Raw genomic sequence first — 144,179 nt, 5'->3', positions numbered from 1 at the left:
TTTAATGTAGTCACTTGGATTTCTATATAATTTAATTATGATATTCTTTTGATTTTTCTTCTCTATTCTAATCTATATAATGTGTGCTTAATGCTAGTAAATACTTGATCAATATTTGCTTGATTTTATGATTTTGATTCAAAATTCGAAAGATGAGAATTGAATATGCTATCATTATATAGACATAGGTTGCATATTGGGCGAAACTACCTATATAACTTGTATAGTAATTAGGTTTCCATGCTTAATTCCTTCTATATGTTTAAGTTTATCACAGAGATGTAGAAAACCTGCATATAGGTTGAGATCTTATTTCTTGAAAAAGAATAGGAATCGATTTAGCTTAACCTACTATTAGAATAGGAAGAAAGAAATCTAGAATTGATTAGTAAAATTAGTAGAATGAAAAGTTGATGAAATTAACACCCTAGCTCTTTTTAATAGTGATTTTAAATCTTTTAATTGGTTGTTTTTGTTCAAAGTTATTTTCAATTTTAAAATTAAATTCAAAAATCAAAATCAAAATCTTAGTTGCCAAATAGAAATTAAAAAAACAATTGTTGGTAATTGGAAAACAGTCTTCGTGGGAACGATACTCTACTTATTATATATTACTTCAATCGATTGCATGCACTTGCGTATATATATATTTGCGATCATCTATAAGTGGTATATGATGTCTGGAAATGGTTGTAAAGTATAGTTCTGATTCTAGGTTGAAGCTGTGGTGATTTTTCTGAGAATTAGCTCAGAGAAATGTTGGAAAAAAACTTGGGTTCGCAGGGTCGCGTCGCGGGCCTGTTCTTCAGCGTGACAGCCCTTATGAACCCAGGAGCCTAGGCAGTTCCCTGATCCGCCATTGCGCTGCGACCCGTGTCCAGAAAAAGAGAGGCTTGGCTCTCTGACTTGAAGAGAGTTGTGGCGCCTGTGAGGGGCGCCGCGGCTCAAAATAGAAATTAAGGCTAAATTAGGTTTTGAGTGACTGGAACTTAAACCTAAGTGCTCGGGAAGGATTCTACTACTCGATTTAGTAGAATTCGAGGTCTCGGAAACTAGGACTCGGTTCGGAAGCCTTTATTTACTCGATATTGATGAATATCATTTATTATGATTATGACTAGGATACCGCTATGGCTCGGGAAAGGATCATGCTCGAGTGTCGTTCATATTTAACTTGTGCTTGGACCAAAGGTAAGAAAACTGCACTCGATCTGCGTTTAGGGCTTGGCCCAATTATAGGTCTCGATTAGTGTTATGTTGAGAATGTTTTATTAAACATATAAATGCGTTGTGTTTACCTATGTTATGGAATAACTGTTGGTCTGTATATCTGATTAGAAAGCTTAGCTTATAGCCAGTTTTAAAAGACAACTTACCAGTCGAAGGTTAAAGACCCGACTTATCAGTCGAAGGTTAAAAGACTTGACTTATCAATCGAAGGTTAAAAGACTCGACTTATCAGTCAAAGGTTGAAAGACTCGACTTATCAGTCAAAGGTTAAAGACTCGACTTATCAGTCGAAGATTAAAGACTCGACTTATCAGTCAAAGGTTCAAAGAATCGACTTATCAGTCGAGAGTTTAAAGGCTTGACTTAGGAGTCGAGGGCGACGATAGCGTGTTGAACGCTGGCCGATAGGTTTAAGCTAACCCGGAAGCGAGATATACGCTTGAACACCCCTAGGGTTGTCTGGAATGTTAAGCATCAAACCTGCTTGGCCAGCTCTAAGGCTGATCATATGAAAGATTGGCAATAGGCCCTAGTGTGACTCTATAGTCACTTATCTAGTTTGGTCGCATGCATGAGTAGGATTATTACTGCTAGGCATTCTAATTATGAATATGTGATTTGATAATGTACCGCTTATAAGCATGATTATGTTTTCTTGTTGAGCCTTGGCTCACGGGTGCTATATGGTGCAGGTAAAGGAAAGGAAAAGTTGGACTAGCCATGAGTTAGAGAGCTTCAGAGGCGGGGTGTACATATGCGGCCTGCTCTTCCGCCATGATCGAGGTTATCAATTGGAACTAGGGTTGGATCCTGATTTTTCTGCCTAGGTCGGTTTTTGTATACATTTTTGGGTTTGTAACCGTTTTAAACTATGTTGGGATCCCATGTATGGAAGTCAAACTCTTTTAATGAAATGGTTGACTTTTGACCAAAATTTTTAGTACCTACACCTGTGGTTAGTTTTAATTACACGATTTAAGTCTAAATGACTCGTTTAGCGAGTTAAGAAATATTTAAATTACACAATGTAACAATCCTGGATTAGGAGGATGTTACAAAAATCAATAGATGTCAAAGTGGTGTTTTCAAAAGATTCTCAAAGAGACTCTTAGAAAATGCACAAAATTTCTTTAAGTAATTTTGAGATTATTTAGAAAACTAAAAGTGAAAAATTAGTGATGATTTGCTTGAGAAATTTTCACATGGCATTTGTTCACATATTTCATTTTTTGTGAAATATATATAAGAAGGCAACCAAGTGAAGGTTACTTTCAAAGAAGTGTGTCTTGCTTTAGCAAGTAAATAAATCAAATAAACTAACATTGAGGTTTTGTTTATCTTGATCTATTGAGAGTTTATCATGTGTCTTAAAGGACTCATGATGAACTTTGGGAATTATAAGTTTAGATTTATCTTGGAGGATAAATGACTTAATAAAAATAGAGAGATTTCTATTTAAAAGTGATATTTCATTATCACTCTATGTAAGAAATGTGGGGGTGATGATCCAAAGTTAAATCAATTTATTTTGTTGATAGTCATTGATTAATTTGGTCATCCTATCAAATAGGTGATTTGGAATTCCACATTCTAAATTACTTTGGCTTCATGTGTATAGAATGAATAAATATAGATGTGCTTGATGTCTAAAGTTATTGTTTGTAAAATATTTGATTCAAGAAGAAATCAATTTAAAACATAAAGAGAATTTTAGAAACAAAGAGGTTTCTAGAATTAATATTCAAGAAAAATGTTTATCTTGGATATTGACGTATAAAATAGTGGAGGTGTTGACTATGATCAAACTCAATATTTTAATGGTGTAACTATTGTATTCAAACTATAGTTAGCAACAAGGTTTGAATAAAATAATGAGAGAATGATTAAATATGCATACATGAGAAAAGAAATGACTCAAATGGAATCATTTCTACATCTCAAGGGAAGGGACTTAGATTCCCTAAACAGATTCGCGGTTGATGGTAACCTATGTGAATACTAGTAACAAATCTAGTTTTAGGTTTAATAGGTAATAACAAGTCAATCAAGTGAATAGTAATAGTTATGACACCCTGGTTAGCCAAGACCATCACACTGTGTACTTTAAATAGTGCTTAACTCACTAAATGATTTATTAGGCCATAAACGTGCATTTAAGTGTTATTAATGGCCAAGGTTAAAATCTCGGTTAAAAGGAATGGATATATTTTATTTAAAACATTAAATTGTGAATGAGATCCCATAAAAGTGTTTACAAAGTTGTTTAAAATCCAAAATGGTCATTACAGTTCAAAAGTTACAATCCGCCGACCTAAGCGACAAAAATAGGGTTAATCCCTAGTTCCCCTGAGAAACACCTTGGCCGTGGTGGTAAAGCGGCCGCATAAGTACACGTCGCCACCTAAGCCTTCCACTTAAGGCCGGGCAAGCTTTCTTTCCTTTTACCTGAACCACATAGCACCCGTGAGCCAAGGCTTAGCAAGAAAACTTATTAATGCATGTACACAAATATAAATAAATTAGATGACTGTTAAGTCACCCTGGGGTCTTATTCCCTGGATAGATGACTATTAAGTCATTCTGGGGTCTTGTGCCCTGAATAGATGACTATTAAGTCATTCTAGGGTCCTGCGCCCTAAGCCATGTGACCATTAAGTCACTTAAGCCTTTTAGCCCTGGCTCTGAGTAACTAGCCGTAGACTAGCCAAGTTGTAAAGAACCGACTAACTTACAGACCTAGAACCATTAAAACTACTAAGCTTAACTATTATTTTAGAATACATGCGTAAAATAATAGACTTTATTATAGAAATCCAAAATACGGAATCCATTGTTATTACATAAAATCATAAGGAAAACAAAAAATTTAATTAATTGTTCAAATACTAAATGCGAAAAATAAATACATAAATTAAAAAGACTCAAAATATAAACTTCATCCTCGATCTTTTCCAGCAGTCCATTCATTCAGTCCTCTCCCAATACACATACCAAAGTTGTCATGAATCTATCCCGCCTTCCAAGCTCATTTTCCTGCACCATCTAAAATAAAAAGGAATAAGCCTAATACCCAGCAAGGAAAATCTAATAAAATATATCATAAAACATAAGACTAAAACATAAATCATAAAACGTATGACGTAAAAATGTAAATCATAAACCATAGGACTACAATATTAACGGTCATTAACTCATTACCGTAGTATGTGATAGAAACTATCTAGGTCCTCTTGCTACCATTCGAGGTAGGTTTAAACACAATATAGTATATGATAAACCATCTAGGTCCTCTTGCTACTATTTGAGGCAGTTTAAATCATAACTACAATCTACGATAATGATAAAAATCTTGGAATTTGCTTATTTGCAATCTAAGAAGCTATATTTCCCAAGAGACTACAACATAAACATATACATATATACATAAATACATAAATACACATATCATATAAACATAATCATAACACATAAAGTCTAACCTATTTTCCTTACAAAAAACTGGGATATTGGAGACAATAGCGGGATTGAAAACTCCTCAAACTAAATAGTAAGATCCATAAGTTTTCTAAAGAAATAGAGATGAAAAGAATATCTAAACCATCAAGATAGAAACTTACCAAAATCCTTAAGTTTAAAGAAACTCAAACACCTAACCAAAAGCCATTATAACAAGTTAGGATTTGAAAGAAAATGAAGAGAATAAGAGGAACTAATAATGAACTAAACCCAAGGATAAATAATACCTTGGATAGATTAGAACATTGATCTACACCTCAATACCAAAACATCACTCTATCTTACTTCCCAAGTGTTTAGAAAAGCTTAGATTGGAAAGATTTTAATCCCAAAACCCTAATGTTTCTCTCTAGAATGAACTTAGCAGCTTGAAGGCTCTGAACAATGCTTGAATGATGATGAAAAAGGCTGAGTGAAAGATCCTATTTATAGAGTTCAAGGAGTGAAACTAATCCCTTTTAAAATGAATAATAATTAAATAAATTTGAATTTTGTGTTCAACAGATGCCCATAACTCGGTCAAAAATGTTCAAGAGCAAGCCCAAGTTGTTGAGGGCTGTTTCTAGCTCGGATTCCACGGAATTTCAAATATGCCAAAGGGAGCCGATATATCGCCCCTTATAGGTGATATATCGCCTGCCCCTATACCACGAGCCTCCGTGGTTTCATTTGTGCGAAGTCGATGGGTTTTCCGTATCACCCATAGGCGATATATCGACCCCTATAGCTACGATATATCGGCATACGCTGATATTTTAAACACGTTTTTGCACACTTTCAGCACACTTGAAGTTTGCTCAAACAACTTTGATTAAATAAAATGTGATCCTAACAACGGCTGGAAGGTTCTAGACCTTCTAGATTTATCCTTTATTAATTTATTCATCTAAAATCTTTTAATCCTTAATAAACATGCATGTGACAAGTGTCCCGTTCTTACATATTCTATCTAAGCCTTAGGTTATAATAAATATCATTTCTAGGACCAGCTATATTAATCTAACCTTATGTTAAAATTAATATTTCTAAACTATAGGCTAAACTTATAAAATCCATAACTATTTCTATGAGTTTCCAACTAAATCCCGGCTTGAACCAATAATCACGAAAACTAAAATACTAAGCTACTACTACTACTATCTAGCTAAGTAAAATCCCGAGACGCTACACAAGCGCTTTAGTTTTCTTCGACCAATAGGTTGGACGAGCATATAATGCTCTTGTTGATTAGATCTAATCATATCGACCAGCGTTCAATGTGCTATTGCCGCTCTTGACTCATAAGTCAATTCCATACAACCAGTGCTCAACACTATTTCCCTTTCTGACTGATAAGTCAGTGCCACTCACAAGTAAGCAATGCAACCAGGCATTCACAATGCAAAAATTGTCTATATATAGAGCACTCAACATGCCTCATCAATAATCATGTATATCACATACTGGGTGCAGTTTTCTTACCTCAGACTTGAGCGTAAAATAATAAAGAACGACCCTTGAGAACGATCATGACCTTAGGCCCCTTAGCAGTCACCTAATCATAACCAAATATGAAATCCCATCAATAAAATGAGCAATAAAAGATTCTTGGACCAAGTTCTTGCCCTCAGGACCTTGAATCCTAGTAAAACGGATAGTAGATTCGATCCTGAGCCTTAAGGCTTTGAGGGATTAGGTTTGCCTAAGGGGCATTTTAGTCATTTAAGGCTATTAGATAAAGTTGACCAAGGAGAGAAGGCTGTGGATTAAACCAGGAGACAAGGCTCTCTCTCTCTCTCTCCTCTCACAATCATTCTTCCTCTCTCTATCTTGGTTTGATTTTTGAAGCTAAGCTAGAGGATTCAAACTTGGAGTTCTAGAGCTTGAGGCTTAGGATTGAATTGCAGCAACTAGGAGGTGTTGATCACAACTAAGGTGAGGCTTTCAATTATGTTTTTGACTGGTTTTCCCTATGATTTTAGTTTAGTTGTTTTTGAGTTTGGAAGTTACCTAAGGGCGATTTTGTCATTACCACCTACCCCGTTAATCATAATTAACGTCTCTCAATTCCCGTTACTCCTAATATCCTCCAATATTTAACAAATCATTTGCCATTACCCGTTCATTCCCGGTAATGTACTAAGCACCAAATTACCCCTAGGCTCACCCCGAGCCCGGTAATTAACCATGTTATGACTAACCCGCTAACTTGCTTCCTAGGATCGTCTTATGCCGAATAGTTCAAATATATCAACATAATATGTTTTCACCCATATATCACATACATGCACATAAATATACAAATATAGCCATATAATAATACAACCCACATAATCATGCATATAATCACATAATAACACATTAAATCAATTATGGCCCCCTAGCCCCCTAATCCAGGCACTAAGCCTTATTAAGGAATTTGGGACATTACAATAGTACTTAAAATTTTTGTCCCATATGAGATATGAGTTCTAGTGTGTTACCAAAATGAAGGTTAAAATTGAAAGTATATTTTAAAAGAACTTGGTCTTGAAAAGACAAGTATTTTAGGGTAACAAAATAATGTAAGAGTTCTACCTATATAGACCTAGGAGTGGTGCAACCCCTCATGAGAATTGGGAGTCATTCTCAAGAAAAGTCTATGAATGGAATGTGCACATGGCCATTAATGGTGCAAAAGCGAGACATTGAGGTCTCAAGTGAACATAGCAAAGGTGTGTGTTTTATCATCAGTTTGTTATCAAGGAATAGTGGTTCAATGAAGGGCAACCAAAATTTCAACAAACTTTGTGATAATTACGCTAAGGTAAAATTCAAGTCAAAAGATATTTTATTTTATGCGTAATTGAAAATGTTTCTATAGAGAATAATTATTTAATCAAGCGGGGGAATATTATATTTTATTATAATGTTTGATTGATTAAATAAGTGTTACAAAAAGTGATTATTTAATCTAAGTGGGGGAATGTTAGATTAAATAATGTGACAAAATATGATTTGTCACACCTTGTAACATATTATTGAGAGTGACGAAATTGGACACATGTGTGTGCTCAAATGTAACATATTTTAGAGTTACAAAATTAGTTACAAATTTGTAAGTCTAAAATATTACCCAATAATGTGTAGATTGAGAGTTACACATTTTTGTTTGAATTTCATAGAGCCATTATGTAATATGGTTGTTGAAGACATGTTTTTAACTCCCATGAGGTTTATGGAGGTTACAAAATCATGTGGGAAGAGATTGTGACGTTTTTTGGAAAACTGAAAACGTTGGAACCTGAAATTGCACTGTGGCCGCGGCCACTGATTATCCTGGTCGTGGCCTGGGGGACAGAGGCCAGTGGTCGTGGTCACTGATACTCCTGTCACGGCCTGAGGTGCTGATAGCCTATTCCAATTTTGTTTTTTTCTCCAATTTGAACAGTTTTAACATCCCAAGTAACTCGTAAATCTTCATTTTGATTCCATAAACATCCAATTAAACATTGGTAATAGCCATGAAGGTTGGTGGAATTTGAAATCCAAAGGGTATCTCAAACTCTATAAATAGAAGCCTAATTCTCACTTGTAAGACAAACCATGTTCTATCCACAAAGCACTTGGCTAGAAAATACACCATAGAGGCTTGATAATTTCAGATAGCTATTTCCTTGAAAGATCTCTTAGTGCTTAGAGAATAGGGGAAAATAAGTTTTTGGACAAAGGTTTTGAACCTTGTTCAAGTTGGCGATCCCCGCTACTCTACACTTTATTTGTGTGAGAGTTTGCGTTCATTCATTTGTTCTTCTTGATCTTATTTTATTTGTATTATTATTGTTTTGAGTTTGTGATCTTCCTCTTCTACATATTTCTTTTACTTGTATTTTGTGCAATTGAGTTGTAATATTACATTTATCAAACACCTTGTCCATGTATTTTGCATAGAGTTGTATTTGGTTTTTTTTTCTGTATTTCCATTGAATATAATATATTCTATAACAAATATTGATGCATCTTGTTGTGCTAGTCGCCATAGAATTGAGTTTGGAGCTATGGTTCGAAATGATCAAGGAAATGTTGCGTCTGGTCTTGCTATTCCTATGCATGGGAATTTCTACTCAAATATAATAAAAGGTTAAGCTCTTTTATGTACTCTTAAATGATGTGTTGTGGTCTCATTGCCTATTTCATGTATTGAAATAGATTATGTGTTAGTTATTGATAGAATTTTGCAACCGTAACAGAAACCGTCTTCATTTTCATATCTTATTTTGGGACATTAGATCCCCATTATCTTCTTTCTCTAATTTAAACCTTTTTTATGTATCTAGAGAATCTAATACTTTTGCTCACAAAATTGCTAGAAATATTTTTAGGTTATAGTGAGGTAGTTTGGAATGATTATATTCCAAACTTCTTTTCAATTAGACCATCTCCATTGAGAGATGTAAATATTGTGTTATATTTGGCACAAAAAAACAATGTGTGATTGTAAATGTCGAGTAATATCCTAAGAAATATTTGAAATGTTGTCCATTATTGAAGGCTTTGCAAGGTCCGATGTGCCCACGCTAGGGTGACAAGCTCAAGTGTCGAGATGCATAAACACATGCATCCGAGCATAAGTCTTCAAGGGCTGTCATGTGAGGGACTCGCCATTCAAGGCTACCCTATGTCTCGCTATGCAAGGCTGCCTTGTGCCGCGTCGTGCGAGGCTCCAGCGCGCACCCTAGTACCCGAACATGGGTACCCCGAGGCACCACCCTCGCTATGCGAGGGTCAAGGCCAGCCTCCCACGCGCACCCTGGTACCCGAATATGGGTACCCCGAGGCACCACCCTCGCTATGCGAGGTTCAAGGCCAGCCTCCCGCGTGACGCGTCTACGCAAAGCATCGCACCCAGCCACCGTGTGATCCGCCTAGGCTAGCCTCGCTATGCGAGGGTTCAACCTCGCTGCTTCTCATGGGTCCCGCGCCAATAGGCGCACGCGTCCTCACCATTGGCCAGCCTCGCTATGCGAGGGTGCAACCTCGCCACTTCTCATGTGTGAACCTTGTTCCGCCACAAACACTCCCCGCACCTAGGTTTCTCATGACATGTATAGTTTGGAGCCTCCTCGATATATGCACGAGGAACACTTGGAAACACCAAACGGGCATGTCAAATAATCATTAGGCGCCAAACATGATATAGGATGTACGATCATGAAGGGGTCAGAGGCGTGGCCCTGTCATCTGCGTCTGACGAGTAGGGGCGGTACGAACTTGTACGGAGAGTGGAGGCACTACCTGAGCACCCCCGACAATATTCCAGAGTCCACAGTACGATGTCCTGCACCACTACTTGGGCATTGTCAAGGTAGACACCACTATGTCCTGAGCCACTACCCTGACCCTGTACTTGCATACGTCCATGTCCACTAGGACCTACTTGTATCAGGGGGCCAATAGAGCCCACCTATAAATAGGTTTCGACCCCTCAGGTTAGGGGGTTGGAAAACTGATTGTATGAGGAGACATTTAAGAAATATATGATCTTTGTTCCATTATAGTTCTGATTTTTCTGTTGATTCAAGTTCTTTCCATCTGATTCTTAGCTATCCTTAGTATAATAATCTGAGTTTTCTAACCTTAAATTGTTGGCGATTTCTTACCGTCAACAGTGATATATTTGACACAATTTTTAACATTAAACTCCAATGCACAATTGTAAAAATTGATGCAAAAACCAATCTTTCATTAATATTCATTTGATATTTATTGAAAATATACAAAAATTAATAATTTTTCTTTATATTTTATTGATGATAGTTAAAGATAATAATAAAATAATAAGGTAACAAATCAAGCATTTAATTATGATAGATAGAGATAATAATAAAACAATAAAAATATCATAAAGGTAAATAAAAAAAATGCAGCATTTATGGTGATGCAAAATATGCATCATGTTATATTGTGTGTCAAATTTGATACAACTTTTAGCATGTGACAAATTTGGCACAGCTTTTGGCACATTATTAGAGCAACTCTTTTGTAAAATGTGCTACATTTTGGCAATGCCTTACTAATTTGGCACTCCATTGAGTTACTCTTATGTAACATTGCTTCTTGTACTTTATACTTTTTTCTAATGAAAGCATTAATTAAAAAAAAAACTAAAATCTCATTTAATTACAAAAGTTAAAACTTTTAAAAAATAGCCAGTTGTTTTATATATTTGTGATGAGCATTGAATTCCAGCCATATTAAAATAAATGGATTTTTTCTGAAATAACCAAAAAGTAATAAAAAAAATATCATTTTTACTGTAGCACGAAATTTTTTTACATTTTGTACGGAACAAAACTTCTAAATTACAGAAATACTACTGGCTCTTTCTCTTGCAGGCTGCAACATGTCCTCTCTCAGGTGGCACCCACTGTGATTTTTGCCTGAAACAACATCCAAATTCAACCTCAAACAACAGTAAAACCACAGACCAAACCTCTCTTAGGTGACCCACGACGATTTTGATTTCAAACAATAGCCAAACTCGACCTGAAACAACAACAAAAGTATAGAGCATTTCGTTCTGAAACAACACCCCAACTATAGACGATCTAGATCTGAAAAGCAACACCACAACGACAACAAATCTTGATCTAGAAAAAAAATCACAACTACAACCCAATCTCAATCTGAGAAAGCAGCAACATCGAAACACCATAGCTGTCGGTGACCTGGATCTAACAGCAACAATAGCAAAATCTAAAACATTGTTACTTTTAGGTTGTTGGCATGTTGTGTTGACGTTGTTGTCAATGATCCTAGCATACAGCATGCACAGACAAGTAGACAACGCAAGATCAACACAAAATCAACATAAAGTCAAAAACGGTCTCTGATGGTGATGGTGATGGTGTTGTTGCTGTGAAAATTTGAAGAAGAATAAGAAGAAAAAAGAATGAAAGAATGAGATGGAGAGAGAGAGAGAGAGTTTATGTTGCTTTGTGTTGATGATAGTTTTTTTTTTATATTTTTAATAATATATATTGCGCTTTTTTAGTGTTGAGACAGTGTTGCCGAAATTGAAATATGAGACAACACTATCAAAACTTTAGAGAAATGATCAAACAACTCAACATAAATCCTAAAATAAGACTTAATTAAAAAAACAAAAACATGAAAGGAATCATCAGCATGAGATCAATACGAAAACAATAGGAAAATTGAAAAATAACAAAATAAATCAAATCAAATGCAACAAAAATAAATAAAAAGATGAAAGCATCAACAAAACAACTTATAAACTACTAAAGATCAACATAACCATTAAAGATCTAGAGAAAAACTCATTGAGTCATAAAACCCAGATCAACATAAGTAGCACTAGAACAACAACAGTCCAACAACAGAAAAGAAAATAAGACATCACACAACAATCATACATAAACAACACAATAGCAGTCCAACAACAAATCAAAAAATAAGAAATTAGTTTTGCTCGCATTAGCTCCTGTGCTTCCTTGAAGCCTATTCGTGTTTATGAATTCTTTTTTAAATTAAATAGTTTTCCATTTGAGATGATATATACATGGACATTTATGAACTTTTAGAGGTTCAATAAAAGAGAGAAAGAGATAAAAAAAAAAGGTGAACTTTTGGCATTTTCAATGCAAGAATGACCAAAAATATCCACATCCGACTTTTATGAATAAGTATTATAGAAAATATATATAAAAAAAATAAAAAAATCATTCCACTGACACTTTTTTTTTTCTTTTAATGAAAAGCAACCCAAACAAATTAAAAAACAATAAAAGAAGATAATGATCAAATATGTAGTACAACCAATAAAGCACCACAAGTTTTAGGGAAAAAAATGAATAGTAGAGAGGGTAAAGAAGAAACAGAACTCGTTTGGGAAACAACAAATTGGAAGTGTGTGATAGTAGAGAAAGTATAAAGTTACTGAAAAGAGATAATGATGTGACTAAAGAGAGATATTGAAAAAAAAAGTGTTTTGACAAACCTATGTGGGTTTCAGTTTTAATATAAGTCGTATTATTGTAATATAAAAACTTACTAAAGCATATATAAGTAAACACCAAACAGTAAAAAAGATAAAAAAAATCCACCTCACAGTATTTTTGTAATAAATGTGCCAGTTTTGTCAGCTTGTGTAAATTTTCCTAAAATAAATAAATAACAACTGAAAACTCTTCCCATTTATAGTAGTTTCACACCCACTAGACTTTATAAAGATGTAGTCGACTAGGTATTCCGTTACCTAATTTATGTCGTTCTTAGTTTTTATTTGTGTCAAATAATGATATAAAAGTTAAAAGTGATCATAAATTTGATATTAAGATATTTTATGGTATATTATCTCTGATGGATACTTTTTGTTTATTTTTTTAAGATACTATATACTTTTATTTAGGTTTGGTTTCTGAAGATGGTGTGAGATAATAGACATTATATGGTATGTGTGTTCATATGGATACTTCTCTTCTAGTTATTTTTTAAATTATGAGTTGTCATAATTTTTGTTATACTTGTTTGAGAATATGGTACGGTGGAAGATACATAAATTGTGCATGAGAAGTAACTATATGTTATGTTAAATGGTTCGATGCATGTTTTCATTTGATACTTTTTTGTTTGTTTGTGTATATATATGTTAGTGTAAGAAAAACTTATTTATTGATTATATGTAAAAACTATATTACAAAGCGAAGAACCAGTCGAGTATATATACTCAACTTGGAAAACAAATAACATATATTAGTTGTTAAATAACAACTTGTAGCTAAGTCTAAAGTAATCAAAACAACCCATCAAAGGATGATGAATCAGCTAATCCTAATTACTCCCCCTCAAGATGAGATGTATATAGGTTCTTAACACTCATCTTAGATATAAGTTCTTTGAAATGTTTTGGAAACAGAGGTTTTGTGAGAATGTCAGCAAGACTGAGCTGAGAAGCAACTAGTATGAGTTTGATGCAGCCATCTTGAACCTTGTCCTGAACAATGTAATAATCAATATCAACATGCTTTGTATGTTCGTGGAAGACAGAGTTTTCATATATGTGGATTGTTGCACTGTTGTCGCAGAAAAGAAAAGCAGGCTTTGTATGTTGAATGCTGAAATCTTTGAGGAGAGCAAGCAACCACATGATTTTACATGTAGCAATGGCCATGGCTCGATATTCCGCTTCAGCTGAAGAGCGAGAAATGATAGTTTGCATTTTGGACTTCCACGAAATAAGAGAAGCACCTAAGAAAACACAATAACCAGTAACATAACTTCTTGTATTTACACAAGTAGACCAATAAGCATCATAAATTTTTGTTAGTTGTAAGTTAGATGGAAAATGTGATTCAGTATAAGCTTGTAAATGTGGTTGAGTTTGAGTTGGGAAAAAACAAGTCTTGTCTTGGTGTGCCTTTTAAATATAGTAGGATGCGTTAAGTAGCCATTAGATGAGGCAACCTTGGTGAGGATAAAAATAGACGTACCTATTAACAACAAATGATATGTTAGGTCTAATGATTGTTAGGTAAATTAGTTTACCAATGAGGCTTCTATAAGATGTAGGGTCACTGACAGGGTCTCCCTCATCTTTACTGAGCTTCAAGTTGGGTTCCATTGGAGTGGAAGCAACCTTAGCACCTATATAACATGTATCATTTAGGAGCTGCAAAATAAAAGGTCGTTGAGACAGTAAAATCCCATAATTAGATCTTCCAATTTCTAGTCCAAGAAAAAAATGAAGAGGATTGAGATCTTTTAATTTAAATTTAGAATCTAGTTGAGTTTTGAAGTCATTTATAACTAGAGGATTGTTATTACCAATGATGATATGATCAATATAGACTAGAAGTGCTATAAATGTCCCTTCGGTATTCTTTATAAAAGGAGATTGATCCGGCAGAGATTGGTGAAAGCCATCTTTTATGAGAGTTGAGCTAAGTTTAGCATACCACTGATGTGATGGTTGTTTTAAGCCATATAAACTTTTGTTGAGTTTACACACCGAATTTGGTGGAAGCTTCCTTTTAGGTTGATATCCTTTGGGGAATTGCATATAAATTTTCTCATCTAAGTCACCATGGAGAAAGCTATTATTAATGTCCATTTGATGAAGGGACCAATTATAAGTGGCAGCAAGAGTAAGTAAAACTACAAGGGTATTAAATTTAGCTACGGGAGCAAAAGTTTCAAGATATTCTATGCCTTGTTCTTGAGTATATCATTTTGCAACTAAGCGAGATTTGTATCATTTTATTGCACCATTAGACTTGTGCTTTACTTTGTAGACCCATTTGCTTCCAATTATGTCTTGTCCATGAGGCAAGGAAACGATATTCCAAGTGTTGTTGGCTTCAAGAGCTGCAATTTTAGATTGCATAGCATCTTCCCACTCTTTTATTTTGGAAGCAACATTGTAGGAAGTGGGCTCAATTAAGATGTTGGCAGCAAGGATGGCAGCCCAAAATTTAGAGGAAAACCTGTCGTAAGATAAAAAAAATTAGCTAATGGATGAGCAGTAGATGAGATGGCAGCAGTATAAGAGCAAATATAGTCATTAAGATGTTGAGGTTTATGTACTACACGAACAATTTTGGTCATAGTAGTGGTACTTTTTTCCTCGGATGATGAATTTAGAGGAATTGTTGAAGAAGATCTCAGATCTTGTTGTCTCAATGAGGGAGAGACCTCAATGTTAGTTAGAGCTTGTCATAGGAGTTGAACAAGGCAGAATATTGTTAGAAAAGAAACTATCAATAACTACTCTTGCATTAGATTGAAGTGGAAAAATGTCCCCATAAAAAATGACATCTCAAGAAGGAGAGATTTGGTTAGTTTCTAGGTCCAAAATAGTGTAAGCTTTCATACCTTGAGGGTAATTGTACGCCCTAAAATATTTAATAGAATTAAGTGTATGGATTTGTGTGACGGAAGGACACGTGGGATGATTATGTGCTAATTAAATGAATTGTGTGATTTATATGCTTAAATGATTGGGTATGCATGATTATGTGTATCAAATGTGTTTAAAGACCCGCTTTTGTTAAACATGGCATTTTCATAATTTTGACCATTTTAGGGTATATTTGTAATTTTGTATGCTATGTGCTTGAGACCACATTATTATGTGGATGTATTTGTGAAATTTGGCATGGGTCAATCCTATTAAGAAATTTAGCATAAAAGTCACTACTGAGATTTATACCTGGCTCGGGGTGAGCCAAGTGGTATTTTGGTAATTTCACGTATTTTGGGAATTAATGGAAATTGATATATTATTGGGGAAAATATTTGAGTTTGGGATATTAGAGGATTTCAATTGGTAAATTGAGGTTTAGTGGGGATTTCGGGCAAATGACTAAGATGCCCTTTGGGATGTAACTTTGAGGTTAAGTAAGGTTAGGGGTAAAATGATTATTTGACCATTTTGTGTGGGAAAATTGACTAAGTGTTGGCAGCCACCTCTTTCACGTTTTTCTCTCTAAGCTAGTTTTGGAGTGACTCTCTTCTTGCTCATTAAGAATTCGAGTTATCAAGCTAGAGCAAGCTTTGATTTTGGGGATTTGAATGAAATTAGAGACTTCTTGGAGGATTAAAAGTTGTTGAGGACTTCAAAACCAGACTGGGATTTTGAAATCCAGTAATTTAATTCTCACTGTATGAAGTTGAATGTTCTTGAGGGTGTTATAGTTTCTTTGAAGTTTTAGCTTGAATTTTTTAATTTCACATGTTTTGGGTGGTTTAAGTGGGACAAATAGGTATAGAATTAAGTTTATACTTGTTTTTTATGCTGGGTTACTGCTGGGATTCAAGTTTTGAGGTGTGATTTTTGGATTTAAGTGGGAGCTTGGGTTCAAGAGCTCTAGGTTGTGAATTCTGGCATCCTTCTGTTTTTATGATGCTTTAATGATGTTATCTTGGTGTTTGAGGTTGTAGTACTGAATTGTGGATTGTTTTGTAGTCCAAATATGTTGAAAAGTCTGTTTTGGTCGATTTTCTAGGTCTGGTTATGATGGAGAAGTCATAGCTTTTAATTTGGGGATGAACATCAAGGTTTTGGGCTCGAGTTTTGTTTCTAGCGACCAAGCGCGACCGCACTAGATTGTTGCGTGACAGCGCTAGTGTCCCAGAAACCAAGTGATTTGAATTCGATTTGGGGTTTTGGAGCTTGTAGTGCGACTGCGCCAGTGCCCCAGAAACCCCAAAGTTTCTATGGGCGCGACCACGCCAGGTGCCCCGAAATGTTTGTTTTCTTAATATTGGGAATAAGGCTCAGGGGTTCGAGAATCTATTTTGGGGCCGCACTTGGGGGCTCGAGGGACGTTTCTAGCATCCCGTTAATTGGGGATAGTGGTTCCAAGAGTTAGGGTTTGGATTGGAACTCTGGATCTAGATTTGACTCCTGATAAGTGTATACTTGTTGGTATTAAATATGATAAAACATGATACACATTCGAATAGATCTTTTAAAAAATATTAATATTAGCTAGGATCATACATATATAGATATATTAAATCAAACACAAATAGATTAGAGATTACCTCTTGTAGCCTATCAAGAGTCCACAAATATTTTTGTATAAATCAACGATCCTCCTATCCTTATTTTGAAAGCTCACACCTTAATCTTCCAGACCAATCCTCAAACACACAAGGACGGGTCTGGGCACGTAGGATCCAAAAGGTTGATTTAGGACTCTCTAGATGTACTCAACACATGAGATCTAGAGAGCTTTGATAAGAGAGAGGATGTTGTGAATAGATTTTCAGGTTTAGAAAAATCTATTGCTTTCTTTTTCTGAGAGAGTGTGATAGTCAAACAACTTTAATCGCTTAAAAAAAATCTCCTTCTTGAAAGTATCACTATTTCAGTTTTATAAAGATAATTAACTTAATTAATTAATATTTAATTTATTTAAAATAAAACTGATCAGTTATAAACTATTTATTATTTAATTTAAATCATATTTAAATATAATAATTAAATATATACTTAAATAAAAAAATAAATTTGAAATTCAAAATTCAAAATCCTAGGGATATTTCTATCCCTGAGTGGCGCCACACACTCACTGCATAGTGAGTGTGTCTTGTGCCACTATTAGGGTTATCCCTAATTTTTTAATTTGTTTTATTTAATTAATATTTAAGATAATATATTTATCCCAAAATAACTATCAATCAATTCAAAATAAAATATATCTTAAAATATCAATTTTAAATAAATAAATAAATATCTTATTATAAATAAGATAATTATTAATCTCTCTCTATATTAATCCAAACATGATTAATATTAATTTTAACATATAGTTTTTCAAAAATAAAAAGTATATAGTTAAATAATTAATTAATTTTTAATTAATCAATTTCCCATAACTATCACATAATTATTTCCTTACTCTGGAAAATTAATTCCTTTGCAATTTAGCCATTCTCTCTACAAATCTTTCTTTTGACATCCTTACCCTCGACAGTGTAGGATATAGGTGATCTGAGGACCATGGACCTATAATACGAAGCTCTAATAAACCAGATTATTAATTAAAATATTTAATCTAATAATATTATTTATTAATTCCATGATTACTCTACTTTAAATATGGAATTGCACTCTAAGTATTTATAGAATTATATTTACATAGTTTTCTCTTGTAGTCCATTGATATAATTAATAAAATGTAGTTTTATCCTCCATTTATTAGTTTGTTAATTAGAGCTGGTCAAGATTATTGTTTTACCCTTCTAATTACCTCTCGATCCTTAATTACCATTAATTCACGAGCAAATAATTAATCTATAATCAAATTATAGATTTGAGTTCAATAACTATTCAATTATATAATTAACCCTTAAGGGAACCAATATTCGATCTGTTAGAAAACTATGGATTCCATTATTGTAAATCATGTTCCCAGCAATTCATGATATTGAATCTCATAAACAAAAGTCATTAACCTAATTATACTAAGAAACCTTAACAAGTGAATCAAAAGATCCAATAAACATAAACATGAGTTCATGAATACTCCAGATTTAGACTGATTTACAAATGATCACTATTATGATAAGAATTAAATCTTTATGTCAAACGGTAAGTTTATAAAGATGATTAATTCTCATCGGTCATGTCATATATAATTTCTATTATATAAACACATTTACTAAGATGTCTATCCACATCGGCAAAGAAAAGTTGGACCAGCCATGAGTTGGAGAGTTGTATGGGCGGTGTATACATATGCAGTCTGCTCGACCGTCACGTCCGAGATTTCTTTTGAGGGACTAAGGTTATGTTGGGAATATATGGCTTTACTTTTGAAGATCAACAATGAATAAGGATAATAATGCAATATTTCAAACCCTAGATGTTGACCAAGATTCAAATTCAAAGTATGAAAGAAATTCTTGATAATCAAATAAACATGTTCATGATATGAATGTTAATCTTGAATATAAAGAACTAAATGATTAAATGATGATAAGATGAATTTAGATACATTTAATCATCAATACTAACAATGAATAACATAATAGAATTACAAAATACAAGATAAGGTTAGAGAGATACAACCTTTGTTTTGAGCAACTTGAATCTTCAAACTTGGGGAACTTCTAAGGCTTATACACAATAATGATATTGCTGTCCAAAATCTCTATTCCAAGTCTTCTCAATTGCTTGAAGCTTCAACAAAGTAGAATGAGATTTGGGATTGAACAAACCTTAACACTCATGCAAGTCAATCAATGCTTGATGAGTTTCTTGGAGAAAAACCTTGGTCTTAGAAAGCTAGAGAGATAATGAGGTTAGAGAGAGAGTTGGAAAGTGTGATCAAGACTTTTCAACTCTAATTACCCATATATATAGTGTAGGTATCATCATTAGTCTAATCAATAGGATTAGAGCATTTAAAATACATCATTTGGAGCATTTTACGTAAATTGTATTCCCCTAAAAGACTGCCCAGGCGATGCATCGCCTACTAGAAGGCGATGCATCGCCTGCTAGGGTTTTTGAAGCCCTTCGCATATTGGCAATGATACGCCACTTAGGGGGCAACACATCACCACCTTCTCTGACTTTGGACCCTTCTCATAGTCCTAAAATTGCTCCAAATGCTACCAAATTTTTTGGGAATGTTTGGATACCTCATTGTATCACTTTAGACCCACAAAACTCACTTTTAGATGTCTTCTACACAATCTCATGTTTTTTACTTCTCTTTAAGTGAAAAGCATTAAGTGTTTTTCATCTCAACGTGTAAACATCTTAACCACTATATTTAACCAATCTCAGCATCCCCCCACTTGGTTAAATATAATCCTCTCTTCTTGGCTTAATAGTTTTGGTGCATAAAATAAAGTATCTTTCGATTTAAACTTTACCTTAGTTAAAATATTACAAAGCCTTATCGAAGTCATTGGTGTCTTAAAGATTGAACCAAGTACTCCTTAATGATAAAATCAAGAACACCTCACACACCTCCACTTGATCATTCATTTTCCCACTTTTCTCGCTTAGCACTCATATGGACATATACTCATCCATTTCATGAACTTTCTGGGGAGAAACTCTAACTCCCATGAGAGGCGGCGCCACCTCTAAGTTCACATAGGTGAAGTTCTTACAGTATCTTTTCTACCTTTAGAGATGCTTGTTGCACACAACTGAACTTCATTAAAAGCCTTAGGTTTAACCCTCACTTGGTAGCAACTAACACTAACCATCCTTGGATGGAACTCATGATTTTGTTAGTGTTGTAAATATTCACCCAATAACATGTTCTTACCCATTGAACTCTTTCCCTTGATGTTCACAAGTTTGGAGTTGGGTTGCCATCATTAGTGAATATATTATTATAGGAGTTTTAGTCCCATCCCTTTTTAAGTAGAACTTACTAACCTCTTCGTAAGAGGTTTTGTAAATGGATCTGATAAGTTCTCACTTGTCATTATACATGAAATCGATATGATTCCTCCTCAAATCAATTGTCTCATATACTCATGTCTTAGACTTATAAGTCTAGATTTTTCATGCCATTATAAGCTCTAGCTAATGTGGCTTGTTTATCACCATTGGAATATTCCTCATGAAATCCCTAAGCCACTTGGCCTCTTTGCAATTTGTCGCTAGAGTTATAAACTCATTCTCCATGGTTGAGTGAAATATATGTTTGTTTCTTTGAACCCCAAGAAATCGCTCCTCCTCCGAGCATTAACACCCAACCACTTGTGGAGAGATTATCTCCTACACTTGATATCCAACTCGCATTGGAATATCCTTCAAGTATCTTTGGGAACTTTGAATATTGGAGGCCTAGCTACTTGGTCCTTTTAAGCTACCCTAGAACTCTCTCAATCACTTTTCAATGTTCCATACTTGGATTGCTAGTAAGCCCACTTAGTTTACTAACCGCTCTACCATTGTTCTTTTCAAGCTTTATGCTTGAATCAATGGCGTATTCGCCTATTTTATTTTGAGATTACTAAACTTGTCAAGCACTTTCTCAACAAAGTGAGCTTGACTTAAGGCATAACCCCCACTATTTCTTCTCACTTTTATACCAAAGAAGGTATCGACCTCTCAAAGGTCCTTCATTTAGAAAGTGGAAGATAGAAACCTCTTCGTTTCTGTTATGCCTCTCATATCATTACTCAAAATCAACAATCATCAATATATAGACACATCAATATGACATATCCATCACAAGTCTTAGAGTATAAGAACTTGTAAATTATTGTGTATACACCCATCCGAAGCAATAGCTTTATCAAACTTCTCATGCCATTGTGTCGGGGCTTGTTTTAAACCATATAATGATTTAACTAGCCTACACACTTTATGTTCATTTCTCCTTAGAACAAAACCCTGTGTTTGTTCCGTATAAATCTCCTCGTCGAGATCTCTATTTAGGAATGTCGTTTAGACATCCATTTGATGAACATAAATGTTATTTATTGATGATAAGACAAATAAAACTCGTTTTGTGGTTGTCCTAGAAATCGGTGCATACATGTCAAAGTAATCAATTCCTTCCTTTTATTTAAACCTTTAGATACTTATCTAGCTTTGAAGGATTGTATGTGCCACCAGTGTGATATTTCCTCCGAAATACCCACTTCCACCCAATTGGTTTTGAACCTTGTGAAAGGTCTACCAATTCCCATGTGTGGTTTTACATAATTGAATCTATCTCATCATTTATTGCCTCCTTCCAAAAACATGGTCTCACGAAGACATTGCTTCTTGGTAGGTTTTGGGATCATCGTCAACACAAAGAATCATTGGAAATTTCTATGTGACTTCTTCAAGTCTACCATAGAGTATCTCTACTAGAGAACATTTCTTAATTGATCCCAACTCTTTAAGCCTTTGGCTTCTCCAAGGCAATAAAGGTTGCTCATCAACCTTTGGATCTTTCTCTTAAAGAAATTCTCCAACACATGTGGGTTCTTGAGAGTTGCTATCACAATATAACATATTCTCAAAGTACTCCACTTCTCTTAATTCAATTATCACATTAGACACCAAGTCTAATAACCTATAAGCTTTGCTGTTTGAGGCATAGCCAACAAATGCACACTTTACGGCCCTTGAACCCAACTTGGTCTTTTAGGCTCCGTGCTCTAGCAATAACCAAGGCACCCCCACACTTTAATATAGCATATGTTTGGCTTGTTTCCTCTCCATAACTCATATGGAAACACATTGTTCTTTTTCATAGGAATTCGATTCAATATATGACACGCAGCAAGCAAGGCTTCACATCACAAATTATAACACAATTTAGCATGTAAAAGCATAAAGTTATTCATCTCAAGATAAGTCCTATTCTTTCTTTCAGCTATTCCATTTGGTTGTGGAGTGTATGGTGCAGTGCATTCATGTATAATGCCATGAATATCAATCCAAGCCCTCCCAATTGCTTGAAGCTTAAACTAAGTAGAATGAGAACTTCCCAATAGCAACTTGAATCTTCAAACTTGGGGAACTTCTCAGGCTTATGCACAATAATGATATTGTTGTCCAAAATCTCTATTCCAAGCCTTCCCAATTGCTTGAAGCTTCAACTAAGTAGAATGAGTTTTGAGATTGAACAAGCCTTAAAACTCATGCAAGTCAAGCAATGCTTGATGAGTTTCTTGGAGAAAACATTGGTCGTAGAAAGCTTGAGAGAGTTGAAAAGTGTGATCAAGGCTTTTCAACTCTAATAACCCATATATATAGTGTAAGTATCATCATTACTCTAATCAATAGGATTAGATCATTTAAAACACATCATTTGGAGCATTTTACGTAAACTGTACGACCCTAAAAGACTGCTTAGAAGATATATCGCCTGCATGCAGGCGATACGTCGCCTACTAGCAAGCGATGCATCGCCTACTAGGGTTTTTGAAGACCTTTGCATTTTGGCGATGCTACGCCACTTAGGGGTCGACGGATCACCACCCTTTCTGATTGTGGACCCTTCCAATAGTCCTAAAATTGCTCCAAATGCTATCAAATCTTTTGGGAATGTTTTGGTACCTCATTGTATCACTTTAGACCCACAAAAGTCACTTTTAGATGCCTTCTACACAATCTCATGTTTTCACTTATCTTTAAGTGAAAACCATTAAGTGTTTTCCACCTCAACATTTAAGCATCTTAACCATTATATTTAACCAATCTCAACACGTTATACCCTATTTTGTCATTTAGGCCGGCCTGCTTTGTATATTTTTTTTGTATATGTTATTAGCTTATAAACTCTTTTTGGGTTCCCATGTATAAACTCGAACTTTTTAATGAAAAGTATTACTTCTTTGACCAAAATTTTTAATACCTAAACCATTAGTTCATTTTAATTACACATTTAAGTCCAAGTGGCTCACTTATCGAGTTAAGCACTATTTTAAACACACGGTGTAACAGTCATGGATTAGTAGGATGTTACAGTAACCAATAAAAATGCAAACACTTGACCGAGAACTAAATGTATGTCCTTTTCTGTCTAGAATATAAAAATAAGCAAGATAGCCAAAACTTTTACGGTGCTCATAATGTGGTAACTTCTTATTGAGCATTTCAAATGGTGTCTTATGTTTTAAAAATAAAGAAGGAGTTCTATTGATCAAGTGGACATGTAACGCCCTGGATAGCCAAGACCGCTACACTATGTGTTTATAAAGATGCAAGACTTGCTAATCAAGTCATTTAGTTAAAACGTGATATTGATCCCACTAATGTGCTAGGGTTAAAATATTTTAGTCTCAAAAGTGCACATTCTATATAATGAAACATTTTATACATGGGATCCCAAAAAGGAACAGCGTTTGAAAGTAAATTTAAAAAATTTCCAAAGTTTAAACAACCATTAGCCATTCCAAGGCGAAACAGACATTTCTGGTTCCCCTGTTCCTGTCTTCCCCTCAACCATAGCGCCTGAGCAGGTAGTCATGTACATTTAGCTCACAGAGCTCTCCAAGTCAGGGCTGATCAAGTTTGCCCTTGCCTTTACCTGCACCACGTAGCACATCGTGAGCCAAGGCCCACCAAGAAAACATAATATGCATCACAAACAACAATAACAGATGAATAATCCTTTAAGCATGATCAAACACTTAACATTCATATTAATCATATAGCATGTATTCAGAATCAAAGATGCAATTAAACATTAATAACGATCAAGTTACAAGATAATCAGGGCCGACAACTTAGGCCGCACCCTCTGTTTACCCCACTGACTCCGGCCCGCTTAAACTGAGCTCAGTGCATAATAAGCTGTCCTCGGCTACCAATGGCCGAGCGACGCCCTGTGCGCTAGTGTAACCTTGGGCACTCTTAGGACATGGTTTACTGTTTACATGGCATAATACCATCCTTTCAGAGCATACATATTAGGGAACCCTTAGTTCCATTACAAATACACTACCGGGTGCAGTTTTCTTACCTTTAATTTCCACGTTCACTGACTACGAGCGACGACTCTCGAGCACGATCCGCTTCCCGAGCCCTAGCTTAACACCTAGTCATAACCAAGGTAATGGATTCCATTAATATTCAAGTAAATGTTTCCGGGTATAATTCTAACTTCTGGGACATCAAGTTCCACCAACACACGGTGGTGGAATCGATCCCGAGCACCCTAGGTTAGTTTCCCGCACTTAAAATCCCCAAAAGATAAAAAATGCTCCTAAGGGCTGCGGCCCGTGAAACCTAGCCACGACCCGCCCCTGAAACAAAAACCAAGCCCCTCTGAAGGTAGACACGCGCCGCGACCCTGCACTGTGGCGCCGCGACGCTCCCCTTCGGCAGAGCCTCCCTGGCTCCTTTGCTTCGTAGGGTCGCAACACTCTAGAACAGAGCTGTGGCCCAACCCTTCATGCCCAGAAAACCCACTATTTCCAACATCATAACCTTATTCAAAACCACCCCAAAGCATCCTAATTCCAAAACCCATTAATCACAAGACTTTTAGCATGATCCTAACAACATAATCCAACAGAAAACCTAGTTTAAAACTCATTAAAATCCCATTTTGATTTCTGAAACCCAGGTACTTAAGAACACAAAAACCAGCAATGGAAAATCAGAGTTCAGCCATTAGTTCATGGATTCAAGCTTACCTCCACAGCAGAATCATCTCTCTAAGCAAAATCCAAGCCAAATCCCAAGCCTTCCCACCTTAATTCAACCTTGAAATTAAGAACCTAGGAACCCTTAGATTTCAACCCATAAACCTTATAATCCACTAACCAAAAACAAAATTCAATGCTTACCTTGGTTTATAGTTGAATTCCTTGGCTGAAATTGAGCTATTTCCCCAAAACTCCAGCCCAAATCATAAAGTTCTCAGCTGAGTTTCTTAGATTCTAATGATTTTCTTTGAGAAGAATAAGAGAGAAGAAGAAAGAGATAACATGGGTCGGTTTGTCTCTTTTGTTCTACTGGTTTCTATTCTACTAAATCAACCTTGATTAATTAAGTTAATCCTGAGGCTCGAGGCACCGGAAACGTCCCCGAGGGAAAAATGGTAAAATTTCCCAATGTTCCCACCTAGACTTCCTAATCTCAAATATATCTCCAATTATTTATTTCTATAACCCGATAGTCTAAATACCCACCTGATACCTCAAATACCCCTGACTTGTCCAAAGTCAAATATTAAGCCCCGTTGTGACTTTCCCGCTATCTAGCTCCCTGGGATCGCCTCAAGTCGCACGCTGCAGATCTACCCACATAATAATGTGGTTCTCATAGATATAACATTTAACCACATTTATATTCATATAATCATACAAGCATGCTTATCATATAATCATGCATTAAATCAATAAATTCGCACATAAACCAATTATGCCCTCCCGGCACACTAATTAAGGCCCTTAAGCCATAATAGTAATGTTGGGTCGTTACAAGACAGTAGTAGTAATCGCATAATTCCAATAAGATAAAAAAATATTATATTGAAATACAAGGGCTCTGGCAACATTTAAGATGCGTTGATGCTTACGTTCAACAACAAAGTTTTGTTGAGGGCGTTCAACACATGAATGGAAAATTTGAATGCCTTTTGATGCATAAAATGAAGTTAAGTTTAATTCCTTTGCATTATCACATCTTATGCATTTTATGTTAACTTGTTATTGATTTGCAATAAGAGTAAAAAAATTAGGAATATTAGTTTGAACATCAGATTTTAGTTTTAACACGAATGCCCAAGTATATCTAGTATGATCATCAACAATGGTAAGGAAGTATTTGAAACCCTCAATGCGCATGAGATGAAAAGGACCCAAACTATCAATATGGAGAAAATAAAAAACAATTGAAGTTGTTTTATTCCGAGAAACAAAAGGCAAACATTTTTGTTTTGCAAAATGACAAATAGAACATAGTTTATCATGAGCATTAGTAACAACAAAATGAAAGATTTTATTAAGAGAATTAGTAACCAACAAAGATGAATGCCATAGGCGATTATGCCAATGGTGAGCATCATTACAAACAATCGAATGAGAAAAAAACATTAGAACAAGAAGAAATAACAACTTTGTCTTGCTCAAGGATGTACAAATTGTCAATTATATGACACAACAAGGAAAATAGGCTTTTACTTCGGTTTTTAAGCTTGATTTACTTCGGTTTCGCTAAAATTCGAAACTGCAGTAGTTCGGAGCGAAGTAAAAACTAGTTAAAAACCGAAGTAGAATCCCCACTTTCTACTTCGATTTTTGGGTAAAAACCGAAGTAAAAGAGCCACTTTCCATTTCGGTTTTTACCTAAGAACCGAAGTAGAAAGGGAACATTCTACTTCGGTTCTTAGGTAAAACCGAAGTGGAAAGTGACTCTTTTACTTCGGTTTTTACCTAAAAACCGAAGTAGAAAATGCCCCGCCTTTTTCTTTAATATATATTTCTGATTATTTTTAAATGGCCGATTTCTATTTATATATATATATTTTGGCCTAATTTTATTTAAATGGTCTAATTAATATATATATATTTTGGCCTAATTCTTTTTCAACGGTTTAATTATATGAATTTACAGTTATATATATTTTTACAATTGAAATTGGTTAAGAATTTTTTTTGAATGAAAATATGACAACTTTCATTAATTAAAAATGTCATACATAAGCATATAAAACACAAGTACTTAAGTAAGATAACTAGCCTTAACATTAATACATTTACAAAAAACTAAACTTACAACTAAACGAACTTATAAACAAAATCGGCTTACTGATAAATGTATGTCATCAATTGACCTAACCATTCGTGTTGGATTGGCAAGAGGTCAGCAGTCTCACAATATTGCTTCTTCCCATCAAATTGTAAAATTAATAAATATCGATACCAAAATAAGTTATAAAAAATGAACTTACTTTTTCTTTTAAGGTTTCCATTGCATTTGATGCCCGAACAAGATCTCTAATGTACTTCGACACATAAAAACCACATTCATGACTTTGTGGTTGTCTTGGACATGAAACATTGAATATCGTTGTAGGATTGCCGAGTAATTCATTGGAAGAAGCCTTATAATATGCGCTATTTAAAAAGAAAATTAACAAAAGTTATTAAAATGTAGTAACATGTAATAGTTGTTGCATATTAATAAATATTTTCAAAAATTTAAAACTTACCTCATTATCATTGAATCAATTTCTTCAGGACGTTTGTGTGCTTTCAGTGGATCCAAGAACACGATTTTTCCTTTTGGCATAGCAATCACCAACATCCAATGTTCCCTAAAATAAGAAGCGTGTTAAGTAAAATAATTAAATTTTTAATATATGAATAATCAAATAAGAAAAGTTTACACTATTTCTTACCGTATGTTCCAAGGTATAAAGTATAGTTGACCAACTCTATCCATGGTCATCAACCAATTTGCCAAGTCAATGGTTGATCGTTCTACATCGTTAACATTATTAATGCTAAGACGTTCAATGTCAAAAAACTTGTAAAAGACACGCTGATTTGGAAATAGGGACTCCTAAATGCATGTGCAAAATTTTCTTAAGTGTTAAATATTTTTGAAAAATTTCGGCAGAGTTTCCCCTATAAATAGGACTACCTAAACCTGTAAACATTCAATTTACTATGAAAATTTGCAACAAATCACAGAGCATTACTCATAACTGATTCTAAATTCATATCATTCCAAAGAATTAGTTGAAGGGATACCTTAATCCGAATATCATTGCTGAGCCTCCAATCATATGCAAAGTAGCAACTTGTTCCACATCCTCTGAAGTTATAAAGATTGACTCGCGATTCATGAATGATGGGTCCACTGGAATTGAGACGACTGTGTTCATTCCCTTAACTCTGCAAAATTCTCTCACCATAAATTGAAGGCTAACATAGATGCGATTCATGATGTGATCGGCAATGGTTGGCCTTCGGTCATAGTATTTTCTGGATTGACGTGAGGCCCAGCTGATGACAGATGTGGGCTAGTAAAATAATTACGGTTCGTCTTATCCTTGGATGGACTTTTTGACATAGGAGGTTTCTTTTTTAGAGGACCCTACGCAACATCAAGTAAAAATAATATTAAAATAATGGACCAACAAATAATTTAATAGGTAACAAATTAAAGAATTCGTTTATACCTGATCAGTCATAACTAATTCTTTTGGCCAAGGAATGAATACGTCATAAGTATCTCGAACATAGCGTATCTCCCCAACAGAACATGGGATTTCAGCATCCTCTTGTAACATTTTGGTGACTCGCACCCTCGCGTATTCATCTATCAGTTGAACACCATGAATAGTCAGTGGACCCACCCCATCAATGATAACACCCTCTGCCACCACATTATGAATATTATCTGAACAAAGTAACACATCCTGCATGTACGGTGTGTCATCCTGCATGTACGGTGTGTGATATTCTTTGTCGTTCTACTCGTCATCGTTGTCGTGTTCATCCATATCATCTATCCCACCTGCTTGTTTAGCTTTTTCCTCCTCTAAAGCTTTAAGTTCTGCTCTGAGCCTCGCAATTTCTGCATCTTTCTTACTAACAACATCATCCATTTCTGCTGCTATTTTTGGTTTTCTTTCAAAGACGAACGAAATCTTCGCAAACGACCTACAATAATCAACCAAATTTATTTAAGAACTAAAATATTATAGAATGAAGTTAAATGCAACAAATAAAAAATAATATCATACCCAAGTGCTCTAACACGCCCTGGGTTCTCAGGTGTCCCTAAAGCATGCGTTAATATGTCATTCCGACCCTTTGCAATGATTTATCCACTACTAACTTTTTCTTTCAGCTCATTCTGGGGAACAAACCAGTGGTCACTTATATTAGTGACTTATAAGAACTTTATCGTTCCTACATTACTTTAAAATACTTGCTTGAAACCACTTACAATTCTTGCTTCAATTTGTTTGTCCAAATCTGTGACAAGAACGTTCTTCTTTTCTCGTGCTCTTATCAAAACTTGGTACCGTTCTACATCTGCCACACCTAGTTCATTTTTCTACAACATGCAACAATTAATTAAAGTTGGTGAGTGCAATATTCTTCATAACAGGTTGACAGTTGTAAAATAGTGATGTGAATTACTTACCAAGTCCTCTCTAACATTGGCAAGCCCTCTACGAGATGTACGATGCCTCGAAGTATATTTGAGAGCTCTTTCACGTTGTGCTTCCCGCAAAGCCTACATAAAATAAGTAACATTAAGTTTTTAAGCAATTATTAGTATTTCAAAACTAATAAATCATATACATAATAGATATACATAATAGTACCATAAACTCAGGAGATAAATGGTGGCTAACAAATGTCCTCCAATCTTCTAGGTCAAGTTTTGGATATTTCTTAGGAAGGATTTGGAGTTAATCTATCAGACTGTCTTTTGCCAAAGGGTAGATGTAGTCACTAGTGATGTTGGTCTTAAAATCTCTCATCATTCTTCCCGCACATTTAATTAATTCTGGTTTCCAATTTTCTGGAATGTTAAAGGCACCCTGAAATAGAAAGAAAATGATTAATGAAATGCAAAGTAATTCATGAAAATAATCAATATATTAAAGTAATTAAAATATTTTCTTACATATACATCCTCCCATATTCTATTCTTCAATTCTTGTAGGACTTGTCTCCAATCCTTATAATTGAGAGAGATCGTTCTCCTAGTTTTAACTCCAAGGTACGATTGCATCTCACTATATGCTTTCCCTATAGGTTGACCTTTATCATTAAACTTAATATTTCTCTTTATTCCCTTAGCTTTTTTATTATTGATATTGTTCTTCTTTGTTGGGCCTCGCCTATTTGGTGTGTTCTCCCCTTCAGAAATTGTCATTTGCGCATAAACAAGAATTAACATTACAATTATGACATAAACATGTTCTCACTGCAAATACAAAGCACAAAAATAAAATTTCAATTATACATAAAAATGAGCATAATGTTTATTAGATTTATAACTTACGTTATATATGGTTGAACCTCATGATTGTTTTCCAACACAACTAAATGAGCTTGATCTAATTCTGCACGAGATATGGTCACTACTGTTCCTTTCCCTCGTAATCCTCTATCAACTCCATCAGAGTTATTGCGTGGTTTGCTAATTCCGATTGTGTCGATTCCAACCATGTACTCTGAACAAAATTCCACAGCTTCTTCTGCTAAATAACACTCAACCATATAAATTTTTTAAAAAATTCGACAGAGTATCCTCTGTTTCTATAGCATACCGTAATTTCATAATTACCTATAAAACCAATACAAACAAACTCAATAATCAAGCATAGACGAATCCATCATTATTAGGTTTTAGTCTTATAAATTTTTTAAAAAATTCGGCAGAGTATCCTCTGTTTCTATAGCATACCGTAATTTCATAATTACCTATAAAACCAATTAAAACAAACACAATAATCAAGCATAGATGAATCCATCATTATTAGGTTCTAGTCTTATAAAATTTTTAAAAAATTCGGCAGAGTATTCTCTGTTTCTATAGCATACCGCAATTTCAAAATTTCCTATAACAACGACACAAACAAACACAATAATCAAGCATAAATCAATCCATCCTTATATCACCACAACACGCAAATTTCCCAGAGCCTACTTCATTAATTTTCAAACATAACTTTCACTAAATCTAATATGCATGATTACATTAGCCTTATCTTTATACATAAATCTTGTAGTAATATAAATAAAAAAAATATCTAACCTTCAATATTACTCTTCAATGCACCCGAAATGAATAACAAAGTTCACCACTCAATCAACGACCCTACTAAAACATTACATAATTAGTAAACTACATAATTAATTATCAAACCAATAAATAAAAAAAAAATCAAACTTGTTAATGAAACTAATGAACAACACTTTGATCATCTTCAAGCTATTTATTTTTTTTCAAATATTTAAAAAGCAAATTTATCTATTGTCACCATTTCTAAAATTCACTAATATACATATATATTTATAATAAACCTAATTTTTATCACATTATTTAACCTAACAAAATAAACAAATAATTAGAAAAGTTAACAAAATATTAATTATATTAATTATAAAATTCGGAATAATAAAAAAAATAAAAAAAACATAGAAAAATAAAAAATTATCATCAAAACCATATTTTAGTAATCTATACCTGTTTTGAAGCTCAAAATCCCCTTGTAATGACAAAACTCCAGTCAAAATCCGGCAAGAAACACCAAGAAACCATAGAGAAAATACCCACGGCCAAATGCTTTTTTTTTTCTCTAAAAAAAAAAAAAAAAGATTTTTGGACTATATTTCGGTTTATAATGAAGAAATGTAGCAAGAAATAAAGAAAAAAAAAGGTTTGGAGAATGAAAATGGGTGTTGGCTCACGGTTGTTAATGGAAGTTTTTGGGGGTTTTTTGCACAGAGGAGAGAGAAGGGTTTGAGGGAGATGACAGTTCGGGTTGGGGAAATGGGTTATAAAACCCTTTTACTTCGGTTTTTACCTAAAAAACCGAAGTAAAAGGGGCTTTGGACATAATGGTTGTGCACCTTTAACTTCGGTTTTTAGGTAAAAACCAAAGTGGAAAGTGCACTTTCTACTTCAGTTTTTACCTAAAAACTGAAGTTAATGGTGCACAAGGGCCGCGTTTGGCTTGGCCATTTTTTCACATTTTTATTATCTCTAAACATAAGTCACGGGCTTGTGCAACCAAACACGGCCCTCTTCACTATGAATTTTTCACTTCATTTTAAAAAAAAAACGAAGTAGTATGTAATTTTTTTCAGAGCACCAATTTCAAAAGCGAAGTAAAAGAGTTTGAAAAGGTTTTTACTTCAGTTTTTTTGTATGCTCACTATAAAAAATGACGTAAAAGCCTATATTTCTAGTAGTGTGAGTTGTCCCAATCGTTGTAACCACAGTAAGATCCTGAAGAGAACAAGACTAAGAAGAAGAAAAAAAAGGGAATAGAGACTGTTTTGTAAAAAAGCATTGATTGAAAAAAATATTGAAATGGAATTGCAGAACAAATAAACATCATGAAGAATGATATTATGATTTAAATGAACAATCCCTGATTTTTCAATTGCAATTTGTAAACCATTTGGAAGAGTAACAATATTGGCAATAAGTTTGTTAGAGAAAGATATAAAGCATTTGATATCAAAACAAACATGGTGAGTAGCACCACTATCAACTATCCGAAAATTAGAGGGAAGATATACATTGCTACCAGAAATGTTATAAACCAATGGTGGATTTGGGTCTGAATTTGATGGCCCTTGTTGTAATTGTTGGCTGATGAGAGACATCGAGTTGTGACATTGAGAAAGCAAGCGATTGTGATTGATAGGAGTAGTAGGTGTCATATATGCCACGACATGATGGGGAGCTGGTGATGTACAAGCCAAGACATGGTGATGAGTTGTTGATGTAGAGGCCAAGAAAGGATGATGAGAAGTCATGGTGTGATGGGAAAAAGGCGGTTTGGGCTTGTCTTCAACTTTCTTGTCCAAGGTGAAAACCATGGAGAAAAAACATTTATCAACAAGATGTCTTGGCCTTTGGCAATGGGAACATGTTGGTCTTGGTTTTATATTTCTTGTTTGGGAATTCTTGGTTGTAGATAAAGCAGGGATATCAACTGTGAGTATAGAAAGTTGAGACTGCCAAGAGATCTTTGGCATTCTTCTTGGACAACCATAGAAAACATCTTAGACAGAGAAGGTAAGGGATCATAGAGAAGAATTTTAGCCCTAACCTGAGTAAATGATTCATTTAATCCAGTAAGAAATTGAAGAGCATGATCTTGATTATAAAGATCTAGTAATTTCTTCATTGCTCCACAATGGCAGCCACAAGTACAAGGAGTACACGACTGGAATTCATTGAGTTCACCCCATAGAGATTTGAGCTTTGTGAAGTAGGTGTTCACATCCGAATCACCTTGCTTGATACTATTGACATAAGTCTTCAATTGGAAGATGTGTGGCCCATTACTTTGGTTCAATCGATCATGAAGGTCATTCCACATAGCCATTGTAATGCCCTACTAATCTAGGACCGTTACACTGTGCATTTTAAAATAGTTATTAACTCGCTAAACGAGTCATTTAGACTTAAAATGTGTAATTAAAACTAACTCGAGGATTAGGTATTAAAAAATTGGTCAAATAGTAATCATTTCATTAAAAAGGTTTAACTCTGTAAATGGTTTCCCAAAATGAGTTTATAAATTGATACATAAACAAAATAAGTATAAAAGGCTGGCCTAGGTGGCAAAATCAGGGTTCAACCCTAGTTCCAGCAAGTGATCTTGGCAGAGGTGGTCGAGCATGTCGCATATGTACACAACATCCCCAAAGTCCTCCAACTCATGGCTGGTCCAGCTATTCATTGCCTTTACCTACACCATAGAGCACTCGTGAACCGAGGCTAAGCAAGAAAACCTCACAGAGTATAACAACAATTAAAATATTCAAAGCAGTGAACACATGTTTCACAAATAATGAATGCATTTATTCCAATCATATAACTTGTAAACACATTCTATAGTTTACAAAAGAATACTCATCTCACACATATAATCAATTAAGCGGCCCAGGAAAATAGACCTGCCGAGCGGTCCAACTGAGCGAGGTACGTACTAAGGCACTCAGCTCACGGTTCATGCCAGGCAAGTGGGGAATGCACCCTCAAATTGAACTTGCCCTTCGACCTGCGTTCCACACGCTTTGCCGAGCAGCCCAACTGAGCAAGATGCGTAATTAGGCACTCCGCCCTCAGCTCATGCTGGGCGAGTAGGGACTGCACCCTCAAAGTGAACTCACCTTCACAACCTGTGTTCTACATGCTTTTCTGATCAATATCACGCTCAATGCGATGGCCGCTCGGCCCCACGTTCCACACGATGGATGAGTATCAGTCATACCATACATTCACAGGTAGTTCAAGGCTAATAAGCATACCAACCAATAGCTCTATGTGCATATACCAGTTTTCTTACCTCAAGTCATGTGCAGAAGAACCAGTACGACCCCGAGCATGATCCTTTTTCCCCCGAGCCTAGCGATGAACTTAGTCACAACCATAAATGATACTCCTGTTAAGATCCATCTCTGAAAACTGACTTTGAGACCAATCTGTGCTCTCGGGACCTCCAATTCCTGAAACCGTCCCCCGAGACCCTGGGCCAATGCCCTAAAAACTACAAAACTAAGGCCTTGAAAATGGTCTGGCGCTGCGGCATAGCCTAACAGACGCTGCGACGCCCAACACCACTTCGCCCTGAATCACCCCAACGCCGCGACACGGAAGAACAGCGCCACGACGCTCCTGTGCAAACCCATAAAATCTAGGTTTTTCGTGAGTTTTCTCCGAGCCCAATTCATCATAATGGGTTCCCAAACCTGCCTCAAACCCAGCAAAAATTTATAAAATAACTATACACTTCGAATACTACCTAGAGCGCCAAAGAAACAACATAAAATCACCCAATATTTCACTTGGAGATTTTAGGGTTCTAAACCCCTTCAAAGCTCAATTTGAAATTACCAACCAAAACTAAATCCCCAACTGCAACAAGAGCCCCCAAACCATTGCTAACAGGATTCTAGCATTCAAACTCTTAATTAAACAACCTAGAGTTCCAAACAAATCTGAAAATCACATCATGGATCAAACTTCCCAAGAACATGATGAACACTATGAAAAATCAAGTAATTCCATACCTTCTTGTAAGAAATTTGAAAATCCAAAGGGTAGAAAGATGTCCCTTAGTTGCTGCCAACACCTTTCTAGAGCCAATTCCCTTCCAAGAACCCCAAGATCCAAGCTTAGATCAAGAAAGGAATTAGTGTTTCCTTGGCATATCCAAAGGAGAGAAAGAGTACGTGACGTGTAGGTTGCTAAGGAATTGGCTAAACTTTGTCTACTAAAATGGTCAAAATATCATTTTTCCTTCACCTCCTAAACACTTCGAAGCTAAACCCAACAGCGTTTTGGTCATTTTTCCTATAATTCCCGCTAATCCTCAAATTTCACAATAAATTCCTAATTAAATCCATTAAACCAAATACTCACCAAATAAATTCCAATTACCCAAATGATCGCGGCAATGTACCAAATTACCAAAATATCTCTAAGCTCACTTCGAGCCGGGTATTTAACCCCGTTGTGACTTTTCCTCTAAATTTCTCACTAGGATCGCCTCGTGTCGATTAACTCAAATATATCCACATAATAATGTGATCTCAATCATAAATTATATAATATTACAGATATACCCTCAGCAGGTAAAAATTATGAAAATGTCATTTTTAACAGAAACGTGCATATAAGCATGTTTAATACACTTAAACATGCATACATAGTCATATCATAATATATCCCATATGATTCCACATAATCGCATATGTATTCAATAATATCACATATAATTCTAATTATGCCCTCCCGACTTCTTAACTAATGCACTAAGCCTTATTAGAGATTTTGGGACATTACAACCATAGTTGTTTCATTGTACATTATGCTTCCTGCAATCTCTTTAGAAACAACGTGAAGAAGCCAAGCTATCTCCATACTATTGCATCTCATCCAAGAAGAAAAATTGGTTTCATCTATTAGTGTTCGAGTGAGGGAGCCATCAACAAAATGGGTTTTATTCTTAGTGACTATGGAGATGGTGTTTGCCATTTTCTAGGTCTAGAAATTGTCTTGACCAGTGAGAATTGAAGGTGCAAGAACATAATTTGTTTGATCTCCATTTCTGAGAAAATAAGGACTTTTGTAATCCTCATGAGCAAGATGATTATTGGGCTTAGTCGGAGCATATATTGTGGCATTAAGGTTTGGGCCACCATTGTTGGACTCAATCACAACAATCAGAGCAGAGGGGATGCTAGGAGGAATCACAGTGGATTGGCTGGATGTCTGGTGGCTAGAGCCTCTGGTGCGCGCCATTGAATATGAGAAGAATGAAATCAATCGTGAGAGGAGAATATTTTCTCTGATACCATGTTAGTGTAAGAAAATCTTGTTTATTGATTATATGAAAAAACTCTGTTACAAAGCAAAGAACCAGCCAAGTATATATACTCAGCTTAAGAAACAAATAACAGGTATTAGTTGTTAAATAACAACTTATAACTAAGTCTAAACTAATCAAAACAACTCAGCCAAGGATGATGATGTTAGAATATTTTATATGGACTAACATAATTAAGTGTTGCTCACACAGTGTCGGTATTAGCATGTAATGATAACTATATATATAATCGGTAATGCATGATATTACCATCGGGCCATAATGGGATGGACATAACGTACTAACATGCTCGGAGCCCATGGACACACTCTAAAACGTCTTTGGTCAGCCCATTGGGCCAAGACAACTAATTCTCTCACATTGGGCATGTAAGCCCAATTGGCCCATAATTCCTTATATAAAAGGTTGTGCTCTTGATTGATGATTAAGGTGGAATGGGTGTGGCTATGGTGTAGAGAGAATGATAGAGTAGTGTTCATTACTCCCAAGCTCTCCTTTTCTCTATATGTGTAGATCAAAGAAGTGTAATCAACATGATTATTAGAGATCAAGGCGATAATTTGAGGTACGTATATTATTATATTAATGCCCTAAATAAAATGTTTGATCATGGAAATTCATGAGCATGATTTGATATTGATTATTGTTTATTTAGTGCTCATTATGTATTAATTATATCAATTGGTATCAGAGCCAGGTCATTTGATTTTAGGGCTTATTAGAATTTTTTTTTTTTCAAATCTGATTTACATAAAAAAAAAAAAAAATCGAAATTATATATTATTGGTAGATAAAATCAGATTGGAGGATGAGTATTGAGTTTATCAATATTTTAGATTGTATTTTCCGTTTCGTTTACGTTGAAAACACCAAAAACTCCAAGCTTTTTCAAAGCTTGTTAATGTCCGAAAATAGCTATTAGATCTACGGGTTTCAGATGTTTATAAGTTTGAATGGGTACTGGAAATAGAAAAAGCATGAAAAATGGAGAAAAATCCCTCAAACGATATCAAAATCGGAGCTCTGGTGGCTAAAATCCAACGGGGTCAGAATTTGGGTTCGAAACGGGTCGAACAGACCCGCTGGAGGTTGAAGACAACCTCAAAACGACGTATCATCGTTTTTCTGATTTAGTGTCGTTTTTTTATTTTTTTTGTCATTTTCCGAAGTGCTGTCGTTGTTTATGATTTATGTCGTTTTCTGACAAACTACATGTAGTTTGCTGAAAATTTACATGTCGTTTTTGGGCATTTTTCAGCAAATTTTTTTTTTTTTACTTTTTTGGGCGCGTGAAGATTCCATTTTGGACCAAATTTTCACCATTTTTCTCATTTTAATTTTTCTCATTTGATTGTGTGATTATATTTAGGGTTTGGTCAATTTAAATTGTTAATTAACGCATAATTACATAATTAATTTGAATTAATTTTTTTTTTCTCTCACAATTTTATTTTTTATTTATTTCATTGGATGAAGACATAATTATATTCATGCCATAAAAATTATTTGATAGATGATTGACATTTTTGATAATATAATTATGCTAGTGAATAATTAATTGAGTGCTTATGTACTCACCTATCGTGAGTCTAAGCATGTCAATTTTGTTATTCATAAAATTGTGAGAATTGTGATAAATTTATCGTTAATTAATTTAATCTCATACAAGGCCATTTTTTATTTGTTTATCATTCCATAATTTTGTTATATATATGCCTTTCGTGATTTTGATAATTTTTTGTGAATTTCATTGTTGTTATTATTATGAATTCTTTCGGGGCATATACTATGGAAAATGTGTAATAAGATATTGGTCATGGTTTGTACATTTATTATAAAAATTATTGTCAATATTTAATTAATATTTTGGTAATAAAATTTGCTAGAAATACAAAAATGCGCAATCGGCCTTATTAGATAATTATGAGATTAAATTTTTTCATTGAATGTGTTGTGCTTACCTGTCGTAAGTTTTCACATGTCAATTGTCGAAAATTGTGATTCATGTTAAATATTTTTCTCCCGTATCAATCACAATTAAAAACTAAGATCCATACATGCAATTTAGTCATCCTGTCGATGATTTTACTGTAAAGTAGGATGCTTAGATGGTGAAGGAAACACATTAGATGTCATGAACCACACAATCTTTTCTACCTTATCGGTAGTGGATTAGCTGAATTTGGTTATGATATTTAAAGTAGTTGTCCTTACCTGCGTAAGAGTCATATGTTTTGTTTGAACGACTCTAACATGACATGATCTTTTCCGTTGATAGATCATTGAGAAAGCTAAGAAAAAGAGCAGATTGCATAATCCTTGTTTTCACATAGTGGCACTGCTATAAGATATTTTTTTTAGTATTAAGCAATCCTAAAACCTCTACTGCTTAGTTATTGGATGGGACTATAATATGTCTTGTCATATCGATCTCTCATTAGAAAATTGGACTAGGCCTCGAAATTGATAAATCTTGAAATCATTTGAATTTAAAGATGCCAAGTTACTGCATGCTCAGTGGGAGTATTGCGATGGGTGTCAGTTGGTTTTAGTAAGGTATATATGTGTCGATCGATCCCTATTGACAAATTTTATGAGGGTGGAATCACTTAGGAATTTTTCTTGGGCATCTAAAGTGATATTCCTACGTTTGCTACACAATGATGAGTTCAGGAGACTAGTACGTTGGTTTTGTGCCTTGAAATAGTTTCGGTGGAACTAATGAATCAATTATTACAATACTTTTATGCTTAAGGATCAAGATAAGGCATAGATCATAAGTTGAGAATTTTTGGATCAATATTACAATGGATGTATGATTGTCATTGTCTATTCCGAAGAGATGATTGTGTTAAGTTTGAACAAAGTTTTCAGTATAGTGACTTTGATAACTTAGTTACAATTTTGGATGAGAAATGGAAAGAATAGAGGATATAAGTTTTTTGACTTATTCAATCTCAGTACACATATTCATCGCTAATGACTATCATAATTATTGATAATAGTTTTACAACCCAATTGTCCACAATGATTAATCTATAATGCATACAAATTTTGAGAGATATCGAGTATTTATCACTCTTTTGTTAAGATCTCTCATGCATTATTATCTTGAGCATAGTCTTCTCAAAGTTTTGACTCATCAAAGTTTGAAAGATTTTATGTTTTAGAAAGCTTTATAGTGGAAAACACCTAAGGGATTAAACCATGCATGCATAGTGATATGCAGTCACTTTTTTATGTGTATTGTTTCTCGAAGTGACAAGGACACAACAAGATTGGTAGATAGTCTTAATTGTTGTACTCCATGCATCTTGGTTTGATGGTTGTTATTATATTTGAATGTTTCTCAGGCCAAATTATGTGTAGTATACATATCCTATCGATATGATATCATACATAATTTATTTGATTGCCTATTGCATGCTGGAGATTAATATGGTGTTTGTTGATTATATTGGTCCAAGTGGGAGAGATTTTTGAATCTTATATGGACTAATATAATCACAAACATAATTCCATATTCACAACCATGTTAGTTGTTTTTCGAAAGAGGCAATGTGAGATAAGTCTTTCACAGCAACACTCAAGATACTAAGACTCAATGGATCATATCGTTTTATTCTGAATAGCCTCATGAATGTTGTGATTGAATAAGAATTTACATCTAAGGCTATTTCAGAAGTTCTAATATTATGAGGCAATATAGGACATTGCATTTGACAATCTTGGATTTTAATCATATGAGAGAAGATGAACATTTAAGTGTTTTATTGAGAATATCAAGTTTAATATGTATGGCTATTCTAGCTATTATTTTTGATAAGTATATAAAGTTATCTATGTTGGAGTTTTAAGCTGGCATTAGACAAGGGTTAAAATTTTATTTAGGGAATAATTGGATTTATCCCTCATTTTGTTGCTTCCGCTGTTATTATTGATGACCTACAATTGGCCAGATTATTGTAAGAAACTCCATATGCGGACAAATAAAGATAAAGGATCGAGACAGTTTGATAAACCTGTGATTCCATACACGAGATAAGTTTAATTACATATACCTCTAAATTTCTAATCAATAGTCATTGGTAGTTCTTAATCCTTATTTGGAGAATTGATATGGTTATTTCATGATTTCCAAGCTATGATCAAGCGTGAAAGTTTAGGCTTAATCCCATAATAATTGGGAGATTTTCTTGATGGTGGTTCATTTTAAGAATAAGTTGTTTGATGGTTAAAGTAAGGTGAATTAAAGCCTATAGCTAGTCTCCACTATAACAATGAATTTTTTCATTACTATTATTGATTTGTAAAGTGGTGACTATTTGGAAATCAATATATAAGGATGCAAGAACTAAATTCTTGTTTAAAGGAAACCCGAGTTCAATGCATTAAATCCATTTTGAGGCAGGACATCAAGATAGTGATTACTGTAATTCTCAAAATAGTCAATTCGAAACATTATCGTTAGTCAACACTATATGAGAGATCAGTGGGAGCAATGATATGTTTATATTGTCACTTGATATAGTACATTGCTCGTATCTTATGATTTTGATCTATTTTGGAGACAAATTAAGCCGTTATTTGATAATATCTGTCAGATGAAGAATTCTTGATAAACCTTGTATGGTCTAAAAATTTAGTTTCTTCGTGATGAGATCAACGGTAGACTGAATTGTCTCATAGTTTGCATTGACTAACTATTGTAGTGATTAATGTTTCGATTTCATTGAGAATCTTTAAATAGTCTAAACTGTGATGTGTTATGAACGGCCTAAAGTCCATGATATTAGTAATGACGAGAGATCAAGTTTGAGATTATCTCACATATATGCTTATTGAAGGCAGCCTAAGGCTTACTCAAGTATACACATTCCTATCGTGATATCTGTTACAGGCATGCTGGATTGGTACTTGAGTTGTCATCCTTATGGTACCAAGGATGTGTTAGCAATCGACAAACCAACATTGTGACATATAGTAGTTGGTTTTAGTGATATCGATTGGAAAGGCTGCATGGATGATAAAATCCACTTATAAGCATTCATGATTCTAGGAGGAGCTATTTTGTAATTAAATGTCATATGAAGACCTACAACTTCCTCTCTCATACAAAGTGAGTATAATGGTAAGGGAAGTTATATGTGATTAGGTGTTGCATGGACATTGACAACATCCTCGTATGTGAAGGTAGAGCGTGTGGCGTGTTACGAGGACATTGATTGTACATTACAATTGCGATATTCTGTTTCAGTGTTAAGAGTAGTTGACTCTATTGTGAACTTACTGAACTTATGTGATAAATATCGCAATGATATCTATCTCTCGGAACTTGGGGAGTAGTATTGCTCCATTAATGATGATGACGTTCCATATGTAGTGAGAAAGTTGTGGAGTCCTCTATTAGTATCATAACACGCACTTACAAACAACATGCTAATGACTACACTGACACGAGTTACCTGAACGTATGTACTAAGAAGTCATTTCTTGTTTGGATTGTTGGGAGCCAAAGATGTATTTGATTAGTGGGAGTCATTGTTTTTCATGTATGATCAACATGTTAAGGATTGCTATTGGTTGTTGAATATATGCATATTCTGGATAACTCTTTGATGTTGTGTGTACACACTTGTTGATGCAAGCCAGTGGCTTAGTCTCGGTGCTATGTTCGAGTGGATCCAGATCAGTAGTTATCATCATGTTTTATGAATCTCAGATGTCTCATTATGTATTATATTTGTGTCCTGTCGATACAATATGGTGCATAATTAGTTTATAGACATTATTGTTTCTTGAGATTTCTATGTATTGATATTGTTGCTTAGTGAGCACATATTTGTGTAATTATGTAGTCCAAGTGGGAGAATGTTAGAATATTTTATATGAACTAACATAATTAAGTGTTTCTCACACAGTGTCGGTATTAGCATGTAATGATAACTATATATATAATCGGTAATGCATGATATTACCATCGGGCTATAATGGGATGGACATAACGTACTAACATGCTCGGGGCCCATGGACACGCTCTAAAACGTCTCTGGTCAGCCCATTGGGCCAAGACAACTAATTCTCTCACATTGGGCATGTAAGCCCAATTGGCCCATAATTCCTTATATAAAGGGTTGTGCTCTTGATTGATGATTAAGGTGGAATGAGTGTGGCTATGGTGTAGAGAGAATGATAGAGTAGTGTTCATTACTCCCAAGCTCTCATTTTCTCTATATGTGTAGATCAAAGAAGTGTAATCAACATGATTATTAGAAATCAATGCGATAATTGGAGGTACGTATATTATTATATTAATGCCCTAAATAAAATGTTTGATCATGGAAATTCATGAGCATGATTTGATATTGATTATTGTTTATTTAGTGCTCATTGTGTATTAATTATATAAGATGACACAACTAATCCTAATAATATAAATACAATTTAGTATATATGGATCACAACAAATATATGAGTGCAATGTTAATTTTGTTGTAATGTCATTTTATTGAATAAAAATGGAGTACATTATATAACAACCAACCAGTTAGGGAACTGAATGATATCTAGCTAATTACACCTTCCTTAGGCCCAATGAGGGTCACATTGCCATAAATGGTAAGAATATTTTTTCTTCATTTTTATATGGTTGGAATGCAATGCGCAGGCCTATAGAAGTGCTCCATGCACGACATTGTTGCTTTACGTAAGCTCGAGCATATTTCTTTCAACGAGTTGAATCCCTGGCCCATCTGCAAGTTAGGAGGACACTTCTTGATAATTCAACTCATTTTAGAATGATTTTGTAGAGTTTGGGCATAACATTTGTCCCCCCCTAAAGTTCTTACTCGTGCTTGCGTGTGAGGACTTTGAGCCTTCTTTCTTGCGATGAACACTTGATTGATGTTTCCATCATCATCAAGTACACTATTGTATGTTTAGCTTATGGATTACACTTCTAAGTTCTAGACTTTCAATTGTATTTAGAATATTGAACACACTCTTGGGTGTTTAGTTTTTGGAACACATTTTATGGGTGCACGACTTTTGACTATCTTTAGAATACCAAACATACTTTTTGGTGTTCAGCTTCTTGAACACACTTTTGGGTGCTCGAAATTTTGGGTCCTTTCTCGATGGAATAGGTCTGAGGTTCAAGTACGTGCCTAGTTGCCCACTAGAACTTTGAGCACTCATTGATGCCCTTATTAATTAGTCTCGAGCACTCTTTAGCTATGTACCAGGCAACTTGTCGCGTAGTAGTTTCCTCAAGTGATATGCTGTCACATAATGGGCAACGTAACACATATCAATCTGTTTTGTTGTTCTCTTTTGACACTTATATTATAAATTATATTATTTATAAATTTTATAAATGATAAAATCAGGTGTAGAACAACCATCTATGTACTCTAACTCACATATGGTTCACATTTAAATGAATGTATAACTCTTTTTACATATTTATGGATATAAGTTACAAATCTTTAACAATAAGTTACAAGATTTATAACTCCTCCACGTATGTTACAAAGAAATTTGCAATACCCTTTTGTAATGTATTTATTTAAAATCTTATATCATATTCAAATAATATAATAGCAACCTCAATGATAGCCGTGCGTTCTTGGAGAAGAAAAGAAAATAAGGCAATGAGGGAAGATGGAGTTGTATATTGTAGAGAGAGTGCATTGTGGGTTGGAGAAATAATAATATTATTTTTAATCTCACCTAATACCATCAATTTGAGATACGTTTTAGTGAATGGACTTTTTATTCAGTCAATTTTTATCTCTAAACATGAGATTGGGACTATTTATCCCAATCTTAATCCTATGTTCCAAATGAGGCCTTGGTCTCCAAAAAATATATTTTGACAATTAAGATTTTGAGTTCTATAAGTAGTAGTAATTAAGTTACTATTGTTTTATTAAAACAAAATTCAAAGGACTAATTGGTTTCTAATCAAAAAATAATTATGGGCCTCATAAAAACTACGAGGTCCATAATAATACTTTATTAGTGGCCTATTCTGATTTCGACCTACACAAATAGAGGTGGAGATTATTACATAATTTATGCATTTTTTTTTTCAAATGGTTGCAAAAATATGAGAATTTTTTAAAATTCTTAATTTATGGCTTTTTTAGCTGAAAAATTATGTTTATGGTTTTTTCCCATATTTTTTTTTGTCTAAAATGGTGATTAAGCCATAGTTTTATTGTTAATTAAATTTTCTAATTTGGGAGGTTAATTTTGTCATTTCAATTTTATTTTTTTACTTATATTTTAAATCTTTTTGTTTTTTAATTTTTATTTACTATTTCAAATCTTTTCTTTAATTGTTATTTGTTTATAAAACTGAATGATTATTAATATTTTATCATATAACCATTTTATATTAAATTTTACTGTGATTGTTTTGCAAAAAAAAAAAATTGTGATATGATTTGTTTTTATTTGTTGTATGTACTTTTTTATTTTTCTTTTTAAAATTTTTATTTTACGTTTTTTTTTCCAAGTCTGAGTAAGGTAATTAGTTGTTTGATTGATTACTTTTCAGGTTTCCAAATTTAATTTTTTTTTCTTCTATTTCTAGGTTAAATAACAGGCTATCATGCATGAAGGGTAACCAGTTAATGTAAGAGTGGTAACTTGTTCGCTATATTTACAGTAATATGGGTAACTAGTTACATAGAAAATCTAAAATTACATATGATAGAACGTGATGCTAACCAATTACTTATCTCAAATCTAAAAAGAAACATCAAATTTGAAGTAAAAAAAATTGATTTGATCTTAAAAGCAATCGTAAAAGCTAAAAAAAATACTATTGAAGAAAAAGAAAAAGAACACTTTATCGAAAAAGGAAGAAGAAAATGCTATAATTTTAGTAACATGGGTTACCTAAAAAAAACTCAGAAATATACACATATTAGGATGTAAAGGTAACCAATTACCTATCGCATATCTGAAGATAGCAAAAAAATAAAAAATAAAAAATAAAAAAACAAACGAACAAACTAGATTTGATCAGCAACACAAGAAGAAGAAACTATATTTGGGATAGTATGAGTAATCGATTACCTAAAATCTTACAAAATTTAGACATGTTAGTGGTTACTTTCCAAATCTGAAAATGAAAAAATAAATTCAGATATGAAGATTGCAGCAGTAGTAGCAAAAGAAGAAGAAGAATAAGGAGTTATGAACGTTACCAACAAAAGAAGAAGAAGAAGGAGTTATGGATGAACGTTGCTGGAAGAGTGGGGATCGTTGTCACCGGAGCTTTAGTCAGAGGTCGCCAGAGCTGGTTGGAGGTAATCGAGAGGTGCCAAGGTGATTGTAACGTTCCAAATTACCTGATAAGGCTTAGGGTCTTGATTAGGGGGCCAACATGAAAAATTATGGCAAAAAATGTGTTTATGTGATATATATGTGTATCATTATATGATTATGTGAGTTATATTGCAATATGATTTAATATGCATGTTTAGGTGTATTAAACTTGCATGTGGGCTGGTTTCATATCAGAAGGACAATTTTCGTAATTTGGCCTATTATGGGTATGTTTGGCAAATATGTGATATATGTATGGGACCACATTATTATGTGAATATATTTGAGCTATTTGGCATGAGGCGATCCTAGGAAGTAAGTTGGCAGGAAAGTCACAACGGGACCAATTGTAACGCCCTGAATAGCCAAGACTGCTACACTGTGTGTTTATAAAGGTGCAAGACTTGCTAATCAAGTCATTTAGATAGAAACGTGTTACTGAAACTATAATTGAACTAGGGTTAAAAGATTTTGGTCACAAAAGTTGCATTTCATATAATTACACATTTTAGTACATGGGATCCCAAAAGAAATATCGTTTAAAAGACAGTTTACAAAATTCCAAGTTATAAGTACAGCTACTCGCCACTCTATGGGCAAAACAGACATTTAGGCTTTTCTTGTCCTGTACTACTACTCGGCCGTGGCGACCGATCAGCTGACTATATACATTCAGCCTCAAAGCCCTCCCACTCAGGACTAGTCCACTTTACCCTTGCCTTTACCTACACCACGTAGCACCCGTGAGCCAAGGCCCAGCAAGAAACATAATAACAGAGCATAATCATCAATCAAACAATCAGATATTTCATACAGTGTAACCATATACTCAACAGTCCAAAACATCCATATAATCAGGCATTCAGCATACCAAGCTTATCAATTAACATTAACAACCAATTCACATATAATAAACAGTTCACATATAATAACCAGGGTTGACGCCCTTAGGTCGCACTGTAACGACCCAACTATTCTAGACCTTGGACCATTAATAACTACTATACTTAATCATAAGAAAACGTACATATGAAAACATCATAACTTTATTAGACAAAGAAAATGTTTGAATACATAAAAATGCATTTAGGATATGGGATCCCATTGCTTTAAAAATAAAAACATAACATGATCTAAATAAATCAATTACAAAACTAAGTGCGGAAAAAAAATACATAGAAAATATAATTTAAAGACTTAAAGACTTCATCCTCTAGTCGAACGCTCAGTCCACTGATTCCATCCCGCCTCAATACACAACCCCCAAGCTACCAAGAACCTTTCCGCCACCATAGCTATTTTCCTGCACATATAAACATAAAGGAATGAGCCTAATGCCCACCAAGAAAAACCTAACAACATAAATCATACTCATAAAATTCATATCATATGCTAAAAACATGTCATGATATATACCATAAGCGTATCTTAAACATATGTCATATATACTATAATGGCCATTCTACTACTTGGGGCTTGTTAACTAATCAAGTTATGTGCCCATTAGATTTGTGGGGCTTGCTAGCTAAGCAAGTCATATGCCCATAAATTTATTGGGGCTTGTTAGCTATACAAGTCATATGCCCAAGTCTACCAACATACATACTATAACATTTCATAACACATAAATCATAAGATAACATATAACATATAAAATACTATCTTATTTTCCTTACCAATATACCGGGATATGAGAACAGGATTGGGACTTTGGAACACTCCTAAAAACCATCAAAGAAAGGTGAGTATACTAAAGAAAAAGGAATGAAATGAACTAACTATACCATCGAAAAGATACTTACCAAGAACAAATCTTACGTTCAAGATCTTAGATTGCCTAACCAAAATAGAGAATATGAGTTAGGATTTTGAGTAGAAAAACTATAAGAATAACACAGAAAGGAACTAAAAGAAGGAATACCTCGAATGATTCTCTAACCGAACTACACCTCGAACCGGAATATACTATGAACCTTACTTCCCGAGTGTTTATTAAGCTTATAAGGATAAAGCTTATAACCCCAACTTAAGTGTTTATCACTCTAAAATAACCTAGCAGCTTGCAGACTCTGAACTTAGCTTGATGAATGAATAAATGGATGGGTACTAGGTCCTATTTATAGAGTTTAAGAATGAAAAGATCTTCATTTAACTTGAATAAAATAATGGCTTTTTAATTGAAAAATCTTTGAATAATTGTTCAGCAGAGGCTGAAGACTCGGTCAGAAAGATGCTGGACTTATCAAGAGGTTAAATATTAAAATGAACTCGGTTTTAAAAACATTCAAAAATCATTCAAATGAGCCGATATATCGTCCCTAGTAGGCGATATATCGCCTGGGCTAATATGCCCGAGGCTCGTCGAGGTGGTCGTGCGAAGTTACATGTTTTTCGTATCCCCGTATGGCGATATATCGCCCTCTAGTGCTGCGATATATCAGCATACGCTGAAATATTATACACGTAATTGCACTTTTTCAGCCTAATTTTAATTGAGTAAACAGCCTTGACTAAGTCCTCTAACGATTTCAAAGCTGTTGGCAAACCCTAGGATATTCAAATATTGATCTTAATAAACTTATTCCTCAAAAATACTTAATTATCATTAAACATACACAAGACAAGTGTTACTATCTTATTGGGTCTATCTAGACCTTATAATATAATAAATATCACCATCAATATCAGTCATATTAATCAAACCTTAGGTTAAAATTAATATTCTTAAACTATAGGTTAAACTTATAAAATCTACAAGTGTTGCTACGAGTGTCCAACTAAATCTCGGTCTGAACCAAAATCCACAGTCATAAAAATACTACTACTATTACTATTGCTACTACTATCTAACTAGCTAAGTAAAGTTCTTGGACTCTACACGCACCCCCTATTTATCCCATTGACTCCGGGCCGCTTAAACCGAGCTCAGTGAATATAAAGTTGTCCTCAACTACCAGTGGCTGAGCTGCGCCCTGTGCATAAATGTTGATTCCGGCACTCTTAGGCCGTTTATCACATGTCCCATGGCATAATACCATCTATGACATCATACAGATATAGGGATCTCTTAGTCCCAACACAATCACATAACCGAGTGCAGTTTTCTTACCTTTGATTCCATTAGCTTTAATCAATGAAACCGACCCTCAAGCACGATCCCTTCCGAGCCCTAGCATACACCTAGTCACAACCACAAATTAGAACCATACCAAACTTCAATTCCAAAACCTACCCTCGGGACCAATCCCGAGCCCTCGGGAAGCCCTAATTCCACCAAACGGGGTGGTGGAATCAAACCCCGAGCCCCCGGGCAAAAACCCTAGGAAATAACTCAAAAACCCCCTTCTAGAATAGGGTAGCACTACAGCGCTACAAAGAGGGCGCTATAGCGCTACAAGCAGAGCCAAAAAGGTTCCAGACAACTAGGCTTAGCGCTGTAGCGCCCAAAGGCTAGCGCTACAGCGCTAGTCACAACACAACCAAACCCTGTTTTTTCTTCCTTCGATTATCCCCGAGCCAAACCTCTACAAATCCTTCCAAACTTTAACCAAACACCAAAACAAGCCTACCAACATGTATAACTCACCCCATATGACCTAACCATACAAAACTCAACCACATGCACCCAAAAATAAAGAAACCACCATGATTGATCTTGAAACTCGAAAACTCAACAGAACATCAAAAAGTTCAGAACTTTATAGCCAGAATTTCATACCTTCATTGGAGAATTTCGACCTAGGTTATCTTCCACACCTCCTCAGCTTTCAACTCCTCAAATCCTCAGGTTTAACTCCCTAGAATTTTCATCAAAACTCAGCTTAGAAAAACATTTCAACATCAAAACTAGAAACTAAAGAAAACCTTGAAAACTTACCTTAATTGGATGAGTAACCTCTGCTAATCCTCAAACTAAGTCAAGCTCCCTAACTCCAAGCTCTAGCCCAAGCTCTCCCTGAGTTACAGCTCAAGAAAATCCTCAAGAAATGAAGAAGAATAGCCAATCGATTGGGAGAAAAGGGTTAGCTCCAAGTGTTCTGTTTTTCTTTCCTTCCTTCCTTCTTCTTTTCTTTTCTTTTTTAGCTTCCTTTAGTTTCTAAACATTCCACTAAGTGCATAAAGGCTGAGTATGACTTATCCTCTTATAGACTAAATGACCATATTGCCCTCCCAATAAATCCTAAACCTTTAAGTCATTCTAAGGGCATTTTGGTCATTTGTTCCCAATTCCCACTAATTCCTCAAGTGTTTCTAATATTTACCGCTTACATCCCGGCACCTAACTAATCACCAATTATATTCCTCAACATCAAATAATCTCCAATATGCTTCTCAAATTCCCAGAAATACCCCCGGACTCCCACGAGCCGGTTATAAATCCCCGCCGTGACTTTTTCGCTAAACTGCTCTCTAGGATCGCCTCGAGTCACAAGCTACAAATATATCCACATAATAATCTGGTCTCAACAATTTATCACAAATATTTACATTTATGCCCTCAACGGGCCAAAATTACGAATATGCCCTTATTACTTAATCAGGGCCTACATGCATACTAATACGCATAGTCATGCTTCACATATATCCAAATAATCATCTAAGCATGCTTATCACATAATCATGCATTTTCACCATTAATTCACATAATTTCCAATTGTGCCCTCTCAGCACACTAATCAAGGCCCTTATACCTTATTAGTAATTTTGGGTCGTTACACCAATACTCGACTCGAGGTGAGTCAAGGGGTATTTTGGGTATTTAGTACATTACCGGGATATTGGGAGTTAGCGAGATTAGGAGGGAATTCTAGGGATTTTGACCATTTTTCCTTGGGGGACGTTTTTGGGTACCCCAAGCCTTGGGATTTGCTTACGGTTACTTGAACTCGAAGTAACCTCTCATAACTATATAACTTAGAAAACTCTCTCGTTCTCCCTCCCGTTCTCTCATTTCTGCTCGTTAGCATTTTTGAAGGAAACTTGAGTTTTAAGGCTCAAATTCAAGCAAGGTTATATTCATAATGATTCTAGGGAAGATTAGAAGCTTGATAGCCAGAGGATTTAACTAGAAAACAACATAATAATAGGTAATCTAAGATTTGAATTTCTGAGTTTCGGCTTCCTTAAGTTTCTTGAGTTTTGATTTGGATTTTATGGTTCGGTGAGTTTTTGTTCCATTTGAAAAGCGGGTTTTGTTGCCTGGAACATTCTAGGGATGTTTTGAGATTGAATTGTGGGTTTGGTACGGTTTTGGGGTGAGTTTTGGGAGGATTTGGACCAGAGAAATCTGGGTTCGTGGGGTTGCGTCGTGACCCTCATGAACCCAGAAGTCTGGGCAGTTTCCCTGAAGCAAGGTCTTATTGTGGCCCATGTTTAGGAAAAAGAAGAGCCTCTCTGACTTAGTGTGGGTTGCAACTCAAATGTTTGAGGTCATGACGCTTAAGGGGTTTTTGGGCCTTGCGGGGGGGGGGGGGGGGGGGGGATGGGGTTTGAGTGCTAGAACTCAAACTTAGGGGATCGGGATCGATCCTACTACCTGGTTTAGTAGAAATCGACGTCTAAGAGACTAAGACTCGGTTCAGAAGCCTTTATTTACTCGTTATTGACAGGATTATATACTTGGTTGTGACTAGGTTATCGCTATGGGCTCGGTTTCAAGATCGTGCTTGAGGGTCGTTTTTATTTTACATTACACTCAGATCTGAGGTAAGAAAATTGCACCCTATACATGATGTGTGTGTTTAGGGCTTCACCTGAATGTTGAATATAGATTTGATCAGGGCTTGGGCCTCTGAGAATGTATGTGATTATGATTATGTTTGTGATTGTTGATTAAGCATGTTGAATGCTTTGTATTTGGATATTTATTATATAATGAATGCATGTCTTCATTATCTGATTGAGAAAAGCATTGACTTATGAGTCAAGGAAAACAATAGCGTTGAGCACTTGTCGAAAAGCATTGAATTATGAGTCTAGGACGGCAATAGCGCTGGTCGAAAAGCATTGACTTATAAGTCAAGGGCGGCAATAGCGCCCTGAGCGCTGGTCGATATGGCTAGACCCAATCAGGAGCGTATCATGCGATTGTTCGACCCAATGGTCGTGGAAAACTCAGTGCTAGGTAAGCTGGGCCAACTCCAAGGCTGGTTATACAGATGACAAGGCAATGGGCTCCGGGATGACTTAATAGTCCCATATCCTAGAGTTGGGCCCCATATTTGACTTATAAGTCAAGAAAAACATTAGCACGCTGAGCGCTGGTCGAACGCATTGACTTATAAGTCAAGGGCGGCAATAGCGCACTGAGCGTTGGGTGAAATTGTTACGCCTCATCAGGAGCGCATCATACACTTGTCTGGCCAATGGTCATGAAAAACTCACTGCCAGATACGTTGGGCCAACTCAAAGGCTGGTTATATAGAGGATAGGGCAAAGGGCCCTGGGGTGACTCATTAATCCCATATTTTAGGGCGCTGAGCCCCAGTATGATTCATTAATCATGTATTTTGGGCAACGAGCCCCAGCATGATTCATTAATCATGTATTTCGGGCAACGAGTCCCAGTATGATTCATTAATCATTTATCTAGGGCAACTGGCCTCATATGACATTATAGTCATTTATATGAATGGTATGCATGCATGAGTAGGGTTATTACTGCTAGGCATGCTTATTATGATTTGGTAACGTGTTATTAATTGCTTATGAACACATTTAAGCTTTCTTGCTAAGCCTTGACTCATGGGTGTTATGTAGTGCAAGTAAGGGGAAAAGGAAGCTGGACCATCCATGAGTTGGAGAGCTTAGATGACGATGTGTACATATGCGACTGCTCAACCACCACGGTCGGGGTTTCTCAGAGGAACTAGGGTCAAACCCTATTTTGCCGCTTAGGACGGTTGGTTGTAACTTTTCAATTGTAATTAACCTTTTTAAATGTTAGTTTGAGATCCCATGTATGGAAGTAAACATTTTAGTAAAATAGTTATACCTTTTGACCAAAATTTTTAACCATAAACCATTAATTATGTTTAGTTACATGGTTATGGCCAAATGACTCATTTAGCGAGTCTAGCACTGTTTAAAATACATAGTGTAATGGTCCTTGATTCGGAGAACATTACTGTGATCATGAAGTGTTCAATCCAATTTGCCCTTGCTTTTTTTTTTTCTGATTGAACTTTGGGTTTGGAGGATTTGATTCCTATTTTGTTAGTTGCATTGTTTCCCCATAAATTTGGAGCTTTTGATGAATTTTTTCCATAAATTTTGGGAAAAATAATTTCCCCATATTTTTGCAAACTATTGGCATAAAAGCCATAAAAATGAAAGTTCCCCCAATTAAAACATAAAAACAACGTTTTTTTTTTCTACAAATCCTGATAATTTATTAAACAATGACAACACGGCATTATAAAGAATGACAATGCATGATCTACCACCTCCAAGTTGACAACGTCGTTGACATTTCACTTTCAATCACATGATCTCTCTTTGTTCTATCATTTGTGTGCTTCTGTAAGAGTATTCTTTCTCCTCCTCCCTCTATTTAAATGTATATGTAATGGATCCTTGCTTCTTTCTTCTCCAATATTTTTCCATTTGTAATGATAATATATTTTGCTATTTTCAAAATTTGTCTACATATAGACTGTTTGATTAAATTCCTCAATTACATGTATGATTTCTATGTAATTCCAATTAATTTTATATGTACAGGGTGTCTTGATAGAGTTAATGTTATTTCAATACCTATAAAATTTTGATGACTATTTTTTATTATCTCCTTCTATTTGTCTTTAGTGAAGAAAAAACAAATCTGAATTATTTATAGCATGGAAAAGTTGATGTATGCCTAGCTATAGGTATTGTTTGCAGTCTTTTTATAATTGTAAATCATGATACAAACTTCATTCCACTACAAGAAAAAGAGTCTACAGCGACGACTTATGTCATCACTGTACATTAAGAAGTTGTCGCCAAAACAGCGTTACTGTAGGTCCGTATGTGTAGCAACCTACAACGACGACAAAACACAGTTGTAACGCCCTGGTTACTCCAAGACCGTTATTGTGAACTTTAAACCGTGCTTAACTCACTAAATGAGTCATTTGGTTATAAACATGCATCTAGGTGTTATTAATAGGCTAAGGTGAAAAATCTCGATCAAAAGGAAATTGTATATTTTATTTAAAACATAAAACTGTACATGGGCCCATAAAAACGTTTACAAGTTGTTTACAATCCAAAACGGTCATTACAGTGTAAAAATTACAACCCGCCGACCTAAGCGGCAAAAATAGGGTTAACCCCTAGTTCCTCTGAGAAACACCTTGGCCGTGGTGGTCAAGCGGCCGCATATGTACACATCGCCACCTAAGCTCTCCACTCAAGGTTGGATGAGCTTTTCTTTCCCTTTACCTGCACCACATAGCACCCGTGACCCAAGGCTCATCAAGAAAACTCATTACTGCATGTATACACTATCAATGAATGGTTATGATAATCATAATGGGCTTGTAGCCCTAATCAGATGGTATTGAGATTCTAATAATCATGTTGGGGCTTATAGCCCTAATCAGATAAGTGACTGATGAGTAAGTCACGAACTTAAACCAGATGAGTGACTATGGAGTCATGAACTTGAATCAGATAAGTAACTGATGAGTAAGTCGTGAACTTAAACCAGATGAGTGACTATGGAGTCACGAACTTGAATCAGATAAGTGACTGATGAGTAAGTCACGAACTTGGGCTCTGCACTCTTAGCCATGTGACGATGCAGCCACCTGTGCCTTTTGGCCCTGGCTCTAAGTAACTAGCCTTTAGACTAGACAAGTGATTTTGTTTTCATCAAACTTAAGGTCAGTCAAGCGTTTCATGCTTATGATGATAATGCTTATGTTGATTAGATCTAATCTTTTCAGCTTGCGTTAAGCACACTAATACCGTTCTTGACTCATAACCCAATACCATACGACCAGTGCTCAGTACTACTGCCGAACTTGATTAATAAGTCACAACATCACAATCAATACTGACACCATTGCCGATTCTGACTAATAAGTCAGTACCACTCACAAGTAAGCAAGATTTCTAAGCATTTAATATGCAATCAATGTCCACATATAGAGCACTCAACATGCCTCATTAATAACCATGGATGTCATATACTGGGTGCAGTTTTCTTACCTCTGGTTCGAGTGAGAAATAATAAAAGAACGACCATTGAGAATGATCAATCCTTTGATCCCTTAGCGGTTACCTAGTCATAACCATATATGGGACTCCATCAATAAAATCAATAGTAAAAGGTTCAAGATCTGAAACCTCGCTCCTGGGACCTCGAATCGTACTAAGACGGTTAGTAAATTCGATGCCGAGCCTTAGGAATTGAAACCCCGAGCCAAAAACCCTAAAAAGTGCCCAAAAGAGTACCCTGGAAAAATAGGGTAGCGCTACAGCGCTGCCCCCTTGGCGCCATGGCGCTACAAGCAGGGCCGACATGCCCTGGACAGCGCTGTAGCGCCCATCCTTGGGCCCTGGTTTTTTCCCTTTGATTTCTCCAATCTCAAAACTTCAAGAACTAATTCCAAACCTTAATCAAACTCACAAATGAACCCAAAAACCCATTCTACAAGTCCTAGGCATCAAAACCCAATCAAAATTTGCCAAAAACTTCCATGAATTCTCAACTATCCAATCCAAAAATCCCAACTGAAAACTAATAGAAAAACACGGCAAAAACCAGAGTTTCCATGGCTAAAATCTTACCTCAAGCTCAAGATTAAACCTTCTTTAATGGTATAAAATCCTGAACCCTCAAGGCTTCATTCCCTAGCTTGAACCTTCAATTGGAGCTTCAAAAATTCAAAGGAAGAAGAAGGAGAATGGTGATCGTGGGAAGAAGAGGAAGAGGCTCTGTTTTTGCTTAAACTTTCTACAGCTTTCTAGTTTGATATAACCTTTGGTCAAATGACAAAAATGCCCCTAGGTTAAGTAAAATCCTTTCAAGGCTAGCAAGGGAAAAATCATCATTTCTCGTCTATCTCGTTAATCATAATTAACGTCCTCCAATTCCTGTTATTCCCAATATTCTCAAATGCTAACAAATCATATCCCATTACCCTTTAATTCCCAGTAATGTACTAATCATCAAATTACCCCGATACTCACCCCGAGCCCCGAAATTAACCCTGCTATGACCGAACCGCTAACTTGCATTCAAAGATCGTCTTATGCCGAATTGCTTGAACAAATCCACATCATAATGTGGCCTTATCATAAATCACCAACATGCATGAAAATATACAAATATGCCCTCAACAGGCCAAATTACCAAAATACCATTTATAATAATATAATTCACATAGTCATGCATATAATCATTTAATGGCATAATAAATCAATTATGGTCCGCCCCGCCTACTAATCCGACCATTAAACCTCATTAGGGATTTTGGGGCATTAAAACTATCCCCTCGTTACAGAAATTTCGTCCTTGAAATTTACCTGAACAACTCGGGATATTGATTATGCATAGCTGACTCCAACTCCCAGGTCGCTTCCTTGACCTTTCCGTTCCTCCATAATACCTTAACCAAAGGTATAGTTTTATTCCTGGGGACCTTGTCCTTTCTGTCAAGTATCTGGACTGGTTGTTCCTCATAGGAGAGATCTGCCTCAAGCTCCTAATCTTCGTAACTCAAAACATGAATCACATCAGATACATACCTCCGAAGAGCTGAAACATGAAATACGTTATGCACGGCTTACAATCCTGGTGGTAAGGCCAACTTGTAAGCCACCTGACCAATCCTCTCCAGGATCTCAAATGGACCTACATATCTAAGGCTCAGTTTGCCCTTCTTCCCAAATCTTCTCACCCCTTTCCATGGTGAGACTCTGAGGAAAACATAGTCTCCTCCTGGAACTCCATGTTCCTGCGTTTGGGATATGCATAACTTTTCTGTCTACTTTGAGAAGCAAGCATCCGAGCTCTAATATTCTCAATGGCCTCATTGGTCCTCTGAATTGCCTCAGGACCCAAGTATCTCCTTTCTTTTGTCTCATCCCAATGAATGGGTGATATGCATTTCCTGCCATACAACATCTCATAAGGTGACACCCCAATGGTAGACTGATAACTATTGTAGTAGGAAAACTCTATCAAAGGTAGATACTTACTCCAGGACCCACTAAAGTCCAGCACACATGGTCGCAGCATGTCCTCTAATATCTGGATTGTCCTCTCAGATTGTCCATCTTTCTAAGGATGATAAGCAGTACTAAACTTCAACTTTGTTCCCATGGCCTTCTGTAAACTCCCCCAGAACTTGGAAGTGAATGTGGGGTCTCGATCTGACACGATCGACCTCGGTGCTCCATGGAGGCGCACGATCTCTCTCACATAGAGATCTGCGTACTGGTAAACTATATAAGTAGTCCTCACTGGTAAGAAGTGAGTTGACTTGGTATAACGATCCACGATAACCCATACTGAATCATGTTGACCAACAGTTCTGGGTAACCCCACAACGAAATCCATCGTTATGTCTTCCCATTTCCACTCTGGGATGTCTAGAGGCTGCAATAGCCCTGTTGGCCTCTGATTCCCAGCCTTACCTGTTGACATGTCAAGCACTTAGCCACATGCTCTACTACATCCCTCTTCATCCCCGGCCACCAATACAATGATCTTACATCCTGATACATCTTCGTGGTGCCTGGTTGCAAAGAGTAAGGAGTAGTATGAGATTCATCCAGAATCTCTCGTCTCAATACAATGTCTAACGAAACACATATCTGACCCTTGTATCTCAACAAGCCCATCTTAGACACTGTGTAATCTCTAGACACTCTAGCTAAAACATCCTCTCTAATTTTGATCAGCTATGGATCACTCAACTGACCTTCCTTGATTCTGTGTAGATTGTAGCATAATATTGGCCAACTGTCCTACTAGCAACTCTATGCCAGCCCTAGTCATATCCTCTGCTAACTCTCTAGCTATCAACCTCACAATATAAATCTGTCCCGGACCCTTCCAGCTTAAAGCATTAGCTACCACGTTGGCCTTTCCTGGATGATACAGAATCTCACAATCATAATCTTTTACTAACTCCAGCCAACACCTTTGTCTCATGTTCAAGTCTTTTTGTGTGAAGAAGTACATCAGGCTCTTATGGTCAGTATAGATCTCACATTTCTCCCCATAAAGGTAATGCCTCCATACCTTCAAAGCAAAGACCACAGGCGCCAACTCCAAATCATGAGTGGGATATCTCTGTTCATACTCCTTCAGCTGACGTGAGGCATAAGCAATCGCCTTTCCTACCTACATCAAAACACAACCCAAACCTTGATGTGAGGCATCACAGTATCTCACAAACTTCTCCTGGTCTGTTGGAAGACTCAGAACCAGAGCTATAATCAGCCTCTGTTTCAGTTCCTAGAAGCTGTTCTCACACCTGTTTGACCACACAAACTTTTGATTCTTGCGTGTCAGCTCAGTCAATGAAGTAGCAATCTTAGAGAATCCTTCCATGGAACGTCTGTAATAACCTGTCAATCCAAGGAAACTTCTCACCTCTGAAGCATTCTTTGGCCTTGGCCAATCTCTAACTACCTCAATCTTTGCTGGATCTACTTTAATCCCCTCCTTACTGACAATGTGCCCAAGGAAAGTGTAATGACCTAACTATTTCTAAGACCTTGGACCATTAAAAACTACTAGGCTTAGCTACTACTTTTGGAGAAAACATAAGAAATAATCATAACTTTATTAAAACTCTAAAATAATTTTTGTATCAATAACATAAAATTATAAATTAAAATGTAATATGGCATGGGTACCCATTGAATGTAAAATATAAAACATAACTTTAAATCAATTGTTCAAAAACTAAATGCAAAATTATAAATGAAACATAATTCAAAAGACTAAATAAACGTCATCCTCGATCGACACGCAGTCCACTCAGTCCATTCATCCTTAACACACAAGCCAAGCCACCAAGAATCCTTCCGCCTCCATAATCACTTTCCTGCATCACACTAAAAATAAAGGAGTGAGCCTAATGCCCAGTAAGGAAAATCTACTAACAACATACAACATAAGACTATATAATAACCACATACTATAAAAAATATATCACAACTCTAACCCATGATCATGGTAATCTTGGGGTTAGTTATCTATGCAACTATAAGCCCCAAGCAACATAAAAACATTGGGGTTTGCTAGCTAAGCAACTATAATCCTTAAGCGACATAAAAGCATTGAGGTTTGCTAGCTAAGCAACTATTAGCCCCAAGGACTACAAGACATATTCACATATATCATAACATAAACATATTATAACATAACATATCATAACATATAAGCATATAAAATCTATCCTATTTTCCTTACCAAAAGCCGGGATATTTGGAAACAAGAACGAGATTTAGAAACTCCTATAAACCAGCAGTAGAAAAGGGTGAGAATCTTTAAGAATAAAGATGAATATGGGAACTAAACCATCAAGAAGAAACTTACCAAGAAATACCTTAAGTTTCAAGAACTTAAATACCTAATCAAGAATCAATAACAAGAGTTAGGATCTGAATAAAGGAAACTAAAGAAAACAAAAGAATTATATAGAACTGAACTTAAGGAATAGGAATACCTTGAATGACCTTATGAATTGGTCTAAACCCCAATACCGAAATCACACTATTTCTCACTTCCCAAGTGTTTATAAAAGCTTAGAATAATAAAGCTTTAACCCAAAACTCAAGTGTATCTCTCTATAGTAACACTAGCACCTTGGAGGCTCTGATCAAATGCTTGAAGAATGATGAAAATGGCTGAGCACTAGGTCCTATTTATAAAGTTCAAGGAGTGAAACTAACCCCTTTAATTTGAATAAATAAATGATTATAAAATGAAAAAGATTTGAATTTTCGTTCAACTGACACCCAGAACTCGGTCAAAATCGTTCAAAGGTAGGTCTAAGTTGTTAAGGGCATTTTTAAAATTTAAAAATTCAAACTTCCAAAACTATACCCATGGAGCCGATATATCACCCACCCTAGGCGATATATCACCTCCCCCTATATTCCCAAGGCTTGTTCGATCGTTCGCGCAAAGTCGACGTGTTTTCTGTATCTTCCGTTAGTCGATATATCGGCCCCTATGATGCGATATATCGGCGTACGTAGATATATTAAACACGTATTTGCTCTTTTTCAGCATAATTTGAATTGAATAAACAACTTTGACTGAGTCATAATACGATCCTAACAACTACTGGAAGATTCTAGAGCTTCTAGATCTTTCTTTTATTAAAACTACTCATCAAAATACTTAATTTCCTTAATAGTCATGATTATGACAAGTGTCATGCTCTTAATGGTTCTATCTAAACCTTAGGTTATAATAAATAATATCTCTATGACCAGCAATATTAATCAAACCTTATGTTATAATTAATATTCTTAAACTATTAGGTTAAACTTATAAAATCCACACCTGTTGCTATGAGTTTCCAAATAAGTCCCGACTTGAACCAAAATCCATGGTAACTAACATACTACTAACTAATACTAACTACAACTACTATCTAACTAGGCTAAGCAAACATTCTGGGACTATAAAATTCTCCCCTACTACAAAGAATTTCGTTCCCGAAATTTACTTACCAAACAATTCTGGATACCTGGCTAACATGTCCTCCTCAAACTCCCACGTTGCCTCCCGTTCAGAACTATTACTCCATAAGACCTTGACTATCGGAATACTCTTAGATCGTAATTCCTTCATCCCTTTATCTAGGATGCTAACCGATCGTTCCTCGTAACTCAAGTCTTTCTGAAGTGCTATCGTATCATACTTGAGGACGTGAGATGGGTCTGACACATATCTATGCAGCATCGAGATGTCGAACACACTGTGGCTATCTGTTAGAGCTGGCGGTAGGGATAATCTATATGCAACTGTTCCCACTCTGTCCAATATCTCAAAAGGATCTATAAACTGGGGACTAAGCTTGCCTTTCTTCCCAAACCGCTTCACAACTTTCATAGGAGATATCTTTAAGAAGACTTGATCTCCGACTTTGAATTCCATATCACGCTGCTTGGCATCCAGATAGCTTTTCTAACGGCTCTGAGCAGTGAGCATACGCTTTCTAATCAGCGCTACTGCATCCTGAGCTTCTCTAACAGCTTCGGGTCCAAGAAGTTGCCTTTCTCCTACCTCGTCCCAATGTAACAGTGATCGACACCTCCTTCCATAAAGTAGCTCATTGCGTGCCATCCCGATTGTTGACTGGTAGCTATTGTTGTAGGAGAATTATATTAGCGACAAATACTTACTCCAAGATCCTCCGAAGTCAAGTACACAAGCACACAACATATCTTCTAAATTTTGTATGGTACGCTCGGACTGACCGCCTATCTGAGGATGAAATGCTGTACTAAGACTTAACTTGGTACCCATGGCTTGCTGCAAGCATCCCCAAAATCTCGATGTAAACACCGATCCTCTATCAGACAATATTGTCTTAGAAATTCCATGCAGTCTTACTATTTCTTGAACATAAATGTCTGCATACTGATCTGTTGTATACATAGTCTTAACAGGCAGGAAATGAGCTGACTTGGTTAGTCTATCTATTACTACCCAAGCCAAGTCCTGCTGCTTATTTATTCGTGGCAAACCCGTCACGAAATCCATGGCTAACTTGTCCCATTTCCATTCTGGAATACTAAGTGGTTGCAATAAGCTTGCAGGTCGCTGATGTTCCGCTTTCACTTGCTGGCATACTAAGCATTTTGACACATACTCCACTATATCTTTCTTCATTCCTGGTCACCAATATAATGCCTTAAGGTCGTGAGTCATCTTGGTCGACCCTGGGTGAACTAAGTATGGGGTATTGTGCGCTTCTTCCAAAATCTTCATCTTAATTCCATGATCATTCGGCACGCATACCCGATCCTTATACCTCAAGAACCCCTGTCCTAATATCGAGAAATATGTGGCCTTTCCTTCTTTAACTGCATCCATATGTGCTACTAATGTGTCATCATGCCCTTGCCCGATCCGTATATCTTCTAACAGACTTGACTGGATGGACAAGTTAGCTAGTTTACCAATGACTATTTCTATTCCGGCATTGATCAGCTCCTGCTATAGCGGCTTTTCTATTCCAGGTAATGTTGCTAGACTTCCATAATTTTTCCTACTTAGTACATCATCAACTACGTTTGCCTTTCCCGGGTGGTATAGGATTTCACAGTCATAATCCTTCACTAATTCTAACCACCTGCGCTGCCTCATGTTAAGCTCCTTTTGTGTGAAGAAATACTTTAAGCTTTTGTGGTCCATATAAATCTCACACCGTCCTCCATAAAGATAATGGCGCTAGATTTTCAATGCAAAGACCACCGCAACCAACTCCATATCGTGCATTGGATAAAGTTTCTCGTATTCCTTCAGCTGCCTTGAGGCATAGGCTATTACCTTGTCGTTCTGCATTAGCACACAACCCAAACCTTGCTTTTATGCATCGCAGTAGACTACAAACTTGTCGTTGGGTGTCGGTACACAAAGTACTAGTGCTGAGCATAACTTATCCATAAGCAATTGGAAGCTCTCTTCACACTTATCAGTCTAGTTGAATCTTTGTTGCTTCCGCGTCAGGTTGGTAAACGGAGTGGCTATCTTAGAGAAACCCTCTACAAACCTCCGATAATAACCTGCTAATCCCAAAATACTTCTTACCTCAGACGCATTCTTTAGTCTTGGCCAATCCTTCACAACCTCTACCTTAGATGGGTCTACATCAACTCCTTCCTTGGATACTATGTGGCCGAGGAACGCTACTTGTAAAAGCCAACATTTGCACTTTTTGAACTTAGCGTAAAGTTGATGCTCCTTTAGTCGTAACATGGTCAGCCTTAAATGTTCCTCGTGCTCATCTTCGTCCTTTGAGTACACCAAGATATCGTCGATGAACACTACGACGAATTTGTCCAAATAATCCTTGAAGATCCTATTCATTAAATCCGTAAACGTGGCTGGAGCATTGGTAAGACCAAAAGACATAACTAGAAACTCGTAATGTCCATAACGAGTTCTAAAAGCTGTCTTAGGAATATCCTGTTCTCGTACCTTGAGCTGATGATACCTGGACCGTAGATAGATCTTTGAAAACATGGTTGCTTCTCGAAGTTGATCAAACAAGTCGTCAATTCGAGGTAGCGAGTACTTATTCTTAATCGTTACCTTATTCAGCTCGCGGTAATCTATACACATCTACATACTTCCGTCCTTCTTCTTCACAAATAGAACCGGTGCTCCCCATGGCGAATGGCTCGGTCTAATGAAACTCAAGTCTAAGAGTTCTTGTAGCTGCGTTTTTAACTCCTTGAGTTCGGTAAGTGCCATCTGGTATGGTGCCTTGGAGAAAGGCTCGATGCCCGGTACAAGTTTGATTGTGAAGTCAATTTCCTAAGTCGGCGGCAACCCTGGTAAGTCGTCAGGAAATACTTCTGGGAATTCTTTTACAATGTGGACGTCTCCAAATTTTAGTGGTGTTTCCTTTACCACATCTGTGATACTGGCTAAGAATGCTTGACATCCTTTTTCTATCAACCTCTGTGCTTTGAGAGATGAAATAAGCGGTGTGCATAGTCCTGAAAATTTTCCCATATAGCATAGTCTCTGACCGTCAGAAGTTTCGAACGTCACTTCCTTGCGTTTGTAGTCGATGGTTGCGCCATGCCTTGCTAGCCAATCAATTCCCAGTATCACGTCGAAGTCTTTGATCTCTAGTTCTATCAGGTCTCCTTCTAGTTTTATGTCCTCAATTTTGATTGGTACACCTCGTACTATCCGTGATGATATGACTACTGTGCCTGAAGGCAACTTTGTTACAAACCTAGTTCTAAATCTTTCACAACGTTTGTCTAATTTCTCTATCATTCCTAACGAGATATACGAGTGAGTGGCTCCCGAATCAAATAATACTGAACATACTTTATTGAGGATAGAAATCTGACCTATGACCACTTTATTGCTAGCGTCGGCTTCTCCCTAGGTTAAGGCAAAGAATCTGGCAGGAACCATCTTATTGTCTTTTTTCTCTTCTAGCTTGAGCTAGGGACATTCTTTCTTTCGATGACCTTGCTGACCACAGTTGTGGCATCCCTTGGTGTTTGCACAGCAGTCACCAGGATGTTTCTTTTGGCACTTAGCACATTGCGGGTATTCTACATAACCCGACCTACTACCTCCATTGTTTGTCCGTGCTCTTTTATTGTTGTTGGACTGCTTGTTGTCAGGATGCCTTCTTTTCTGACCATTATTGTTGCTAAACTAATGGTTGTTGTGGTTGTTGTTTCGACCATTCTGAGGTTGACTCTGCTGCTTAGGCTCAGGCTTACTGGCCTCTTCCTTACTAACATTTGCCTGAAGCCTTTCTACTTCTATCGTCGTTTTTAGAACATCAGCATACGTAGTATTTCCAGGGTTTGCTAGTTTAACCCCTTGCTCAATCTTTGGTCTAAGTCCTCTAACGTACTTGGTAACCCTCAGAAAGTTAGTTGGAACCAACTCTGATGCAAACTTGGCTAGAACCAGTGTGATTCAGCCCTTGCTTTTCCCCTTCGATTTCTCCAATCTCCAAACTTCAAGAACTGATTCCAAACCTCAACCAAACTCACAAATGAACCCAAAAACCCATTCTACAAGTCCTAGGCATCAAAACCCAATCAAACTTTGCCAAAAATTTCTATGAATTCTCAACTATCCAATCCAAAAATCCCAACTGAAAACTAATAGAAAAATGGAGCAAAAACCAGAGTTTCCATGGCTAAACTCTTACCTCAAGCTTCAGATTAAACCCTCTTCAATGGTAGAACACAATCCTAAACCCTCAAGGCTTCATTCCCTAGCTTGAATCTTCAATTGGAGGTTCAAAAATTCAAAGGAAGAAGAAGGAGAATGGTGATCGTGAGAAGAAGAGGAAGAGGCTCTGTTTTTGCTTAAGCATTCTACAGCTTTCTAGTTTGATATAACCCTTGGTCATATGACAAAAATGCCCCTAGGTTAAGTAAAATCCTTTCAAGGCTAGCAAGGGCAAAATCGTCATTTCCCGTCTATCTCGTTAATCATAATTAACGTCCTCCAATTCCCGTTATTCCCAATATTCTCAAATGCTAACAAATAATATCCCATTACCCTTTAATTCCCGGTAATGTACTAATCATCAAATTACCTTGAGCCCCGAAATTAACCCTGTTATGACCGAACCGCTAACTTGCATTCAAAGATCATCTTATGCCGAATAGCTCGAAAAAATCCATATTATAATGTGGCCTCATCATAAATCACCAACATGCATGAAAATATACAAATATGCCCTCAAGGGGCCAAATTACCAAAATACCCTTATAATTAAAAGTGGACCCACATGCATGCATTTATCATCATATAATAATATAATTCACATAATCATGCATATAATCATTTAATGGCATAATAAATCAATTATGGTCCTCCGGGCCTACTAATCCGACCATTAAACCTCATTAGGGATTTTGGGGCATTACAGCAGTCATCACAGTAGTGGTTTACTACAGCGACGACATGTCGAGCGCAGTAGGGAATCCTTTTTTCGGTTGGACTAGGATACTGCGACGACATGTCGTCACTGTTGGTGGTTGCAAAATTTGAAAATTTGAATTTCAAAAACTCCTACAGCGATGACATGTGGTTGTTGTAGGTCCATCGACCTCCCCATCTACAGCGACGATATGTCGTCGTTGAAGAGTGTGTGGGTTTATATGTAACGTCCTGCGTTTTCGGGTACCTTTAAATGACTCGGGTCGGGATATTTCCCCCGGGTTAAGAATATTATTTTAAATAATATTATATTTTGTTTGTAAGTATTCCATGAGTTATTGCTAGCCAGAATATGAATTTTGTGATTTTAAAAGTCAATATAAGACTTTCGGTCCTGGACCGACATAAAAACCCTGATCGGGTAAAAATCTCGGAAAATAAAATGAAAAATTATGGCAATTATATTTTGGGCATAAAATACATTCATAAAAGTTAAAGTTTGGTAAAAAATAATAAACCTAAAAGAAAATGGAAATTTTAAGGCATTTTGTGTTAAATGCCTAATTTTGCCGAAATGAGGAATTTTATTCCATGAATGGACCTTAGGTTAAATTTTATTATGTGATTAATTAAATTAAATGTGAGAGACATTTAATTTAATTAATTAATGTTAAGTTTGGTGGTTAAAACTTAATAAGAGTGAAAAAGGAATCAAAAGCCAATTTGGACTTTTCTTCTTATGAAACATTTATTAACCTTTTAAAAAAAAATGAAATGATCACATATATATAGCAATGGGTGGGAGGCCATGTGATGTTTTGAAATCCCATTTATTAACTAATTGAGTTTAAATCCCATTCATTTAAATGTTTGGGATATTGTCAAGTGGGCAAGTGGGAGTAAAACACTTGAGTGTTTTTAGGATAAATTAGATAGTATAAACTCTTCTAACCTCCCCCTAAGAACCGACCACTCACTTTCACTCTCTCACTATCATCTTTTTTTTTTAACTCTCTCAAGTTGTCTCTCAATATTCAACCTCAAGAACACCAAGGAAACTTGGAGGCTAAGTCTTGGTCTAGGAAGTATTTTCCCTAAGGTAAAGTTTCACTAATCTAGGTTTTTGTAAAGTTTTAAGCATAGAGTTTCAAATAGCTGTTAGAATTTTATATGGACTAATATAATTACAAACATAATTCCATTATCACAATCATTTTTTAGAGTGCCTACGAATAGTTAAAGACCATAATGGGATGGTTAATATTAATCTAATTGCAATTGAGGCACATGGTAGCACCCTAAAGACTATAGGTTGGCCCATTAAACCATAGTCCACCATATCTAATAATATAAGCCCAATAGGCCCAATATACCCCTTAGGGTAAGAAGGCATACGAGACATATATATAGAACATATGTGTTGTTGGGTAAAATACAGACGTATGTGGTTTTGGTAAGGGTTGCTTTCCATAAGTTCTCTCTTGCATTGTTTTCTAATATTGTTTTGTGTAGATCGTGAGATATTCAAGGATGAACATTGGAGACTCAATGTCAGGTATGTTTCATCTCTATATATTCAATTCAATGCTCTAAATAAAATGTGTTCCTGGATTTTTGTATGAGCATGTAATGTTGATTTGAATCTGAGTTATGGATTTAATGCTCATAATATCGTTTTACAATTTAACAATTGGTATCATGAGCAAGGTCATTTGATTTTAGGGCTTGAAATTTTGATATATACCCAATTTTTCAAAATCTAATTTTTCACATGAAATTTCGAATATCATTGTTGGGCTATGTAGAAAATTAGTATATTAATCATCAATGGGGTTCAGACCATTTTTTGACAAAATTTTGGGGAATTTTTTGAGTGTTTTTCAGCCATGGATACCCATTTTTTTTTCCAAAAACTTTCATAGATAAATGTATATATGTTTGTTGGTTTTGAGAGTTTTTTAATCCAAATGGAGGCCGGAAAGTGATAGAGGATGAGACGTGGAGCAAAACCCCTCAAACGGAGTCCAATTTGGTGGCCGGAGAAGGCCTATCCGACCGGGTCACGAACCGGGTCGCGTAGACCCGAGTAGTAGACCCACGGGTCAAATTTGGGTGACAGGGACAATAAAAACGACATGTCATTTTGCCTCTGTTAGGCAAAAAACGACATGTCGTTCGTACAGACATGAGCCTCCTTCAGCGTCGAATTTTTGTATAAAAAACGACAAGTCGTTTTTTGAAAATGACAAGTCGTTTTCGTAAAAACGACACGTCGTTTTGGCATGTGAGGGTCGTTTTTATAGTGACAAACGACAAGTCATTTTTGGTAAACTACATGTCGTTTTCTGAAACGTTTTTTTTAAAAAAAAAACTTTTTTTTTGGGCGCGTGGGGGCGCGTGAGGGGTCTTTTTTGGCCAAATTATTACCATTTCACTCCTATTCTCATATCCTACTATTTGTATATGTTTATGCACAAGATTAATCCATGAATTGTATTCATAATTGTATTTGTATTTAATCTTTTGTGGCATGAATCTTATTATATATTGTCAACAATTATTTTTTATTTTCTTGCCTGTCGTAAGAATAAGCAATAGAATTGTTTAGTAAAGAGGAACATTTAAATAATTATTTATTTAAATTTTGTGTTTTTTCCTCCAAAATTACATTAAGATCTATATAGTAATTAATTATCCTATCGATAATAATTGCTTGGTAAGGATGCTTAATATGGTGAAGAAAATTTATTAAACATTATGAATCACAATTTATCTATCCTTTCGATAGTAAATTAATGTATTTGATTATAATGTTTAATAGATTGTTCTTACCTGTGTATGAGTTCTATTTTGTATGTTTGTCTAAGAACTCTAGCATACATAATGATCATTTGTTATTTTGCGATCATATATTGATGAGAAAAGAGCACAAATGACATGGTTTATCATAACATGCATTTAATAGTTATTGCTCTTGTTTCTCATTCAGCTGTAAGCATTCCTAGATCTCCTGCCGTCTTGACGCTAAATGCAACCAACCACAAGCCGTGGATTGAAAATATCACGATGAACTTGACCTTCATGAAAATGGACTTGGCCTTGAGAATTGATGAACCATCTAAGCCTGCTGATGATGCTACTGAGAAGGTTAAGAAATTTTACGAGGACTGGGAACACTCCAATCGTTGTTGCTTGATGCTTATGAGATATCACATGGACGAATCCATTCGTGATAGTATTCCCAAGTCTGAAAATGCAAAGGATTTTCTTGCTGCCATTAAGGAAAAGTATAAGAAATTCTCAAAGAATGAGAAGAATGAACACTTGAACATGCTACATCACACTGTTTGCGATGGTTCAGGTGACATTAGGGCCCACATTGACAAGCTCATGGGCCACTATCATAAACTTAAGGCCATGGATATGGACCTTGGTGAGGATTACATGGTGTGGTTGGTGATGGAGAACATTCCATCTCAGTTTGATGCGATCAGATCAAGCTATAATGCTCAGAAAGAGCAATGGACTGTTCGGGAGATGTCTGCTATTCTTGCCAAGGAAAAGGAGGACATGAGAAAAGGTAGGGCAAGAAGTATCTCCATGGTCACGAACCCAAAAAATCCTCACAAGAGAAAGTTCACTTCCAACAACTCTAGTGATTAAAAGCATCCTAAGAAGAAAGCCAACCATCCTAAGGGAAACGGGCAAGCTAGCTCATCTTCAACTGGTCATAAGAATGAGTTTTTCAAAGGGAAGTGCAACTTTTGTCAATGCTTTGGGCATAAGAAAGCTGATTGTCGAAAGCTCAAAGCTCACTTAGAGAAGAAAGGTAATTGTCTTGTGATGGTTTGTTTAGAGTCCAATATTATTGATGTGCCCTTAAACACTTGGTGGTTAGATACTGGAGCTACAATTCATGTTACAAATTCCTTGCAGGCAGTGACAAACCAAAGAAGACCGAGTAGGTTGGAGGAGCATGTATACATGGGAGATGATACTAAAGTTAGAGTTGAATTTTTTGGGACTGTTAGACTGCAGCTAAATACTGGGCATTTTTTGGAGTTGCATGATGTTGCTTATTTACCCTCTATTAGGAGGAATTTGATTTCTGTATCTATTTTGGATAGACTAGGTTATAGTCTTCATTTTAGAACTGGAAAACTGACTTTGTATTGTGACTCTATGTTGGTTGGAAATGGAACTTTATGTGGAAACTTATATAAGCTTGATTTACATGATGTTGTTCCTGTTACTTCTACTTCTTCTTATTCTTCTTCTCTTAATACTATTGTTGGGTCAAAACGTGCAAGATCATATTTGAAATCTTCTATGCTTTGGCATAAACGTTTAGGCCATATTTCTAGAGATAGAATGGAGAGATTGGTGAAGGATGGTGTACTTTAGGATCTTGATTTCTCTGATTTCACTGCCTGTGTTGATTGTATAAAAGGAAAGTTGACTGCCAAGGTTAGAAAGAGCAAGTCAAACAGGTGCACAGATGTATTGGAGACTATTCATACTGATATTTGTGGGCCTTTTGTTCCACCTGCTATGGGTGGTTATAGATACTTTATCACCTTTATTGATGATTTTTCCCAGTATGGTCATGTTGAGCTCATTCGTGAAAAATCTGAATCTTTGGATGCTTTTAAGATTTTCAAGACGAATGTTGAGCTTCAAAAGGGAAAGAAGATTAAAACTGTCAACTCTGATAGAGATGGAGAGTATTATGGACGTTATGATGAAATTGGAAGGAACCCCGGGCCTTTTGCCAAATACTTGCAGGAATGTGGTATTGATGCAAGATATACAATGCCAGGGACACCCCAACATAATGGAATAGCTGAATGGAGAAATCGCACACTTCTTGACATGGTGCGCTGTATGTTGATTCATTCTAGCTTGCCAGAATTTTTATGGGGTGAGGCATTAAGAACTGCTGCTTATATCTTGAATCAAGTACCTAGTAAGTTTGTCCCAAAGACACCATATGAGTTGTGGTCGAGTAAGAAACCAAGTTTGCGTCATTTTCATGTTTGGGGATGTAAAGCTGAAGTAAGGCCCTATAACCCACAATCTAAGAAACTTGATCCGAAAACTATTAGTGGCTACATTGTAGGTTACACTATTGGATCGGGGGTTCTAGGTTCTATTGTCCTTCTCACACCACCAGAGTGATAGAATCAGATAGAGCTGTCTATTTTGAAGAAGAATTTGGTTCACGTCAAGGGTCAAGAGAAATTGTATTCAAGGAAGAACGTGTTTATGTCCCTGTACCTGTTGCTTCCGCTTCCGCTCTTGTTAATGACCCTGTGATTGAACAGATTCCAGTAGAAACTCATAATGAACCTCAAAATCTAGACCAAGGTGAAAATCTTGATATTGGGGATGATGAAGCTATGGTGAGAAGATCACATAGAACCCGCAGGTCTGCTATTCCTAATGACTACCTTGTCTATTTACAAGAACATGAGTTTGATGTAGGAGACACTTTTGAGCCAGTTACCTATCAAGAAGCTATGAATAGTCCTCAATCTGTATTGTGGATGGATGCAATGAAAGATGAGTTGAATTCTATGTCACAAAATGAAGTTTGGGAGTTGGTTGAATTACCCAAAGGTTGCAGATCCATTGGATGCAAATGGGTGTATAAGATCAAACGTGACTCGAATGGGCAAGTGGAAAGGTATAAGGCTAGGCTTGTGGCTAAAGGCTATAGCCAGAGAGAAGGTATTGATTTCAAAGAAACCTTTTCACCTGTTTCCACCAAAGATTCGTTGCGAATTATTATGGCTATAGTTGCTCATTTTGATCTAGAACTCAATCAAATGGATGTGAGGACTACCTTCTTGAATGGAGATTTATTTGAAGATGTTTACATGACTCAACCTATTGGTTTTGAGAAGTCTGGCAATGAACACATGGTTTGCAAGCTCAAAAAGTCTATCTATGGGCTTAAACAAGCATTAAGGCAGTGGTATCTCAAGTTCAATATGATTGTCACTACAAATGGCTTCAAGGAGAATGTTGTAGATCAATGTATATACATGAAGATCAGTGGGAGCAGCTTCATTTTTCTAGTATTGTATGTTGACGACATCCTTCTTGCATCTAATAATTCTGATCTGTTGTCTGAGACAAAACAACTTTTGTTTAGCCATTTTGATATGAAGGATCTTGGCGAGGCTTCCTATGTGCTTGGGATTCAGATTCTTCGGGATAGGGCTAATGGTATTCTTCGTTTGTCTCAGAAGACTTACATTGATCGGATCTTGAAAAGATTCAATATGCATGCATGTTCTCCTGGGAAGGCACCGATAGTGAAGGGTGATAAGTTCTCAAAGGCCCAATGTCTACAAAATGATAAAGAGAGAGATGAAATGAAAGTCATTCCTTATGCGTCATTGGTTGGTAGCTTGATGTATGCTCAAGTATGCACACGCCCTGATATTGCTTTTGTTGTCAGCATGTTGGGTAGATACTTGAGTGATCCTGGTCTTAGCCATTGGAAAGCGGCTAAGAAAGTCATGAGGTATCTTCAGGGTACAAAGGATCATATGTTGACTTATCGGCGAGCTGACACTCTTGATATAGTTGGGTTCAGTGACGCCGATTATGCAGGATGCGTGGATGATAAAAAGTCCACTTCAAGCTACATTTATATGATGGCTGGAGGAGCTGTTTCATGGAAAAGTGTCAAGCAGACACTCACAACTTCTTCTACGATGGAGGCAGAATATATGGCGTGTTATGAGGCTACTTGTCAAGCAATATGGCTGCGGAATTTCATTTTAGCATTGAATGTTGTAGACTCTATTTCGAGGCCGCTGAAATTGTATTGTGATAACTCCGCAGCAGTAGCTTTCTCTAAGAACACTAGGAGTACTTCTCGCTCAAAGCATATTGATATAAAGTACTATTTTGTTAAAGAGAAAGTCGCTGAGTCCCTCATTTCTATTGAGTACACGCCTACCACTAGCATGTTGGCAAACCCACTAACGAAAGGCTTACCTATATGTGTGTTTTCAGAACACGTTGCCCGAATGGGATTGTCAGGAGCCTAGCTTGTTGAGCTCAGTGGGAGTTTTGTTATTTATGTATTGAACATGCTAGTATTTTGTATCGATTGCTTATAGCTTGTGTTTTATTCTGAACATGCATAATGATAATTGAAGCCACTTCTTCTTGTTGCTATTACGTATATATGTTTATATATGTATATACTATTGTTCAACGAAGTGACAGGTACAAAAGAAGATGAATGCGCATAGTCTCAATCAATTGTACCTCATGCATGTTTGGTTTGATAGTTAATGGTTGTTATGATATTTAAATGTCTACAGGGCCAAGTCATATGTAATATTTGTATCCTATCGGTATAATATTATGTATGATTTATTTGATTGCCATATATGTGTTAGACAATATTATGGTGGTTTGATTATATTGTCCAAGTGGGAGAATGTTAGAATTTTATATGGACTAATATAATTACAAACATAATTCCATTATCACAATCATTTTCTAGAGTGCCTACGAATAGTTAAAGACCATAATGGGATGGTTAATATTAATCTAATTGCAATTGAGGCACATGGTAGCACCCTAAAGACTATAGGTTGGCCCATTAAACCATAGTCCACCATATCTAATAATATAAGCCCAATAGGCCCAATATACCCCTTAGGGTAAGAAGGCATACGAGACATATATATAGAACATATGTGTTGTTGGGTAAAATACAGACGTATGTGGTTTTGGTAAGGGTTGCTTTCCATAAGTTCTCTCTTGCATTGTTTTCTAATATTGTTTTGTGTAGATCGTGAGATATTCAAGGATGAACATTGGAGACTCAATGTCAGGTATGTTTCATCTCTATATATTCAATTCAATGCTCTAAATAAAATGTGTTCCTGGATTGTTGTATGAGCATGTAATGTTGATTTGAATCTAAGTTATGGATTTAATGCTCATAATATCGTTTTACAATTTAACAATAGCTAATTAACTATGATTTTGGGGGAACTTGGTTAGGGTTTTTGAAAGGTTTTGAAGGAGTCAAAGCTAATAGGAAGGTCCAAACCTTAAGCAAGAACACCAAAAAGGTAAAAAGTTTACTTTTGATGATTTTGTTGTGGGGTTTTTAGTTTTAAGCATTATTTTGTATATTTAATGCTTAAAGGTTCTTATTGGTGATGTAATAAGGTTATGGTAGTTGTTTAATAATTTTTATGATGCTTGTGTATTTATTTTTGAAAATGGGAACCAAAACCCCCAAGGGTTTTGTAGGATACCCTAAAACAAAACATGTTTTGAGCTGTGACTTCCAAGGGGTCAAGCAGCCACTGTATATTTTTTTGTAAAATTAAATTGCACTGTGATGTTGTTGAGATTGAGTACATAAAATTGAGTTTTTGAAACACTAAAAAATGTTTAGAAATGAGTAAGTTATGCTATTTCAAAGTTTAGGTAAAAAACTGTTTTTTTCGTATTCTTATTTTCGGAACCAAGTTTGGACAGCCACTGTATAGGGAAAATGAACCCAGTTTTTTCTAAAATTGTGTGGACATATTTATGACATAACCTATTATTCCACTGTAAAATTTGGTAAGAAAATATTGAACGGTTTGAAAGTTATTAACTGTCAAAGTTTGGAAAAAATAAGGACTTGAAAATAAGGTCATTTTTACCTCATTGTTGGAAAATGATTTCACCAATCAAAAATACTCATTTTGACCTAAGATTTTACAAAGACCTAAATGGCATAACAAAAATGAAATTGGGAAATTTTGGTAACAATTGGGTAAGTAAATTTCAAGTTATGAACTAACGAAGTATGTAGTTAAAAATGTGAAAAATAGGCTTTTCACACTTAGTGTAAAAATGAGATTTTGGAACATAAGGTAAAAAGTAAAATTTTGCTTATTTCAAGATATAAATTGGTAAGTCTTGAAATCATATTTTCACTAAAATTACCCCTTTGAGTTTAAATGAATTATTTTTATTAAAGAGTTTTTATTCTTTCTAAAAATAAGAGATTTAATTTATTAATAGTTAATAAATTAAAAGAGGGTTTAAAACCCTATATTTTGAGAAAATAATTAAATGAATTATTTTTTCTAGTAAGTAAAATTGATTAATTGATTTTGGAAAATTAATTAGTCAAGATGGTAAATTTTTAACGGTTTTCCTAATTAAGACAAATTAGGCAATTTTCTTAAAACAGATTTTAGATATTAAAACCTTAAGAAAAATAAAAGGAAAATTTAAGAGTTTATTTTCTTTAAAAATAATTAAGGAATTTATTAGTATTTTCTGGATATAATACTGGCTAAAATCTTACATATTTTAACCGACTAGTCGAAAGTGCGGGTTAATAGCGATATCTTGAAAGAATAAGATTTTTAGCAGATTGTAGGAAAATACCATTGTGATACCCGAGCCTAGGTATCGAGACCTTAGGATAGGCCTCCCCGAGACTTAGGGTTTAGTCTCGAATATTTTGTATGACTTTCCTTAATAGGTTTAAAACCAAATAAGGATTATAAATCCTTACAAATGACTTTTATTAAAATGACCAAACTGCCAAAAATAATAATAATGAATTATGAGTGCCATAATTAATCCGAGTATACTGTATGGATAACTACAGTATTGGCTAAGCGTAACTGGACTGAACGTTGGAGGGTGAAAACCTGCTGAGCGCTAAGGACTCCAAGTAAGTCAACTTATATTGCATGGCTGCACCATGAAATGATTATTGTCTTGTATGTTAGTATATGGATACATGCACATATATAGACTGTCATAGAAAGTTGCTTAGAGACGTTAGTCTAGTGAGTGCTGATTTAGAAAATATGAATGGTAGATATCCTTCATATCCTAGACGGTTGATCCCCGTCACACTGCTTGATTTTATTATGTCCGGCTCATTACTGCGACGAGTGGCCAAGAGGTGAGGATTAGCTGGTTAAACCTAGGGGTGCCAAGATAAATGGGACCTAGGGGACCTCATACTTACTTAATCATTGAATGGTTAGAACCCGAGCAAGTGCTCAGATAAGTTATTCCCGGACAGCAGCCGTGAATATTGGCCATTCAGTGAGAGTGCCTAGAGATACTAGGGGTTGCCAAGATTGAGTGAGGCTAAATACCCTAGGGGCAACTGCTCACCAGCACCACTAGTTAACATAGAAGTCTCCATAAAACCGTGTAAATTGGATTACACTCTTGGATAAGTAGCGATGCCCTAGGTAACACGATAGTTACCATTGATGAGGATATTTATTGGCTAGATCTTAGTGTGGAGACTCGATTCTCTTTTACAGATTAACAATTATGTTGGAGGGCGTGTTACACCTGAATTGATGGAAATTGTAGAGCGTTGGTCTCGAATTATATTGTGATATAATATATCTGCTTGCTCTGGGATTTTCTGAGTGCAGGGATATAATTATTGATAAGATATAGTTGTGATATAATATATCTGCTTGTTCTGGGATTTTCTGAGTGCAAGATTTTATCTAGTTATGAATTAATTTATCACTGGTTAACAGGCATGACCATAAGTTTGTCAGGACGCTTTAGCGTTCTTGAAATTGATTGTGTAGGGTCCGGAACCCTAATTCTCTACATGCTTTGTTTGAAAGTTGATCTTACTAAGCGTTTTCGCTTACCTAGTTGTTTCATGTTGTAGGTAAAAGCAAGGGCAAGGCAGAGCAGTGAGCGCTGTAGTCTTCCTTGCAAATGTACATGTGGACCGACCTTTTGGGAAGCCGTTTTATTTTTGGAAATGTTGTGTAATTTTCCTAAACTAGGCTCACTTTACTCTTTATAAAATATGTTTGTAACTAAATGTTAAGTATGGTCATACGACTTTTTAAAAAAGTTTTTTTTATACGGATTTTTGAGACATTTTGTTAAATGAAAACATTTATATTTCCGCATTATCGAGTCTCGAAAATCTGGGTCGTTACATTATATGCCTTCTGCGACGCCATGTCATCGTTGTAGTGTCACGAAAACTCAAATTTTCGTGTTCAGTGTGCACCCTACGGCGACGACATGTCGTTGTAGGTATACAATTATAAAAAAAATTTAATTATATTGATTCAAATTTATTGAATAAAATATTAAATATTAATTAAATAAATAAATAAAACCAGCTTATTTAATTAAATAATAAAACCATTTTATTAATTAAATAATAAACCCAATTTAACAATATCCATAGTCTCCAAAATGTAAGATAACCAAACATAAGTAGTATTGTCTTCAAAATAAAAAAAAAAACCAACACAAAATATTAATAAGTTCAAAATAGTAATATAATAAAACTAAATATCATCAAAAGCAATTTGAAAGTGAATATCGTCAGGCTGTGGTGGTTGCTATTGTGATGGTTGTGGTGGTTGTGGCTGCTGTGGTTGTTGTGTTTGAAAGTTTTCCATCATGGACTGTATCATATTCATGTCTAAGTTGACAGGGTGAAATTGTGGAGCTTAGATTTTCGGATTTTTTGCTTGCAAAAATTGTTGCATTTGCTAGAAGTTGTTGTTCTGGGTCATAAAGGCTTGACTGATAAATGTTGAATCATGGACTGGAAAGCCTCAGGTGGTATCGTTGGAGGGCCAACTATGGTGGACGAAAATGATGATGCCTCTGATTGTGAAGAGGATCCGGTGGCGCTTGAGGCGAAGGTACTAGTGCCCGTTAACTTGCGTCCAATACCTTGGTTGTGGCCACGACGTTGACCAAGTGCCTTTGAGATGACTTGTGTCTCATTGATAGTGGCACTTCTTGCTTCAGATTCAAATTGAGATTGAGATTGGGATTGTGTTTGGACTTCTTGCTGCAAGGCATCCTGCAGTTTAGAAACAAGACAATTAATGCATAATATAATTGAATAATATACATATATATAACTTAGAAAGTTACTTACATAAGCATCCTTAGCATTTGTGTTCACCCATCCACGTGTCAGATGATTGTGCATGTCATTGAACGTATCGATAATGCTGGGCAGTTCCTTAGTCTGAAGATTCATCTTTAGATAACAAAATTTAACAAAATCTCAGTTAAATATTGAAATTATTATTAAGATAACTTAAAATATTTTAAATTATCTATATATTTTTATTTACCTTCTTAAATCAAGCTGAAGCATAAGAAGTCGATCCATGGAGATTTGGATACTTCTGTTTTGCTCTGTTGTCAGCATTTGCCTTTGAGCGTGCCATGAACTGTGGAATGGTAGAAATGTCAACCAACTTTTTCCAAGTCTCGTTGTCAATGTCCTCTGGTGGATTCAATCTGGCTATCTCGATATCATCATACCCTCCATGTTCATCAAAGTATCTTTTCTTGCGACCTTTTCAATCCTTGTAGTGATCGTGAAACTCTCGCTCAATTCTAGTCTTTACCAGTCGCCACTCAGGGAGAGCTCGGGGAAGAATGAAAAATTCCTTCAAAAAAATGGTGAGATTTTTTAAATTATATACAAAAAACATTACATGTGAATAAGTAGATAAATTTACCTCAAGCTTTTGCATCAATCCAATCTTATGCTCATCCAGGACACTTTGCCATGAGTCATAATATAACGGGACATGGTGACCAATAAGGTTACCAATAAGCCTCGGTAACAATGTCCCAAAATCACCAGCTGCTTTGTAGGTTCCCTCCTTCAGATCAAATTGTAGAGCCAACAGACCTTTATTGTCGTTGACGAGCTGCTGCAAATTTTTGGATCGAGACTGAGCTCTTCTTTTTGCAGTAGCCGCTGCATATGTTAATTAAACAATACAATTAAATTCAGTTATAGTTGGAGGTTAATTACATAACTTAAATAATTTCAGTATTGCAGTTGAAACTATTGAAAAACAAACATTGTTGAGAAAAGTCATATATTGATTGAAAAGTCTTGAAATTAAAACATACACATTAAACATACAAATATCAATATGCATAAGAAAATATTATTCCTCATCAATGTTGATTCCTACATCATCATCTACACTTTCTAAATCATCTTCACTACTTTCGTCGTCATCATCGTCATTGATGAAATCATCATCCACATCTGGAACAGATTGAGACGTTTTTCCTATTACGCTGGTGTGACCAGGTCGATCCAAATGCATAATCTCCAACTCTCCTAATTCCACAGTGAGTATAAAATTTGATGAAGTGCTATCATGCACGACATCAACCTCGTTATCATCATCGATACTTGGATGATCCCAGATCTTTCGATGATTGACTTCTTCTACTACCTTCCAATTTTTGTTTCCTGGAGGATCTTCCAAGTAGAAAACTTGTTTTGCTTGAGTGACGAGAATAAACTGATCGTTCTTTTACCATTCAGAATTAATCATGATACTAGTTATGTTATTCTCAGTCACATTTTGACCCTTGCTTGCATCGGTGTTGAACCATTTGCATCGAAACATTACTACTAAGTAACCATGGGGATAGCATAACTCTACAATCTCCTCAAGTTGGCCATAAAAAGTTAAACAATCGGTTCCTGGCACCGAAACTCCACTATTTTGAGTGGTATGTCTTTTGTCATGACTATGGACCAAAAGCTTCACACTGTTAATAGTGCAAGCCGTGTAGGAGTATGCATTCTGATTGGACCCGTTCGCTAAAGCAAATAATTCATCAGTACACTCAGTTGACTGTACTTGTCGCAAACGACCCATCTATAGAGTATGACACAAAAAAAGAATACACAATGAGATGAGTATTATTCGATGCGAGTTTTGTAAGAATTCTATAGTTTTGATAATTTCCCTTCAATTTAAACCAGATAAAGAATTTTTTTTGAAGATTTATGATTGAATTTTCTCAAAGGCATTCACTGTATAGCACAAGGATTAAGGTAAGATAACCGTTTTCCATGAATTAAATTTAATGAATTCATATATGTGTTGAGCTACTTACTCCATATATGGTTGGATTTCAAGGCAATTGTTGAGTACAAACCACTCCACTTCTTTTCGATGAAGATAGTCAAGGGATATGATTTTCTTTTTGCTACTTGGATGACATTGTGATTCAAAAACTGGCAATTGTCTTTTAGGAATAACAATACCCGCATTTTTTTCCGGACGATTAAATTTAGTCTGTACGACATGAATATATTGAACCAAAAGTCAAAGCTTCATTGGTAACATAACCCTCCACTATTGAACCTTCAGGGTGCACCTTATTCCTGACATAATTTTTCAACTTCTTCATATATCTCTCAAACGGATATATCCACCTCATGTAAACTGGTCCTCCGAGGATAGCTTCTTGCGGTAAATGAAGAATTAAATGAATCATTATGTCAAAAAGGATGGAGGAAAAATTAACTCCAACTTGCACAAAATTTGTATCACTTGATCTTCTGCATTCTCCATGTCCTTAATAACCAATGTACGAGCACAAATTTGCGTAAAGAACTTGCAAAGCTCAATGTAGTAGTAGTAGTAGTAGTAGTGGTAGTGATAGTGGTAGTGGTAGTGGTAGTGGTAGTGGTAGTGGTAGTAACAAATTTGCGTAAAGTAGTAGTAGTAGTAGCTGTAGAATTTTAGTTTTCGTGGATATTGATCAAAGCCAGGATTTAGTTGGAAACTTTATAAGTTTAGCATATGGTTTAGAAATATTAATTTTATCATAAGGTTTGATTAATATAGCTGGTCCTAAGAATATTATTTATCATAACCTAAGGTTTAGAAAAAATAAATAAGAACGTGACACTTGTCACAAGCATGCTTATTAAGGAATTAAGGATTTTAGATGAATAAATTTATTAAAGGATCGATCTAGAAGGTCTAGAACCTTCCCTCATCTATTAGGATCATGTTTTACTTAGTCAAAGTGGTTTAAACAAATTCATGTATGCTGAAAGTGTGCAAAAACGTGTTTGAAATATTAGCGTATGCCGATATATCGCCGCTATAAGGGCCGATGTGTCGCCTATGATTGATACGGAAAACACGTCGACTTTGCATGAAAGAAACCACAAACCCTCAGAAACATGGTAGGGGCGATATATCGACTCCAGTGAGTCATTTTTTAGTTTTCGTAGAATTCTGAACTAGAAACAACCCTCAACAACCTTGACTCGTTCCTGAACGTTTTTGACCGAGTTCTGGGCATCTCTTGAACAGATAATTCAAATTTATTCAAATTTTTAATCATTTATTTATTCATTGAAATGGGAGTTAGTTTCACTCCTTGAACTTTATAAATAGGACCCTTCACTCAGCCATTTTGATCATCATTCAAGCACAGTTCAGAGCCTCGAAGCTGCTAAGTTCATTCTAGAGAGAAACACTAGGGTTTTGGGGTGAAAGCTTTCAAATCTAAAGCTTTTATAAAATACTTGGGAAGTAAGTTTTTGTGTGATTTCGGTGTTCGGGGTATAGATCGAGGTTCTAAGCTATCCAAGGTATTCATTATCTTTAGGTTTAGTTCACTATAGTTTCTATTATTCTTTCATTTTTCTTCAAATCCTAACTTGTGATAGTTACTTTTGGTTAGGTGTTCAATTCCTTTGAAACATAAGGTTTTCGGTAAGTTCTTATCTCGATGGTTTAGATATTCTCTTCATCTTATTTTTCTTTAGGAAACTTATGGTTTCTTTATGTTTGGTTTTAGGAATTTCAATCCCGCTCTTGTCTCCAATATTCCGATTTTTGGTAAGGAAAATTAGGTAGTTTAGTATTATGACCTAGTTATGTAGTTTATGATATAGTTTATGTTTGTATGACCTAACATTTCAGGTACAATAAAGGGGTAAGTGTGTCTGGACCTAAGGTGTCCAATGATGTATGACGGACTATGTCCGGTAGGCTCGGTTGCCAAAACTTTATGACGGACCTAAGTGATGTCCGGGGCTTAATTGACACCCATGTACAAACACTTATCTTTTTATTATATCTGACTTGTTATTATGACCTATGACCTATAGTTATGATTATGACTTATGTCCTATAGTTAGGATTATGATTTATGACCTATGATTTATGATTTATGATTTATGATCTATGACTTATGATTTATGACTTATGACCTATGACTTAGAGTATGATTTACAATTTATGACTTAGATTATGATAAAGAATTATGACTTAAACTATGATATGACCTAGAGTTTTATGTTTGTATGACTCTTGTGAATTTATGTTATGTTTGATTATATGACTAACTCTTGTTTGTATTTTCCTTACTGGGCTTAAAAGCTCACCCCTTATGATGTTAGTATTTCAGGCAATTAAGGATAGAAAGGTCGGTGGCGAGTGGGGATCTAAGAGCTTCGTGATGTACTCGTGGGGACCATATAGTTGAGGAAGATCAAGCGGGCCTATTTTTATAAAAGCACATTATTTTAAAGTTTTACTTAAATGTTGCTCATTTTTGTGTTAAAGGAAATTATTTTATTTTTGTAAAACCATGGATCCATGTATTTATTTTCAAGTTTTTATCCAATAAAAGAGCAGTATTTATAATTATGACCAAACGATGTGTTCTTGGTAATCTATGAGAAATTAGGGCGTTACATTATCCAAGTAGCCTCAAACTCTTACCGGCAAAAGACGTTGCATAAGAATGTGACAATCACGGGATTTCAACCCAACAATGTTGCCGTCATTGTCAGTTACTTTCTTAGAGGAATTTGAACCGAAACCATCAGGAAGTCTGTAACGACCCGAATTTGCTAATCGGGCTTAGGGCCTTGATTATTGTGCCTGGAGGGCAATAAGTGGTTTAATTTGCTTATATGTGAATTTATGTGTATATATGATTATGATGCATGTTTAATTGAGTTAAATGTGCATGTGGGCCCCGTCTGGATATTGGGGGCATAAATGTGGTAAATGAAATATATGTTGTATATGTGTGATATGTCTGTACAGCACGATCCGAGACAGTCCTGGGGAGCAATTAGCAAGAGAGTCACAACGGGGTTGAGATTCGGACTCGGGGCGAGTCGAGGGGTAATTCGGGTATTAGTTGAGATGTGGGATTATTGGGACATAGAAATAAATATTTGGAGATATATTTGAGGATAGAATGTCTAGGTGGGAATATTTGGGGAATTTACCATTTTTGCCCTCGGGGACGTTTTGGTACCCCGAGCCTTGAGGTATCCTTTAGACTTAAGTTATATAAAACAAATAAATGAAAGGAACTGTTTAGAAACCTTGAGAAACCGACCCATACTCTCCTAAGAATTGAAGTTAGCTTTTGCTCTCCTTTCTCTTACACTCTCTAAGGTGGAACTCAAGAGGAAACCTAAAGAAATCACCAAGGAACTGAAGGGATTTCAGCTGGGATACCTTAGGAACTTGAAGTCTGGGAATTTGAGGATCATCACTGGAATTAAGCTCAACAAGAGATAAGCTTTTCATGGAAGTTATGCTTAAGTTCAGCTGTGTTTTACCAAGCTTTGCATGTGAGTAAGAACTAGGCTATTTTTGGATACTTTGATTGTGTTTTGGGGAAGATTTCTGTTGAGTTTTGGTGTTAATATTGAGCTGGAATGATGGTGTTATTATCTAAGATTATTAGCTTAGGTTTGGTGGTAATTGGCTTGAAGAAAGGATGAAAAACTGATGGAAAATCTGGGTTCGTCGTATTGCGCCGCGGCCCTAGGAGGGGTGTGCCGCGGCCCGCATGCGCACGCAGCCATGGGAGGCTGAGGGAATTTGAGCGCATCACGGCGCTTGCAGGGCATGCCACGGCCCGCGTGGTGGTCAGTGGAGAGCTAGCCTCTGTTTTGAGGCTAGCCGCGGTTCTAGTGGGAGGGGTCGCGGCCCTTAGTGTCAGTGAGGATTTTAATGATATTTTTGACTTGGGAACTTGAAGGGTAAGGCTCGGGATGGATTTTATCATTCGGATTGATAGAATTCAAGATCCCGGAGGTTAGGGTTACAGTTTGAGGTTATTTGTTGGGTTGGAATTTGATGGTCGGATATTGTTATGTGTTGTGACTAGGATTTCGGCGAGGCTCACGTTAGCGGACTGTGCTCTGGGCATCGGTGCTCAGGAAGCTCGGAACTTAGGTAAGAAAACCCCTGTTTCCATAGAGCTTGTGTGCAGGGCTGAGCCCAATATATTGAATGGAAATGACATGCAGGGCCGAGCCCTATATACTAGAGTTGTAGAGCATGGCTCTTTGTTTGTTTATGCCTAAATTATGTGCTCGTTGTAATATTGTGCTTGATATTATATGTGTGATCGGTAAGAGCCGGGAACGGCGTGGGGCCGGGAACGGCATCAAGCATGATGAGTGCAAGGCCGAGAACGGCATGAGGCCGGGAGCAGCGTCGAGCACGTGAAGTGCGAGTTGCCAGGGCAAGTCTCTAACAGGATACCTGAGATATCCTTACGGCGTGGTCCGCGAACCCAGGGCTTGGTAAACTGTAGAGTCCAAGAACTTTACTTAGCTAGTTAGATAGTAGTATTATAGTATTTATAGCATTATCTTTGTAACTGTGGATTTTTGGTTCAGACCGGGAATTATTTGGACACTCATAGTAGTACTTATAGATTTTCTAAGTTTAACCTATAGTTTAAGAAAATTAATGTTAACCTAAGGTTTGATTATATGACTGATATTAAGGATAATATTTATTATACTATAAGGTTTAGATAAGGACCAATAGGATTTTAAGCACATGTTATGAATGGGTGATTAAGGATTAAGTATTTTGAGGATTTAATTTAATAAGGGTAAAAGTTTGAATGCTATAGGTCAGTCAGCAGCTTTGAATACGTTGAGGGCTTAGTCAAGGATGTTTACTCCATTCAAACTTAGCTAAAAAATGTGTAATTTCGTGTTTAATTAATCAGCGTGTGCCGATATATCGCAGCTATAGGGGGCGATATATCGCAGCACGTAGATACGGAAAACACGAGATGATGCACGGCTGCCTCGGGCATACTGGCCCAGGCGATATATCGCCTACAGGGGGCAATATATCGCCTCCTTCAGTATGTTTTGATAGTTTTTGAATTCTTTTTCCATTCAGCCATTCAATCTCTTGATAAGTCCAGCATCTTTTTGAACGAGTCTTCAGCCTCTGCTAAACGATTATTCAAATTATTTTCACCTGAAAAGCTATTATTTTTATTCAAGTAAAATTTAGATCCTTTAATTCCTAAACTCTATAAATAGGACCTAGTACCCAGCCATTATTCATCTTTTGCTCTAAGTTCAGAGGCTGCATGTGCTAAGTGAGTGTGAGAGTGTAAACACCTGGGTTGGGGAATCATAAGCTTGATCACCATAAGCTTATCAAACACTTTGGGAAGTAAGGTTTCATAGTATTTCGGTTCAAGGTTTAGATTGTCCTACAAGTCTTCAAGGTATTTCCACACTCTCTAGTTCATTGGTTTCATGTTATTTTTCCTTCTCATAGTCTTCTACTCAGTCTTCTAACCTTACTCTTATTTTGGTTAGGAAATCTAAGAACTTGCACATAAGTTTTTGGTAAGTATTTCTCTCAATGGTTTAGTCCTCCCATTCCTTTTCATCTCTTTTCTTCATTAGACTCACTCTTTTTCATATGGTTATTAGGAGTGTTCCAAAGTCCCAACGCTGTCCTCATATCCCGGTAACTTTGGTAAGGAAAATAGGATAGAAATGCATACGTTATATGTTCTATATGTTATCTTATGTTTCTTATGTTATGATAAGTGTTATGACATGTATGATTGTAGGCTTGGGCATATGACCCATATGACTAACAAGACCCCAAATAGATTATGGGCATATGACCTACTTAGCTAGAAGGACCCCACTAATCTCACGGGCATATGACTTGTTTAGTCTATGGGACCCCAAGTAATAATGGCCATTATAGTAAGTGTAATAAGTGTTATGATATGTCTTTATGTTTATTATGAAATTTATGTATATGAAGTATGTGTTAGATTTTTCCTTGCTGGGCATTAGGCTCATTCCTTTTTGTTTAAATGTGCAGGAAAATAGCTTTTAGTGGCGGTAAGGTTCGTGGATGCTTGGAGATTGTGTATCGATGGTGAATGGATTCAAGGAGTCGAGTGTTCGATTTCGAGGATGTAGTCATTTATTTATGGTCTTTATATGTGTTTTCCGCACTTACTATGTAATCCCTTTATTTTATAAATCATGTTATGTTTTGTTTTTCAAACAATGGGATCCCATATCCTTCTTGGTATTTATGTAAGTAACTCTTATTTCTATAAGTTTTCTAATAAAATTATGGTATTTTCGCAAATGTAAGCTTTAGTAAGAATTTGTATGTATAGTTTCGTTAATGGTCCAAAAGTCTAGAGTAGTGGGTCATTACATAAACGCCTGGGATGGCTAGGCCGTATGTGTTTAGCCATATGTGGCCTGTTTATATGTTTGATTTGTGTACTGCATATGTTATCTGTTATGGGTTTTCTTGCTGGGCTTCGGCTCACAGATGCTCTGTGATGCAGGTAAGGGTAAAGAGAAGATCAACCAACCATGAGCATAGCTGGCGTGAGGCGGCGTGTACATGTCCGGCCAGCATGGCTGTCACAGCTAGGAAGTTTTGGGAGATGTTTGTAAATAAACTTAGATTTTGTCGTTTAGTCGACTCTGATCAGTTTTGTGTTGTAAATATTTTCTAAACTATGTTTTGGGATCCCAAGTGTAAACTTTTATGATTAGTTGTGAAAAACTACTTTCTCTAATGTTTTCCTTTTAATTATGGCTTAGTTACACGTTTTGAGTTAAAACCTTGATTAGCGAGTTGAAAGCACGATTTTAAACACACTTAGTAACGACTCTAAGGAAGTAGGGCGTTACAACTTGGTATCAGAGCGAGCCAAGGTTATTGGTTCTGGAGATTGATCGAACATGTACACACGCAGTCAGTGACAGGCTAAACTCAGGGTTGGTTGGTAAGAATGGTTGGTATGTCTGAATATGTGTTTAAATGCCCTGCATACCTGTTTATCTTGAATAGAGCATAATGAATTAGTTAACATATGCATGATGCTAGGGCATGGCCTGCTGTGTGTTATATGCTATATGAGCTGTTTTGTGTGGATTATGTGCCAGGGAGGTGGTTTTGGATGTTGTTATCTTGCCTAATGAGCGGCGTCGATGGTTGCAGGAATATTTGTTGAGATGCCTTGTCAATCAGCTAGACTCCGCAGCAGTAGGGCCGAGGATGACAATCAGGGTCAGGACCCTCCACCTACCCCACAGAACTGGCAACAGATATTGGCTGAAATGGAAGCCAGACTGCAGAGAACAGAGGAAGAGTTGCGACAGATGAGGCAGCAGGCCCCGCCTCAGGTTACTGGGTTGCCAATGCAGCAGGCTGCAGTGCCAGTACCTGTTCAGTCTACTCTGGAGAATAGGTTGGAGCCTTTGTATGAAAGGTTCAGGAAGCAGCAACTTCCTACTTTTGAGGGTGGTTCGGACCCGTTGCTGGCAGAACAGTGGATGAACCTGATTTCCTTGATCTTGGATTTTATGAGGGTCGAAGGACATGACAGGGTTGATTGTGCAAGCTATATGCTCAGGGCTGATGCTCGTATCTGGTGGGATGTGGTGAGCCAGCGGAGGAATGTTGCGGTTATGACATGGGAGGAGTTTAAAGGTGTCTTTAACGAGAAGTATTACAGTGTGGCAGTGCAAGCTGCGAAGGTTGTTGAGTTTATCAACCTGACCCAGAATCGATCAACAGTAATAGAGTATGCAATCAAGTTTGATAGATTGGCGAAGTTTGCGCCAGATCTAGTGCCGACAGATGCGGCCAGGAGGGATAGGTTCGTGCGGGGGTTGAATGTTATGATTGCCCGCGATGTGAATATCACCTTGGACCCAGCGACTACCACCTATGGCCAAGCGGTGGATAAGGCCCTTACTGCAGAGAGGGCTGATGATCAAATATGGAAGGACAGCGCTGTTAGGCGCGATGCCAGGAGGACAGTGCCTCCTTTTGTTGGGACCAGTCAGGGCAGTGGCCCCAGTGCGCAGAAAAGGAGAGCTCCGGATTCATTTATTTCTCCTAGTACTGATAGGAGAGTGCGGGGTGCTTTCACCGGCCGTCAGGGTGGCGGTGATAACTGGAGGAGTTTTCCTATGTATCCGCGGTGCAGGCGTCGACACCAGGGTGAGTGTAGGATCAGGGCCTGCTTTGTTTGTGGGAGTGCCAGCCATTTGAAGAGGGATTGCCCTCAAGTTAAGAAGGAGGAGCAGAAGCAAAGTGATAGTCTTGCTCCTGCCAGGGTGTTCACTTTGACACAGACTGAGGCGGAGGCTAGCCCATCAGTGGTGACAGGTCAGATCTCTAGTGCTGGTTCTTTGTATTCTGCATTGTTTGATTCAGGGGCTACCCACTCATTTGTATCTGCTAGGGTGATAGATCAGCTTTGTAGACGTAGTGGTGTGTATGCTAGGGGATTTCAGACTTTATTGCCAACAGGGGAGTTGGTAGTCTCTAGGAAGTGGATTAGGGCATTGCCTATGGAGGTAGATGGTAGGGAATTGTTTGTTGACTTGATTGAGTTAGAGATGGATGATTTTGACATGATCTTGGGAATGGATTGGCTATCCAAGTATGGGACAACGATAGACTGCAGGCGCAGGATGGTGACTTTTGAACTAGAAGGGGAAGTACCCTTGTGTTTGTGGGGACAGTTAGTGGACCGCGTGTACCGATGATTTCAGCCTTACGGGCTAGGGACCTGATGCAGAAAGGTTGCATAGGATTCCTGGCAAGCATTGTGGATACTTCTAGGGTGGTGCCAGTTGGACCGGGTGAGACAAGGGTGGTGAGTGAGTTTCCAGAGTTGTTTCCAGCGGATCTGCTAGGGTTGCCGCCTCAGAGGGAGATTGACTTTGTTATAGAGTTGATACCAGGAGCAGAGCCAGTATCTAGGACACCTTATAGAATGGCTCCCGCGAAGTTAAAGGAATTGAAGATTCAGCTGCAGGAGTTGCTTGATTTGGGGTTCATTAGACTGAGTTTCTTGCCATGGGGTGCTCCAGTGTTGTTCGTTAAGAAGAAGGATGGATCCCTCCGGATGTGTATTGACTACAGGGAGCTGAATAAGCTAACCATTAAGAATAAGTATCCATTGCCTAGGATCGATGATTTGTTTGATCAGCTATAGGGAAGGACAGTGTTCTCCAAGATAGATCTCCGATTAGGTTACCATCAGTTAAGGATTAAAGAGGAGGACATACCAAAGACCACTTTCCGAACGAGGTATGGACGCTATGAATTCCTGGTTATGTCCTTTGGGTTAACCAATGCCCCAGCAGCTTTTATGGATATGATGAATAGGGTTTTCAAGGACTATCTGGACAAGTTTGTGATCGTGTTCATTGATGATATCTTGGTGTATTCTCAAACAGAGATGGAACATGAGCAGCATCTGTAGTTGTTACTACAGCGATTGAGGGAGCATAAGTTGTACGCTAAGTTCAGTAAGTGTGAGTTTTGGTTGCCACAAGTTACATTCCTGGGCCATATCGTTAGCAAGGAAGGGATTCTGGTTGACCCAAGTAAGATTGAGGCGGTCAGAGATTGGCCTAGACCGAGCAATGTTCCCGAGGTGAGAAGCTTTCTGGGTTTAGCAGGGTATTATTGGTGATTTGTTGAGGGGTTCTCTAGAATAGCTACGCCATTGACAGAGTTGACAAAGAAGAAGACCAGGTATGTCTGGACGGACAGATGTGAGAACAGTTTTAAGGAACTTAAGCGGCGATTGATTACTGCGCCAGTACTTAGCTTGCCGACAGAGAATGAAAAGTTTGTGGTCTATTGTGATGCGTCTAGGCAGGATTTGGGGTGTGTGTTGATGCAAGCTGGCAAGGTGATAGCCTATGCATCAAGGCAGTTAAAGGAGTATGAGCAGAGGTATCCTACACATGACCTAGAGTTAGCAGCAGTGGTGTTTGCACTTAAGATTTGGAGGCATTACCTTTATGGTGAGAAGTGCGAGATATACACTGACCATAAGAGCCTAAAGTATTTCTTTACCCAGAAGGACTTGAATATGCGCCAAAGGCGGTGGTTGGAGTTGGTTAAGGATTATGACTGTGATATCCTTTACCATCCTAGGAAGGCTAATGTTGTGGCAGATGCATTAAGTCAGAAGGGCCCAGGACAGTTGTTTAGCTCGAGGCAGATATCCGATAAGTTAGCTGAGGAGATGACCAGAGCGGGTATAGAGTTGGTGGTTGGATGGTTAGCCAACATCACTCTTCAGTCTACACTCCTTGAGAGAATCAGGGAAGCGCAGGAGAAGGATTCTCTGTTGCGTGGTCATAAAGAGAGTGCTTTAGTCGGAGTGACAAAGGACTTCTCCATTTCAGAGATGGGATTACTGAAGTACAAGGGTCGGATCTGTATTCCGATGGATTCTGATCTCCGGCAAGAGATCTTGGATGAATCACATACCACTCCCTATTCTTTGCACCCGGGTACGACGAAGATGTACCAGGACTTGAAAGTTTTATATTGGTGGTCGGGTATGAAGAGGGACGTGGTAGATTATGTGGCTAAGTGTTTAACTTTTCAGCAGGTCAAGGTTGAGCACCAGAGGCCAGCGGGGTTATTGCAGCCTTTGGGGATCCCGGAATGGAAGTGGGAAGATATTACTATGGATTTTGTGGTTGGTTTACCGAGAACTGTGGGACAGCATGACTCTGTGTGGGTGATTGTGGATAGGTATACCAAATCCGCCCACTTCTTGCCTGTTAGGACAACCTATACTGTAGAGCAGTACGCTGAGTTGTATGTAAAGGAGATTGTTCGACTTCATGGGGCTCCGAGGTCGATAGTGTCGGATAGAGACCCCACCTTCACCTCCAAGTTTTGGGAGAGTTTGCAGAAAGCTATGGGCACGCAACTACGGTTTAGTACCGCTTATCATCCTCAGACGGATGGGCAGTCTGAGAGAACGATTCATATACTGGAGGATCTGCTGCGAGCCTGTGTGCTTGACTTTGGAGGATCGTGGAGTAGGTATCTTCCTTTGATCGAATTCTCGTACAACAATAGTTATCAAGCGACCATCGGTGTGGCTCCGTACGAGATGCTTTATGGAAGGAAGTGTCGATCACCTATTCATTGGGATGAGACAGGTGAGAGAAGGTATTTGGGTCCACAGATGGTTCAAAGGACCAATGAGGCAGTTGAGAAGATCAGAGCACGTATGCTCGCCTCCTAGAGTCGACAGAAAAGTTATTCAGACCTGAGACGCAGGAGCGTGGAGTTTCAGGTGGGTGATCATGTGTTCCTTAGGGTTTCACCCATGAGGGGTGTGAAACGATTTGGCGTTCGGGGTAAGTTGAGCCCCAGGTTTGTTGGCCCCTTCGAGATACTGGAACGAGTTGGTAAGGTAGCTTACAGATTAGCGATGCCTCCAGCTTTAACGGGGGTTCATGATGTATTTCATATATCTATGCTCCGAAAGTACATGTCAGACTCAACGCATGTCTTGAGTTTTGAGAATTTGGAGCTTGATCGGGATTTATCCTATGAAGAGAAGCCGGTTCAGATTCTTGACCGAAAAGATAAGGTCTTGAGGAGCAAGACCATCGCCTTGGTGAAAGTGTTGTGGAGGAACAGCAAGGTTGAGGAGGCGACGTGGGAACTTGAGTCAGAGATGAGGGAACGGTACCCCGAGTTTTTCAGGTAATTTCGAGGACAAAATTTCTGTAAGGAGGGGATAGTTGTAACGACCCGAATTTGCTAATCGGGCTTAGGGCCTTGATTAGTGTGCCTGGAGGGCAATAAGTGGTTTAATTTGCTTATATGTGAATTTATGTTTATATATGATTATGATGCATGTTTAATTGAGTTAAATGTGCATGTGGGCCCCGTCTGGATATTGGGGGCATAAATGTGGTAAATGAAATATATGTTGTATATGTGTGATATGTCTGTACAGCACGATCCGAGACAGTCCTGGGGAGCAGTTAGCCAGAGAGTCACAACAGGGTGGAGATTCGGACTCGGGGCGAGTCGAGGGGTAATTCGGGTATTAGTTGAGATATGGGATTATTGGGACATAGAAATAAATATTTGGAGATATATTTGAGGATAGAATATTAAGGTGGGAATATTTGGGGAATTTACCATTTTTGCCCTCGGGGACGTTTTGGTACCCCGAGCCTTGAGGTAACCTTTAGACTTAAGTTATATAAAACAAATAAATGAAAGGAACAGTTTAGAAACCTTGAGAAACCGACCCATACTCTCCTAAGAACTGAAGTTAGCTTTTTCTCTCCTTTCTCTTACACTCTCTAAGGTGGAACTCAAGAGGAAACCTAAAGAAATCACCAAGGAACTGAAGGGATTTCAGCTGGGATACCTTAGGAACTTGAAGTCTGGGAATTTGAGGATCATCACTGGAATTAAGCTCAGCAAGAGGTAAGCTTTTCATGGAAGTTATGCTTAAGTTCAGCTGTGTTTTACCAAGCTTTGCATGTGAGTAGGAACTAGGCTATTTTTGGATACTTTGATTGTGTTTTGGGGAAGATTTCTGTTGAGTTTTGGTGTTAATATTAAGCTGGAATGATGGTGTTATTATCTAAGATTATTAGCTTAGGTTTGGTGGTAATTGGCTTGAAGAAAGGATGAAAAACTGATGGAAAATCTGGGTTCGTCGTATTGCGCCGCAGCCCTAGGAGGGGTGTGCCGCGGCCCGCATGCGCACGCAGCCATGGGAGGCTGAGGGAATTCGAGCGCGTCGCGGCGCTTGCAGGGCACGCCGCGGCCCGCGTGGTGGTCAGTGGAGAGCTAGCCTCTGTTTTGAGGCTAGCCGCAGCTCTAGTGGGAGGGGTCGCGGCCCTTAGTGTCAGTGAGGATTTTAATGATATTTTTGACTTGGGAACTTGAAGGGTAAGGCTCGGGATGGATTTTATCATTCGGATTGATAGAATTCAAGATCCCGGAGGTTAGGGTTACAGTTTGAGGTTATTTGTTGGGTTGGAATTTGATGGTCGGATATTGTTATGTGTTGTGACTAGGATTTCGGCGAGGCTCACGTTAGCGGACTGTGCTCGGGGCATCGGTGCTCAGGAAGCTCGGAACTTAGGTAAGAAAACCCCTGTTTCCATAGAGCTTGTGTGCAGGGCTGAGCCCAATATATTGAATGGAAATGACATGCAGGGCCGAGCCCTATATACTAGAGTTGTAGAGCATGGCTCTTTGTTTGTTTATGCCTAAATTCTGTGCTCGTTGCAATATTGTGCTTGATATTATATGTGTGATCGGCAAGAGCCGGGAACGGTGTAGACCGGGAATGGCATGGGGCCGGGAACGGCATCAAGCACGATGAGTGCAAGGCCGAGAACGGCATGAGGCCGGGAGCAGCGTCGAGCACGTGAAGTGCGAATTGCCAGGGCAAGTCTCTAACAGGATACCTGAGATATCCTTACGACGTAGTCCGCGAACCCAGGGCTTGGTAAACGCTTGGGACGGCTAGGCCGTATGTGTTTAGCCATATGTGGCATGTTTATATGTTTGATTTGTGTACTGCATATGTTATCTGTTATGGGTTTTCTTGCTGGGCTTCGGCTCACAGATGCTCTGTGGTGCAGGTAAGGGTAAAGAGAAGATCAACCAACCATGAGCACAGCTGGCGTGAGGCGGCGTGTACATGTCCGGCGAGCATGGCTGTCACAGCTAAGAAGTTTTGGGAGATGTTTGTAAATAAACTTAGATTTTGTCGTTTAGTCGACTCTGATCAGTTTTGTGTTGTAAATATTTTCTAAACTATGTTTTGGGATCCCAAGTGTAAACTTTTATGATTAGTTGTGAAAAACTACTTTCTCTAATGTTTTCCTTTTAATTATGGCTTAGTTACACGTTTTGAGTTAAAACCTCGATTAGCGAGTTGAAAGCACGATTTTAAACACACTTAGTAACGGCTCTAAGGAAGTAGGGCGTTACAAAGTCTAACTCCTTTTTTGAATTGACAAAAAAATCGTCTATCATCCGATGTGAAAAGAGTACATAAGATGTGATTTGATCAACTTCGTACCGTCTTCCTTAAGGTGCAACTCTTCTCGGATACCCGAATTCTTCAAGTGTACTCATGTGTTGGTGGTGTCTTTAGATTTCTCATTCATAAGGAAAGTACAGAGTAAATTGTCGCAAAAAAATTTCTCTACATGCATCACATCTAAATTGTGCTTCAGTTCAAGTTCAGACCAGTAATCAAGTTCAAAGAAAATACTATTTTTACTCCAATTAAGCTCTTTTGGATCTCGCTTTCTTTTCACACCCCCGAAACTAACATGTTTACCCGGCAAACGATCTGAAATATGTGGTAATTGTTCAAGTATGTCTTGACTACTGAATATTCTTGGAAGACGTCCTTTTTCATAATTCACATCAAACAAGTGACTCTTCCTCCACTTATGTGTAGAAGATAAGAATCTTCTATGACCAACATAAGTTGTCTTCCCAATTACCCGACATGAAGGAGTGTCTTCATTGCATGAAGGGCATGCCATATATCCTTGGCCACTCCAACCAGACAAACTACTATGGGTCAGAAAATCATTGATAGTCCATAATAGTGCTGCACACATTCTGAATACATTGTTCGTTGTAGCGTCTTTGGTTTGAACTCCTTCGTCCCACAACTCCTTCAATTCGTCTTACACAGGCCTCAAAAGACATCCATGTCCTTCCCATGTGATTTCAGACCGGGAATCAATAAGGTCTGCATGAAAGATAACTCTTTCATGCACAACTAAGGAGGCATATTGTACGGGCAGAATATTACCGACCACATGCTGTAAGATAGACTCGTGTTACCAAATGGATTAAAACCATTAGCAACCAAACCCAATTGAACATTTCTAAGTTATTTGGAAAAATCAGGATATCTGGAATGAAATTGTTTCCAAGCACCCTCATCAACAGGATGGTGCATCACACCATCATCTTTCGACCGTCCTGTACTATGCCAGGTCATATCATTTGTTGTATGCCTTTAACCATAAAGACGCTTCAACCTAAGAGTCAAAGGGAAGTACCGCAACACTTTGTGGGCGATTTTTCCCCTTTGTGTCTTTGTCAACCCATCTGTTATCCCAAAAATTGGAGATCGATGACGTGGCAATAGAGGTGACAAGTGGCAGTGCATGGTCCGTAAACAACACGTTAATAGTCAATAAATATATTGGCTCCTCAGAGTTGTGATAAAGTGATCTGGCTTAGGAGTGACCCGGTAGACCAATGAAGAGTTTTGACTAGCCAGTCAAGTGTCATGACCGACCAGGCATGACCTTGTCCAACCAGTCATATGATTGTCTGCCCAGGCATGACCTTGTCTGCCCAGTCATGACCATGTCCGACTAGTCATGACCATGTCCGACCAGTCATGACCTATCTGCCCAGCCAAGTGCATGTCTGCTCAGTCAAGTGTATGTCTGCCCAGCCAAGTGCATGTCTGCCCAATTAAGTGTGTGTCTGCCCAGTCAAGTGCATGTCTGCCCAGTGAAGGTTTGGCCGACTAGATTGAATGTGATATGGATCGACTAGATAGAGCAGGACTACGTCAAGATTCCCATAAATGGCTTCAACAAGAATCGGTCTTGGCATGCGCGGGAATCTCTCAATTTATCCCACAAATTTAGTGTATTGTTATATCTTAAATATTATTGTAATTTTAATATAATGAGAATAATAAAATATCCCGATTATGGGGGATATCATCTGTACGATCCTGAGCCTATAAATACAAGGCTTATGGCATCATAAAGAGGACTTTTGGGGGAATTTTGAACTTTTGATCTGAATTTTCTAGAGAGAGAGAGTACTTGTATTAGAGAGAATTCTTGTATTCTTGTAATCTACACTGAAGAAACTCAGTTGACTCAGGTTCATCTGATCTTGAGTGTAGATCTATAATCACAACTCTAAGTGGATTAGGCTATTACCATCACATTGGGGCTGAACCACTATAAAATCGTCTGTGTCGTTTATTTTCTCTTGAAGGTTTTATCATTTTTGACGTTCACACGTCGTTGGCCAAAAACGCGGTCAACACCATCGACTCTCACCACATACAGGACAACTCTGTTTTTGGGAATTATCCTTCTAGAACAAACAATAGTCGTTCTTACAAGCATGAATTAATTGATAACCTAACCCTAACTTCCTCATTTTTTTCTTAGACTCATAGAATGAAGCCATAATCTTATTCTCATTCGGGAATGCAAATTTCATAAACTTCAAAAGTTCATCAAATGAACTATTTGTCCATTTATTCATAACCTTCATGTGCATCATCTTCGTCAAGAAATTCAAGGAAGACAACCAAGTACAACCAGGGTATAACTCAGCTTCGACCTCTTGAAACAGATCATCAAATTGATTCTCCGCACTATTACCACCACCATTTGAAATTCCTTCATTAACGCCTTCTTCATTAGTGTCTTGTTCACCAATAACATCATTGATGATGTCAATCGTCTCATCAGTCATTGGAGCCCCGTCGTCCACTACTGGAGGCATATCAACTTCACCGTGGTAGGTCCACTTCAAGTATCTTTGCAAAAACCCATATCCGTGTATGTGAGCCTCCACCACAACGATTTTTTGATTCAGCATAGTGACACACTGAACGCATGGGCACCTGACTTCTCCCGAAGCATTCATATGATTCCTGGCCATTTGTATAAATACTTGAAGACCATTCCAAAACTCATCAGAGTTACGACGCTTATTGGTTATCTAACTCTTGTCAATCGTCATAATTGATTCAAGTGCAAAGAAATTTATCACAATGTGATAATCATAAAAACTACCTTTATTTGGTAATAAATTTTGTATCACCAAAGCACTAATTTTTTAAAGTAATTTATGATATCTTATGATGAATAAATTATTAATTTTTATGAATATATATTATCAAATTTTATGAACATATATTATTGTTATTTATGAATGCATTATAAAGTTTCATTATATAAACAAATAATATTTAATTATACTTTTTATTAAATTATTTAATAATTATAAAAAAAATTTAATTTTTTTTTAAATTACCAATAAAGTTTTATTATTTTAATTTTAACTAAATTTTAAGAGTAAAGTTAACTTAATTACTTATTTTATCTATATATTATTGTATTTTATGAATATATTTGATTTATTAATTTACCATTAAAGATTACTATTTTAATTTCTACTTATTTTATTAAAAAAATATTAATAAAGTTTTATATTTTATTATAATTTACACTTTATTATTTTTATAATTAATTGTTTTAAAATTAATTAAAAATTATATTGTAATGTTTAATATTTCTAAAATTATATCATTTTCGTCAGTTCTCGCCTCATGTCCCTCCAAATTCCTGGTATCCTACAGCGACGACTCGTCATCGTTGTAAGGTACCAGGTATTTGGAAGGTCTGGTCGTGTGTTGTTGACGACCCTACAGTGACGACATGTCGTCGCTGTAGCTTGTTTTTGTAATAAATTAAGAAAAAATAATTTTTCGTGGATTTTGCCTTCATACAGCGACGTCTTTGGAGTCGTCGCAATAGATGTCGTCGATGTAGAATCTTTTTCTTGTAGTGTTCACAGGCTGAAATGATGTTTGTTTAGTGGTCTTAAATCAAATTAGGAAAAACTTGTTAAAATTGCATGGATAGGTGATATGTTGGGGATTGTTGTTTCGTTACATGATGGTTTTGGAGTTGATGTTTTGGTGGACTGCTTGCCCACATATGAATGTTCTACATCTTATGGAGTATATTTACTTTTCGTGTGTATATATTTATATGAGATTTTTTCTATAATGATCAAAAAGTAATAAAAAATAACACAATTATTGTAGCACATAATTTTTTTACTTTCGTACCAAAAAAATTGAAAATTACAAAAATACTACTTCATCTCTCTCTCGGTCTCTCTCTCTCTCTCTCACGCAGCACTGAATACTCTCTGTCAAGGATTACCCATGGCGACCTCCATCTGCAACAACATATCCACCTCAAACAACAACGAAAACGCAGCCAAAAACTCTATCAAGAAACCGACGACGATTTCGAAGATGAAAAACGGTGATGGTCAACCTAAAACAACAACAAAGCTACAGATGATTATGATCTGAAACAACACCCAACTACATAAAATTCATATCTTAAAAACAACACCACAACAACGACAGATCTCATCTGAAAAACAAACACACATCTATAACCCGATCCCGATCTGAGAAACCAGCAACAATAATGGCGTACTGTTTGATTTTGGGTAGAAAGGTTTACAAAAAAGAAAAGACAACAACAACTATGTTTAAAATGGCTAGACAAATTCAATTTTTGGGAAAAACAAGTCAACTATATGGTAAGCAGCAAAAAACCCCAACAAAAACTAAAAAATTAATTCATCAAAACTGCCTGAATAATCTCATAATCTGTGCTTCAATTTTGTAGAAAAGATCATAATAAGGAAGAAATTATTGGAAAATAGTTGCTGTAACAATTAACTCATTAAAACATCACAACCAGATATGTAATTTTCATATAGATTATCTTCATTATTCATCCAATTATGCAGAAAAAATATATTTGATATTTATGCTAACAAATTGACTAATGAATTCAAACTATATATATTATGTGTTGCTTGTATGTTGTTTTACAGTTGTTTGTAAGTTATTGTATATAATAACCCTGGTATTTAACATTTCAGCAAATGGAAACAATACCAATACTGATTCAGAGCAACAGAAAATGGGTTGACAACAAGAATTACGTTGATTTTGAACCTAGTGGGGAATTGATACCTAGAAATAGCAAATATGAAGAACTTGTGCATACATTGTTGTTGCAGTTACGTTGCAACCCTGCAACAACACAAATGCAACTACAGTATCAAGTGAAAGACAGCTACCTACCCCTCAAAATAGTGGATGATGCAAGTCTCCTTTTCTACTTGCAGATAAAAATGAACGAGTCTGACTTCACAAGATATCCACTATGTGTGAACACAGTAGACAACATTGCAACAACATCAAATCAAATTCCATTCTACGCATATAAAGAGCCAACAATAACAACGAAATTGACGATGATTGAGAATGGACCACGAATAACAGAATCAACAATAGAGTAACAAGAATGTGAAATCACAGAAGAAATCAGTGAAACATTTGACTTCATTGACTATGCAAAGTTAGTCACTACAGAAATGTTGGAACAACTACAGAATAGCAAGAATAAGGACCTGCCACTTGAAAATATAGATTCACTTGTAATCAAAAACCCCCATCATCCCGAAATTGAAATTGGTTAGATCTACAAAGACAAGGCAACACTAAAAAGCATTCTCAACTACTTTGCAATAACAAACCACTTCCAATAGAAGGTGTTCAAATCATGCTCTAGAGAATACAACATTATTTGTTTGGACAAAAACTGCAAGTGGTCCATAAGAGCATCAAGGAATGGAACAACACAAGCATTCATCATTAGAAAATATTATAAAATACACACATGCTCTTTGGAAATCAGATTCGGTGATCAACGACAAGCAACATCAAAATTAATAGGCAACTACATAAAGCCAAAGTTCCTCAACCTGAAAAACAACATGCACTCCACTAGACATCAAAGGTGACTTGAATGATAGATACTGTATAAAGATGAATTATATGAAAGCATGGAGAAGTAAGGAACATGCACTCAACAAATTACAAGGAAATGCAAAGGAATCTTACAACCTAATACCAAGTTACTTGTACATACTACAAAAAACCAACCTTGGAACTATAGTTGATATTGAAAAAGGAGAAGATGATAGTTTGTTGTTTCTATTCATGGCCTTGAATGCATCTTTGAGAGGCTGAACCTATAATAGTTGTTGATGCCACTTTCTTGAAGTCTACATATGGAGGAACGTTGCTCTCTGCTAGTGCACAACATGCATAAGGTAAAATATTCCCACTTGCTTTTTGTATAGCAAATTCTGAGAACAAAAAGTCATGGGAGTGGTTTTTCACAAAATTAAGAGAAGCATATGGAGTTAGAGAAGACCAATGTATAATATCATATCGACATGAAAGCATAATCAAAGCAACAAACAAAGTTTTCTCAGAAATAACACATGGCTACTGCATGTTCCACCTATTAAGCAACTTGAAAACAACCTACAAGAAACATTCCATGGAATACAGTGTACCTTTGTTTGCTACAGCAACCGCGTACTCAGAAAAGAAATTCGAATATCATATGAAGGAGCTTGACAAATTGGATAAGTGAATAAGGCCTTATTTGCAGAAAATTGGATATCATAAATGGTACTCGATAATGACTTCCAATATTGCTGAGTCACTTAATGCAGCCACCGTGGCCGCTAGAGAAGTACCTGTCACAACACTTTTTAAGTGTTTGTGTGGATTACTCCAAGATTGGACATACACTAATAGGAAACTAGCTCAAAAAACAATGACAAGATTGACACCAGTTGTAGAACAAGCACTCACCAACAACTTCGTATACTCTATGAGACTAACTATAAGATTGATCATTTTTTTAGTTTTTTTTTCAATTATTTCTGTCAAACATTACTGTTGTTATTGAGTTGCTCTAATGTTGCCACTGTACCTATACAACATATAATACATGTAATGCCCCGAAATCCGAAATGCGATTTAGTGGCTGGATTAGTAGGTTGGGAGGGCCATAATTGTTATATTAAGCCATTAAATGATTATATGCATGTTTATGTGAATTATATTATAATATGATGTTAAATGCATGCAAGTAGGTCCACATTTCATTACAAGGGTGTTTTGGTAATTTGGCCCGTTGAGGGCGTAATTGTATATTGGTATGCATGTCGGTGGTCTTTTGTTGAGGCCACATTATAATGTGGATTTTTTCGAGCTATTCGGCATGAGACGATCTTTGAGTGAAAATTAGCGGTTTAGTCATAACGGGATTAAGTTCGGGGCTCGGGGCGAGTCTCAGGGTGATTTTAATGATTAGAGTGTTGCTTGGAATTAAAGGGCAACGAGATATGAATTATTGGTAATTGAGAATATCGAGAATAGCGGGAATTGGAGGGTGTTAATTATGATTAATGAAATAGATGGGAAAGGTCAATTTTGCCCTTGGGAGTCTTTATAAACCTTTATTTGACCTAGGGGTATTTTAGTCTTTTCACCCCTATGATTGATTTAAGCCATGAAGGCTGTGGAAGTTTGAAGAAAAACAAAGCATCAATTACACTTCTCCCGTACCTATTTTCTCTCCTTTTCTTCTTGGATTTTTGAGCTTAATTTGAGGAACCAAGCTTGGGAAATAAGTCTTGAGGGCTTGGGAGTGTGTTCCACCATTGAAGAGCATCATAATCTGAACTTGATGTAAGATTCTAGCCATTAAATCTCTGGTTTACTCTATTTCTGCTTTGGATTTCAGTTGAGATTTCTACGTTGGTTGATTGGCTTTGCTTAGAGTTTTTGGCTAGGGTTCTTAGGGTTGTGATGCCTAGGACATGTGGGGATGGTTTTTGGGTTCATTTGGCACTTAATTTGAGGTTTGGAAGCATTTGAATCAAGTTGGAAATGGAGGAGTCAAAGGGAGAAGATTCAGGGGCAAATCAGGCTGGGTGTAGCGCTGTAGTGCCCACAAAGGGGCGCTACAGCGCTACCCAGGGTTGGCTTTGGGAATTTTTGGTTCTGAGATGAGCGTTGGGGCGCTACTCTATTCCTTCAAAGCCCTGTTTTGAGTGTTTTTAAGGGTTTTTGGCTCGGGGTTTCAATCCTTAAGGCCCGGGATCGCATCTAATCACCATGTGGGTACATTTCGAGGTCCCGAGAGTGGGGTTTAGGTCAAGACCCTATTATTGTTGATTTTCATTAATGGAGGTTATAATTGGTTATGATTGGAATCAAAAAGCCAGATCGTTCTCAAAGGTCATTCTTTTTTTCATTCTCGCTCAAACCAGAGGTAAGAAAACTGCACCCTGTGTATATGACATGTGTGGTTGTTGTTGCGACATGTTGGTTATTAAATGTGGACATTGATTGCATATTAAATGCTTAGCAAATCTCGCTTACTTGTGTATGGCACTGACTATTCGGAATCGGCACTGGTCGCGTATTATTGACCTGGGAGTCAGGAATGGCATAAGCATCATGAGCACAGAGCCGATAAAAGATTAGATCTAATAGATATCAATGTTGAATGACTCTAGGAGCATTAATGCTAGACCGACCCTAAGTTCGATGAAAATTATAAGCGCTTGACTAGTCTAAGACTAGTTACTCAGAGCCAGGGCCTAAGGCCTAGGTGACTGTTTTGTCACGTGGCTAGGGAGCGGAATCCCATGGTTGTGACTCTATGGTCATGTGGTAGGTTATGTTGGTGACTAGTTCATCAAACATCTATCTTGATAAGCTGGTGAAAGGATCTCTTATTTGTAAAGCCCAGGTGACCCTATCGTCACATGGCTGATGGGAACGGAACCCACCTTAGTGACTTTTACAACTGTCACTCCTTTATTTTGGATTGAAAGTCCTGAATGATTATTACGATCATTGTTGATATTATATTCATGCAATATTGTGTTTTCTTGCTGGGCTTTGGCTCATGGGTTCTATGTGGTGCAGGTAAAGGGAAAGAAAAGCTCACCCAGCTTTGAGTGGAGAACTTAGGTGGTGATGTGTACATATGCGGCCGCTTGACCATCACGGCCAAGGATTTCTCAGAGGAACTAGGGGGTTTACCCTATTTTTGCCGCTTAGGTCGGCGGGTTGTAAATTTAAACTGTAATGACCATTTTGGAGTTGTAGATAATTTGTAAACATTTTTATGGGCCCATGAACAATTTTATGTTTTAAATAAAATATATCCTTATCTTTTGATTGGTTTTTCACCTTAACCTGTTAATAACACCTAGAAGCAATTTTTTAACCAAAGAACTTGGGTAGCGAGTTAAATTCATGGCTCAACGTTCACAGTAACTGTCCTAGGGTAACCAGGGCATTACAACTTGGTTTTAGAGCGTACCAAGGTTAGGGTTCCTATAGACTGGCTAGGCATGTACATTCACCACTGAACACAAGCTCGACTCATGGTTTGGTAACTATTTATGTAGTTATATGTAAACTGCTTAAATATAGTATAAATGCTTTACTTGTACACATGAGACGCCATGTTAAACCTATGCCCTGAATATTACATCTTTAGCAACCGTGTGCTAAATAATACTGAAATTGTTGGAACATACTTATTAGTATTGTTGATTGTGAATTATTATGTGATACATGCTAAGTGCTAAATGCTATAATCATTTATATATTTGTATATTTGTATGACTATGGAATATGATAATTATCTACTTGTTCTTGGACCGTAAGGTGGCAAGAGGTTTAGTTATTACTACCTGACTGGCCGTATTGACTATTGTTTCAGGAAGGTATAAGTTGATAAGAATGAATCCAGGATGGACAGATACATCAGCTGGCCAGAGTGATCAAGGCCAGCATAATAATAATCAGGGTCAAGAGAATGACCAGGGACAGATTCCACAGCCAGCTCCTGCAAGCTGGCAGCAGTTATTTAACGATCTGCAGGCTACAGTGTTGAGACAGGGAGAAGAACTCCACCTCCTAAGAAAACGGCAAGCTTCTGTAGTAGTTAGTGTATCTGAGGCACCTCCTGCATCGGTGCCAGCAGGTGAGCAGCTGCCTGAGGTTGGTAATAAATGGGAGCCTCTCTATGAAAGGTTCAGAAAGCAGCAACCCCCAGTTTTGAAGGCAATGCAGATCCTGCCAAAGCTGAGCAGTGGATGAGTATGATTACCACCATCCTGGACTTCATGAGGGTGACTGGTAATGATAGGGTGGCTTGTGCCACATACATGTTTTGGGAGGATGCCTGAATTTGGTGGGAGGTTATAACCCAGATCAGAAACGTCAATGCCCTGAGTTGGGAAGAGTTTCAGACTCTGTTCAACAAGAAATATTATAATGATGCTATCAGGGCGGCAAAGGCTGAGGAGTTCATCAGGTTACTTCAGGGAGGTTTGTCAATGACTGAGTATGCCTTGAAGTTTGATTGTTTGGCAAAGTTTGCCATGGAGCTGGTGCCCACTGATGGGACCAGGAGGGAGAGATTTCTCCAGGGGCTACAGCCCATATTAGCTCGTGATGTTTGCATTACCACTATGGCTGGGGTTACTACCTATGCATAGGTGGTTGAGAAGGCACTCACAGCTGAGAGTGCAGAGAACAAGATCTGGCGAGATAGTGCAGCCAGAAAGGAGTTCAGGAGGGCAGGTCCTCCATTCGTGGGTTCTGGTAGGGGTGGAGGCCCCAGTGATCAGAAGAGGAAGGTTCTTGACACCTTCCCAGTTCCAGGTCCTTATAGGCGGCCCCGTGGTGTTTCAATGGGTCATCCAGGTCATCCTGGAAGTCTTATCCTGAATGCCCTAGGTGCAAGAGGCGTCATTTGGGATAGTGTAGGGAAAGGGCCTGCTTTTCATGTGGGGAAATGGGCCATCTTAAGAAGGATTGCCCTAAAGCAAGAAAAGAAGAACCCAGGAAAGCGAACAGCTCGGCCCCAGGTCGAGTGTTTGCATTGACACAAGTAGAAGATAGGCTTCTCCCTCAGTAGTTACATGTCAGCTTCTTAGTGCTGGAACCCCTTATAATGTGTTGATTGATTTTGGTGCTACACATTCTTTTGTTGCTAGTAGAATTATTGATAGACTGTGTAAACCCTATGATTTTTATGCTGTGGGGTTTGGAACTTTGTTACCCACTGGGGAATTAGTGGTATCTAGGAGATGGGTCAGATCTTTGCCAGTGACAGTGGAGGGCAAAGAGTTGTTAGTGGATTTGATAGAGTTGGTTATTACTGACTTCGACATGATATTGGGTATGGATTGGTTAGTGAAGTACGGGGCAACCATTGATTGCAGAAGGAAGATGGTCACCTTTGAGCTTGAATGTGAGGATCCTTTTGTGTTTGTTGGTACTGTGCATGGACCTCGGATACCTATGATTTCTGTTTTGAGGGCTAGGGATCTATTGCAAGGAGGTTGCATTAGATTCTTAGCCAGTGTGGTTGATACCACTAAGGTCGTGCCAGTGAGACCAGACTTGTTTGTGAATTCCTGGATGTGTTTCCAGAAGATTTGCCAGGGTTGCCACCACACAGAGAGATTGAGTTCGTGATAGAACTGGCACCAGGGTCGGAGCCAGTGTCTAGAGCACCTTACAGAATGGCCCCAGCTGAGTTGAAAGAATTGAAAGTACAGTTGCAAGAGTTGTTGGATTTGGTTTTTATTAGACCTAGTTTCTCACCTTGGGGAGCGCCAGTTATGTTTGTAAAGAAGAAAGATGGTTCTCTGAGGATGTGCATTGATTACAGAGAACTGAATAAGTTAACAATCAAGAATAAGTATCATTTGCGAAGGATAGATGATTTGTTTGATCAGTTGCAAGGTAAGACGCTATTCTCAAAGATCGACCTTCGTTCTAGTTATCATCAGTTAAGGGTCAAGGAGGGAGACATACCGAAGACTGCTTTTCGTACCAGGTATGGGCATTATGAGTTCTTAGTCATGTCTTTTGGATTGACTAATGCCCCTGCTGCTTTTATGGATAAGATGAACCAAGTGTTCAAAGATTATCTGGACCAGTTTGTGATCGTCTTCATCGATGATATCATGGTATATTCTCAGTCTGAGTCAGAGCATGAGCAACATCTGAGGTTGGTTCTACAGAGACTGAGGGAACACAGACTGTTTGCAAAGTTCAAGAAATGTGAGTTCTGGTTATCTCAGGTATCTTTTCTTGGGCATATTGTCAGTAAGGAGGGGATTATGGTAGATCCAACAAAGATTGAGGCAATCAGAGATTGGCCAAGGCCAAAGAATGCTTCTGAGGTTAGAAGTTTCCTTGGATTGGCAGGTTATTATAGGTGTTTCATGGAAGGGTTCTCAAAGATTGCTACTGCATTGATTGAACTGACACGCAAGAGTCAAAAATTTGTGTGGTCAGATAAATGTGAGAACAGCTTCCAGGAACTGAAGCAGAGATTGATTACAGCTCCGATTTTGAGTTTCTCGACAGACCAGGAGAAGTTTGTGATTTATTGTGGTGCTTCTCATCAAGGTTTGGGCTATGTTCTGATGCAGTCAGAGAAGGTAATATCTTATGCCTCTCATCAGTTGAAGGAATATGAAAAGAGATATCCCACTCATGATTTGGAGTTGGCGGCTGTGGTCTTTGCTTTAAAGATATGGAGGCATTATCTTTATGGGGAGAAGTGTGAGATTTATACAGACCACAAGAGCCTGAAATACTTCTTTACGCAGAGAGATTTGAATATGACACAAAGGCGTTGGCTGGAGTTAGTAAAAGATTATGATTGTGAGATTCTATATCATCCAGGAAAAGCCAACGTGGTAGCTGATGCTTTAAGTTGGAAAGGTCTGGGGCAGATTTATGGTGCGAGGCTGATAGCTAGAGAGTTAGCAGATGACATGACCAGAGCTGGTATAGAGTTGCTGGTGGGCCAGTTGGACAATATTACGCTACAGTCTACACTGTTGGATAAAATCAAGGAGGGTCAGTTGAGTGATCCACGCTGATCAAGATCAGAGAGGATGTTTTGGCTGGAGCATCCAGAGATTATACAGTGTCTGATTTAGGTTTACTGCGGAATAAGGGGTAGATATGTGTTCCATTAGTCACTGCTATGAGGCGAAAGATTCTGGATGAATCTCATACTACACCTTATTCTTTGCATCCAGGCACCACGAAGATGTATCAGGATGTGAGATCGTTGTATTGGTGGCCGAGGATGAAGAGGGATGTAGTGGAATTCGTGGCTAAGTGCTTGACATGTCAACAGGTTAAGGCTGAGCATCAGAGGCTGGCAGGGTTATTGCAGCCTCTGGATATCCCAGAGTGGAAATGGGAGGACATCACGATGGATTTCGTGGTGGGCTTACCCAGGATTGTTGGTCAGCATGATTCTATTTGGGTGATAGTGGATCACTACACCAAGTCAGCTCACTTCTTGCCAGTGAGGACTACCTATACAGTTGACCAGTATGCAGATCTCTATGTGAGAGAGATCGTGCGCCTTCATGGAGCGCCGAGGTCGATCGTGTCAGATCCTGACCCCACTTTTACTTCTAAGTTCTGGGGAAGTTTACAGAAGGCCATCGGAACACAATTGAAGTTCAGTACTGTTTATCATCCTCAGAAAGATGGGCAATCTGAGAGGACGATCCAGATATTGGAAGACATGTTGCGAGCATGTGTGCTGGACTTTGGTGGATCTTGGAGTAAGTATCTATCTTTGATAGAGTTTTCCTACAATAATAGTTATCAGTTTACCATTGGAGTTGCACCTTATAAGATGCTGTATGGTAGGAAGTGCAGATCTCTCATTCATTGGGATGAGACAAGTGAAAGGAGATACTTGGGTCCTGAGGCAGTTCAGAGGACCAGTGAGGCCATTGAGAAGATTAGAGCTCGGATGCTTTCTTCTCAGAGTAGGCAGAAAAGTTATGCAAATCCCAAGCGCGGGAACGTAGAGTTCCAAGTGGGAGACTATGTCTTCCTTAGAGTCTCGCTGTGGAAAAGGGTGAGAAGGTTTGGGAAGAAGGGTAGTTGAGCCCTAGATTTGTAGGTCCATTTGAGATCCTGGAGAGAGTTGGTCAAGTGGCTTACAGGTTGGCCTTGCCACCGGCGTTGTCAGCCATGCATAATGTGTTTCATGTTTCAGCTCTTCGAAGGTATGTATCTGATGTGAATCATATTTTGAGCTATGAATATTTGGAGCTTGAGGCAGATCTCTCCTTTAAAGAGGATCCAGTCCAAATACTTGACAGAAAGGACAAGGTCCTCAGGAATAAGACGATACCTTTGGTTAAGGTATTGTGGAGGAACATCAAGGTCGAGGAAGCGACCTGGGAGCTGGAGTCAGATATGCAAAGTCAGTATCCCAAGCTATTCAGGTAAATTTCGAGGAAGAAATTTCTATAAAGAGGGGATAATTGTAATGCCCCGAAATCCCTAATGCGGTTTAGTGGCTGGATTAGTAGGATGGGAGGGCCATAATTGTTTTATTATGCCATTAAATGATTATATGCATGTTTATGTGAATTATATTATAATATGATATTAAATACATGCATGTAGTTCCACATTTCATTAAAGGGGTGTTTTGGTAATTTGGCCCGTTGAGGGCGTAGTTGTATAATTGTATGCATGTCAGTGATCTTTTGTTGAGGCCACATTATAATGTGGATTTGTTCGAGCTATTCGACATGAGACAATCTTTGAGTGAAAATTAGCGGTTTGGTCATAACGGGATTAAGTTCGGGGAACCGGGGTGAGTCTCGGGGTGATTTTAATGATTAGAGCGTTGCCAGGAATTAAAGGGTAACGGGATATGAATTATTGGTAATTGATAATATCGAGAATAGCAGGAATTGGAGAGTGTTAATTATGATTAACGAAATAGGTGGAAAATGTCAATTTTTCCCTTGGGAGTCTTTAGAAACCTTTATTTGACCTAGGGGTATTTTAGTCTTTTCACCCCTAGGATTGATTTAAGCCATGAAGGCTGTGGAAGTTTGAAGAAAAACAGAGCATCAATTACACTTCTCCCGTACCTATTTTCTCTCCTTTTCTTCTTGGATTTTTGAGCTTAATTTGAGGAACCAAGCTTGGGAAATAAGTCTTGAGGGCTTAGGAGTGTGTTCCACCATTGAAGAGCATCATAATCTGAACTTGAGGTAAGATTCTAGCCATTAAATCTCTGGTTTGCTCTATTTTTGCTTTGAATTTCAGTTGATATTTCTAGGTTGGTTGATTGGCTTTGCTTGGAGTTTTTTGCTAAGGTTCTTGGGGTTGTGATGCCTAGGACATGCGGGGATGGTTTTTGGGTTCATTTGGCACTTAATTTGAGGTTTGGAAGCATTTGAATCAAGTTGGAAATGGAGGAATCGAAGGGAGAAGATTCAAGGGCAAATCAGGCTGGGTGTAGCGCTGTAGCACCCACAAGGGGGCGCTACAGCGCTACCCAGGGTTGGCTTTGGGCATTTTTGGTTCTGAGATGAGCACTGGGGCGCTAGTGAGTAGCGCTGGGGCGCTACTCTATTCCTTCAGAACCCTGTTTTGAGTGTTTTTAAGGGTTTTTGGCTCGGGGTTTCAATCCTTAAGGCCCGGGATCGAATCTACTCACCGTGTGGCTACATTTCGAGGTCCTTAGAGTGGGGTTTAGGTCAAGACCCTATTATTTTTTAGATTCATTAATGGAGGTTATAACTGGTTATGATTAGGTAACCGCTAAGGAATCAACAAGCCAGATCGTTCTCAATGGTCATTCTTTTATTCCTTCTCGCTCGAACCAGAGGTAAGAAAATTGCACCCTGTGTATATGACATGCATGGTTGTTGCTGAGGCATGTTGGTTATTAAATGTGGACATTGATTGCATATTAAATGCTTAGCAAATCTCGCTTACTTGTGTATGGCACTGACTATTCAGAATCGGCACTGGTCGCATATTACTGACCTGGGAGTCAGGAACGGCATAAGCATCATGAACGCAGTGCCGATAAAAGATTATATCTAATCGATATCAGCGTTGAATGACTCTAGGAGCATTAATGCTGGACCGACCCTAAGGTCGATTAAAATTATAAGCGCTTGACTAGTCTAAGACTAGTTACTCAGAGCCAGGGCCTAAGGCCTAGGTGACTGTTCTATCACGTGGCTAGGGAGCGAAATCCCATGGTTGTGACTCTATGGTCATGTGGTAGGTTATGTTGGTGACTAGTTCATCAAACACCTATCTTGATAAGCTGGTGAAAGGATCACTTATTTGTAAAGCCCAGGTGACCCTATCGTCACATGGCTGATGGGAACGGAACCCACCTTAGTGACTTTTACAACTGTCACTCCTTTATTTTGGACTAAAAGTCCTGAATGATTATTACGATCATTGTTGATATTATATTCATGCAATATTGTGTAAACTTGCTGGGCTTTGGCTCATGGGTGCTATTTGGTGCAGGTAAAGGGAAAGAAAAGCTCACCCAGCTTTGAGTGGAGAGCTTAGGTGGTGATGTGTACATATGCGGCCGCTTGACCACCACGGCCAAGGAGTTCTCAGAGGAACTAGGGGGTTTACCCTATTTTTGCCGCTTAGGTCGGCGGGTTGTAAATTTAAACTGTAATGACCATTTTGGAGTTGTAGATAATTTGTAAACGTTTTTATGGGCCCATGAACAGTTTTATGTTTTAAATAAAATATATCCTTATCTTTTGATTGGTTTTTCTCCTTAACCTGTTAATAACACCTAGAAGCACGTTTTTAACCAAAGAACTCGGGTAGTGAGTTAAATTCACGGTTCAACGTTCACAGTAAATGTGACTGTCCTGGGGTAACCAAGGCGTTACAATACAGGTAAAGCCAGCAAATGAATATATGTTTGATGTATTTAAAGAAGATATGTCATGGATTGTAAATCTTAAAGAATGAATTTGCACTTGCCATAGATTTAAGAAGGATGAAATGCCATGTGGTCATGCTATTGATGTGATGAAGGAGATGAACATAGACCCCTACGATTATAGTTCACATTACTACACAACAAAAGTATTGTTAGAAACATACGATGCAACTGTGTATCCAGTAGGGAAACAACAACATTGGGAATTACCAGAATTTTTCAAAGACATCATAGTGTTGCCTCCATTTGAAAGAGTGAAGGCTGGAAGACCAAAAAAAAGAAGAATTATAGCTGCTTGGGAAATTAAAAAGAAGAATAAGTGCAGCAAGTGTGGACAAAGAGGTCATAATAGGAAAACATGTCGAACCCGACCACCAAGAAGTTGAGAATAATAACACAGCAACACAAAAAAAGATGCTAGTTTATCAAATCACCTAAATAAATAACATTGGTTTCAATTTTTTTTTATTTTAAAAACTTAAACATTGGAAGGAAATTAATTAATGCCTGTTTCTCCCTTGTTTTAAAATGAAATATATTTTTTTATTGTCTTTATAGATTTTGGGACATATGCATGAGACTGATATTAAGTCATAATCAATGATGCCCAGTTATTCTTTTTAAAACATAATTGCTTATATTATGAGGATGTTGTTGTCTTGTTGCTATATAGTTGTAATAGTCAAACAAACAAAAATGACAAAGAATAGAAAGATGAAAGTCTGGAAATATATTGTAAAGGAAATAAGACCAACAAGATAACTGTTACCAAAATAAACCAAGAAACTAGACTATTATCTAGAAAACTGAAATTACATAAAAAAAAAAAACAATAAAACACAATGTTTGAAGTTGTTCTATTGTTGCTAAAAAGTTGTTGTCGACAAAAAAAATACACAATCATCAATCCTTCAAACACAATTTTTTGCATTTTCTTCCAACTTTTTACTAACTCTTTTAGGAGACTTCTTTCGAAGTTCAAATTGACTAGCAATGTTCTCTATTTGCTTCATTTTTCCATAAAAATAAAGAAGAACAATCAATCTAGAACGGTGATCTTCAACTGAAAAGTCACTTGATGGAATTTCCTTGCAATCAACAAAATACTCAGCAAATAATGCAACAAAATACCACAATCACTGCAAAATAGACACCATTTAATGGATTCGTAAAATGTAAACAAGCATTAAAAATATTAAATAGAACAAATAAAAAACATAGGACATTATTTACTTGTCCTCTTGTTAAGGCAATCCATCAACACTAACAACAGAAAAAGGAGTCTTGGAATCAACAAAAATTGCACTAGAGTACTTTCTAATATTGTAAAAATTCAGCAACTCAAAAAACATTGGCAGCAAGACAGAATATGGCTCCATAGCTGCCATAGATGCAACTTCATGCCGCCCAGAAGTCAACGAGTTATACATGTAAAGAATCCTTTCCCTTATATTCAAACGCCCAAGAATCCAATGGCTCTCCTTCCTCATATTGATTGGAAACAAAACATTGTCACATTCAATCCATGGTTTACCACACATAAGCTTTTTATCTTTTATAAACTGAGCAACTGAATGCCTAAGGTTAAGAACTGATGCATCCCGATTCTTTTGCAAAAATTTATCATAAAGAGAAGATATGCTATCGCTAAAAAAACAATCTATTATAGTTAAGTTCACCTTAGGAGAAGCTGAATATTTCCCCTTCTTCCTTAAATAGTAGAATATGACATCAATATGCTGAAAACAACATGAAATAATAACAAAATAAATTCTCATAAACCACATCATGACAACATAAGCGCAACACCATTCCAACATTAGAAAAAAATACAAAAATTATATATAAGAACAAAAGAAAACCCACCGAGTCTGTTATACATTCTCCACAATGAGAAAGTGTGTGGAACCACAGCTTATCATTCACTGTATCAACTCCAAAGTCAAAGGCAGACTTAAATGTATTCTTACCCTTCAAATAAACATTATTTTTCTTAAAATAAAGGAAAAACATATTAAAAATAAAAATAATAATATAAAATAAACAACAACCCAAACCTTCATTTTTGAAACAATCTCTAGTCCATATAGCACATTTTCTTCAATTTGAAGCTGACTTAACCCATTGAAAAACGCATCAAAATATTTTTCACTGGTAGCCTTCAAAAATAAAAATCAAAAGTGAACAATGGAATAAAATAAATATTTTTTAAAAAATAAAATAAAAATAAACAATCTACCTTGCCTGAAACAATATCTTTTTCATCAATAACATCCTTAGACACAACAACATCGTTTTCAGCTATGTCATCCTTAGACAAAAAAACTGCATGATCTCCAAAATCCAAATATTCATTATAAACATCAAGCTCACGCTCCTTCTTAGGTTTCACAACATCGGATACAATTGCTAAAACATCAGTGTAACGACCCAAATTCGCTAATAAGGCTTAAGGGTCTTGATTAGTGTGCCTGGAGGGCATAATGGGAATTATGTGTGACTTTAATGAGTAAACTGCATGATTATGATCTAAAGCATGTTATATGACTATTTGAATATTCGAGATGCATGACTATGTGTATTAGTATGCATGTAGGCCCTGATTAGGTTAGAAGGGCATAATCGTAATTTTGGCCATTATGGGCATAACTGTATTTATATATGTGATAATTGTTGAGACCACATTATTATGTGGATATATCTGTGATCTGTGACTCGAGACGATCCTAGTGAGCGGTTTAGCGGAAAAGTCATGGCGGGGATTTATACCTGGCACGGGGCGAGCTTGGGGGTATAAATGGGCATTTAGTGAGTATATTGGAGTCTATTTTGACATCGAGGAATATAATTGGTGATTAATTAGGTATCGGGAGGTAAGCGGAAAATATTAGAGACACTCGAGGAATTAGTGGGAATTTGGTAAAATGACTAAAATGCCCCTAAGTGGATTAAAGGGTTTAAAATTAAAAGGGAGGGCATAATGGTCATTTGGCTGTTTAGAGATAGGTATTACTAAGGCTTTATGCTAAGTGGAGTTTGTAGAATGTAATAGAAGTCTGAAAAGAAAAGAAGGAAAAGAAAGGAAAAGAAAAGGGAGAAAACAGAGTTGTTTTCCTAGGAGTCAGTTGGTGATCTCCTTCACCATTTCTGGGTGTTTTCTTGGAGCAAAACTCAGAGGGGAACTAGGTTAGGCTGAGCAACAAGAATCCTGAGCTAGGCTTGAAGAGTTGAAAGGGCTTAGCAAGAACACACCATCACTTGAGGTAAAACTTTGTAGTTCCTTCAGTTCTGGTTTTGGTTTTTTAACTAAGGTATCTAAGCTGTGTTGATGGGGAATTCTAGGGAAGTTGGAACCAAGGGTTGAGGAAGAGCAATCTAAGGAGGTCTAGAGGCAACTTGAGGTCGAATTTCCATCAAAGGTATAAATTCTGAGCTTTTAACTTTGATGTTTTGACTGGTTTCTGCTGAGTTTTGAAGTCTAGAAGTGGCTATGGTGAATTTTGAGATTAGGGATGCATGTGCTTGGGTTTTGAGTATTTGGGATGCTTGGGATGAGTGGAGTGTGTTAATAAGCTTGTTTTTGAGTTTGGTGAAGGTTTGGAGAAGTTTTGGTTAAGTTTGGTTCGAGGAAATCGCAGGAAGGAAAAATGGGATGTTGGCTGTCTGTGACTAGCGCTACAGCGCTAGCCTTTGGGCGCTGTAGTGCTAGGCCATGCTTTCTAGGGGATTTTGGTTCTTCTTGTAGCAATGTAGCGCCCTCCTTAGAGCGCTGTAGCGCTGCCTTGTTTCCAGAAAGGGATTTTAGGGTTATTTACAAGGGTTTTTTACCAAGGGTTCGTGGTTCGATTCCACCACCTTGTTTGGTGGAACTAGGACTTCCCGGGGGCTCGGGATTGGTCTCGAGGCTAGGTTTTGGACTTGAGGTTTGGTGATGACTTTGACCTATGGTTGTGATTAGGTGAGCACTAGGACTCGAGGGGGATTGTGCTCAAGGAGTCAAGTGATCAAAGCTAGCGAATCTAAAGGTAAGAAAATTGCACCCGGTTATATGTTTGTGATGGGACTAAGTGCTCCCGATATTTGTATTATGTCAATGATGGTATTATGCCATGGGACATGTGATAGCGGCCTAAGGGTGCCATACACAATATTTGCGCACAGGGCGCGGCTTGGCCATTGGTAGCCAAGGACAGCTTAATATTCATTGAGCTCGGTTTAAGCGGGTCGGAGTCAGTGGGATAACGGAAGGTGCGGCCTGAGGGCGCTAACCCTAGTTATCATATGTGATTTGGTGTATGTTATAAATTGATATGTTTAGTATGCTGAATACTTGACTATTCTGAATGTTGATATGATTAAGAATATGTGGTGCAATATGAGATATTGGATTGTCTGTTGATTGCTTATGCTTTGCTATTGTGTTTTCTTGCTGGGCCTTGGCTCACGGGTGCTACGTGGTGCAGGTAAAGGCAAAGGCAAGTTGGACCAATCCTAAGATGGAGGGTTGTGGGGTGGAATGTACATAGCCAGTTGTTCGGTCACCATGGCCGAGGAGTGGATCAGGACAGAGATTGCCTAATTGTCTGTTTTGCCTTAATATGGCTAATACTGTATTTAGTCCTTGAATTTTTTGTAAACGGTTTCAATCTTAACATTTTTGGGATCCCGTGTAAACAGGAAATGTTTCTTTATGAAAAATGTGACTTTTGAGACCAAAACATTTTAACCCTAGTACCATTATAGTTTCAGTAACACGTTCTTAATTAAATGACTTGATTAGCAAGTCTAGCACTTTATAAACACACAATGTAACGGTCTTGGCATCCAGGGCGTTACAATCAGCCACCTGTAAAAACAACAATAGAAAAACACATTCACTGAAATTGGTCATTTTATTAACAAAATTGCAACACTACAACATTAACAAACCAACAATAATGAAAAAATAAAAAGAAATATGTACATACTTAAAAAAATATAATAACAATAACAATGAATATATAACTTTATGGAAGAAAAAAACAGTTGACAATAACAATGACCAAAACATAAAATATCCATTAAAAATATAAAATAATTACAACCATACAATGATAATTATCCAAAAAAATGGATATGCATCAAGCAACATAAATACATTAAAGTAAGAACAGGACAATAACTAAACCTGTTTTTAGTTCCAAAAATATAAAAAACAATGTTAAAAAAAATACATCTAACAAAATAACAAAAAACTAAAGTTTCAAACATAATAACAAAAACAATAAATAAATCTTCATTTTGATGCCATGATTGGACTGAAGTCGACTATGTAGATACCTTCTGTTCCATGTCACTCTCAGTGTCTTCACTATCAAACTCATTATCATCTTCTCCACTAATCTCATTTTGCTTTCTTTTAATATCTACACTAGAATTTCCTTCTTCCCCCTTGTCCTCGCCTTCATCTTTTCCAGCATCCTCTTCTTCTTCCTCGTTAACATCTTCTTCATTTTCATTACTCTTCTCACGATTGATGTCACTCCCTCTATCATCATCATCAGAATCATTCTCTTCAACCTACATTTAAAAACCAAAACATTGAACAACAAACATATATGCAGAAACCAGGGTTGTAACATAACCAGAACAATAACATAACAACATCTAAACAGCACTACCTTATCAAATGCATCCACAAAAACAGTATCAAACTTCTCCTACATAGAAGACAATAAAGCAGTAACACCAATAAATTGAGACTTCACATACTCCTTCAAATCCAATAACTCTGCAACCATTCATTCATGCTTAGACACCTACGAATCCATCTTAGCATTTAAAGAATCAAAATGAGTGCACCCACCAGGGAGGGTTGTTGGGATTTCACCACGAATAAGACCCACATTAGACACAAAATCTACTTTTGCTTCCCCAACTTCATCAACATCTGCGTTGAAAACAAATCCACCCAACTCGAAGATAGCAACCTCATTATCATTTGGCTTCAGATTTCTCAACATTAACTACAAAACAACCACCAAAAAACATTAAAATGTAATAGGCAGACAATGCTATAACAATAGTAAACTAACATATAAACAACATAAAACTATAACTTCTTAGCTGGAATATCAAAAACAATAACCTTCAACAATCTCAAATCAGAAGTACTAGAACAACTCCACCTAGCAATCCTCGGAATAGTTTCATAAACCAATTTTCAGTACTTCCCAACCATATAGCGACAACACTCATAAAACCAAACTTGAAACACATGTGGGCAACCAACCAATGTATAAAAGGTTTAACTTTCTTCTCCTCATTTGAATTTTGTACAGCATTGTACCAACTATCTAATTTACCCTTCAAAGACATAATGGTTTCATCAAAATATTTCTTACCCCAGGCGTACTCACTATAACGACCACTATCAACAACATCTAAATATTCACGCATAACTTGTTTTTCCTTCCTAGAACTAAGTAGAAACCACTGCACAAAATACAGAACAACCAACTTTACAGCAACTTCATCATCATCACCCCACATCTTAGCCCTAAAACACTCATGAATAGATTGTTTAGAAATCTTATCCAACCTGGACAATATTTATCCAAAAAGTTATTTGACTCTTGTTTGAAATTCAAATTATTGCACTCGCCTTCACAATCTAAACCAGAAATCAAAGCAAACTCTTCAATACTAAACCTCAACCTAATACCACTAACCATAACCCATAGCTCATACTCATTTGGCTGCTTAAGTTCCCTCAATAACAACCCATGGATTAATTGAGGTTGTGGATTAAATGCAGGAAGATTCAAGAAACTACCAAAACAAGTTTCAGAAAACATTTGTTTTTGTTTATCAGATAATTAGTTATTAAGGTCCTTAATAACCTTATAAGTACAACAAGATACAACCTGAGCGGTAAAATATTGCTTCAGATTGATTAAGTAATGCCAATCCTACAAAAAAAAATTAAATAAATAAATTAACAAAAATAGTAATGAAACAACCATAAAACAACAAAAATAAAAATAACATAAACAACAATGGACATAAAAAAAACAATAATAATAAAAAAAACACCAAAACAACCACACAACAACAAAAACAAATAGTAAACTTATAAACAGCAATAATAAAACAGAATAAAAAATAAAAATAAGCTCTGAAAACAAATTACTAAAACTATAAATTAAACTAATAACTTATAATGCAATTTCAAACAAACATTAAAACAAACACATTATCTGCATTCAACTGTAAATCACGATGCAACACACAATAAAATTCGATAAAATGTAAATAGAACAACAATAATAACACAACAAAACAACATGATTATATAAGAAACTTTAAAATGGGCAAATTAGTAAAACTTACAATACATATTCAAACAAACATTACAAGAAACAAATTCAGTACATTCAACAGTCAAAGTGAAAAAAAATGCAAAACCCTAAGAACCAACATTAAAACAATACAATACAAACAACATGCAAACCTTAACAACAAATTTCTTCGGATCATCTCCCACAACTTTGCTTGATTTCACCTTTTTTTCCTTCTTCCTTTCAACAGCATCAGAAACCAACTTCCGTTTCTGAGATTGGGATTTTGATGACTCGGCTTTGGGTGAGTTATGAGAGCTTGGTTTCTCTTCAATCAGCTTCACAGAAGCTTTCTTCCCCATCAGCAAAGCTTGTTTAGAAATCTTTGGAGACTTTGGAATTTTTTTAATAGAAGGAGAAGGAGTAGAAGATCACGATCGTAATATAGCCATAGATGATAGATAATGCTATATACAACAACAAATAACGTGGGCTTAAATGCTTCAATGATCGTTAAGAACACAATTTTTAGGGAAAAAATTAAGATACTAATGTGATCGTGGAGCAGAAATAAAATAGTGTGATCGTGGAGCATAAATAAAATGGAGAGAAAAGTGGAAGAGAGTATATCGTGAAAGTGGAAAGAGTGGGAAGTTGCCAGAAAAAATTCAAAAATAAAAAATAAACTTCATCAATACAAACTACGCGGAAGAGACAAAAGTAGTACTTTTGTAATAAGAAAAACATATGACGTAAACATAAAAAATGTGATTAGTAGAAAAGTAATTATTGCCATGTGCTAGTAAAAAAATTTATATTGTGATATATTTGGCACTTTATGTAAAATTTCCTATTTATATTAAGATAAAAGAAAAAATTATAACTTTATTATAGCAATGTGGTAGTAAAAAACAAAGAGTTTATACTTTCAATGAGTATAAAAATTTTTGTTTATCATTAATTAAGATGAATTATAAAGATCTTTGGTAGCTTTGCTCTGTTGTGTAATGACATCTTGTCCCTTTAGTTTTCATTTCTTACAAAATATAAAAACATGCAAACACTAGACCATCTCCGAGGGAAGATGCAAATATTGTGTTATATTTGGCACAAAAGTCAATAAGTGATATATTTGGCACAACTTTTATAATTGTACTCCAAAGCACAATTGTAAAAATTGATGCAAATGTGCATATTTCATTAATACTCATTTAATATTTATTGAGAATATAAAAAATAACAATTTTCATTTTTATTTTATTATTATCTAAAAATCTAACTATATAAAAAGTTTTCATTTACATTTCATGATATACTAAAAATAATAATAAAATATTAAACATGACATAAAAGTAAATAAAAAAGTAATTAATTAATGCTGCTCCAAATATACATCATGCTATATTCTGTGTTAATTATGACACAACTTTTGACACACCATTGGAGCAACTTTTTTGTAGAGTGTGCTATATTTTAACACTGCATCACTAATTTAGTACTTCATTGAAGATGTTCTTATGATATAAATAAAGACCATAAGATGTGACTAAGAGTATTTTTTATGCAGATTAAAGAACTATATATCGAGATATGAATGCATAATTATTTGATGATAGTACAATTTGACATTTAGTTCACTAAATATACAAATGCCCACTTACATTAAAATCATTTTTAAGAATCTATACCTTCACAGAATTGGTGTTTGCCTACTATGTCAGAAGAGTACTAGAGGTTTTGTTATTATGAAATCCAGGAAACAAGACAAGTTCATAGAATCAATTGAAGTGCTCTCTTTTATGGCATTGCCTTTACAACATCATTTACCTTTGCGATAGTTATGGTTCTAAAAAGAGAATCTTTCTTTACAAAGAAGACAATGTTCATATATACATATATATCTTGCATAATTGATCTTTCATTTTGTATATGGTTTGCCTAAATAAAGTAAAACTTGATTTAAAAATAACCTATAAAACCAAGTCAAAAGTTTCAAGTAATGGTGTGTGATTATTGATATGTATAATGCTGGATTTCAGATTTTAATTCATTGTATTAAATTTAGGTTTTCATTTACTAAGATTGTAGTTAATTACAATTTAATGTTATATAAATTAGTTGTATTTTATGCCACTTAATCATATTGTATATAAAAAAAAGAATTATGATATGTGCACCCAAAATATGTACTAAAACATTGCACACAATTATATGACATTTTTTCAGCGAGTTATATTTATTTCAAATAAAGCCATTATTTTTCTGGGAAATTTACACACACACATATATATATATATACATATAGGGATGGATTTTGTCCCGCCCGTGAGAAAATTGAATTCGTTTGGTTAAAGAACAATAGGCGTTGGATGTAAATCTAAGGGATGGGGTTAGTAATAGGTACATTTGTAGGGAAGGTAGGGGTAAGTAGTGTATTGGTTTACTAAATGAAGGGCAACCGGTTGCAAAATTACTATTAAAAAATTATGTAATCATTATTTTTGTAATAAAAAATTAATTTTTTTGAAAAGTACCTGACACGGACGTGACAATTACTTTGAAACTGTCTATCCCCTTAATCCCATTTCTGTCAAACCGCCCACAAACCATCTTCACTTTCTTCACTACTCCCATTGAAATCATTCAAGAACACTCACTTTAATGGTGAAAATGGTAATTTTCAAAAAAATAACATTATAGCCCATTTGGTTACGTTTAGTACCCTTCTTAGGTCATAGGAAAGCCATTCTAAACATTCAAAACCACCCGGAAATTCCCTAAAGCTCTAAACCCGAAATCTTTCTTTTTCTCTCTCTAGAAAATTCAAGAATGTCTCCTTCTACCACTCGTGTGAATCTCCTTCTCTTCCCACCATTTTGAACTGTTCAGAGGCCCTCTAAATCGTGCTTAAACAAAAAGAAACGAAGTCTTAACCACTTGGTTGTTGTTGACCGATTCTAAGCCTATGGTTAATGAATTTCTTTTATTTCTTTTCAAATTAAATAAAAGAAATGATGATCTTATTATAACTGATTTAAATTTCAAATTTAATCAATTAATTGAATTTTAAATCATATTCTAATGTCCTCTAAATGCCCATCAACCAAATTCAAACATAGAAATATTATGGTCATTTCATAATTACATGCAATTACAATTATTTAATCCATTCAAATAATAATGCAATAAACCATATAATAATATAAAATAAACTCATATCATATTATTAATTTTACTATGCTCATATCAATAATATTCACAACAAAAATAAATAATTAAATTAACCCACATAATTAATTATTTATTAGGCATTATGGACATGCCGGGATTTAAATATCATTTCAAATTCTCAAATATAAGAAATCGAGAATCTTTATTATCATTAGAATCTTTACATATCTAAACCCATAAATATGTAAAATGACAAAATACCCTCAATGGAAAAATTACGACACTCCCTTCCGGAAAAACAAATGTTACAATTATCCCTCCCTAAAAAAGAATTTTGTCCCGAAATTTACTTAAACAACTCCGGATACCATTGCAACATGACTTACTCGAATTCCCATGTTGTCTCTTCTGCAACATTATTCCTCCACAATATTTTCACCAAGGAAATAGCCTTATTCCTTATAACCTTATCATTTCATAAAGAATCTTCACCGAACGCTCATCGAAAGATAAATCCTACTGCAAACCCAATGTATCATAACTTAAGATATACGATGGATCTGACACATACTTTCGAAGTTGTGACACACGAAACATGCTGTGCACCCCGGACAACGATGGTGGTAAAGCTACCCTGTAAGCAACATTGCCTACTATCTCCAATATTTTAAAAAGGACCAACATATCTGGGACTTAGCTTTCTTTTCTTACCAAAACTCTTTACAGAGATTCCTTTCTGTGGTGTCCCTCAAAGAAATACGTGATCACCTACTTCAAACTCAACATGTCTTCGCTTCAGGTCAGCATAATATTTCTGTCTGCTTTGAGTTGTGATCATTCTAGCCCTGAACTTTTGAATAGCCTCATTGGTATGTTGAATAGCATCTGGCCCAAGAAGTTTTCTTTCTTCCAACTCATCCCAATGGAGTGGGGACCTGCACTTTCTTCTATACAACATTTCATAAGGTGCTACCCCGATGGTAGACTAATAATTGTTGTTATAGGAAAACTCAATCAGTGGCAGGTATCTGCTCCATGATCCTTGAAACTCTATGACACACACTCTCATCATATCCTCCAAAATTTGATTCGTTCTTTCGGTGTAGCCATCTGTCTCTAGATGATAAGATGTACTGAACTTCAACCAAGTTCCCATTGCTTTATACAAACTCTCTTAGAATATTGACATAAAACCGAGTGCCTCGATCACATTCAATAGAGTACGGTGTTCCATGCAACCATACTATCTCGTTCATATAACGTTCCACAAATTGGTCCATGGAAAGGGTCATTCGTACTGGTAGAAAATGGGCAGACATTGTATATCTATCCACTATCACCCAAATTGCATCGTACTATTTCATGGTCTTAAGTAACCCTATCACAAAGTCCATAGATATATCCTCCCATTTCCACTCCGAAAGATTCAACGGTTGTAGCAATCCCGCTGGTCTTTGATGTTCTGCCTTGACCTATTGACAAGTTAGGTATTTTGTCACATAATCCACTACATCTTTCTTCATTCCAGACCACCAATATAACGCCTCTAAATTATGATACATTTTAGTGATCTTGGAGTGAATTGAATATGGTGTAGTATGGGCTTTTGCCAAAATCTCCTTTTTAAGTTCCTTGTTATCATACATACAAATACGTCCTTGTATTTTTATTAGCCCGGTGTCTAATACAGTGTAGTCTTTTGCATTCTCATTCTGGATTTCTTTCTTTTGTTCACTTAACCTCTTATCTGCCATATGCTCTTCCTTGATTCTTTTGAACAAGATAGATTGCATTGTAGCCTTAGCAAGTTTCCATGTGATCAGTTCTATACCTGCTCGTTCCATATCTTCTAGAATCTGCCCAGATATTCCTTGCAAAGAAGAAACCATTCTCGGACCTCTATGACTAAGAGCATCAACTACTACGTTGGCCTTACCAGGGTGATACATTGTCTCCCCGTCATAATCTTTGACTAACTCTAACCACCTGCTTTGCCTCATGTTCGATTCCCTCTACTTGAAGAAATACTTTAGGTACTTGTGATCAGCGTAGATTTCATATTTCACCCCATAGAGGTAATGACGCCAAATCTTCAACGTAATGATCTAGAACAATTAAATAATTAATTGAGAAGAAAAAAAAAGAAAGATATTTTTTAAGTGGTTCAGTAGTTAAAATCTGCCTATGTCCACGAGTCACTTTTATTAACTTGTCTGAGTTAAAGCTTCAAGAAGGAGCAATTTCACAGAGCATTTCTCAGTACAAAGTTGTGCGTGAGTACAATGACTAGATCCAGGCTATTTATAGACTTGGTTACAAGAATATCTTCCCACAAGTTTAGGGAAGTTATAACATATATTCAAATTTAAATTCAAAAGAATATTTGAATAATAATGCAATTAAAATTCCTTATTTTAATTAAGATCCCATCAAATTAGGGATTCAATACACAGTTTAATATAATCCCTAAGAAATTGAAATTTCCTAACAGCTTTTCCGTGTGTATGTTTAATGCGTCCTCGAGCTTGAACACTGCTTCAACGTGCTTTCAAGATCACTCGTAGCCTCGAGCTCACCATTCCCATTGTCACCACCTCCTTGCCTAATCAGTCTGTCGAACTCATCTCTTTTAGGAGATTGATGCCTTTGAGCCTACCATTCATGTTTGAGCGTTGATGTCATAGCTCTGAAACTTCGTTACAATTTGTACAAGTATAATGCTAACATTTTTTAGTCCTAATCTTACTCATTATGAGCCTACATTTCGAGGTTGTTTATCTATTCTCGAAATTTGGGTGTAACATTTTGCCCTGTCAAAAGTGTTGGTTCGAATCCCATGAGAAGGAAACTTTTGAACTTCACTTTCAGTAAACGTGCCCACCTACCACACTTGAGTGTGGATATGTGTCAATGCAAGATTAGATATTGAGAGTACTCAAGTACTCTTTTCTCTGCACACGTCCTTTCCTATTCCTCTTTTTGCCGCCAATTTTTGAAATCAAACATGGTCCATTGGATCACGTTTCAATCTATTTCAAGGGCTTAGATTAATCCCATAATGCCACCTTTTGGCCTATTTAAGCTCCCATTTATCTCCTCCATCCTCACTTCTACAATCTCAACTTTCAGAAAAGAAACTTGAACCAGAGCCCCAAATTTTTTCATGTTCTCCAAGCCAAAAAAGCAACGCAATCTCCACACCTTCGGTTCTATAAGATCGTTCCTACTTTTGATTTTCTAATCCATGGTCTCTTCATTCCCAAGACTGACCTTGTGTAAGTTCTATAAACCTTACTTTCTCTGAATATCACATTTTTTTCTTAGTTTTCATGCATGAGAAAACTCTTTTGGTTATTGCTATTTCTTGAAATCTTCTTTGTAAAATGGAGTTTTTAATTTGTATAAGTGAGCATTTTTTACAAATAAAGATCTATTTAAGCAAAAAATTTGGTAAATTTCTGGCAAAAATAACATCTTTTTTAGGTAATGGGGTAATAGGCTATAGGTTTCGTGTAATGTAAGGAATATGTTTTTGAATTAGGGTTTTGATGCACATAAATAGATGGCATCTCCTTTCTAGGTAACTAGCCATTTTTCCCTAGAAATTCGGGATACCCCAAGTTGGAAGTAACCGTCCCACTCTCGATGCCCCGAGCTTATAACAACTCGATCGTGGCATTTGAGCAATCTCGTCATTCCGAATCTTCGGGCTCGATTTATTCTATCTCATTATCTTGAGCTTGCAAACTCGAGTTATCAAGATTTGTTTTCTTCTTATTTTTTTAAACAATGGCCCCTCAACCTTTTCTTTCTTGTTAGATGATGCAGTCTTCAGAGAATTAGTGGGGGACCAAGCTTGAACTCCCTTACCACCCACCGTTTCCTCGAGTTGAATCTCTGTTCACTCAAAACCAATGATTAATTCAGGAGCACAAAGAGCACCTTGAACGGGAAGACATACGAGCTCACTTCCGATGTCAGATTAATGAGGTAAAAGAAGGGAAAAAAAAAGGAGACTGTGGTTTGTCGATTATCCAGACCCAAATCCTGAGGTCCGACCAATACCACTAGACCCAGAGCATAAGGTCACAGTAGCATTTTCCCCAGGAAAACTCTCCTTCGAATTCATGGAGAGTACATAAAATCAACTAATCAAACAATCTACCTCCAAAGTCCCTTCTGCCCCGACCTTGGAGAGTTCTTTCTTCGAGGCCAAACATTACTAGAGTTCCATCAGATCCACAAGACAGATTTCAGAAATTTGGTCTTATCATGGACTAAAGCTGTCCGACAAGTTGGTATGTTGACCCGCCAGCTCCAACGAAAGGAGTTGCTTTGCTCTGGGTGAAGGCAACCTGAAGAAAAAAATCAAGCTCGCGGCCTGGAGTTGCGAGCACATGCGAGCTAGGGCATTACTACCCTTAAAAGATTATTCCAAGAATTTTATCGACTATGTCGGTATTGCCCCGTTTCAGTACCAGTCCAACTCATACAGAGTCTTAGCGGCACTAAGGTCGCTATACCATGAGAAAAAATTGAATGGACCCTCAGTACACAAGATTATGTATCTCTTTTGCCTAAAAAGCAATCCTTCCTGAGCTCACGGTGGGGATGGCTTCTACTATTTGTCGAGTTATCCAAAGGAGAGAAGGTTATTCGAGGACATACCTAATCATTCTCCCAATTTCAAGACCATTTTCTTTTTGGACAGACGGTCTCGATATGTAACGATCCAAAAATCACTAATAACCTTATTAGTATGCCGGGAGGGCATAATTGGTTTTTGTGTGAATTAAGTAACTTAATGCGTGATTCCGTGATAAGCATGCTTGTATGATTATATGAATATATGAAATGAGGGCATAAATGTGACTATATGTTATAATTGTGACGATCACATTATTATGTGGATATATTTGCAGCATGCAACTTGAGGCGATCCTAGAGAGCCAGTTATCGGAGAAGTCACAACGGGACCCAATACTTGGCTCGGGGCGAGTCAAGGGGTATTTCGGGTATTGGATGGTTATTTGGGTTATCGGGTTATGGAAATAAATAATTGGAGATATATTTGAGGTTAGGAAGCCTAGGAGGGAATACTGGGGAAATTTACCATTTTTCCCTCGGGGACATTTTTGGTACCCCGAGCTGCGGGATTGACTTAATAAGTTAAGGATGGATCAAACAAAAGTGAGAAAACAGTAGAATTTACCCAAGCCGACCCTTTTCTCTTTTCTCTCTCTCTCAAGGGAAACCACAGAAACTAAGAAAAACTTGGCTGGAAACTCAGAGAATTGAGTTGAAGTTTTGGAGTTTAACCCAGTAGTAGCTAAGGAATCCAACCGGGAACTGAGGTAAGCCTTGAATTATATTTTTGGTCATTTTATTATGTAGCTTTGGGCTGGATTCTAAGAGTTCTTGGGTTTTGAATTTAAGACTGAATTGAGGCTAAGGACTTGAGAGTTAGCTCAGCAATTTCTTGGAGGATTGGTTCTTCAGTGAAGGTAAGTTAGTGTCTGAATTATGTGTTTTCCTGACTGGTTTACGTGTTCTTGAGCTTGTGGGTTTCAAAGATTAAAATGTTATTTTGATGAGTTCTAGGCTAGGTTTCTGTTGGGTTATGCTTCTGGAAACATGTTAGAATGTTTGTGATAATTGAATTGTATCATTAGGAAGGTTTTGGGTGGATTTGAGTGTTAAAAATGGTGGGTTTTCTGGGTATGAAGAGGTCGGGCTGCAGCTCAGTTCTTGGTGTGTTGCGGCCCTCTAGAACAGATGGTAGCTGAGAAAGAAGGGCGGGCTGCGGCATGGGGAATGCTGGGTCGCGGCCCGTGTCTGTTCTTGGGCGAGGCTGGGCCTTTGGAAAGAGGCGCGCCGCGGCAGAGAAGGCTTGGGTCACGGCTCTTAAGGGCATATTTGGCCTTAGGGAGGTTTTAGGCATGGGAACCTAATCTAGAGTGCTCGGGATCGACTCCACCACCGTGTTTGGTGGAATTCGATGTTCTGAAGGCTAGAACTTGGTCCGGAAACCTTTATATAATTATTATTGATGGAATCCCTTATCTTGGTTATGACTAGCTGTAAGCTAGGGCTCAGGAAATGGAACGTGCTCAAGAATCATCTCTCGTAACTAAAACACTTGGAATTAAAGGTAAGAAAACTGCACCCGATTGTGAATTTATAACGGGACTAAGGGCTCCCTGTTTTTGTATACATTAGGAAGGATGGTATTATGCCATGTAAATAATAAACAAACGACCTAAGAGTGTCGGAGTTTACACTGGCGCACAGGGTGCGACTCAGCCACTGGTAGCTGAGGACAGCTTAATATTCACTGAGCTTTGTTTAAGCAGACCGAAGTCAGTGGGGTAAACAGAGGGTGCGACCTAAGGGCGTTGACCCTGATTATCGTGTGATTTGGTTATCATTGTTAATTAATGAATTTGGTATGCTGAGTAATTGAGTATTAACTCGTGAATTTCCTGATTGTACCTATGGATTATGTGACTAGTATGGACCGTTAAGTGTATGAACATGTTTAAAGAGTTATTTGATTATTATCATTGTTTGTACTATGATATTATGTTTTCTTGCTGGGCCTTGGCTCACGGGTGCTACGTGGTGCAGATAAAGGCAAGGGTGAGCTTGATCAGCCCTGACTTGGAGAACTCTAGAGGCGGAATGTACATGACTAGTTGCTCAGCCGCCACGGTTGAGGGTGGAACAGGAACAGGAGAACCATCAATGTCTGTTTTTCCCTTAGAGTGGCTAGTGGTTGTTTGTACCCTGGAAATTTTGTAAACTAACCTTTGAATGTTATTTCTTTTGGAATCCCATGAACTCAATGTTTATTTATATAAAATGAATTTTTCTTGACCAAAATCTTTTAACTCTAGTTCATTAATGGTTTTAGTGACACGTTTTCAACTAAATGACTTGATTAGTAAGTCCTGCACCTCTATAAATACACAGTGTAACGGTCTTGGCCACCCAGGGCGTTACACGATCCATCCAGATTCTACTCGTTTCAACGGATTTGTAAGTATTATGTCGTAGCTTTCTCTTCGATTTTTTCATTTCAAGCTCGAAATACTCATCCAAATTAACTATGAAGCCAATTACAACCACCCACAACCCATTAAGAACATGAAAGACCACAAGGAAGAAATTATAAAGCGTCTGTATGGTCAGTGATCCTTCAACTATCTCATTCACGAGGACAAGCTCTAATAATTCGGTCTCCTCGGCGAAGGCAAGTCTACAGTTGATGCTGGGATTCTCAATTTCTCGAGATGGGAAGCGTCCTTGTACCGACTGCCAAGCTTCCCTCCAAAAGGAAGCACTTGAGCTTACATTCTCGGGCTGCTATTTATCTCTTAGTCAAACATTCATGCTTGGGAACTGAGGCACAAGACGAGGCCTCTTTGAGTTCGTCTGACGGAGGTAAAGTTATGTTAGACCTATCTATGTGGTCTCCAACTCTTCTAAAACAAGAGCCCAACGTCGTATTCCTTTTATAAGATCCTCAGAACAATTTCGTGACCTAGTCTGGGGTAGATCTTAAGGTGCATAGGTACGACGGTGATAGGTGTCATATGCCGTATCAAATTTAAATATTTATTTTATTAATTACTTATACCAGCTACTTCAGTATAGCGATAAATAAGGATCGAACCCACGAGGACTATGATCAACTTATTATTCAATATAAGAACTAAATTGAAATTTGATAGGGGTTTTAATTTTTAAAAACTGAAAACATAAAATGAAATAATGATCAAAGATTAAACAACTAAGAATAAAACGATATTAAAGAAATAGTCAAGAATTACTCTCCACCTTCGACAATCAATCTATCCACAATCACAAATAATATTCCCTATTCCCAATTAAATCATTAACCCCGCAGATAACACTTAAGCAGTCAATTATCCCAGTTTTCCTATTATAATTAATTAAAACTAAGTGATCTTAATTAATCTTTTTTACCCAGTAATAGACCCATTAAGCATGCGATCTATTTAACCTAGTAAAAGCATTACACTCTATGGAAACATGTTAATCTAGGAAACAAAATTCATTAAGCATGCAATTCATTTAACATAAGTTATATTTTTCATCACAATCAAAATACCCATAACAATACCCTAATTGAAATTTATCACTCTACTTAGAATCCTAAACCATTAGGTGAATAGAAATCCTAAGATGATAGTAGAATAATGTAAAACCCTAATTAGTTGGCCACCTAACAAGATCTCACAATATTCATAGCATGCAATTAGAAAAATAGAAACAATTTAATACAAGGGAATATAAGGAATAAAATTTATGATTGCATTCAAGATCTCATGTCTAGGGTCTTGAAATAACCCTCAACTACAAAGAAAAATACTCCATAATCACATTCATATTCACAAACATAAATATTCAATGAAAATAAAAGAGTTTTGAGAAGAAAGAAAAACTAGATTGCAGAATGTATATGATGATGTCTTTTATCCTCCTCTGCTGCTCTAGCCTCTAAAATTCACAATCCAAAGTTATATTAAAAGTTAACCCTAACCCCTTTTATAGCCCATTAAAAATTACATTCAAAAATCAAAATTTAAGAAAAAAATTATATCGTAGGTCGCGGCCAGTGATTCTTGGTGGCTGTGACCATGAGACTGTTCTGGGAAAAATACGCGCTCTAGTAGCGGCTAGAAGTTTATGGTGGTCGCAGCCACTAGTCTCTGACTCCCAGGGCAAGGACAGTGATTCTTGGTGGCCGCGGCCAGCGACCATTTTCAACACGCGTGCATTTTTCTTCATTTTTTTTGTTTCTTCAACTGCAGTCACTGATGGCATTTTAACCATAACTTCCTCGATATCTCGATATAGCTCAAAATTGGACGATTCAAAAATCTATGGAAAGCTAAGAAAAATATCTAAAACTTGTATTTCTTGAAAGAGTTTCAAAAGAGCATTGAAAAATTATCAAAATCAAGTGTGAAGTTTCAGACTTGTAATTACGAGATTAACCATTGCTTGTAAAACATCTCAAATTCATTATTTTTCATCCAAATGTCTTGAAAATCATAAGAACACAAATAAAATAATTAAACATATATAAATAAATAATTGTAGTGTTCCGGAATATTTACTTAGCTAGCTAGATAGTAGTAGTAGTTTGAATGTTTGGGGATTTTTTAATTTAAAAATAGCCTTAACCACTTGGACCTACCTTTGAACGATTTTGACCAAGTTTTGGGTGTCTATTGAACGAAAATTCAAATCTTTTTCATTTTATAATCATTTATTTATTCAAATTAAAATGGGTTAGTTCACTCCTTGAACTCTATAAATAGGACCTAGTACTCAGCCATTTTCTTCATTCTTCAAGCTGTCTTCAGAGCCTCCAAGTTGCTAGTGTTACTATAGAGAGAAACATTTGGGTTTTGGGTTAAAAGCTTTATCATTCTAAGTTTTTCTAAACACTTAGGAAGTGAGATATAGTGAGATTTCAGAATTGTGTTTTAGATCAATCCATAAGTTCATTCAAGGTATTCTTATTCCTAAGTTCAGTTCTTTGGTTTTCTTTTATTCAGATCCTAACTTTTGTTTATGATTCTTGATTAGGTGTTTAAGTTTCTTGAAAACTTAAGGTTCTTTTGGGTAAGTTTCTACTTGGATGGTTTAGTGTTCTTTTCATCTCTTTTTCTTTAGAAACTCACCATTTTTACTATTAGTTTATAGGAGTGTTATAATCCTGTTCTTGTTCCCAAATATCCTGGTTTTTGGTAAGGAAAATAGGATAGATTATATGTGTTTATATGTTTATGTTATTATATGTTTTATGTTATGATAAGTATATTTATGTATGAATATGTCTTGTAGTCATTTGGGGCTTATAGCTGCTTAGATAGCGAACCCCAATATTTTATGTCGCTTGGGACTTATAGTTGCTTAGATAGCAAACCCCAAGATTATTTATCATTTTCATGGTTTAGAGTTATGATTTATCCAACCTCGACTAGTAGAGGACCTAGATGGGTTATCATATACTACCATGTGATCTAACCTACCTAGATTAGTAAACAGAGGACCTAGATGGTTTATCACATGCCATGTTAATGAGTTAATGCCCATTAATATTGTAGTCCTATATGATATATATTTTTATAGTCATATGTTTTATAGTATATGTTTATGATATAGTCTTATGTTTATGATTTATGATTTACGTTTTTAGTAGATTTTCCTTGCTGGGCATTAGGCTCATTCCTTTATTTTTAGTGTGACGCAGGAAAATGATTATGGAAGGCGGAAGGATTCGTGGTAGCTTGGCTTGTGTGTTAAGGATGAATGGATTCAATCGACTGTGTGTCGATCAAGGATGACGTTAATTTTTAGTCTTTTAAATTATGTTTTGATGTAATTCCTCACTTAGTTTTTGAACAATTGAATTAAAGTTTATGTTTTATGTTTTATGTTTTATAAACAATGGGATCCTATACCAAATCTATCACATTTTATATTTTTTTTATATTATCTTATATTTCATACAATATTTTGAATTTTCAATAAAGATATGTTATTTCTTATGTTTGTATCAAAATAGTAGCTATGTCTAGTAGTTTTAATGGTCCAAGGTCTTAGAAATAGTTGGGTCATTACAGTTGGTATCAGAGCAACTATTCATATGCATGAAGTTCTCCTGGATACACACGCTCAAGCTCGAAATCTAACTGCCAATGTAAGTGTTTGCGTTATAGTTATTATGTTGATGTGTATAGCTAACATTTTATCCCTTATGTTTTCAGTTAAGAATGGATGGAGCCTTGACCTATGAGGATATCCGAGCCATTAAGGCATTAAAAAGGATTAAAGCCAAGGAATACAGTAGGAGTGTTAGAAAGAATCACTCGGAGATTACTCTTATTCCACAAGGAGATAGTTCACCTCCAAACTACTAAGCAAATCATGATGAGAGCTATGGAGCAATATGTTTTGGTGATTAGGCTTTTTAAAGATTATCCTTCTGTAATTTCATCTTTAGAAGAAATATGGGAGACTATAGATGATGAAGATGAATTACCAGTAGCTATAAGATATTATTTTCTCATACTTAGGTTCACCTATAAGATGGAATTCCAATTCACTAATGAGAAAAAACATAGAATCTTTACGAATCTTCCCTGAGGAAATTTTGAGGCTCAAGATAATGATGATTATGAGGAGATAGATGATAATATGTTAGATGAAGGGTCAGATGTAGAAGATCCTGATTTTTAGATTATTTTATTTCTTTCTTTGTTTATTTATTTATTTATTATCTTTGCATTTATGATTGTACTTAGTGAAAACTTTCTTCCAAATGAATATTATTGTTATTTTTGAATGACATGTATGAGTTTGATTTTCTTTTACAATCATAATAAATAAGAAATTTAATAAATAATGACCAAGTTCGGTGAGGGTGGATACAAATCAATGGATCGAGTTCTATAGTGAGAGTTAGGGGGCCATAGTAGTGGGAACGATTTTACTGATCCCAGCCCTCCGTCAATATGGTTAACTTTGGAACAGCGATGAGTTTCGAGGTTGAGAATTAAGTCATATAGGATGATTAGAAACAGACTTAGAAATAATAAAGATGGCTTATTTTTCTAAGTATAGAAACACACCCTAATTATAAAGAAGGCTTATATATTTTTTTCATAAGAAATCATAACTAATAGGTCTGAGTTATGTTTGCTTAGATTAAGTTTTTCCTTAGAGCCTATTAGGATAAGTTCTAACATGTTTATCTCGACTGTTAGAACTCTACTGAAGATGTCGCTCAGAAAGTCTGTACGCACAAATGCCAATGCCTCCAGCGCCGCTCATGAGACTAATGAAGCCCCTCTAGTTCGTTGAAGGGGAGTGCATGCTACCACTGCTGCTGCTAACCAAAGTGCACAGCCACCTCCGGTTAACAACACCGAAGAAATTGTCAGACTACGACACCAAGTGTAGGAATTGCTGCAGCAACAGCAACAATAGGCCCAACCGCAGCCACAGACTCAGACTCAGCCTCAGCCGCAGCTCCAGCCTCAGCAAATGGCTCAAGCACCCTAACAAGTAGGTCCTTATGGGGACTGGCCAATGGCGAACTAAGCGCCCTACCCAGCTCAGTACATGGAGCCAATCTACGAGCAGTTTTGTAAGCAACACGCTCTAAACTTTGAAGGGACCACCGACCCCTTCAAGGCGGAAGAATGGCTCAGAAATGTAGAGCCGATCCTAGAGCACATGAATCTCGGGAATGCAGACCGCATATCCTGCATTTCGTCTCTTTTAAAGAAGGATGCTAGAATATGGTGGGACTTGGTTCAGCAGACTCATGACGTCACCAATATGACATGCACTAGATTTGTGGAGCTCTTCCACAAGAAGTATTACACCTCGGCAGTCATCGCTACAAGGGTCGAGGAGTTCACCAGTTTTGAAACAGGGTAATTTGACATTAGCAGAGTATGCTTGGCAGTTCAATCGACTAGCCAAGTTTGGTCCAGAGCTGGTCCCAACCAATTTTCTAGGTTACCAAGTTTGTAAGAGGACTCAGATCAAAGACTTTGATGTGATACTGGGCATGGATTGGCTAGCAAGGCATGGCTCAACCATTGACTGTAGACGCAAGCAAGTGACGTTGGAGACTCCTGACGGTTAGACATTATGCTTTATGGGAAAAGTTTCAGGACTATGAACACAGCTTATTTCATCTCTCAAAGCTCAGATGATGATAAAGAAAGGATGTCACGCGTTCTTAGCTAGCGTCACGGATGTGGTAAAGGAAACACCACTAAAGGTTGAAGACGTCCGCATTATAAAGGAACTCCAAGAAGTATTTCCTGACGACTTGCCAGGGTTGCCGCCAACTTGGGAAATTGACTTCACAATCGAATTAGTTCCGGGCACCGAGCTTATCTCCAAGGCACCATACCGGATGGCACCTACCATACTCAAGGAGTTAAAGACACGGCTACAAGATCTCTTAGACTTGGGTTTCATTAGACCAAGCCATTCGCCATGGGGAGCACTGGTCTTATTTGTGAAGAAGAAGGATGGAAGCATGCAGATGTGTAAAGATTACCACGAGGTGAATAAGGTGACAATTAAGAATAAGTACATGCTATCCTGGATTGACGACTTGTTTAACCAACTCCGAGGAGGGACCGTGTTTTCAATGATTGATCTACGGTCCGGGTATCTCCAGGTCAAGGTACGGGAAGAGGATATTCATAAGACAACTTTTAGAACTCATTTTCGATATTATGAGTTTCTAGTTATGTCTTTTGGTCTTACCAACGCTCCAGCCTCATTTATGGATTTAATGAATAGGGTCTTCAAGGATTACTTGGAAAAATTCGTTGTAGTGTTCATCGACGATATTTTGGTGAACTCAAAGGATGAAGTCGAGCTCGAGGAACATTTAAGGATGACCATGTTGCGATTGAAAGAGCATCAACTTTACACCAAGTTCAAGAGGTGCGAATTTTGGCTTTCTCAAGTAGCGTTCCTCGGCCATATAGTATCCAAGGACAGAGTTGCTGTAGACCCAACTAAAGTAGATGATGTGAAGGATTGGCCAAGACCTAAGAACGGTTCAGATTTTAGAAGTTTTCTTGGGCTAACAGGTTACTATCGGAGGTTTGTAGAGGGCTTTTCTAAGACAGCCACACCGCTCACCAACCTGACCCGGAAACAGCAAAGATTCAACTAGACGAATAAGTGTGAAGAGATCTTCCAGTTGCTTAAGGATAAGCTATGCTCAACACCAGTACTTTGTGTACCAACACCCAACCACAAGTTTGTAGTCTACTATGATGCGTTAAAGCAAGGTTTGGGTTGTGTGTTGATGCATAATGATAAGGTAATAGCCTACGCCTCAAGGCAGCTGAAGGAGTATGAGCAACGCTATCCAACGCATGATATGGAGTTGGTAACGGTGGTCTTTGCATTAAAAATCAAGCGCCACTATCTTTATGGAGAACGGTGTGAGATTTATACGGACCACAAGAGCTTAAAATATTTCTTCACGCAGAAGGAGCTCAACATGAGACAACGCAGGTGGTTAGAATTAGTAAAGGATTATGTCTGCGAAATCCTATACCACCCGGGAAAAGCAAACGTAGTTGCTGATGCGCTAAGCAGAAAGAGTTATGAAAATCTAGAAGCATTAGCTGGAATAGAAAATCCGCTACAGCAAGAGCTGATCAATGCCAAAATAGAAGTAGTCATTGGTAAACTGGCTAACTTATCCATCCAATCAACTTTGTTAGAAGATATACGGATCGAACAAGGGCATGATGACACATTAGTATCTCATATAGTTGTAGTTAAAGAAGGCAAGGCCACATATTTCTCGATATCAGGACAGGGGTTCTTGAGATATAAGGACCGGGTATGCGTGCAAAATGATCATTTAATTGAGATGAAAATCTTAGAAGAAGCGCACAATACCCCATACTTAGTTCACCCAAGGTCGACAAAGATGACTCGCGATCTTAAAGCACTGTATTTGTGACGCCCCACGTCACTATGGCTGCTTTCTGGAATGACGACTGGCCCTACAAACCAAGACAAGTCTTTTCAGCATGCTTTGTACTCACTCACATGCTTCCTAGGAAAACTTCCCAGGAGGTCACCCATCCCTAGATTACCCCAGGCCAAGCACACTTAACTTTGGAGTTCTCAAGTGATGGGCTACCGAAAAGAAGATGCATCTTCCTGATATAGGTAGTACCCATCAATCCATTTAAGCCCTCTTCAACTGTGTAGTCCCATACCTACACAGTCTTAGAATCATTACACTTGACCTTCCCCAGGTGGTGTGGGATTGCACAACTTACCCGGTCTTTCCCCTTACGGATCACGGGATTCTGACTGTCACAATCACCCCCCCTTACGGGCCCGACGTCCCCATCGGCCACACTTCCGGCTGGGTCAAGGCTCTGATACCATTTGTGACGCCCCACGTCACTATGGCTGCTTTCTGGAATGACGACTGGCCCTACAAACCAAGACAAGTCTTTTCAGCATGCTTTGTCCTCACTCACATGCTTCCTAGGAAAACTTCCCAGGAGGTCACCCATCCCTAGATTACCCCAGGCCAAGCACGCTTAACTTTGGAGTTCTCAAGTGATGAGCTACCGAAAAGAAGATGCATCTTCCTGATATAGGTAGTACCCATCAATCCATTTAAGCCTTCTTCAACTGTGTAGTCCCATACCTACACAGTCTTAGAATCATTACACTTGACCTTCCCCAGGCGGTGTGGGATTGCACAGCTTACCCAGTCTTTCCCCTTACGGATCACGGGATTCTGACTGTCACAGTATTGGTGTCCAGGAATGAAGAAAGATGTTGCAGAGTATGTGTCTAAATGCTTAGTATGCCAGCAAGTGAAAGCAGAACATCAGCAGCCTACGGGCTTATTACCACCGCTTAGTATTCAAGAATGGAAGTTAGATGACATAGCCAAGGATTTTGTGACAAGACTACCACGAACAAATAAGCAGCACGACTCGACTTGGGTAGTAGTAGATAGACTAACCAAGTCAGCTCACTTTCTGCCTGTCAAGACTACGTACACAGCAGATCAGTACGCAGACGTTTATGTCCGAGAAATAGTACGACTGCATGGAATCCCTAAGACCATAGTATCTGATAGAGGATCGGTGTTTACATCGATATTTTGGGGAAGCTTGCAGCAAGCCATGGGTACCAAGTTAAGTCTTAGCACAGCATTTCATCCTCAGATCGATGGTCAGTCCGAGCGTACCATACAGATTTTAGAGGATATGTTGTGCGCTTGTGTACTCGATTTTGGAGGATCATGGAGTAAGTATTTGCTACTAATAGAATTCTCCTACAACAATAGCTACTAGTCAACGATCGGGATGGCACCCTATGAGTTACTTTATGGAAGAAGGTGTCGATCGCCTTTACTTTGGGACGACGTAGGAGAAAGGCAACTTCTTGGACCCGAAGTTGTTAGAAAGTGTATGCTCGCTGCTCAAAGCCATCAGAAAAGTTATGCGGATGCCAAGCGGCGTGATGTGGAATTCAAAGTCAGAGACCAAGTCTTCTGAAAGATATCTCCTATGAAAGGTGTGAAGCGGTTTGGAAAGAAAGGCAAACTTAGTCCCCGGTTTATAGGTCCTTTTGAGATATTGGACAAGGTGGGAACAGTTGCATATAGATTAGCCCTACCAGTAGCTCTAGCAGATAGCCACAATGTGTTCCACATCTCGATGCTGCATAGATATGTGTCAGACCCATCTCACATCCTCAAGTATGATACGATAGCACTCCAGAAAGACTTGAGTTACGAGAAACAACCGGTTAGTATCCTAGATAGAGGTATGAAGGAATTATGGTATAAGAGTATTCTGATAGTCAAGGTCCTATGGAGTAATAGATCTGAACGGGAGGCAACGTGGGAGTTGGAGGAAGACATGTTAGCATAGTATTCGGAATTGTTTGGTAAGTAAATTTCGGGGACAAAATTATTTTAAGTAGGGGAGAATTGTAGTGTCCCAGAATATTTACTTAGCTAGCTAGATAGTAGTAGCAGTTTGTAGTATGCTAGATTCCGTGGATTTTGGTTCAAACCAGGACTTAGTTGGAAACTCATAGCAACAGTTATGGATTTTATAAGTGTAACCTATAGTTTAGAAATATTTAATTATAAAATAAGGTTTGATTAATATTGCTGGTCCTAGATATATTATTTATTATAACCTAAGGTTTAGATAGAACCATTAAGAGCATGACATTTGTCATAATTATGATTATTAAGGAAATTAAGTATTTTAATGAATAGTTTTAATAAAAGAAAGATCTAGAAGCTCTAGAACCTTCCAAAAACTGTAAGGATCACGTTTAGACTCAGTCAAACCTGTTTATCCAATTCACAATATGCTGAAAAAGTGCAAATACGTGTTTGATATATCAACGTATGTCGATATATCGCAGCTATAAGGGCTGATATATCGCCTACGGGAGATACAGAAAACACGTCGACTTTGCACGAACGTACGAACAGGGCTTGGGATTAGGGTGGAGCCGATATATCGCCCAGGGTAGGCGATATATCGCCCCTGGTGATATATTTTTGAATGTTTGAGGATTTTTTAATTTAAAAATAGCCTTAACCACTTGGACCTGCCTTTGAACGATTTTGACCGAGTTTTGGGCGTCTATTGAACGAAAATTCAAATCTTTTTCATTTTATAATCATTTATTTATTCAAATTAAAATGGGTTAGTTTCACTCCTTGAACTCTATAAATAGGACCTAGTACTCAGCCATTTTCTTCATTCTTCAAGCAGTCTTCAGAGCCTCCAAGTTGCTAGTGTTACTATAAAGAGAAACACTTGGCTTTTGGGTTAAAAGCTTTATCATTTCAAGCTTTTCTAAACACTTGGGAAGTGAGATATAGTGAGATTCCGGTATTGAGGTTTAGATCAATCCATAAGATCATTCAAGGTATTCTTATTCCTAAGTTCAGTTCTTTGGTTTTCTTTAGTTTTCTTTTATTCAGATCCTAACTTTTGTTTATGATTCTTGATTAGGTGTTTAAGTTTCTTGAAAACTTAAGAATCTTTTCGGTAAGTTTATACTTGGATGGTTTAGTGTTCTTTTCATCTCTTTTTCTTTAGAAACTCACCATTTTTACTGTTGGTTTATAGGAGTGTTCTAATCCCGTTCTTGTTCCCAAATATCCCGGTTTTTTGTAAGGAAAATAGGATAAATTATATGTGTTTATATGCTTTATGTTATGATATGTATATTTATGTATGAATATTTCTTGTAGTCATTTGGGGCTTATAGTTTCTTTGATAGCAAAACCCAATATTTTATGTCGCTTGGGGCTTATAGTTGCTTAGATAGCAAACCCCAAGATTATTAATCATTTTCATGGTTTAGAGTTATGATTTACCCAACCTCGACTAGTAGAGGACCTAGATGGGTTATCATATACTACCATGTGATCTAACCTACCTCAATTAGTAGATAGAGGACCTAGATGGTTTATTACATGTCATGTTAATAAGTTAATGGCCATTAATATTGTAGTCCTATATGATATATGTTTTTATAGTCATATGTTTTTTAGCCATATGTTTATGATATAGTCTTATGTTTATGATTTATGATGTACGTTTTTAGTAGATTTTCCTTGCTGGGCATTAGGCTCATTCCTTTAGTTTTAGTGTGATGCAGGAAAATGATTATGGAAGGCGGACGGATTCGTGGCAGCTTGGCTTGTGTGTTAAGGATGAATGGATTCAATGGACTGTGTGTCGATCGAGGATGACCTTAATTTTTTAGTCTTTTAAATTATGTTTTGATGTAATTCCGCACTTAGTTTTTGAACAATTGAATTAAAGTTTATGTTTTATGTTTTATAAACAATGGGATCCCATACCATATCTATCACATTTTATATTATCTTGTATTTGATACAATATTTTGGGTTTTCAATATAGATATGTTATTTCTTATGTTTGTATCAGAATAGTAGCTATGTCTAGTAGTTTTAATGGTCCAAGGTCTTAGAAATAGTTGGGCCATTACAATAATTAAGTGCATAATCATAGAAGAATAATGAACTAAAAATAGACAAATTTGATACTTATTAGAAAGTTGGTTAGGGAAATACTAAACCATGTATAGCATAAACGAATTTTGAGAAGGGATAGCAGTCCAGTACGGGACTAACGACAATAGGGATTTATCAAGGATGTCCCCTAATTATCGAGAAGGAACCCCCTTAGGATCTTCTGAAGATAGAGGGATTTCCTGGTCACCGAGCTCGAGTCAAGGGGGATCTTCCAATTAGGTTTCTTTTACTTAGAAGTTTCGATATCTTTTTCCAAACATAATCAAACATTAATGTTTGTTTTCCCTCTTTTTTCTTTTCTTTTCAGGCAAGATGGATTCAGACCTTGACAACATCCTCAGCTAGCCCACCACGTTCAGGGGGTCCAAGTGCAATCAGGTGTCCTCGAAGGGAGCCCGTTCTTCCAAAGTCGCTAAAACAATCGAGGCAACCCCATCGTCCTTGAAGTAGGCTGAGTTGGGCCTTCTCACTATTCCTCTGGTGCACCCAGAGGTTATTGCTCTTCCTCCCTCGAGCCAATCGAAGAAAACTCATCATTCCCACTCTCCAATCCAAGATCGCAAACTCACCGTTGTGACCTACATCCCCGAGTTCGTGGTCAAAAATGCTGCCAGCCCTCCCGAAGTTCAACTAGGTTTAGATGCCTTGATCTGCATTGGCCAATGCTTCAGTAACCTTGGGGCTCCCCAATGGGAGTTCTTAACAGGCTGTGAGAATTCCAGTGCCCTTTTCGACAAGAGCGGAGAGTTGCTTTCTTTTGTAAGTTTTTCCTTGTAAATTGAAACTCCATGTTTAACGCCAACTCTTTGTTTCTTTACTCATAATATATGTTTTTGATTGTAGGCCTTCCTAGCCTTCGCCCAGCATAACTACGTCCTGAATCGCAAGGTCGCAATGAGCAAGGTGCATGCTCAAAGTGCCAAGGAGGCACAGATCAGGGCTGAAGATGACCTTAAGAAGGCGCGACAAGAGTTGGAAGCTAAAGACATGGACCTTAAGAGGGTCCAAGAACTAAATGCTAAGCTTGAGGAGGACAAGAAGGCAACTTTCGAGCTCATCGAGAACGAGAAAGCTCATCTTCTTGAAGAATTCAAGACCAAAAAGGATAACGCCATCAACATGGAGATATATCACATTTGGGCCACAAATCCTGAACTCAATATCAGTTTCTTGTCTATCAAGGAGACCGAGTATGTAAATTGGTGGCAGGCTCAATTGGAAGAGGAAGAAGTCAGGCTTAAGGCTCAGGAGGTTGCGAAGGCCATGGAACAAGCTGGATCAGTGGATGCCGGATCCGCCAATCCATGAAGATCAAAACTTGGGCTGTGACCCATGGTATTTTTTTTCTTTCTTTGTAATTATAATTTTTGATGCCCTTAGGGCAAAGACATTTTAAAACTTGAGCTTGAGCTACTTTTACTATCTGGTGAATGCTATACTTTAATGGTAGTTTTTATGCGCTTAAGATTCCAGCTTGAAAACCTTTTTGCACATTATCTACCTTTAGCTTTTTTCCTTAATATTATACAACTTTCTTTTATATTTGTTTAGTTATACGAATACACTGTCGTGCTTAGCGTCAAACTTCTATATATTCATTCATAGTTCATTCGATTGCACAATTTTGACCTCGTTATATTCAAGTTCGAATGCTACTTATACCATACATTTTTGCGTTTAAAAATATTTATTGGTGTGTAGTCTCGTTAGTCTAGTTATTTCTTTCTTAAAGATAGTAACTTTTCCTCATCCTCAAGTATGGTCTCAAGGTTGCGAGGTTGAAAACTATTTTGCAAAAAATTCCAACTTTGTCTCGATTTAGGAATATTTTTGGTTTATATAGAATTCTAACTTTTATTCGTGTCGATTTGTTTTTGCTGGTTCATTCCAGACTTGTTAAGTTATGTTCATGCTTGGTTTTCGTCCAGGGTTTTACATTCATGCTTGGTTAGTAGTGACCCATGCACTATAATATATTTTATTGGTGCTATATTTTTTCGAGCCTATGGTATGATTGTATACCACTTATGCCACCTTAATTTCCTATGATTGTGAAATCTTAGGTTATTGAATTTTGAGAGCTTGCAAAAAAATATAACAATAATAAATAAAATTTGAACAAGAAAAAGTGATTTATTAATGATAAAAGAAAAAAGTAAATACAAGCTTGGTTACAACTAAATAAACATCATTCCAAGCTCGTGGAACCAACTCTCCATTCAATCTTGCTAGTTTGTACACCCCAGGTCGAATGATGGATTCAATTTGGTAAGGTCCCTCCCAATTAGGCCTGAGCATGCCTACAGAGGGGTCTTGTGTGGCAAAAAATATGTTCCTCAACACCAAGTCCCCAAATCCAAAGTGTCTATCTCAAACCCTTTAATTGAAGTATCTCGTAGCCCTTTCCTGGTATGCGACATTTTAAGTTGGGCTTCTTCTTGCTTTTCTTCAATTAAATCTAGGGTTTCTTCAAGCTGAGATTGGTTTGATTCCTGGTTGTAGGCTTCGCGTCTGATGGTATGAACTTCGACCTCAATGGGCAACATCGCTTCGCAGTCGTAGGCTAGGGAGAAGGGTGTATGTCCAGTTGAGGTTCGAGTTGTTGTTCTGTAAGCCCATAGGACTTGGGGAAATTCCTCTAGCCACCTGCCTTTAGCCTCTTTGAGTCTTTTCTTCATGGAACTCCTTAGAGTCTTCTTTACAGTGTCAACTTGGCCATTTGCTTATGGATGGGCTACTGAAGAGAAATTCTTAATTATCCCATTTTTCTTGCAGAATTGTGTGGACAGCTTGTTGTCGAAATGGGTTCCATTGTCTGATACAATCTTCCTTGGTATTCCATATCTACAAATTATGTTCTTTACCATAAAATTTGAGACTTTTTTTTAGGTGATCGTTGCTAGAGGCTCAGGCTCGATCCATTTGAAGAAGTAATCAACAACAGCTACAACATATTTAACTCCACCCTTTCCTGTTGATAGGGATCCTATGAGGTTGATTCCCCATACTGAGAATGGCCACGGGGAGCTCGGTTGGGAGAACTCGAGGTATTGAGGTGAACCATTGACATTTATCACAGCGTTTAACGTATTCAAACGAATCTGCCTTTACCGTGGGCCAGAAATATCCTTGCCTAATTACATTCTTTGAGAGGCTATGCCCCCGAGTGTGACCTCCAAAAAATCCCTCATAAATTTCTTCTAGGATCTTTTTGGCCTCAGGTGTAGTAACATATCTTAGTAATGGCATGGAATATCATCTTCTGCACAATCTCCCTTCCAAGATAGTGTATCTTGGTATTTTGTACATCAGTTTTCTTGCTTCGTTCCGGCCTGCTGGGAGGCTCCCAGTTTCGAGGTAGTCAATTATGGGCATCATCCAAGTAGGTTGTGAGTCTATCATATGGATTTCGGCTTTGTCAGGCTCGATTATGCTCGGTGCTGGTAAAAATTAAGTTAGCATCACATTAAGTGTTTCAGCTTCCCTGGTCGTTGTGAGTCGAGCTAGATCATCTGCATTCGAATTCTGTTCTTGTGGAACTTGATCAACTACATAGAAATCAAATTGTTCGAATGTTGTTTTCACTTTTTTCAAGTATGCTGCCATTTTAGTTCCCCGAGCCTGGTAGTCTCCTAGGACTTGGTTGACAACCAATTGAGAGTCACTATGGCAGTTAATGCCTTTTGCTTTTAGTTCGAAAATTATTCGGAGCCCTGCTAATAGTGCCTCGTATTCAACCTCATTATTCGAGGCCTTAAAGCCAAACCTTAAGGCTGAGTGAAAATTGTTTCCTAATGGGGTTATTAGGATAATGCCTGCCCCTGACTCGTTCTCGTTAGAAGATCCATCAACGTATAGTCTCCACAACTCTCGGGCTAGGGAAGACTTCTTCGTTGGTTATCTGAATACACTCGACTATGAAGTCAGCTAAATCCTATCCTTTTATCATCATTCTTGGGTGATATGTTATCTCGATCTATTCAAGCTTGATCGCCCATTTCAATAGTCTTCCGAATGCTTTAGGTTTCGATAATATTTATCTTAATGGTTGATCAGTCAGCACATGTATGGGGTGTGCTTGGAAGTATGGTAGAAGTTTCTGAGACGCGTGCATTAAGCACAATGCGAGCTTTTCCATCCGTGGATATCTTGATTCTGCCCCCAGTAATCTTTTGCTGACCTAATAAACCGGTTTTTGTACTTTTTTATCCTCTCGAACTAGTGTTGTACTGATTGCATGCTCATTGTAGCGAGGTATAAATACAATATTTCCCCTGTAGCTGATTTGGATAAGGTAGGTGGGTCAGTGAGATGCCTTTTGAGAGCGTGAAAAGCGAGCCCACACTCTTCTGACCATTCGATCTTTTTTCCCCCTCTTAGTAGATTAAAGAATGGTAAGCATGTGTCTGTATATTTTGAGATGAACCTACTCAAAGCTGCCAATCGTCCAGTTAGACTCTGGACGTCTTTATGCTTTTGAGGTGAAGGCATGTCTATCAAGGCCCTTATCTTATCTAGGTTTGCCTCGATTCCCTGAGCACTAACTATAAATTCGAGGAACTTTCCCGAAGATACCTCGAACGAACAGTTTTGCGAGTTGAGTCTCATGTTGTACTTTCGAAGTATTGTGAGGCACTCTGCGAGGTCATCAACCTGGTTATTATTGTGTTTGGACATGACTAGCATATCATCCATATACACTTCCATGTTTTTTTCTATCTGTTCTGCAAACATTCTATTTACTAGTCTTTGATATGTAGCCCCAACATTTTTGAGCCCGAAAGGCATCACACTATAGCAATACAACCCTTTATCAGTCATGAAA

The sequence above is a fragment of the Humulus lupulus genome, chromosome X, assembly GCF_963169125.1.
Source record: "Humulus lupulus chromosome X, drHumLupu1.1, whole genome shotgun sequence".
Taxonomy (NCBI): Eukaryota; Viridiplantae; Streptophyta; class Magnoliopsida; order Rosales; family Cannabaceae; genus Humulus; species Humulus lupulus.
The sequence above is the reverse complement of the archived record's forward strand: the minus strand, read 5'-3'. Positions refer to the sequence as shown.